At 44.4% G+C, this 118633-nt stretch overlaps 4 protein-coding genes across 7 annotated transcripts in view; 1 reads left to right on the top strand and 3 right to left on the bottom strand.

The window, feature by feature from the left end:
* Window positions 1-7607, bottom strand: part of LOC118396830 (zinc finger protein neuro-d4) — a 63844-nt gene extending 56237 nt beyond the window's left edge. The window contains exon 1 of the mRNA XM_052467413.1: window positions 7495-7607. Coding sequence (XP_052323373.1) covers window positions 7495-7607 — 113 coding nt within the window. The remainder of the gene's footprint in view (window positions 1-7494) is intronic.
* A 5556-nt stretch (window positions 7608-13163) lies between these two features.
* On the top strand, window positions 13164-25883 carry LOC118397274 (zinc finger FYVE domain-containing protein 1-like). The gene is made up of 11 exons (XM_035791878.2): window positions 13164-13374; window positions 18165-18669; window positions 19064-19284; window positions 19508-19614; window positions 20296-20404; window positions 20659-20756; window positions 20994-21111; window positions 21471-21641; window positions 21944-22133; window positions 22685-22783; window positions 23027-25883. Exons 1-11 carry the CDS (start codon window positions 13249-13251, stop codon window positions 23257-23259), a joined length of 1977 nt encoding a protein of 658 aa, XP_035647771.1. The 5' UTR covers window positions 13164-13248; the 3' UTR covers window positions 23260-25883.
* Window positions 25884-39843: 13960 nt separating this feature from the next.
* LOC118397275 (numb-like protein) lies at window positions 39844-101245 on the bottom strand. 4 transcript variants are annotated; one of them, XM_035791880.2, is made up of 9 exons: window positions 100456-101245; window positions 62559-62709; window positions 58194-58268; window positions 54838-54912; window positions 47814-47954; window positions 47193-47400; window positions 45723-45986; window positions 43749-43928; window positions 39844-43182 (listed from the first exon to the last, which is right to left on the bottom strand). In XM_035791880.2, exons 2-9 carry the CDS (start codon window positions 62682-62684, stop codon window positions 42275-42277), a joined length of 1977 nt encoding a protein of 658 aa, XP_035647773.1. In that variant the 5' UTR covers window positions 62685-62709; window positions 100456-101245; the 3' UTR covers window positions 39844-42274. The 4 variants fall into 4 exon arrangements, with proteins under 4 accessions (XP_035647773.1, XP_035647775.1, XP_035647772.1 ...); XM_035791882.1 differs by lacking the exon at window positions 100456-101245 and adding an exon at window positions 89695-89796; XM_035791879.2 differs by lacking the exon at window positions 100456-101245 and adding an exon at window positions 77962-78190.
* Window positions 101246-101384: 139 nt separating this feature from the next.
* On the bottom strand, window positions 101385-113433 carry LOC118397277 (atypical kinase COQ8B, mitochondrial-like). Its single transcript, XM_035791883.1, has 15 exons — window positions 113301-113433; window positions 112732-112913; window positions 112193-112519; window positions 110037-110103; window positions 109590-109661; window positions 109307-109423; window positions 107368-107453; window positions 107079-107219; window positions 106567-106648; window positions 106262-106355; window positions 105781-105922; window positions 104807-104914; window positions 104395-104460; window positions 102960-103046; window positions 101385-102746 (listed from the first exon to the last, which is right to left on the bottom strand). The coding sequence occupies exons 2-15, from the start codon at window positions 112909-112911 to the stop codon at window positions 102450-102452; spliced, it is 1866 nt and encodes a 621-aa protein (XP_035647776.1). The 5' UTR covers window positions 112912-112913; window positions 113301-113433; the 3' UTR covers window positions 101385-102449.
* Between the last annotated feature and the right edge of the window lie 5200 nt (window positions 113434-118633).

Raw genomic sequence — 118633 nt, forward strand, 5'->3', positions numbered from 1 at the left:
TCTTCTGGATCATCCAAATGCTCTCGATTATCAGTGGTCTTGTATGTCTTCCATTTCCAAATAATTGCTCCCACAGTTGATTTCTTCAAACCAAGCTGCTTACCTATTGCAGATTCAGTCTTCCCAGCCTGGTGCAGGTCTACAATGTTGTTTCTGGTGTCCTTTGACAGCTCTTTGGTCTTGGCCATAGTGGAGTTTGGAGTGTGCCTGTTTGAGGTTGTGGACAGGTGTCTTTTATACTGATAAGTTCAAACAGGTGCCATTAATACAGGTAACGAGTGGAGGACAGAGGAGCCTCTTAAAGAAGAAGTTACAGGTCTGTGAGAGCCAGAAATCTTGCTTGTTTGTAGGTGACCAAATTCTTATTTTCCACCATAATTTGCAAATAAATTCATTAAAAATCCTACACTGTGATTTTCTGGATTTTGTTTCTCATTTTGTCTGTCATAGTTGAAGTGTACCTATGATGAAAATTACAGGCCTCTCTCATCTTTTTAAGTGGGAGAACTTGCACAATTGGTGGCTGACTAAATACTTTTTTGCCCCACTGTATGTATGTATGTATGTATGTATGTATGTACGTACGTACGTATGTATGTATGTATGTATGTATGTATGTATGTATGTGTGTGTGTGTGTGTGTGTGTGTGTGTGTGTGTGTGTGTGTGTGTGTGTGTGTGTGTGTGTGTGTGTGTGTGTGTGTGTGTGTGTGTGTGTGTCAGCTAGCATCTGCCAGTCTAACAGCTGGAACATATTGGGCTGTTGAGGGGGCTGTGGCGTTGTTCACCAGGAGCTGTCACACAAACACACACACACCCAGCAGGCCTGGACGCACTACCATACACACACACACACACACACCAGGCCTGGACGCACTACCATACACACACACACACACACACACACACACACACACACACACACACACACACACACACACACACACACACACACACACACACACACACACACACACACACACACACACTGCACGCACACACCACACACACACACACACACACACACACACACACACACACACACACACACACACACACACACACACACACACACACACCCAGGCCTGCACGCACCACCATACACACACACACACACACACACAATGCTGATGTTAAGCTGATGCTGACACATCAACAGACAGCAACACAGACAGCTGCACCACTGTAGGACTATCAACCAGCTCATCTGTTAAAGTACCATGTCCCTGAGACAAATACAGCTTGGCATAGTGTATGTGTGGGGCTGGGAGTCACCAGAGACCTCACCATGCAATATTATCACCATACTTAGTTGCCAATACCATATGTATTGCCATTCTCGCGATTCTATATGCATTGTGATTCGATGCTGTGATTTTATTGCGATTCGATGTTCTAAACATATTATTCACCAGTCTTCTGCAGAGGGACGAGAGAGAGGCATGAGAAAATGACGTTTGATCAGTCATGTTAATAAAAGTGCTGAAAACAAATTGTCTCCCTATTTAAAAAGAAGATGGGGAACAAGCTGTGAGTTTTGGTGCAGGAAGAACCACGCAGCGCAAAAATAACATTGTGAAATGTAACTGTGTAACTGTATCGATTTTCCCGCCCATCACTGTGTGTGTGTGTGTGTGTGTGTGTGTGTGTGTGTGTGTGTGTGTGTGTGTGTGTGTGTGTGTGTGTGTGTGTGTGTGTGTGTGTGTGCAGATGTGTGTGGAGAGAGAAAATGCATCTGTACAGCAGGTGTGTCTATGTATCTATAGGTCTGTGTTTGGTATGTTTTGTATTCATCTGCATGTTACCGTAACTACCTTGTTGCCATGTTACAGGCCTCTGGTTTTGCATAAAGTGTCATATCTGTGTGTCTGTCTATGGTGAGTGTATTCTACAGGACAGTGTTTCCCAACTCCAGTCCCCCAGTACCCACAACAGTACACATTTTGTACCGTAGCCCTGGACAAGCACATCTGATTCAACTTGTCAACTAATCAACAAGCCCTCAGTGAGTTGAATCAGGTTTGTTTGTCCAGTGCTTAGTTTAGTTTATTCATTCGACCATTTGAAAAAAAAACAAGCTCGCGTAAAACTTGAAAAAGCCGTAGGATAACACACACTAAAGTCTGGGACTTATTTCCATTGTGGTCCTCTTGAAACAAGATGGCTAGGCCAGATCTACAACAAAGGCGTGTCCTGTTAGGGGTAGTCAAGGACTGGAGTCGGACAACATTGCTACAGCTGGGTGTTGCTGATGCTGTGAGTCTGTTTATGCACAATACATATTCCTTGTGTGTCTGTATATTGTGTGTCTGTGCGTTCGTGTCTGGAGCTTGTGTGTGTAAAGCATGTGTTTGTGTATTCTGTGTGTATGTGTTTGTGTTTGTGTATTCTGTGTGTATGTGTTTGTATATTCTGTGTGTTTGTGTTTGTATATTATGTGTATTTGTGTTTGTATATTCTGTGTATTTGTCTTTGTATATTCTGTGTATATGTCTGTATATTCTGTGTATATGTCTGCATATTCTGTGTATATGTGTTTGTATGTGTTTGTATATTCTGTGTATTTGTCTTTGTATATTCTGTGTATATGTCTGTATATTCTGTGTATATGTCTGTATATTCTGTGTATATGTCTGCATATTCTGTGTATATGTGTTTGTATGTGTTTGTATATTCTGTGTCTATGTGTTCATATATTCTGTGTATTTGTACCGTGAGTTGGAGTGTGCATTTCGGGCAGTACATCAGGGCATGGCAATCCAGCCACCGTGGCTGAACACTGGTCCTTCAGGTGAGATTTATTGACTCTGCACTTTCGCTGTTATTACGTGGATGGATCCTTCCTCCCTTCTCGCTCTCTCTCCTCTCCCTCTCGTTCTCCCTCGAACATTATTAACGTGCTGCATGAGGAAATACTCATTTGCTTCACATGACTCCACCCACCAGTTTCTAGCAGAGATCCATACCAGTGGCCAGAGACAACGGAACTACAGGAATTACCTCAGAGGAACTAGTGTTCTGCAGAATGGGACTACTGAAGAATGTACAGAATTGTGTGTGTGTGTGTGTGTGTGTGTGTGTGTGTGTGTGTGTGTGTGTGTGTGTGTGTGTGTGTGTGTGTGTGTGTGTGTGTGTGTGTTGTGTTTGTGTTGTGTGTGTGTGTGTGTGTGTGTCTGTCTGTCTGTCTGTCTGTCTGTCTGTCTGTCTGTCTGTCTGTCTGTCTGTCTGTCAGAATAAGAGTGTAGTGATGACCAGACTTAGAGGAATGTTTCGCAAGCAGGAATACTGAGATTATTATAGGACTGAGAGGACTGTTAAGGATGCCCGTAGAAGTAGATTATTATAGGACTGAGTAGGACTGTTAAGGATGCCGTAGAAGTAGATTATTATAGGACTGAGTAGGACTGTTATTAGAAGTAGATTCTTATAGGACTGAGTAGGACTGTTAAGGATGCCCGTACTGTTAATGCCCGTAGAGATTATTATAGGACTGAGTAGGACTGTTAAGGATGCCCGTAGAAGTAGATTATTATAGGACTGAGTAGGACTGTTAAGGATGCCCGTAGAAGTAGATTATTATAGGACTGAGTAGGACTGTTAAGGATGCCCGTAGAAGTAGATTATTATAGGACTGAGTAGGACTGTTAAGGATGCCCGTAGAAGTAGATTATTATAGGACTGAGTAGGACTGTTAAGGATGCCCGTAGAAGTAGATTATTATAGGACTGAGTAGGACTGTTAAGGATGCCCGTAGAAGTAGATTCTTATGCCATGTGGACGTCACAGGAGGTTGCAGGCACCTTAATTGCGGAGGATGGGCTTGTGGTAATGGCTGGAGCGGAATCTTTGGAATGGAATGAAATACATTAAACACGTGGTATCCATGGTTTCCTGCCCTCAGCAGCCTCCACTGGTGGATGTCCACAACACTCGCTTTACCACTGATCTAAATGTCCACAAACACCAGTGACATGATTTCTTCCAATGGGTTTTCTTTCCCCGTGATGTATAAGGAGGGACCTTCTGTCTGTGCCATGCAAAGGTGCAATGCAAATCAAGCATGTTTATTGCTGCGGCCTATTCTGTGCAGTCAGTTGCATTGCATGCACTTCACCAAGCCCATCTTCTGTCAGCGGACACCTTGCACCACCCTGTTCGTTCCATCCCTACCTGCCATGGTCACAGTCTCAGTCAATGACAATAAAGCAAAGGTACCACACACTCATTGCTGTGCATGGCATGCTAGAACTACTTCCTGTGTCTTTCTTGCACATCCAATGGAGGTTTCCTAAGTGAAATATTCTAATAGCCTCCTTGGCCACTACTGTAAAGGGCTGTTGTAGTTCCTATTCTCCCTGTCCTGAACTACAACTTGACTACAGTTGGTGACCATATTGGATCCCAAAGCACAGGGAAGTGACTGACAGTCGGTTAGGTAGCAATGGAGAAATAGGTCATAGAGCTAAAAATACATATCTGTGTCCCTCTCTAGTCTTCCCATGAAGACAAAGAGAAGAACGTCTATGTGGAAAAAAGGGGGACTGATGGCAATAAACCAGAAAATAAATTCCCAAACAAAAAGAGAGGGAGAGAGCGAGAGGAGTGAGAGAGGAGTGAGAGAGAGAAAGAGAGAGAGAGAGAGAGAGATGAGAGAGAGATGAGAGATGAGAGAGAGATGAGAGAGAGATGAGGGAGAGATGAGGGAGAGAGAGAGAGAGAGAGAGAGAGATGTGAGAGAAGAGAGAGAGAGAGAGAGAGAGAGAGAGAGAGAGAGAGAGAGAGAGAGAGAGAGAGAGAGAGAGAGGATGCTCAGGCTCCAGTGAACTCAGCAGGCCTGGCTGTTCCTTTAAACAGTGCCTGAGCACAGAATTATGTGGAATTCATTTCCCTCGGATCAGTCAGGCACGGCAGAATAACTATCACAACAGTCAGTCAGCATATGGCCTCCTTCTCCAAGTAGACTGACAGAATGAAAGGATTGGGGGGGGCAGACAATGGAGGAAGAGAGAAAGAGTTAAAAACAAAGAGACATGATATGGGCAAGGGGTAGGTTTGAGGATGGATGGCAAGAGAATGAACGGAGGGACCCCTAAAGAACTGAGAATTGAGCTGTGAGTCAGGGATGGCAATATGAGGGAAGCAAGGGGTGGGTGAGAGAGAGAGAGAAACAGAGCGAGAGAAAGAGAGAGAGAGAGAGAGAGAGAGAGAGAGAGAGAGAGAGAGAGAGGAGTAGCAGAGAGATTAAAGGAGGACTATTGGAGAGGCTAGGGGAATGCCCAGTAGATTGATGGTTCCCAGAGGATGTGCTTACACACACTGAACTCTTTGAACCTCTGAGATGCATTGGACAACATTTGAGTAGTGAGCTCTGAATACTCTAAATCAGTGTTGTCCTCAATAACTAGTGCATTCAGTAGGCTAGATACCATTATATAAGCAGCGGGAGCCGTGGTAGAGGGTATTAACTAGACCCTTACTGAGAAACATTCAAGTCAGAATTGATCAGTTCCTAGTCCAATGATGGCTCCTATCCCATACCATTCCCTTTGCTCACCCTCATTCCTATTTTTCATGCAAATAAGTCAAACAAATCCATTTGAAATGGCCTTGCAAAGGCCTCTGGGAGTGTCTATGTCCCCACTTGTTCCCAGTAATTGAGCAGCCAGAGACCAGCAGAAATGAACTCAGCCGCGCGCGCATCACTGGGAGCGCAGATAAGCGCGGGGTTGCTAAAACACTGCCATGACATGGAACTCACAACTAATAACTGATAAATGACCAAATGGGTGGTAGGCTACTGTTGGTTGGCCTAAACAGTGTGTGACTGTGTGAATTCTGTCTGCTTTCAGGACAAGATCCAAATAGTCATCTTAAAATGTATTTAAAAACAGCAACAGCAAAAGCAACAAATGCATATAAAATGTTCTAGTTACTCTCGTATAACAATGGGGCAGCCTAAACGGAGAATATTATAATGAGAAAATGAGCGGCATAGCTCAGGCCTCCAGCACCATCTTTCACCTCGGGTTCCTGTGCTGTTCACGATCAGTATCGGTAGGCAATAGGCTGATTTAATACGTTTTAAGAGGTGCAGTTTTGCCTTACTAAAACTCACACACGAATGTACCATTTTATTTACGCATATATGAATAACCCAACATTTTAGACTAGTTGGCCATATCCTATGGCAACAAATAGCCTAACTTGTGTCAGTTTCCCCAATAATTAGAATGCCATCACTGTCGCGCAACGACGGAATCAAATCAATTATGTTGAAGACAAAAACATTAATTAAAGCAGTTCACTGTTGCTTGTAACGGGCTATTCGTATACTTAAGGTAATGGGGTTGTCATGAATTATATGAAATGTCGCCTGTCTGGATTTCAGATAGCGCTGACTGCACAGCATCGACTGCATCGCAACTACATTCCCGCTCAGGTACCATCCGATGTGTTCCGCGCTACAGTAGGCTACCACGTTCTTTGTTAGACAGGCTGCAAATGCCTACATTTATCCAAACAACACTCCAAAAATACATATTCGAGAGTCGATGTATTATGTTTTCAATTATTTCTAATCGAAAAGGTGTCAACTGCATCTCACCAAGCGGACAGACGCACAGACACCTTTTGGAAACGAGCCCAGGCTGAATTCCGCACGTTGAAATGTTATTGTGTAAATTCTGCACAAAGGAATCGAATGGAAACTTGATGGAATGTTCACCGTTCAACGCGACTGGTAGAGATGACACTAGTCTAATAAAAGCAACCACTCCCGGCACATAAGTTAACCATTTTATATGATGCAAGCTTACACAATATTGTATCAGGTGTTTGCAGATAGGAACGCGTGTCTTGTTGGAGCGAAGGTGCGCTGCCTGTAAACACTGCTGCCATTATAATCGCAAGCACGTAGGCTATTTTGCCAAGAGGTCTGTCGCCAAGAAAATGATGTCCAAAGGGTATTAGGTTTCAGCCGACAGAGGCTCCCACCAGCTTGGTTTTACCTACCTGTTTACAGCCTAACGCAATAATGTGAACAGGTATCAAGCACAACCTTTTCAAAAAAACACTGCCACTCGCTATTTTTCGCTATTGTAAAAGCGCTACCTGACCAGCCATGCAAGTTGGCTGCGATCTTGTCTATTGACTAGGGACACCGGGTCATAAATTGTACCTCAACATTCCACCATAGCGTCCTCATGTAATTACTGGCTCAGTGAAATTGTTTCTAGGCATCCATAGGCAGCTCTACATTTTGGAACATAACTCGGCTTGCTAAAAAAAAATAATGCTGTTTCATATATACCTTTCCATCGCTATTACACTCCATATAAATATTTGTAGCTTGCTATATAATAGCGATGTAGCCTATAGGCATGGTACTTCTTTCTTTACGATGCATAAAATTGTCAACGATTACCGAGGCTACATGGACTGACAGCATCCACAAATGTATCCCTAAAAATGTCAAAGATAAAATGTATGCACTTACGATTTCAAGGGGTTCTGTACCACTGTGGCCATTTTGATATAGTATGATAGATACAATGTAACACTGCAGATCCCGGTATTGCACATGTAATATACCAGCAATTTCAATTTCATTCATTCTCTGGGGCTGCGGCTGGAGCTGCCAGCCAATAGGAGCGGGAACGCTCAGTGACAGGTCTGGGGAAATGTAGTTTTTGCACATGTCACTATGTAACATGCTGAGAGTCAATGCACTACAACTACCAGTATGTATCGCGGTCAACTGTATAACGGTCCCGCCTTGGACTTCTATGGGTAAGCCAAACCGTCTACTGTAATGTCAAGGTTGGTGTGCTACTGGACTGTCAGTCTGTAGCTGCCATTCTAATTGATGCATTGTTTCCTTGTCTTGCAGATATAGAAATACATTTTAAGGGCGAGGCTGTATGCGCACCATCTCTCAGAGAGGATGCAACAAGGAGTTCTGTTCAGTTTCAACATAATAATAGCACTTTTTGAAATAATGTTTCAAATATAAGATGCTAAGTGGTAGATTTATGTTTCACCAACATCAGAACTGCACCCTGTCTTGGACAGGGCCCAGGTTGGACTGTAAGGTGAATTACATATTTGTGTATTCACTTTTTTTGGGTCATTTTTATGTCATAAATCAATTGTGCAAGATTCTACTACATAGAGTTTACTGTTCGTGCTGGGCTCATTTCCAACCTTAACATCAGTGATAACCTTCACACCCCAAATGGTCCAAGAATTTGAATCGAATATCATTTTGAGATCTACTTTTGGACAGCTTTCGAATACACTAAAGGGTCTTTTACTTAATCCTGTTAGATTGACTTTAGCAAGAGAGAGAAAGGGGGGAGGGTGTTCTGGAAGAGGGATAACTAAGATGTGTTGATAGGCCAATTGATAATGAAATAATCTATTCTAGGTGAGCGGATGCTGAAGAGGTTTAATAATTGATCGTTTTGGGTGACAGTGGAGTAGGGAAGATAATTGATTATTTTGGGAGTTGCCTCATCTGTTGAACCAAGACAGTGGGCACAGCAGTGATGGAATTTCTCTCCATTTCAGTTTAGCAGCAGTGGCGCCACTGAAGCCACTCTGTGATGTGATATTTATACAGTTGAAGTCAGAAGTTTACATACACTTAGGTTGGAGTCATTAAAACTTGTTTTTCAACCACGCCACAAATTTCTTGTTAACAAACTATAGTTTTGGCAAGTCGGTTAGGACATCCACTTTTTTGCATGACACAAGTGATTTAACCAACAATTGTTTACAGACAAATTATTTCATTTTATAATTCACTGTATCACAATTCCAGTGGGTCAGAAGTTTACATACACTAAGTTGACTGTGCCTTTAAACAGCTTGGAAAATTCCAGAAAATTATGCCATGGATTTAGAAGCTCCTGGTAGGCTAATTGACATAGTTTGAGTCAATTGGAGGTGTACCTGTAGATGCATTTCAAGGCCAACTTTCAAACTCAGTGCCTCTTTGCATGACATCATGGGAAAATCAAAAGAAATCAGCCAAGACCTCCACAAGTCTAGTTCATCCTTGGGAGCAATTTCCAAACGCCTGAAGGTACCACATTTATCTGTACAAACAATAGTGTGCACGTATAAACACCATGGGACCATGTAGCCGCTCAGGAAGGAGACGCGTTCTGTCTCCTAGAGATGAACGTACTTTGGTGTGAAAAGTGCAAATCAAATCACAAAGGACCTTGTGAAGATACTTGAGGAAACAGGTACAAAAGTATCTATATCCACAGTAAAACAGGTCCTATATCGACATCCTCTGAAAGGCCGCTCAGCAAGGAAGAAGCCACTGCTCCAAAAACAAAAAACAGCCGTACAGTTTGCAACTGCACATGGGGACAAAGATCGTACTTTTTGGAGAAATATCCTCTGGTCTGATGAAACAAGAATAGAACTGTTTGGCCATAATGACCATCGTTATGTTTGGAGGAAAAAGGGGGATGTTTGCAAGCCAAAGAACACCATCCCAACCGTGAAGCATGGGTGTGGCAGCATCATGCTGTGGGGGTGCTTTGCTGCAGGATGGACTGGTGCACTTCACAAAATAGATTGCTTCATGAGGTAGGAAAATTATGTGGATATATTGAAGCAACATCCCAAGTCATCAGTCAGGAAGTTAAAGCCTGGTCGCAAATGGGTCTTCCAAATGGACAATGACCCCAAGCATACTTACAAAGTTGTGTCAAAATGGCTTAAGGACAACAAAGTCAAGGTATTGGAGTGGCCATCACAAAGCCCTGACTTCAATCCTATAGAAAATTTGTGGGCAGAACTGAAAAAGTGTGTGCGAGCAAGAAGGCCTTACAAGCCTGACTCAGTTACACCAGCTCTGTCTGGAGGAATGGGTCATAATTCACCCAACGTATTGTGGGAAGCTTGTGGAAGGCTACCTGAAACGTTTGACCCAAGTTAAACAATTTAAAGGCAATGCTACCAAATACTAATTGAGTATATGTACATTTCTGACCCACTGGGAATGTGAATGAAAGAAATAAAAGCTGTAATACATTTCACATTCTTAAAATAAAGTGGTGATCCTAACTGACATAAGACAGGGAATTTCTACTAGGATTAAATGTCAGAGATTGTGAAAAACTGAGTTGAAATGTACTTGGCTAAGGTGTATGTAAACTTCCGACTTCAACTGTACATCTCTGTTAACACATATTTAATGAACATTAGCAAGTTCAGTCTATGGACTATTCAGACTATTACAATAAATATACCCAGGCACAAAACGTTCTGAATTGACTGTGGAGTGCATGTCATACCAAGAAAAAGAGCATTAACTGCACATTCTGTCAAAAATGTGTTACTGACATTTTTGATACATTCAATACATGCTTTATGACGTGGAAAAATATCTTGCCTCCATTGTGTTGTGTTATGGAGAAAATAGGAGGTCATTTTTGCAGTAACTGCAAAAAAAGTTACAGTGAAACCCAGAACAAAGGCAGTAACTGCAATCACTAACGTCAGTCACTGCTTTTTACCTTGGTGAAACCAAGCTTTGGGCTACAGTGTCTACGGTTTACCTTGGTTTTATTGCTTGCTCTTTGCTGATACAATTATCAAACTACACTACATGACCAAAAATATGTGGACACCTGCTCGTCGAACATCTCATTCTAAAATCATGGGCATTAATATGGAGTTGGTCCCCCCTTCGCTGCTTTAACAGCCTCCACTCTTCTGGGAAGGTTTTCCACTAGATGTTGGGACATTGCTGCAGGGACTTACTTCCATTCAGGCACAATATCATTATTGAGGTCAGGCACTGATGTTGGGCGATTAGGCCTGGCTTTCAGTCAGAGTTCCAGTTCATCCCAAAGGTGTTCGATGGGGTTGATGTCACGATTCTGTGCAGGCCAGTCAAGTTCTTCCACACTGATTTAGACAAACCATTTCTGTATGGAACTCACTTTGTGCACAGGGGCATTGGAATGCTGAAACATGAAAGTGCCTTCCCCAAACTGTTACCACAAGTTGGAAGCACAGAATCTTCTAGAAAGTTATTGTATGCTGTAGCATTAAGATTTCGCTTCACTGGAACTAAGGGGCCTAGCCAGAACCATGAAAGACCATTATTCCTCTTCCACCAAACTTTACAGTTTGTACTATGCATTCGGGCAGGTAGCATTCTGCTGGCATCTGCTTAACTCAGTTCATCGGACTGCCAGAGGGTGAAGTGTGATTCATCACTCCATAGAACACGTTCACTGCTCCAGTGTCCAATGGCGGTGAGCTTTACACCACTCCAACCGTCACTTGGCTTTGCGCATGTTGATGTTTGGCTTGTGTGTGGCCATGGAAACCCATTTGATGAAGTTCCCAACAAACAGTTATTGTGCTGACGTTGCTTCCAGAGGCAGTTTGGAACTCGGTAGTGAGTGTTGCAACTGAAGACAGGCGATTTGTACGGGCTTCAGCATTCGGCGATCAAGTTCTTTTAGCTTGTGTGGCCTACCACTTCGCAGACCCGTTGTTGCTCCTAAACGTTTCCACTTCACAATAACAGCACTTACAGTTGCCCGGGGGCAGCTCTAGCAGGTCAGAAATTTGACGGACTGACTTGTTGGAAAGGTGGCACCCTATGACAGGGCCATGTTGAAAGTCACTGTGCTCTTCAGTAAGGCCATTCTACTGCCAATGTTTGTCTATGGAGATTGCATGGCTGCGTGCTCAACTTGTGTTAAACTTAACTTCTGAACACCTCCAAATCAAAGGTCATGTAGTTTGGTAAGAAGAATGCCCCTCTCCTACCTCTGAGGGTTTAGAGCTTGAGGTTGTCACCTCATACAAGTACTAGTATGGCTAGACGGTACACTGTCCTTCTCTCAGCACATATCAAAACTGCAGGCTAAGGTTTAAATCTAGAATTGGTTTCCTCTATCGTAATCACTCCTCTTTCACCCAAGCTGCCAAAATAACCATGATTCAGTTGACCATCCTACCCATGCTAGATTACGGAGACATAATTTATAGATCGTCAGGTAAGGGTGCTCTCGAGCGGCTAGATGTTCTTTATCATTCGGCCATCAGATTTTCCACCAAATCTCCTTATAGGACATATCACTGCACTCTATACTTCTCTGTAAATTGGGCATCTCTGTATACCCGTCGCAAGACCCACTGGTTGATGCTTATTTATAAAACCCTCTTAGGCCTCACTCCCCCCTATCTGAGATATCTACTGCAGCCATCAGCCACCAACCTCCTCCACATACAACACCCGTTCTGCCAGTCACATTCTGTTAAAGGTCCCCAAAGCACACACATCCCTGGGTCGCTCGCCTTTTCAGTTTGCTGCAGCTAGCGACTGGAAGAAGCTGCAACAAACACTCACACTGGGCAGTTTTATCTCAATCTCTTCAATCATGGACACTCTTACTGAGAGTTGTGGCTGCTTTGCATGATGTATTGTTGTCTCTACCTTTTTGTCCTTTGTGCTGTTGTCTCTGCCCAATAATGTTTCTACCATGTTTTGTGCTGCTACCATGTTCTGCTGCTGCCATGTTGTGTTGCTACCATGATGTTGTCATGTTGTGTTGCTGCCACTCTGTTGTCGTCCTGGGTCTCTCTTTATGTAGTGTTGTGTTGTCTCTCGTCGTAATATGTGTTTTGTTCTATAATTGTATTTAATTTATTTGTATTTGAGTGTCCGAGAGCAAACCCGACATGTAGGCTACTCTACTTTCCACAAAGGGGTCATAATAGTTATGGGTTATAACCGTTTGAACGCTCCAGATGTTTTCGTGAGAAGACAGATTTTCGGGAAGTCTCGTGGTCTGACAAACACTACTGTAGCTCTGCCACCTTTCACCGCAGATAAGGAAGGCTGACATCAGCGGACGCAGTATATTGAGACGCAGCCCATGCAAAAAAAAACAACAACAGATATCTTTAGATTAAACCGACGGATTCGTATGGGGATTTTCTATTATTCTATTTCGACTCTAAACGGTCCAGCATTTAATTGTGTGTGCTCTCTTCCCTCGCGTTCAGTGGTTTTCACTAATCGTGTCAACTTGCATATTCACCACAAGATGGTGCTGCTGCTCAGCATACGACAGAACGCTCCTCACGTAACTACGTAGTCTTTTCCGTGCTCTGTTGCTGATGGCTCCTCCCTCGCCAATCCACGCGTTGTATTGTTGTTGTCCGGAGTGGGGGAAGTTTCTGCTACGGTCAGGCCAGGGATGGTTTAATGACAATGTCCGAAGTACTAATGAAAGAAATGGAGGAGGTATCGCTCTGTCACATGAAAACAACAGAAGAACACTCCGAAAATGGTCGGAGTTTTCTTTTGGTTGACGAACAAGAAAACCTACAGGTAACGACGTCGATTTGCTAGCACGCAACAAACGTTAACTGGCTAGGTAGAATGAAAACAAAGCCCATCTATCTGGTTGACCAAAGGGTAACATTAGCCAGCTGTAATGTTTGTGTCAATAAAGTTAAATATGTCACGTTGCCATCCCGTCTTGCACAACTAACAGCCAACTACGGTGTTAGCTATCGTTACTCATTATTTTGACATGGGCCTCGTCTAACCTAAGCTAACATTACGACGGGTAATGTTAGCCATTGAACAGTACTGGTGGGCTATTCTTGTTTTGTAGCAAATTCGTCGAAATGGTCGACGCGCAGTTAACTTGAAAGGAACTTTAGCCATGTAAGTATGACTAGCTCGGCAATGTTAACGTTAAAGATGTTTCGTTTTTAAAAGGGCAGGAGTATTATACCTTGATGTCTGTTACATAGATAATTATAGAGGCCTCTAGTGGCCAAAGGGCCGTTTTAACATGGGCAGCGCCATTGTGGGATTCCGCCATTTTTAAAGTAGTCAACTGGGTGGGGATTCCTATGGGTTGTAGCCTCAATGGCGCTTCCCATACTATCACAGACACTATAATGGCACATATATGAATATTAGTCATCTATCTAGGTCTATGGTATGTCAGCATGCCTGGTATTGTTTGTTTCCTTTCAGGAAAGTCCCTAATGAATCAGGCTGTGCAAACGCACCACACTCTAGCTGCTTTTAGCAATGATTGTGTACATTGTTTACATACATGTTGATCTCAGTTATATTGGGTTGCACAAAAACAGTCCGAGAGGAATTCCGGAAATTAAATACAATTCCATTTTGATTTACTGCACCGGTGGTTAGGATGATTGGTCACTACGACTGGGGGGGGTATTTGCGACAAAATATCGAAATTATCATTTTGACTAGAGGTATGCAGAGAGGAAGTGGGTCATCAACAGACCCACATTTGTAAAGCCTGTTTAATAATGTGATCCTTTAGATGTTCTGTATCTCATTCCCACCACCATAATCACAAACCATCCTGCCCACCAGCACCATTGAAATGGAATTGTATATAACTTCTGGCTTCCTGTGTACTGTTTTTGTGCAACCCAATACAATTGGGAGCAACACTAGTGTTTTGCTAAAAGCAGCAAGCCACACGCAAGTCTAGACTGAAGCTAATTAACTGTCTTGTAGAATTGAGCCCAAGAGGCTGTGGCTAGCTACCCAGTCCTTGAGTTCACAATTGAACATCAGGACCACACCTGGATCAATGAACTACAATTCCGACACTCTTGTTTTATAACATTTAGAAACATGAATAATCATTGCTTGCAATATAGTTTTGGAAACTGTTGGAACGTTCACATCAACGTCTTTCAAATACAAAATATACACATATTGTATGCAGTTTATCGACGTTGCATCCTGTTTGCACCCGACATACTTATCAAATGCGCAGCCGTCAGCCACCAGTCGAGGTATTAAACTTCCGTCCCAGTTCTGCTCCATTGGGGTCGTTGGAAGCTGAATATGGAGGGCAGGAAGTGTAGTCTCTGTTGGCAGCAGTGTTCTCACAAATACATCTTCATGCTTTTTTGTACATAGTATAGAGCACATACACTGAGTGTTCAAAATGTTAGGAACACCTGCTCTTTCCATTACAGACTGACCAGGTGAGTCCAGTTGAACGCTATGATCCCTTATTCATATCACTTATTAAATCCACTGGTTAAAGAAGGATTTTTAAGCCTCGAGACAATTGAGACATGGGTTGCGTATGTGTGCAATTCAGTGTGAATCAAATCACATTTTATTTGTATTAAATATTTCTAAAGAAAATAACCTTTTTTATTAATGTGTATATTTCAAATTCATATGATCCTACATGTTTTGATTCTCTGAACAGCATATTGTTAGAGTTAACTGAATTCCATCTGGTTAATGGGACAGACATGAATGGTATTTTGGACATGTATGAAATATCTAATAAGAACAACTATAATCCACACTCAGCCAAGACTCTCCAGCATATACTCTCTGATTACAACCGCATTGATGCCTGGCGAGCACATAATCCTTAAGCGAAAAAGTACACTTTCTACTCAAACAGGCATAAATAATTTTCACAAATCGATGTCATACTACTATCTACACCTCTAGTTTATTTAATTAAGAAAATAGAAATTCGACATGAGCTTGTCTGACCATCACACTTATTACCACTGCAAATTTCAGAATCCAACATATTGCGATCAATTTGACATTGAACTAAATTAATTAATAATAATCAATACAAATTCAGCAAAGGTTTTATTACAAATAATGATAATGCCTCAGAGTTAAATCACAATGAAAGGAAATATCAGATTTTGAAATGTTAACTGTGTTACAGCGTTCTCAACAAACACTATTTTCAGACCAGGTATCTATTACTCTTTCCCAAGTCAAGACACAACTTCATTTATTGATAAGACCGAGAGCAGAATTTGCCACCCGTCGAGTAAGGCTCAACCATTACTTCCATGGTAATCGCCTCAGTCATTTACTGGCCAACAAGCTACGCAGTAATGATCAATTAGCTGATATAGCAACTAGTAAATCCCCTGATTCAGATTCAATATCTGATTCTCCCGCTTCTATAAATGTGTACACCTGTGATTGTAATCCACACCGAGCCAGATTAAGTCCTTTCTAGATTTAGATGCAAGTGGCTGTTCCACTGGTTGTCATAAGGTGTATGCACCAATTTGTAAGTCGCTCTGGATAAGAGCGTCTGCTAAATGACTTAAATGTAAATGTTCTAGAAGATTGAAGAACTCCTCTTCTCTCAACAGAAGAAGCCACCTTGATGGGAGCCTAAATCTCTCTCAGTGAACTCAAAAGCTTGTGGATAGCATAAATAAAGGCAAATCACCTGGATAGGACTGTATTCCTTCTGAGGTCTACCATCTCAGGACTCCATCTCTACCAATCATTTCTCATCTTAAGTATTTGGGAGTAGATATATTTCCTGCCTTAGATAAAACCATATCCAGAAACTTTAACAGAACGCTCAAATCAATTCAATATGAATGGAGAAAAAAACCCTCGGTAGATGAAATAATAGCACAGTGGCTTTAACCGGCAGAATATCTATTGTCAAAATAAATATATAGCCACCGCTGAATTTCTGTAGTTCAATGCTTCCCATTGTTCCTCGTTCTGTCTGTTGGGATGAAAGTCATAGTGCGGTTTAAAGATGTATATGGCAAGGTAAACCATTCATGATCAAATGAACAAATTTACAAAGAGGGAAAGACGTAGGAGGACTTTCCGTACCCAAATGTAAATTGTATTTCCGTCCCACCCTAAACTGGTTTAGACGTGATTCTTCGGCTCTCCCGGCTGAGTATAGAGACATATGGTGTTGCCTATTGCCCTGGTGGTCTTCACTAGTATACCGTATCCCTTAAATAATGTCAACTACGCTTTGGGCTTATTATTGCTCACACAAATGTGGAATCCATACCCGTACCAATATCATGGACAGCAATGGTTTGAGAACATTCCAAGATTTGAAAGATGTGTACACATTACCAGGAAACACATTTTCTTCTGTATTCACAACTTAGGTCAGCCACGCTGGCCTATGGAGCCCCTTTAGGAAATCCAATTACGGAACCATGGGATTTATTTAAAGAAAGGACTGATCGCTATAATATATAAACAACTTTTGGAAAGCTCATTCTGAGCTAGCCATTAAAAAGTATGGTCCACAGATCTAATTGAATCTGAACAACCCTTTAACTGGAACAGAATATGGAAAAATATGACTGTGGCATCCCGTAAATCGAACCATCAACTTATACATTTTAAGTTTGTTCACAGACTGTATTTAACACCAAGGAAACGTTTAACATTGAAATTGGCCCAAACTGTTCACTGTGTCCCCGACATCAGGTAAGCACATTGATGTTGGAGTGCCTTGCAGTTATATGCTTCTGGGGCAAAGTAAAAAAATATATATATATTTTACTTAATGATGATAGCCCCATGAATCTCTCAATAAATCATAGAAGATTACTGCTGGCAGGCAGCACTGCTGGTGTGGTAGGCATGATTTCTGGTTCTGAAGGGAGGATGTGGAGGCTGACTGCGAGGTGGAATGGGTTGGGGTTATCTTTTTTCAATTTTAAAAACTCTCGCTTATATGAATGTTAAGTTCTCATTTCAAATGTTTCAAAAACTGGAACGCATGCGAGGCGTATTTGCATTTAAACAGATGATTTGAGTATCGTTGGGACATTTTCTTAGCAATGCTAAAGGGGACATGCAATGGCTCAATGTAATTAAATGCAATTTGAGTCACGAATAAGGGTAAGGTTGAGCCTTGTGGCTACTAATCACTATATTCAGTGTAATGTCGCCTTCTTTCATAACATAATTGTTAGGCCAAATGGTAATGGAGGAGCCATTTTGTCCTATTTATGTGGTTTTCTTACCCTGCTCACTATTAACACATTCAAACTAAAAATATGCACCTACGGCAATAACATCTGCATGTTTTTTCTCCATACCTCTGTGCATCCATACTACCTGGTCACTTATGTGCCTATACATTTGACCCATGACCCAAGTCGATATAGTGCCCTCTAGTGTTCACATTAAATTGAATAAATATAGACAAACTATATACACAACACAACAACTACATAAGCCAAAATTGCTCCTACAGGTAAAGTAATTTGGCATGTATCTGCCAACATAACATCTTACAGCTGCCTATAACATAGTAACATCTCCCATCCTCTCCAACATTAACCCAGGTCCACGATGAGGCTCAGTTCCTGGAGAGGCTGGGCTGCGGTGACATGCAGGGCGTCAAGGTCCTCTCCATCTTCGGCAACACGGGCGACGGCAAGTCCCACACCCTCAACCACATCCTGTTTGGCGGGGATACTGTGTTCTACACCTCCAAGTCCCCCAGCTCCTGCACGGTGGGCGTGTGGGCCGCCTTTGACCCCGGGCTGGGCCTTGTGGCTTTGGACACAGAGGGCCTGCTGGGGGCAGCGGCCAACCAGAACCAGCGCATGCGTCTGCTGCTGAAGGTGCTGGCCGTATCGGACGTGGTGGTTTACCGCACGCGGGCCGAGAGGCTGCACAACGACATGTTCCAGTTCCTAAGCAGCGCCTCAGGGGCCTACCTGAAGCACTTCACCCCCGAGCTGCGTGCCCTCTCCAGCCGCTGTGGCATGGACGTTCCCCTCTCCTCCCTGGGGCCCGCGGTCATCGTTTTCCAGGAGACCACCCACACCCAGCTACTGGGCCATGGTATGTACAGGAGAGGCCCAGTCACTAACATGCACCACATGCAATCATCTGTTTCTGTGCATGCATTACACAACATTTTGCTCCTGAGTTGTTAGGCAACACATTTTGGTATGTTTGGGATATGCTGTCATGTTGTTGCAGACTCATCTGCCCAAAGTAATAGCCCCTTAGGGATAAATAACATTCATTTTTATTATTGAAATTAACAACAACACACCAACATTTTCTTATGTACGGTCAGAATCATACTTAACCGTCACACTGTCTGAGACACATCCACAGATACAGATTCCCCAGCTACTTCAGTCACACCCACACATACTACACCATTTACACAGCAGTCAGGTGGGTGGGTGAACTCAACCCATGACGATGTCCTACTTTGTCCCCACAGAGCGAACAGATGTCCCTGGCTATGCAGACACTCAACTCCAGAGGCGCTTCCATGACTTGGGCCTGGGTACAGAGGCCTTCAGCTCAGTGCAGTACGTGGGCACCCAGACCATCACTCCACCAACCAACTACTCTCTGCTCCTGGAGGCTGTACGCCAGCAAGTCAGGAACACTGCCACCCGATCGCCCCGCCAACCGGCCATCGTCTTCAGCGCCTTGCAGGTCTGTGTGTGTTGATATCTCTTTGCATTGTCGCATAATTCATTTGTTTGATAGACAGGTAATGCCAGTACTAGTGAATTTTAATGGGAATTTGATGCTTGTCTGGGTAAATAGGCCTTTCCAAAACCCACTGATTGTTTGTTTTTGACCTCATGACTCTGCTTGCCTCCTCCCTTTCCACCCCTTGGTTTCCTCATCTCTCTCCTTCTCCCCTCCTCTCTAGGCCCTGAGTGACAGGTTCTGTGGGGAGATCTTTGATGACAAGATACCCCTCTACTCCTTCTTCCCTGACGAGTACTTCACCTGCTCTTCAGTCTGCCTCAGCTGCAAGTAAGTGACTTACCTGCATCTGCTGCATGTATCTGCCCAGACTAACTCTATCACATGAATCAAAAGTAAATGGAGAGGGACTAACCTGAAATTGTCCAATAGAAGCTCTCGTTTTCGTTGCAAACCATTTTCCACTGCAGAACGTTTTGATACAGTGTGCACTAATGAATGGTGTATTCACATGCAGCACGCGAGCAAATAGTGCTAGGATATGTGTCCCTCCCAGATGGGTTGCCACAAAGGAAGCATAAAAGTCGGTTTGTCATGTGGATATCATACCCCTCTATGGGTATTCATTCTGTACAGTAGAGTGTCTTCTTTCACTTGGGAAATTTGAGCTAGATTAGAAACCAAATATTTTCCCTAAACATGCGGATTGATGTTCATATCCAGAAATAGGTATTGGTTTAACAGGCTCTCACTGCTTGAGTATAAAGCCTTGTTTGTCCCTGTTATAAATGTGTTATGATGCACGTCTAACGTGTTAAGTCGCTAGGAGAGAAGGAGAAGCGCCTTTTGGCCATCCACCAACATGGGAGCGTTAGTCACTGATGTTCAGCCAAGTATTTTCTGTACACCTTCACGTTTTACACAAGTAACTTGGATGTTAGGTTTGTGATGGATGGATTCAACCGTCCTTCTGATTTGAATAGGGGTTTTCCCTGTTCTCTTTCCCCTCAGTATCCGCTGTAAGAACGGGATGAACCATCTCAGAGACAGGGTCCCTCACCTGGCAGACGGACTGTGTCAGTACGCTCACCAGTACAACAACAAGGTCCTCATCTGCAAGGTCCTCATCTCCATTTCACATATGGTCTATGTCTGTGATGGGACACGAGAGATAAATTACGTTCAGTTGAAAGCAATAAAGACTTATTCATGTGATCTGAAAAGAAAGTTGACAGTAGTGTTCTTCTATATACGATATAGGCTTAAATCCTGTGAAGATGGTTTTGAACAGTTTTGTAGTACAAGCGAAATGCATGAACCTAGCCGTGATCATATGTTGTGTGCTAACTCCCTGATCTGGTCCTACCCACGCAGAGGTGCTATGAGGGGGGCAGGGAGGTTATTGTCATCCCTAAAACCTCAGCCTCCACAGACAACCCCTGGTTTGGGCTGGCGAAGTACGCCTGGTCTGGGTGAGTTGCCGACGTAATCTGGTCTCTTTGCAGACACTGAGACACACACATATTAACTTTTACGATGGCATTAAAGATATCCCTTTCAACCAGGGCTCTCGAATCCATTCAATGAAGTACCACTCATACACAGATATACACACACATCCAAACACGGAATCCACTCTGCAATCGAAGCCAATTCACTATGTATTTCCTCTCATCCTTTCCCCCACCACGGTGCCCCTGTCCTGCCAGGTATGTCCTGGAGTGTGGCAGCTGTGGCATCATCTACCGCAGCCGGCAGTACTGGTTGGGCAACCAGGACCCAGAGAGCGGCGTGGTGCGGCCCGAGGTCAAACACGTCTGGGACGGGGTGAGCAGAGCTTCCTAGTCCAACACACTCCTCGTTGTACTGACGGGCACAATATGCAAACCGGCACTCAAGCTCAATTGAAGTACCAGTGAGAATATTTAGAGGAATTTGAGACAGCAGGTTGTAATATATGCGCAAAGTCTCTGGAATATATTTCACTTTCAAAGTATGTCACCTGTCAAAGGTTAATAAAGATGACGTTACTTTCACTGGCACCGTCAACTCTGCACACTGTACTTCAATATGTCACGGTCATCATCAGTTATGAATGGATGAACACGTACTGCCAACATGGATATCAAATGTATTCAAAGATGGCCTCCCTCTGACCGTTGCTCTCCCTGTCTTTGTGTGTCCAGTCTGAGGCCTTCCTGACAGACCACCAGAATGCGGCCCAGAGGATGCTGGATGGGATGAACTTTGTGATCCAGTCTGTGTCGGAGTACAGCACGGGCCCCACCAAGGCTGTCACGTCCTGGCTCACTGACCAGGTGGCCCCGCTCTATTGGAGACCCAACACGGACATCACCGTGAGTCATCACTCTCACAGCATCATCTAACCAGCAAACACGGCATCTAGACCAGCAACACACTCACAGGCTTTTTGAACAGATAGCAGAGCCCTAAGAATTGCTGTTTTTATTGAGGCAATAGACCCAGTGCAGCGTTAGTTCTAAACCCAATATATCATTATAGTGAATGAAATCAATACTCTGCTGTAATTCTCAAATGTGGCACTGAACAGAGTTGTTTGGTATGGTTGTGAGTGTATAGTTCTGACTACTGGCTCTTGACATTCTAATCATTATTGTGCTCTGTGCCTGTCCCCCAGATGTGTCACTGCTGTAAGAAGCCCTTTGAGGAGGCAGAGAGGAAGCACCACTGTCGTTCGTGTGGCGAGGGCTTCTGCCAGGCCTGCTCCACCCGCAAGATGCCCGTACCCGAGAGGGGCTGGGGAAGCACCCCCGTCCGGGTCTGTGACGCCTGCCACCGCCAGGGAGGGACCGACACCATCAACCAGGGTCAGGATGCCAGCTAATGTTACCTCCCCCAAAGTCTGATTTAGGATCAGTGTTTGGTCATGGATGTTAATGTACAAGCTGATGTTACCTTCTTAGTCTGATTCAGGATCAGTGTTTGGTCATGGATGTTAATGGACAAGATGATGTTACCTCCTCCTTAGTCTGATTCAGGATCAGTTTTTAGTCAAATGTATTATTATTGTTTTGTAATGAATGAATGAGGGTTGCATCCCAAATGACACCCAGTTCCTTTCATACTGCACTACGTTTGACCAGGGTGGGCCGTTCTGGGTCGGACAACGCTTACTTGCCAAAGACTTACCTACTTACTTGACTTACTTAGACTCTGGACAAAAGTAGTACTAACAAAGGGAATAGGGTTCCATTTGGGAGGCAACCAAGGTGTTTGATGTGAATAGTAAGTGTTCTTTCATGTCTCCCTCGAGAAAGAGACGACTCATCTCAAGGGACTTCCTGGTTGAATAGAGGTTAAAAGAAAATGTATTCCAGTGGTCCTGATGGCTCTGTTGGTCCCTCTCTGTGTCCTGTAGTGGCTGTGGTGGAGCCGCGGGGGCTGATGGCCCGCAGGGTGACAGAGGTGGCCCAGTCTACTCTAGACATGGTCACCACTGCAGTGGACTACCCTCTGTGTGAGTACGGCTAGCGTCATGCTTAAGAAATGCATCACAAATAAAGCTAGCTAGTACACATGTCTCTGTGTATTCACAAAAACACTTGGAAACCATAGACATTTTACAGCATATGCAGACAGTAATCTACAAGATACAGCATTATATTCACAAAGATTACACAGTCTTTATCCACTGCTCTGACTCAACGGCAACTACTTTATAAAGAGAGCTATTTATTTCTCTCTGTCCTCCATGTTCCAGGCTTTGTGAAAGGAGTGGCCCGGCCTGACTACTGGGTCCCCGACCCCCAGATCGTGCAGTGCCACAGGTGCAGCAAAACCTTCACCCCCAGTATGTCCAAGCACCACTGCCGGGCGTGTGGCCAGGGTGTCTGCAGCGGTTGCTCCTCCAAGAGCCGCCCCGTGCCCTCCCGTGGCTGGGACCACCCTGTCCGCGTCTGTGACGGCTGCGCCATTCGCAAGGGCAGCCTGTGAGGTCAGGGCAGAGACCTGGGACACCATTCTGCCGGGCATCTGAAATCTAGTCGGATGCCACGGCACACTACATGTTGCTTATCTTTGTTTCCCTGTGCACTGTGAGCCACTGACCTTTTAAGAGAGAAATCCAGATGAGCCCTGTCCTATGGGGAAGGCACTCGACTGATGTCCTGGAGTGGCTCTCGACTGATGTCCTGGAGTAGCACTCTAAACATGGGACTGCCTCATCTGATATCGACGGCCTAAAACCAGGAACGAGCTGGACTAGCGGGACAAGAACTGGACTTCTGAAAACTGGAATGCCAAGACCGTTGTAATTGACTGAGTGTAGAAGACTGAGAGAACCCCCATCCCCCCTAACCCAAACTACCCACTGCCGGCACTGAAAGACATAGCCAAACAACTTTTCTGTTAGTGATAAGGCACATGAGGCAGTCTTTAGTATATCAATTTAGGCTCTGCTTATCTTAAAAGGGGGGCACCTTAGGGATCCATTGATGTTTGAAACAAGCACATCATTTTGAATGAATACTGAGGGTTTAGTTGGTGATAAGACACCAGAGGCAGTCTTAATATCATTCTTATCTGTTGGGAATGGCTGAACATTCATGAGAGGTTAGATTTTAATTCAGGTGTGGGTTGTGGTGGCCAGCCAAGCCTTTGCCTCAGACAACGTGAAGGAGTAACAGGCGTGTAACCACGGTAACCCGACAAAGAGGAGACACAGGAAATGACATCGCAACATGATCTTCCTCCCTGATGCGATCTCAGGCAGTGCGCGCCATGGTTTGAGTCAGGAAAATGAATAAAGATGTCCCATACAGACATTCCAGTTTACATTAGTACCCTTTTTCACACTGTCGTGCTGATCCCATCTGTCTCCTGGCTCGTATTTTCCTTTGACATTGTCCTTTCCAGCAACTCGGGTGGATTGTTAACCATGTCAGTGCAGTACTGATGGGCTCGGCTCACTAGTGTGAAAGCAGTATAGTATGTTAATTTAGGCTCTGCTTATCTTAAAAGGTGGGCACCTTAGGGATAGATTGATGTTTGAAACAAGCACATCATTTGAATGAATACTGAGGGTTTAGTTAGTGATAAGGCACAAGAGGCAGTGGTGTATCATGAATAAAGTCACAGGTAAATGGCGTTGTTCGGCCCAACGCTACAACGGAGTCAACCCATTTGCATGTGACTATTCATGATGCAGCACTGCGTTGCATGCCGTTATTGCTTTTAGAAATGTGTTACCGACATATTAAAATAACAATGACTCACATATTTACATTAACTTTATTTTGATAAGTGAATATATAAAATGTCATTCTTCCACCAGAAGATATAGTGCGGACAGAAATCTGCTTGGTTCTTTCGGTCATGTTGCTACAGATGCGTACCAGTCCTTAATTATTTTTTTTGCGTAGTTGCTATGAAAAAGGACGGTCGCCTGTTCTGCTAAACGACATGGTTGCTATGCAGGCTGGATAACGTTCGTGTCCCTAGCTAGCCAACTTCAGTTCAGTCACGTCAAACATTGAGCCTGGAATGACAGTACACTCGCTGCATTTTCGTTTGTTTGAGCTGTTTTCTATTGGCATTTACTTGGATTTGTCCATGATAATGACGTTGTGTGATTTTTGCATTGGTCAGAAAAAGTGATCTCGTCTCGGCACCTTTCACTCTATGTATGGTACTACAGAGATGGACATTTAAGAGGTACACATTGTTTCCAAGGTCGGTCAGTTAAGGTTAATATTAACCCATGCTATATCTAAATAAATTCTAGTCTGGAAGCAAGTTGAGATAAAGACGAGATGATTCTGACAGCAACATGAACATGTCATGATGGACTGTTAGCAGGGATCCTGGAGCCAAACGACCAGTTTTATGATAGTGTTATTGTTTGGAAGAAATCGAATTGATTCGCTTGCTGATGAAAAGCACAGATTATTTGTAATCTCATCTATCCAGTGTCCATTGATGTGGGATTTTCATTTCTCCATCAGACATTATCTTTACAAAGTACTGGATCCTATAATACTGGCCTTCTATATAGTTATAACCAATTGTTGTTTTATTCCATGTGTGTATACCATCAGATTCTGTGTATATGACAATCTTTAAAACATTTTTTATTTTTTATCAGACTTGTCTGAATTGAAACTTAAGCTATCCCACTGGGCACACACTGGTTGAATCAACGTTGTTTCAACTTCATTTGTCAACCTATTTTGACGTGGACAACACATTTGGATTTGCAAAAAGTCAACCAGTACTGTTTTCATCTAATTTTAACCAGCGTTGTAAACATTGAAATTTGGGTAAAACTTCAACTTGTACAATTTCTTAACCTGACTAACAGGATGTTACATCAATCTAATTTCAACCTAATCATCAGAACTATGTATATGTTGAAATTGCATTTTAAATTCCACATCCTGTATTCAATATACAGTATAATGGGGTGGTTGAAATTGTTGAATTTCACATGATTCATGACATTTTATTTGACCTTGTTTCAATGTTGATACTAAAATGGTATGTTTGAATCAATGTCATTGTGTCAACGTCATGCCAACAACATAAATAAAGAGGTAAATTAAAATACAATTCAAACAGTGTGTGACCAGTGGGATGTATGTTCTTTTCTTTCTCCAAATTAAGTAAATGTAATCTCATACTGCATATAGAATATGTAAAAAATACATATAGCTACATCATTAGTTTTTCCTACACCTTTCTCGAAGGTCACTGCTAATGTACATTCAGATGACACCACAAGTAGCAGAGCCAGTAAGTAGGAGGATAAGCAGGCAGACACCAACAGTACTGGCTCTAGAAAGCAGTCTGGCAGAGAGGTTGTCTCCATTGGGTACATATAGGCCATTAGCCCTGCCATTTCTCAAACCTCCATCTGGATTTATCCAACCTCAACCTTCTTCAGAAACGTCAGGTCAAGCTAGAATGAATTGAGTTGCATAAGAACTGATGTGATGTATAAAAACTCAGCCACAGTGGAGCGAAGGTATAAGAACTGACCTGGGAACATAGGTGGAGGTTCTGTTGACGGAGTGCCCTGGACCATCACTCTATTTTATTCACCAGATTGGCCAGTTCCTGAAAGACCCAAGGTCATGTGAAGGTGATTGGTCTGTTTTTCTGTGTAGGTTTCTCAGAGAAAACAGGGTGGTAAATCAGACGAAGAGCCATGAAATGACAACCATTTCCTTGAATCATACCATTTACAGTATATAAATGGATTTGGCCCAATTCCATGAGGAGTTTCATGCCCCTCGTGGAAAACATGCCTCCTCCACAGAAGGAACACATTACCCACAATTCCCATGTAATGTTGAGACATAAACAGGAAATGAGCTATAGATTGATTTTGAATATAAAGTAGCTTACAGATAGGTATACAGTGCCTTCAGTCAGTATTCAGAACTCTTGACTTTTTCCATATTTTTTTACATTACAGCCTTGTTCTAAAATGGATTAAATAATGGTTTCCCCTCATCAATCTACACATAATACCCTATAATGGCAAAGCGAAAACAGGTTTTTACTTTTTTTTAGCACATTTATTAAAAATATACAACAGAAATACCATATTTACCTAAGTATTCAGCCCCTTTGCTATGAGACTCGAAATTGAGCTCAGGTGCATCCTGTTTCCATTGATCATCCTTGAGACGTTTTTTACAACTTGATTGGAGTCCACCTGTAGTCAATTCAATTGATTGACATGATTTTGGAAGGCACACACCCGTCTATATTATGGTCCCACAGTTGACAGTGCATGTCAGAGCAAAAACAAAGCCATGAAGTTGAAGAAATTGTCTGTAGAGTGCCGAGACAAGATTGTGTCGAGGCACAGATCTGGAGAACGGTACCAAAAAATGTCTGCAACATTGAAGGTCCTCAAGAACATTCTTAAATGGAAGAAATTTGGAACTACCAAGACTCTTCTTAGAGCTGGCCGCCCGGCCAAACTGAGCAATCGGGGGAGAAGAGCCTTGGTCAGGGAGGTGACAAGAACCCGATGGTCACTCTGACGGAGCTCCAGAGTTCCTCTGTGGAGATGGGAGAACCTTCCAGAAGGACAACCATCTCTGCTGCACTCCACCAATCAGGCCTTTATGGTAGAGTGGCCAGATGGGAGTCACTCCTCAGTAAAATAAACATATCAGCCCACTTTGAGTTTGCCAAAAGGCACCTAAAGACCCTCAGACCATGAGAAACAAGATTATCTGGTCTGATGAAACCAAGATTGAACTCTTTGGCCTGAATGGCAAGCGTCACGTCTGGGGGAAACCTGGCACCATCCATACAGTGAAGCATGGTGGTGTCAGCATCATGCCGTGGGGATGTTTTACAGAGGCCGGGACTGGGAGACTAGTCGGGATCAAGGCAAAGATGAACGGCGGAAAGTACAGAGAGATCCTTGATCCAGAGTGCCTGATCCAGAGTGCTCAGGACGTAAGACTGGGGCGAAGGTTCACTTTCCAACAGGAGAATGACCCTAAGCACACAGCCAAGACAACGCAGGAGTGGATTCGGGACAAGTCTCTGCATGTCCTTGAGTGTCCCAGCCAGAGCCCGGACTTGAACCCGATCAAACATCTCTGGAGAGACCTGAATAGCTGTGCAGCAACACTCCCCATCCAACCTGACAGAGCTTGAGAGGATCTGCAGAGAAGAATGGGAGAAACTCCCCAAATACAGGTTTGCCAAGCATGCGTGTCATACCCAAGAAAACTCGATGCAGTAATCTCTGCCAAAGGTGCTTCAACAAAGTACTGAGTCGAAGGTTTGAATACTTATGCAAATGTGATATTTCTAAAAACCTGTTTTTGCTTTGTCATTATGGGGTATTGTGTGGATGAGGGGGAATAAACAATTTAATACATTTTAGAGTAAGGTTGTAGCGTAACAAAATGTGGAAAAACTGTCTAGCATTGTAGCAGGGTTGGGGTCAATTGGAATTGAAGTCAGTCAATTCAGAAAGCAAACTGAAATTCCAATTCAATAATTGAAAAATGGTCTTATTTCCAATGACTTCTTGATAAACTAAAATAGAGAACCTACTGTATAAAAAGTTTTTGACATGAATTAAAATCACTTCCTGAATTCACTGACCCCTGAATTGTAGCGCACTGTAAACAGAGGAAAGTACAGCACCTGATCACCTACTGTATATCCATTATGGTCTGGATTAAGATAAAATACTGGATTAAATTAACCTGAACCAGCATAAAGGTTGAACGTTATCTTGATGTATGGTTCTGTTCTACTAATTCACTTGTGGCACTGTGATTAGTAGGAGAGTTCAGTGAGCAGGATAGCAGGGATCTAAGGCTACGTTTACACAGGCAGCTCAATTCTTTCCACTAATTAATATTTTGACCATTCACATCAGAACCTCTCACAGATCTTTTTCAACACTGATCTGATTGGTCAAAAGATCAATTAGTAAAAAAAAAAAAACAGAATTGGGCTGCCTGTGTGAATGCAGCCACAGTGAACTGCCCCCAGAACACCACCCAACCATTAAATTGATGACATAGCACACTGAAGGCACGGTGGTCCACTGTGATTTGTGAGTTCTGGAGCATAATGGAGAGGTTATGGGGCCTATATTATATAATTACAGGAGAGAAATTAAATGCGTAGTGTAGTCATGCACACAAAAACACACACAATGCTACAATTCCTACTCCAACTACTTCATTTTTATCAATGGGACTATGTGTTGACATGAGACAGACTAAGACAAAGTCAACCTGCTGAAGGATATGGGACAAAATATTCTTATGTTAGATGATGCTCCTACAATGACTAATGTAAAATGGATCAGTTGTATAATGCGCAATAATCCTTTCTTGCCACTAGGTGGAGGTACATCAATAGCAATGTCATTCTCTGCCTGCAGCATCAAAACGCAGTGGCTGACAAAGTGACAGTGATTGGACAGGGATTTCTTAACCACTATGGCCTACATAACTACTGATATCATTGAACCATGGTAGGTTTTGACAGAAATGGTTAATTCAATTTCATCTTGTCTGTTTTGAATGATGACCGTTTGATGTACATACCAACATTTATCCATGTTGACTTACTGTTATACATTAATCACATGTAGAAAGAAGCAGGCAACATGAGATGAGGATGGCAGACGGCAGATTAAACACACTAGTGATGACCTTTACTGCATCACATACTGTACCAGGAGCTTTGAACAATTGCATAATATCTTGCATCTGTTGTGTACACAGATTCGGACTGCAATGAAGATGGTGAAAAATCAAAACATTATGTTTCAAAGGTAATAGGCAACTGTTCCAACTATGTACAGTACCAGCCAAAAGTTTGCACATACCTACTCATTCAAGAGTTTTAGTTTGTTTTTACTATTTTCTACATTGTAGAATAATAGTGAAGACATTACAACTATGAAATAACACATGGAATCATGTAGTGACCAAAAAAGTGTTAAACAAATAAAAATGTAGCCACCATTTGCCTTGATGACAGCTTTGCACCCTCTTGGCATTCTCTCAACCAGCTTCACCTGGAATGCTTTTCCAACAGTCTTGAGGGAGTTCCCACCAATGCTGAGCACTTGGCTGCTTTTCTTCATGCTGCGGTCCAACTCATCCCAAATCATCTCAATTGGGTTGAGGTTGGGTGATTGTGGAGGCCAGGTCATCTGATGCAGCACTCCATCACTCTCCTTCTTGATCAAATAGCCCTTACACAGCCTGGAGGTGTGTTGGGTCTTTGTCTTGTTGAAAAACAGATGATAGTCCCACTAAGTTCAAACCAGATGGGATGGCATATCGCTGCAGAATGCTGTGGTAGCCATGCTGGTTATAAAATGTATTTGGATTTGTTTAACACTTTTTTTGGTTACTACATGATTCCATATGTGTTATTTCATAGTTTTGATGTCTTCACTATTATTCTACAAATGTAGAAAATAGTAAAAAATAACGAAAAAGGCTTGAATGAGTAGGTGTGTCCAAACCTTTGACTGGTACTGTATGTCTCCATCTTATTCCCAATTATGGTCGTAATCAATAGTCCCCTATTGGAACAGGTACATATAGGTTAGTTGTATGCATATTGTCATGTCCACATACTGTAGACTACCCATATTGGTCTATGGGTAGTCTATGTGGGCATCATGCCCTCCCTGGGTACCCTGGCAGCTATCGGGCTTGTTATTTATGAATGACAGCTGCTGGCAGGTGTCGGTAGGAGCTGGCAGGGGATGAAGTGGCGCCAGTGCAGTTGGGCAGTGCCAAGGTGCCAGTCAGAGCTCCAGAGCTGGACACAGTGGTGGGGAAAAGAGTGGGAGCGGTGAGGAAAAAGCACCGAGTATCCAACCAGTCAGGCCTCACAGGCAACAATATCAACCAACCTTCTAGAATGGTGGAGGCTTTGTGTGTGTGCGAGTGTGGGCGGGTGGGTGGGTGCGTGCGTGCACATGAAAGCATGCGTTTGCATGGTTGTGTGTGCATTTACATGCATGTGCAAGCATGCGTGCGTTTAGATACACTACATAGCCAAAACTATGTGGACACTGCTCATGGAACATCTCATTCCAAAATCATGTATATTAATATAGAGTTGTTCCCCATTTTGTGCTATAAAAGCCTCTACTCTTCTGGGAAGGCTTTCCAGTAGAAGTTGGAACATTGCTGCGGGGACTTGCCTCCATTTAGCCACAGGAGCATCAGTGAGGTCAGGCACTGATGTTGGTTGATTAAGCCTTTGCTCGCAGTCGGCGTTCCAATTCACCCCAAAGGTGTTCGATGGGGTTAAGGTCAGAGCTCTGTGCAGGCCAGTCAAGTTCTTCCACACCGATCTCAACAAACCATTTCTGTATGGACCTTACTTTGTGCACGGGGGCATTGTCATGCTGAAACTGGAAATGGCCTTCCCCAAACTGTTGCCACAAAGTTGGAAGCACAGAATCATCTAGAATGCTGTAGCATTAAGATTTCCCTTCACTGGAAGTAAGGGGCCTAGCCCGAACCATGAAAAACAGCCCCAGACCATCTTCGTCCACCAAACTTTACAGTTGGCACTATGCATTCAGGCAGTTCATCTTCTCCTGGCATCCGCCAAACCCAGATTCGTCTGTCGAACTGCTAGATGGTTAAACGTGATTCATCACTCCAGAGAACACGTTTCCACTGCGCCAGAGTCCAATGGCGGTGAGCTTTACACAACTCCAGCCGAAGCTTGGCATTGCGCATGGTGATCTTAGGCTTGTGTGCGGCTGCTCGGCCATGGAAACCCATTTCATGAAGCTCCCGACTAACAGTTCTTGTCCTGCCGTTGCTTCTAGAGGCAGTTTGGAAATCAGTAGTGTCGTGTCTTTGGCTATGCTGGATTAATTGCTAAGACATGCTATTCTATAAAATAATTTCTCCGTAATTAATATCACCTGATTGAGCTAATCGTGTAAATGTAATTGACTAGAGAGTCGGGCACCACGAAATAAAATTGGGTTTAATTATTTATTTACTAAATACCTATCTAATCACACAGAATTACATATACAAAGAATGAATTATACCTGGATAATTCTTTAGCGGGCGGAACAGATATGACAGCTTGTTACACAAAGGAAAAGGGGCTGGGTTGAGTAAAAGAGCGGGAAGACAGGAACAAAGGCGAAGCTGTGCTATTGTGAATACAGTATCTTATGCATTCTAAATTATCGCCCATTTGGAGAAGGAAAATGCAATAAATATTTACTAAGAGCTGCGCTTCAGTAGGTTGGTGGTAGATGGTGACTGTGTTGCCAAACCGAGTCCTCTGTCCTTTGAAGAATGTCTCTGGTGGTCACTTGGATAAGTTGTAGTAACGTCGTTGTGTGATAGATGGGATACTCTGTCTGTTCCTTCCTAACCTGCGTTTTCAGCTGCGGTCGCTAACGCAACGGCTAGGAGGTATCACTTCTGTCGTGAATAAGAGTTCAAAGTTCATACCATTCGCAACCAAAGCTCATGCTAATGTTGGCTTCGTTCTGTAGTTTTATCTGAACCATTCTGACATAGGATCGTCATCCTCATATCCTCGGAACAGATAGTTATGTTGTTGTCAAGGGCTTATATAGGAAGGAAGAGGAGGGTGTGTTTGAAAAGTTTTATAGCCCTTGTCCCTTCACAGGGGAGGGCCACTGATTGAGCAGCCCAAATCTCACATTTTAGAAGCTAAAATCACATTTCATCCCATCACAAATAATTTAATATTCAAACATTTAAATTGAACAACAATTCCATGTGAATCTGATAACTCTAATGTATAAACTTTCCACTGTAGAGTTTGTCATCTTATCATTGATGAGAATGTCTCCGATGACAACCGAACTAACATCATATTCATTAAGTACCACCACATATGTTCAATTGTTCGGATTACCAGAATATAGTTAATTTCCCCCCCCACATTCTGACGTTCCCAGAATCTTTATGTTAACCAAGGATTTTGCAAATGTAACCTTAGTAGGGTAGAGAGAGGAAAAGGGGGGGAAGAGGTATTTATGACTGTCATAAACCAACCCAAGCCAACGTCATGACAGCAGTGAGTGTTGCAACCGAGGACAGGTGATTTGTATGTTCTTCAGCACTCGGCGGCCCCGTTCTGTGAGCTTATGTGGCCTACCACTTCACGGCTGAGCCATTGTTGCTCCTAAACGTTTCCACTTCCCAATAACAGCACTTACAGTTGACCGGAGCAGCTCTAGCAGGGCAGAAATCTGACAAACTGACTTATTGGAAAGGTGGCGTCCTATGATGGTGCCACGTTGAACGTTACTGAGCCCTTCTGTAAGGTCCCTCTACTGCCAATGTTGTCTTTGGAGATGGCATGGCTGTGTGCTCGATTTTATACACCTGTCAGCAACAGGTGTGGCTGAAATAGCTGAATGCACTAATTTGAAGGGGGTCCACACACTTTTGTATATACAGTGTATTTGGGAAAGTATTACTTTTCCCACATTTTTCCACACTTACTTTTTTCCACATTTTGTCACATTACAGCCTTATTACAGCCTTATTCACCCTCATCAATCTAAACACAATACCCCCCAATGACAAAGTAAAAACAGGTTTTTAGAAATTCTGAAATATTACATTTACATAAGTATTCAAACATTCTACTCAGTACTTTGTTGAAGCACGATATATTATTGAGTCTTTTTGGGTATGATACTACAAGCTTGGCACACCTGTATTTGGGGTCCCCAAGAATACAGTGGCCTCCATCATTCTTAAATGGAAGAGGTATGGAACCACCAAGACTCTTCCTAGAGCTGGCCGCCCGGCCAAACTGAGCAATTGGGGAAGAAAGGCCTTGGTCAGGGAGGTTAACAAGAACCCGATGGTCAATCTGACAGAGCTCCAGAGTTTCTCTGTGGAGATGGTAGAAACAGAAGGACAACCATCTCTGCAGCACTCCACCAATCAGGCCTTTATGGTAGAGTGGCCAGACGGAAACCACTCCTCAGTAAAAAGGCATGAAATGACAGCCCGCTTGGGGTTTGCCAAAAGAAACAAGATTCTCTGGTCTGATGAAACCAAGATTGAACTCTTTGGCCTGAATGCCAAGCGTCACTTCTGGAGGAAACCTGGCACCATTCCTACTTTGAAGCATGGTGGTGGCAGCATCATGTTGTGGGGATGTTTTTGTTTTTCAGCGAAAGGGACTATTTTTCAGGAGAGACCAGGAGAGAAACTGACAGAGCTTGAGAGGATCTGCAGAGACGAATGGGACACTCCCCAAGTACAGGTGTGCTTGTAGCATCATACCCAAGAAGACTCGAGGCTGTAATCGCTGCCAAAGGTCCTTCAACAAAGTACTGAGTAAAGCAGGGGTGTCAAAGTCAAATGGACGGAGGGCCAAATAAAAAAATTTAGCTACAAGCCAGGGCCGGACTGTTCGAATGTTCATTGAAAATTTTTTAAATGACGCATATAGTCTAGTGAACCTAATTGAACCTACTGAAAACCTAACAAATATATTCCAATATGATCAGATAAATAAAGCAATATTTTCTTATGGCTCTGTCAGTAATCTTTAATTTTCAACAGACACAAAAGACAAATTTCCTTTATATAAAAATCCCCATAACATGAACATTAAATGAAAGAAACCGTATTCAAGGCACCATCAGTAGCCTATATTTTCTATTTTAGCAAAAGTGGGCTAAATTTACTTCAAAGAAAAAAACAATAATAGCAATTTTCTATCATCCACTCAACTGAAATATTTTAAAAATATAATTGGATTGAAATACAATAAAATAAAGTGCAAAAAAGGCTATTAATCAAAAACAACACTTTGTTTAAGGAGAAGTAACATGCAGTGAAAACAAATATTAAACTTTAACTTTTAAACTTGAACTGAGTAAAAACTCTAAATATGTGATTGCACAGTAATGTTCACTTGTTTGAGGTTGAGGGTGATACTTGGTGGTGTCCCATCTTTTCCACAAGTTCATCAATGTTCGGGGTAAGGCTCTGAGCTGAGGAAATCCTCAGAATTGAGTGGAGGTGTTCAGCAGTAAGTCGACTTCTGTGTGATGTTTTGTTCAAGTTCATCAAAGAAAACAGTTGTTCACACAGGTATGTGCTGCCAAACATAGACAACGTTTGAGCAGCCTGGATGCGCAGCTGGGGCATTGTGTCGGGGAGGAAACGGGCGAACTCCGCAGCACCCACTGCCGCATATTTTGCCCTCAGTGCATCATTGCATTGGAGGTCAATCAACTCCATTTGGAGGTTTGGTGGTGAGCTTTCCACGTCAACAGCAAATGGGTTACCGAGCAGTTCCAACCTGCTTTTTTGTGATTCAAAGTCAGCAAATCGGCGTCGAAAGTCAGCGGCAAGCATACCTATTTTATCAGCCAACTGTGCGCTCGGGAACGCACTGGTAGAGAGCTTCTCTTTCATGGTCTGGCAGCTGGGAAAGTGGCTCAAATTTTCTTTCCGCATCTGCGTCTCCCACAGAGTCAGTTTGGTTTTAAATGCCTTCACTGTACTGTACATATCAGAGATGACACGATCCCGACCCTGCAGCTGCAAGTTCATTGCATTCAGATGACTCGTAATGTCACACAGAAAAGCCATTTCACACAGAAACATTTCGTCTCGGAGTTGTGTTGTGTCTTTCCCTTTGCTGTCCAAGAACAGACAAATCTCCTCACGAAGCTCGAAACATCTTTGAAGCACCTTTCCCTGGCTTAGCCATCGCACCTCTGTGTGATAAGGCAAATCACCATGCTCCGTTTCTAACTCCGTCAGAAATGCCTTGAACTGGCGGTGATTCAAACCTTTGGCTCTGATAAAGTTAACTGTGCGCGTGATGATGCTCATTACATGCTCCATTTTCAAGGCTTTACCGCACAACGCTTCCTGGTGTATGATACAATGATAAGCTGTCAGCTCACCTGTCGCGTTTTCCTCTTGCATCTTTTCCCGTATCTTCGCCACCAGTCCGCTCCTGTGTCCACACATCGCAGGTGCTCCGTCGGTTGTCAAACCCACGAGTTTTTCCCAAGGCAGTTCCATCTCATTTACACATCTTGACACCTCTTCATACAAATCATGCCCCGTAGTTGTGCCATGCATAGGACGTAAAGCCAAAAACTCCTCTGTCACGCTTAGGCTGGAGTCCACTCCGCGGATGAAAATTGACAACTGGGCAATGTCAGAAATGTCGGTGCTCTCATCCACAGCCAAGGAATATGCAATGAAATCTTTTCCCTTTTTCACAAGCTGCTCTTTTAGATTGATGGACAACTGGTCTACTCTCTCGGCAATGGTGTTTCTGCTCAGACTCACATTTAAAAGAGTTGCCTTTTTTCTGGGCAAACTTCGTCACAAACTTTAATCATGCAGTTTTTGATGAAATCCCCCTCCGTAAATGGCCGGGCTGATTTAGCGATCTCTTCTGCCAAAATAAAACTGGCCTTGACAGCAGCCTGGCCTTGTGATTTGGCTTTTTTGAACAGAGCCTGTCGAGATTTGAGGCCTCGTTTTAATTCCTCTGCCTTTTGTAGCCTTTGTTCCATGTCCATATTCTTGTTTTTGTCCGCGTGTTTCGTTTCATAATGTCGTCTCAGATTATACTCTTTCAGTACCGCCACACTTTCTCCACACAGAAGACACACAGGTTTTCCAGCTACCTCCGTGAACAAATACTCCGACTCCCACCTTGTTTGAAACCCCGGTTCTCAGTGTCCACCTTCCGTTTTGCCATTTTTGATGGGTATCTGAAAGTTAATTTTACTGTGATGCTGACAACTGCTGTGCCAATAAATATTGAAATGAAGCAGCCTACTGCTCGGTGCGTCACCGTTGCATTGTGGGAAATGTAGTATTGGTGCGTGTAAAAGATCTGCGGGCTGCCGGCTTGCTGCGGTCTGCGGGCCGGTTCTAATAATAAATCAAGATCATCCCAGGGGCCGTAAAAACCTTCTCGCGGGCCGGATGTGGCCCGCGGGCCTTGACTCTGACATATGTGGAGTAAAGGGTCTGAATACTTATGTAAATGTGATATTTCAGATTTTTTTTAATTTTCATACACCGTTCAAAAGTTTGGGGTCACTTTGAAATTTCCTTGTTTTTGAAAGAAAAACACATTTTTTTGTCCATTAAAATAACATCATATTGATCAGAAATACCATGTAGACATTGTTAATGTTGTAAATGACTATTGTAGCAGAAAATGGCAGATTTTTTATGGAATATCTACATTATCAGCAACCATCACTCCTTTGTTCCAATGGAGCGTTGTGTTAGCTAATCCAAGCTTATCATTTTAAAAGGCTAATTGATCATTAGAAAACCCCTTTGCAATTATGTTAGCACAGCTGAAAACTGTTGTTCTGATTAAAGAAGCAATAAAACTGTCCTTCTTTAGACTAGTTGAGTATCTGGAGCATCAGCATGTGTGGGTTCGATTACAGGCTTAAAATGGCCAGAATCAAATAATTTTCTTCTGAAACTCATCAGTCTATTCTTGTTCTGAGAAATGAAGGCTATTCCATACGAGAAATTGCCAAGAAACTAGATTAGAAAGAGGAGTGTCTAGTTTGAGAAACAGACGCCTCACAAGTACAACTGGCAGCTTGATTAAATAGTACCCGCAAAACGGCAGTCTCAACGTCAACAGTGAAGAGGCAACTCTGGGATGCTGGCCTTCTAGGCAGAGTTTCAAAGAAAAAGCCATATTTCAGACTGGCCAATAAAAAAAGAGAAGATTAAGATGGGCAAAAGAATAGACACTGGACAGAGGAGCTCTGCCTAGAAGGCCTGCATCCCAGAGTCGCCTCTTCACTTTTGACGTTGAGACTGGCGTTTTGCAGGTACTATTTAATGAAACTGCCGGTTGAGGACTTGTAAGGCGTCTGTTCCTCAAACTAGACACTAATGTACTTGTCCTCTTGCTCAGTTGTGCACTGGGTCCTCCCACTCCTCTTTCTATTCTGGTTAGAGCCAGTTTGCACTGTTCTGTGAAAGGAAAGTAGTACACAGCGTTGTACAAGATCTTCAGTTTCTTGGCAATTTCTCACATGGAGTAGCCTTCATTTCTCAGAACAAGAATAGGCTGACAAGTTTCAGAAGAAAGTTCTTTGCTTCTGACCATTTTGAGCCTGTAATCGAACCCACAAATGCTGTAGCTACAACATGCCACTGGAACACAGGAGTGATGGTTGCTGATAAATGGCCCCTGTACGCCTATGTAGATATTCCATTAAGAATCTGCCGTTTCCAGCTACAATAGTCATTTACAACATTAACAATGTCTACACTGTATTTCTGATATATTTGATGTTATTTTAAAGGACAAAAAATGTGCTTTTCTTTCAAAAACAAGGACATTTCTATGTAACCCCAAACTTTTGAACGGTAGTATGTGTATATTTGCAAAAACTATTTAATACATTTTAGAATAAGGCTGTAACGTAACAAAATGTGGAAAAAGTCAAATGGTCTGAATACCTTCCGAGTGTGTGTATGTGTGTGTGTGTCTGTGTGTTTTGACATTTTGAGGTTGCTTGGAGCCAAAGAGGCTTCAAACCACAATTTTTATACTGAAGATAAAATATTCTTTAAGAAACATAATAAATATTAAAATACAACTTTCGTCTGTTCAAATGACCTCGTTGAGTGACTGTATGTGTGATCAGCAGCCTGCGACAGGGACGAGAACAATGGACTCTGAACTGATCAATGTCTAAACGTATGAAATCAATCGACTTAATCACCTCCCTCACCTCAAGGACTTTAAAGGTCACGTGTGAGCGCTTACATTTCACATCCATAGCAATTCCCAACATTATTCTAACGGTGGCAAAGCAACATTTAACAGAACTGGAAACAGATGTGCCACAGTATCCATACACCAATCTTAAAACACTAGAAACAAATAGCAGTGAATGTATTATCTGCCCATTCCAATATCTGGGTTAGCGCTATTACACAAACACAGTTACTGATTCCCATTCTGATATCACATGCTGCCGTCATACACTTACCAGCACTGTGTGATGCACCAGATTGAAAGCAGATAAAAATGTGTGTTGTTTTTTGTGGAGTTGATATAAAGAATGACTTTAGGGGATTCTGCACCCAGATCATAAATTGAATTGGGGTAAAGTAGCAGCAGTAATACACAATGAAATGCTACTCTGATATGCTTCATGAATATGGGCCCTGCAGTTCAGCATGTCCATAATAGAAACAGTGAGAAGTCTTAGATGACAGCTTCTCCTCAGGCCAGACAGACACCACTAGGATTTGGCCTACGTGAGCACATTAGTCTGCTTTTTTTTATTTCCAACAACATTCTTTCTCTATGGCAGTTTAATTTATATATGTACTGAGCTTTTTCTGCCTACTCTGGCAGTGTTGGGATGTTTATAAATTACCCTTTCACTGCTGTGTCCATGGCAACCCATTTCCCTTGCACTGTTCTGTAGTAGTGGGGCCTGTCCTCATTCTAACTCTGTCTTTGTTGTGTTTCCTGTTGTCCCGATTCTTCCTCAGCGCTGCAGTAAGCAGTAGCGGAAAGACAATGACGAGAGAGTTACTACTAAAATGACTCAAGTGTTCTGTGGCTGTCCTCTTTTTCATGGCCCTTGGGGAAGAAAAGGGGCCTTGTCTGGTCGCATTAGAGGCCTGAGCTTTTGTCAAGACTCCAGAGAAAGTACTGTGAACAGCGGTAGAGTTGGCAAGCGTAGTCAATGCCTTCAATGAGAGAGAATTCTTCAACGCTTCACTCCATGATTTTCAGGGCATACAGTAGGTTTGAGATATAAAATACAGCTATGGAGAGAATTCACTCAATTGAATGACTGGTGCTGTTCAACTATTGACCATCTTTAAAAGTAGACTATATACATGAGGCTTTTTATGGCAATGGTACACGCATCCCCGTTGACACAGGGTGCAGATACATTTGATCTACTAGTACTGGTGAAGATAAGGGTAAGACAGGTACATGACCAGCATTGGGAGAAAGGGAGGGCGAGAATGATACAGAATGCAAACACCAACACGAGTTTAATATTATATTATTTATTTATCTTTGTACAATGTAATTACAATACAAATATGTAGGTTTAAATACAAAATTCTGTAAATAAAGAATAAAAATAAACTCCACTAGTTTGTTATCACTACACTGTGGTTTACAATCGAGTTTAAGAGGTAATTTAGTTCTTATTTTGAACATAATTAACCTACAGTTTAATTTAAAGGGCGTGCAAACAAGGGTAATTTAACTAAATAAAAACAGCAATTTCATGAATGACTATGTCTTTTCTCTTAAAAGACAGGGAGAGAATTAATTTAGAAAATCTATTTGTCTAAACGAGCAAAAGCATGGCTCCTCACTACTGCTTTATATCTTTGGGAAAGCAAATGGATGTCAGTCAGTATTGTGCCACGTGAAAATGGCAAAGCCTGATTGGCTGAGTCCTAAGGAGTTATTAATGACCAGGAGAGCGGGATGGATGGAGCCTGTTTGTCTAGTTGTGATGTCCATTCAATAACACTGGTCCCCTGGGTTCCACTCCGTCTCACTCCCCATACACTCCTGTTGTTTGGGGCAGGATCGTACATAAAGCATTATAATGGCAAATAGCACAAAGCATCCCATCGAAGCACATGCGTTTGCCCCGTCTTGACTTGCCATTGGAAGTCCTGCCAAATGGGCTAAAATATACTGCACATTTACTGTCTTTGTGTGTTTAAACTAAAGTCACGGAGGGAATGCTTGCCTCTTTTGAGAATATGATCAAACAGTAAAGTCTTGTTTCTATGGAGTTCTAAATGCATGGTGAGTATCATTCTAACAGAAGTACCTTTGTTTGGGAGTAGTGAAAGGAGATTAAAGGAATGAAACAACCAGTCTGTTTAACGTAACATTTTTCTTCTTTCGTCTTTTCTCAGTTCATCACAGCCCTTCAATAGTCCACTTCCTCATCTCATTCTCGTAAGTATGCCCTCGATCTCTCCGTCTACCTTTCACCTTCCCGTTTTCTATCCCTCTTCCCCGACTATCCGTATCACTTTCATGTCTTTGTTTTCCCTCTACAAAGATGGATGCCTTCCTCGATCTGTTTAAAGTGGTAAATGACTCATCACTTCCTCTAGGCATCTTTACTCAGCCTGGTAGAGCACACAGCAGGTGCCATAACGTCTTCCTGTCACAATGGCCTCAGGACAAGAGCCTGGATCCAGAAGCCTCTACAAACTGACTGTAGTCCCACTATGTCAGAAGTGCAGCTTGACCCAGTCCACTGGGCACACACTGGTTGAATCAACGTTGTATCCACGTCATTTCAATTAAATGAAGTTGAACCATCGTTGAATTGACGGCTGTGCCCAGTGGGAGGCACTACTTTTGACCAAGGCCCTATGTAGGAATAGGGTGCTATTTCAATCCCAGTCCCAGCGACAAAACAACATCATAACTTCCTCTCAAATAAAGCTATCCCGACCTCGCCATCTTTATCTTACGAAGTGCTCAAGCTCTTCCCTCTCGCCTCTCTTGAACATCAGGCTCAACATTCCCAAATAGACCCTCGTAGTGTTGACTGACTAAACTCGTACTGGGGGTGACTACTACTCTGTTTCAGAATATAACGAGAGTCAACCAACCACGTTGGAATGTGCCGTACTATCTGGACCATTTGAACCCTTTCCAGAATGTTCTAGGGTTCTAGTGTGTCTGTCGTGCAGGTGGAGTGGCACTGGGACAGAGGTGTGTTAGGTCACCATGGTGATTTAGCTAACAGTGACTCATTTGGGTTGAATAGCAAATTGGCGGTTATACGTGGATTGGTAAGAAATAGAGGGTGAAAAAAGCATGCTATTTACACTCGTTTCCAGCCTCTGGTTTCATGACTCACTCCCTCTCTTTGCTCCCTCCGCTGCCAGTTACAGTTGCTAGTTATTTCCCTCCTCTTTCCAGTTCCACACAAAATAAATACAGGGAGAAACAACCTTTGAACACTGATGAAGAAAAGGAAAATGATGTAAAACTAAAACGGTTCAAATCTAAGTAAAAATAATAAATAAAACAATTTTGGCCGTCAAACTGTCACTCTTATTGGTCGACGCCTCCTTTGGGGTCTCTACCGTCGAGTCGTGTCATTGGCTAGTCAACCAGGGTCTTTGCTGTGCTTGGGTAACATCAGAATAATTTCTCTGTGTCTCATCTGTGTCCTGTGATGTGTCCATAATTCTCTGGCTCCTCCATAGATCCCCACGCAGAACATGATTGCTAGAAATCCCATGGAATGTATCGCGAGGAGCCCCATACACAGTCATCATGTCCCCCCTGCATTCAGACCTAAAATTACATCCTGGGGTCTCAACAGAGGAGGAGAAAATTAAGAGGGGGGTAGCGAAAGCATTTAGGGCATGGGGCTGGGGGCTGAGTGGAGTGGTTCAGTCTGGTTGGGGGTCTGCATCATCATAGTTTATGCAGTGGCCTGACCTGGGTTAATACCGAGTTTAAGCTCGATCTCAAAGGTCTTTTGCAAGTCATTGGAGAAAGGGTTGGGCGCCGCCTTGGGTTGCGATTTGGTCTCCAGCGCAGCCCACTTTGCCTCGAAGCGATCAACCTCCTGGGCATCGGCTGGTGGCGGGTTGGCCAGCTGCGCGCTCTCCGGTGGCCAGCTGCTGCTACTGCCACCGTTGCTGCTAGTGCCGTTCTGCGTAATGGTGGCGAGGGAGGAGGTGGGAATGTTGTGGGGGAGGCCGTTGACGGTGGGATGAGTTCCAAAGGGTGGCATAGGGAACCCGCCCGGTTGGCCGGAGAAAGAGTGGCGATGCCCACCACTGAGCGTGCCCATTTTAGGCCCTGAGCCCATGCCCATGGAAGGCCCGCCGGTAGAGCCGCCTGCCGTGCAGAAAACATTAGCCACCATCTGGGAAGGCGTGATGCCCACCACAGGCACACTGGCGTTGGAGTACGCCATGCTGTTGGCCAGGGCGGGCATGTAGGCCTGCATGGGTACAAACGCTGGCTGCATGGGTGGCTGGGTATACATGCCCACGGGCGCGGGAGTGGCATCAAATGACAAGGGAAAGGGCTGCATGGAAGTGGGCAGGGAACCAGGTACCGCTGGCATGGTTGCCCCTGGCATGGATGCCCCCATTAGGGGCACACATGACATAGGTGTGCTTGACATGGGTGGCCCTGGAATGGCAGGGGTGGGCTGGATGGGTGGCGGGGGCAGGTTGGGGGTCTGTTGCTGGGCTTTGACGGCCTGGGCCACCTCCTGCAGCCAGCGCTCAGCCTCGGAGGGCGTCCTCCTGTGCCCACTGTGGACCACCGGTGGAGGGGACTGGACCGGGGGCTCCGCCTGCACCCAGGAGGACGTGGCTGTGAAAGAGAAGCAGAGCACCACATGTCAATCACATGCTACATCAACCCTGCTGCTGGATCTCTCTACCGCTTTACCATGACAAGCAGAGGACACACACACTCCCTATTCGGCAGCCTTTTCTGATTAGGGCCGGGATTCAAGGCGTGCCATATATACAACAAACCTTTTAAGGGTTGAGCCGACATGCACAACATTTACAATGAATGTGACTTCCACAAACATCGGGTAAAAGGCCTTTAAAAAGCTCCATTGACGGCTGTATAGTGACCTGCACTGTAGCACATCACAGACTGAATCCCGGACTAGAGATAACTGACACTTCGCAGGCAATTCAGCCTTACAAGCATTAGAAACAATAGAGCATTGGAAACATTACAAATTCAAACACAATACAAACACAATACAAATGCATTACAAATGCATTACAAACACAATACAAACACATTACAAACACAATACAAATACATTATAAACACAATACAAAGTTGGAGTTGAGCTGTACACTACATGTTAAGCCAGACTAGAGCTCATAGAGAGAATGATAAGGTAGTCAATGAGTTACCTTGCAGGGGGGCAGGGGGAGGGGGGATGGCTGGGGGCACAGTGCAGGCTGGCAGGCCGTTGGGGGTGGGGTTGGAGAAGAGTTCCTCAGAGGGCCTGGTGAAAGAATGGTTGATCTGGCTGCACAGAGCGTTGATGCTGCTGTCTGCCTCGCCACACACGGACAGATCCATCTCTGGGACTACAGAGGGGGAGAAGGGTTGAGGATTGGCTTTCCTTTGGATGATTTGATGGCAAGATTAAAGTCTTGGGCCAAACATACACTTATATAATGATATAAGATTAAAGTACATGACACCGGATGTTAACATTTCTAAGCCTTTTATTGAAAAGTAATCTGTTCCCATGGTCCTATGAGGTCTACATAATCGTTTGTACTTCAAAGTAAGAAAATAAAAGTTCCTCTGTAACACACCCGACCAGTCTGTTATTCATGCATGAGATTTTCTATGGCCTAAATCCTTAGTGTAGAAAACAGAGAAAACCTCTCAACCTATAGCCAGTAGACAAAAATAGCTCACAATTTGTGTAATTCCCCTATCAGTGACCTGTCCCTGACAGAGAGAGAGAGCAAAGCCTGTGGAGAGCAGAGAGAGCTGTGGGGCCAATCAGAACCAGAGGGGTCAGTGGTGGATGTAATCCCTATGGAGCTGCTGCTGCATCGTCTCTCTGTTGGATCCTATTAATGAGGGCACACCATAGCAAAACCTTTTGCAACGAAAACGAAAATGGGCATTTCTTATTGGACAAGTCACACCCTGTTTCAGTCTGTTTTCTTCTGTTTGGTGCCTAATGAATATGACCTTGCTTAGAAGAACTACTCCCGGTGCAGATGTAGAGTGTCTTTCTGTCTGGAGAGCCCTGCTGCTTTGTTCTTGACTGCCTTGTAATGTCTCTCTTTCTGAACATTTCATTTGCCCATAGGGTTCAGAGAGGACAGGAGCAGCTGTGGGGTTTCTCTGTGTAGTAGTGTAGTGTTAGTGTGCATGCATGTGTGCATCCGTGTGTGTGTATGTGTACTACAATCTCTGGGTCTATGGCTGTGAGAGGGGCTGGCTGGGGGCTGTCTCTGTGGACATGACAGCTTTAAGGGGATGTGGAGGGACTGGTCTAGTGGAGACTGCTCATAGACACATTGTTCACTGAGAGAGCTGTGAAATTAGCTGCTACTGTGTGTGTGTGTGTGGGTGTGTGTACATGTGTCCTGTGCTTGCGTGTGTTCATGCTCATGTGGCTTCTATTGCTAGCTAAGTGCGTGTGTGGGTGTCTTCTATGCATGCGTGGGATTCAAATAGGTACAGATCCTATACGAAAGAGAGAGTCTCTGTACACTATGCTACTACTGCTACTGCTGCATACATGAATGTAAATAGATGTCAGGCACAATTGTGCTGCAACCTTCAGAAATGTGTGCTTATTAATTATTAAAAGCCACGGCCTGCCACCATCAGCTTCATAATAACTATAATCAACATAACTGAGAGGTTTAATCTACCTTACTACAGCAGGAACAAAGCCGTGCTGGGAATCCTAATCATCATACTTATAACCATTACATGGACTCAGCAATCAGCCACAGCAATTAACAACATCCTTAATAACACACTAATGATCAACTCCACTGCTATTATGACCCCAATCAATCTCTGGCTTCACTTGTTCCTGGTCAAATACTACTTTGGTGTAATTATAAACACCACCATACGTTGTCATAAGGGTCCAGAGTTTTTTCTGACCCATGATCTGACCAGGAAAAAGCCCTGAGTTTGCCTTGGTCATGTCATGAAGGCAGGAAAACTCCAGGCTCTGGCTGACATTAGCCTTGATTTCCAGGCTTCCTCCGAGTGATGAACACAACATGGAAGGATGGCATTGCAGGACTATGTTGTCCTATACTGGTGAGGCTAACCACTCTTTGTTCTTGGTCATAGAATGCAGAGACTTAGCTAAGCTAACATAAACAGGTGAGGCTAACCTGGGTTCTTGCTCTGGAAGTCGGCGGTCTTGCGCTGCAGGTTGGAAGGCAGGTCGTTGAGGCGCAGCGAGAGCTGCCTCTTGAATGGCGAGTTCTTCCCGCTGAGGGCCGGGAAGCCCCGGAAGGAGCCCTGACGCACCAGTTGCTCAATGGGCGCGTGGCGCCGCGGGATGGCATGCTCCACCCCCTGCCCCACAGGCGAGGCCGAGCCCTCAGGGGGTGAGGAGGTGCCAGGGGGGATGGCTGGGATGGTACACGGGGGCTCTGGAGACAGACAGAGTACAATGGTTAATGTTGGACTACAATTACCAGGGTAAATGTTGGACTATAATGACCAGGGTTAATGTTGGTATATAATGACCAGGGTAAATGTTGGACAATAATGACCAGGGTTAATGTTGGACTACAATGACCAGGGTTAATGTTGGACTACAATGACCAGGGTTAATGTTGGACAACAATGACCAGGGTTAATGTTGGACTACAATGACCGGGGTAAATGTTGGACTATAATGACCAGGGTTAAGGTTTGGACTACAATGACCAGGGTAAATGTTGTTATATAATGACCAGGGTTAATCTTGGACTACAATGACCGGGGTAAATGTTGGACTATAATGACCAGGGTTAATGTTGGACTATAATGACCCGGGTTAATCTTGGACTACAATGACCAGGGTAAATGTTGGACTACAATGACCAGGGTTAATGTTGGACTACAATGACCAGGGTTAATGTTGGACTATAATGACCCGGGTTAATCTTGGACTACAATGACCAGGGTAAATGTTGGACTACAATGACCAGGGTTAATGTTGGACTACAATGACCAGGGTTAATGTTGGACTATAATGACCCGGGTTAATGTTGGACTACAATGACCAGGGTAAATGTTGGACTACAATGACCAGGGTTAATGTTGGACTACAATGACCAGGGTTAATGTTGGACTACAATGACCAGGGTTAATGTTGGACTACAATGACCAGGGTTAATGTTGGACTATAATGACCAGGGTTAATGTTGGACTACAATGACCAGGGTTAATGTTGGACTACAATGACCAGGGTTAATGTTGGACTATAATGACCAGGGTTAATGTTGGACTACAATGACCAGGGTAAATGTTGGACTACAATGACCAGGGTTAATGTTGGACTATAATGACCCGGGTTAATGTTGGACTACAATGACCAGGGTAAATGTTGGACTACAACCAGTAACCACTACAGCCAATAACACTGATAAGGGTTACTACTGGCCAACATACAGTAGATGTGTTGTTACACTTCAGAGTGATTGAGGAGAACAACAACCATCGACAGTGAGTGAACCCTCCTGTTCCTGTTAGCTCTATAACACAGGCCACATTTGACTTTCCAGTAACTTTCCAGTGATACATTAGAATGTGAGAGACAGGTGTGACTGTCTGTGTGTTTGTGCTGCTCTCCGTCTCCTGATGAGTCATACCTTTCTTCTTGTCCTGCAGCTGCTTCGTGATGTCATCGCGCTCGCCCCCCTGCTGGCTGGACGACGTCATGCGGAACGAGCCCTCGCGCACGAAGGAGGTGCGGCTGGCGTCGAACGAGGCTGTGACGCCGCACTCTTTCTCACGCCGCTGCTTCCTCTCCAGACAGGCGGCGAAGGCACAGCCCACGGCGTGGCTCATACGCTCGCCCTAGTGACCGCAACACACCCCGTCAACACCCCTCCTCAACACCCTTGTGTGTGTACGTGGGCGCATGCATGTTTGCATGTGTGTAAAACTCTATTATGTGTGAATGGCCACTAATACTGAAACATACACATTGACAAATCTGAATATAGCCTAAAGCCAGTCAATTTCCATACTGGAAAATGCTTTATCAAACCAAAGCCATGTCTTTGAGCAATGACTTGACACTATAAAAGTGATTATCACCCTGTAGGAAATATGTCTCCGAGTGCCAGGAGGTCACAGTGGATAGGGCTAAAAGAAGCAATTGAGATGGAGATAACCCTAGACTAATCCTAATCTTAATCCCTGGGTGAGCGATATGGGGATTGGACTAGTCGCTGGGCCTGGGCCCACTCACACACACACACCCTCACCGAGTCCTTCAGGGCCATGAAGCAGTGGCAGATCCAGCGTCGTGTGGTGCCATCACGGCAGATGTAGGAGAAAGCCTTGTCATAATTGCGGTCGGGCGCACAGAAGGACACCTTCTCAATGGTCTGGTCTACGATGAGGTCCTAAAGACAAAGACATTACATTGTAGAGAAGGCTGATTTTGCCATGTCATAAATGAAACGTATCACACATAACATGTTAGCCTATAGAGAATGCATATGATTAAAACACACATACTAAAATATCAAATGTAATCTCCTGGGCTACAATACCCGGACCCACGACCGGTCTATCGATGTCACTGCATGAAGAGGAATAAACAGACTCACCCCATCGCGACGTCCTCCAAAGGCTAACTCTCGAGCCCTCGCTATCTCCTTGCTTGCTAATTCGGCATGCTAACTGCTAGCTTGTTTAGCCCAGGTCCGCTAACTACTACCTTGTTTACCCCGGCCTGCTAATCTGTTAGCTTGTTAGCACAGGCCTGCTAACCGTCTGCATCGCCGCGTCCCAAACACGCAGTGGCCCATATGTACTTTCTATCTCTTCCCGATTTAAAAAAAATGGTTTATACCTTCCGGAAACCTGCCTCACCCAACGTGATACGGAATCGCTATTATTTTTAAAACACACTCAAGAACCTCCAGAAGCTAACCAGCTAACTAGCTACAAGCTATTTAGTCATTGTTAGTTTTTTAACCTGGATAACACTCGCCAGTCCAGCCCCCCTGCCCCATCCACCGCTGCCCCTGGACTCTGATCACTTGGCTACATCGCTGATGCACGCTGGACTGTCCATTAATCACGGTACTCCATTCTGCTTGTTTGTTTTATCTGTCGGCCCCGTTGCCTAGTCAATGCTATTTTATCTGCTGTTGTTATGCTAGCTGATTAGCTGTTGTCTCACCCACTGTTTTTAGCTAGCTTTCCCAATTCAACACCTGTGATTACTGTATGCCTCACTGTATGTCTCTCTCAAATGTCAATATGCCTTGTATACTGTTGCTCAGGTTAGTTATCATTGTTTTAGTTCACAATGGAGCCCCTAGTCCCAATCCTCATACCCCTGATACCTCCTTTGTCCCACCTCCCACATATGCGGTGACCTCACCCATTACAACCAGCATGTCCAGAGATAAAACCTCTCTCATCACCCAGTGCCTGGGCTTACCTCCGCCATACCCGCACCCCACCATACCCCTGTCTGCGCATTATGCCCTGAATATATTCTACCATGCCCAGAAACCTGCTCCTCTTATTCTCTGTCCCCAACGCTCTAGGCGACCAGTTTTGATAGCCTTTAGCCGCACCCTCATACTACTCCTTCTCTGTTCCGCGGGTGAAGTGGAGGTAAACCCAGGCCCTGCATGTCCCCAGGCACCCTCATTTGTTGACTTCTGTGATCGAAAAAGCCTTGGTTTCATGCATGTCAACATCAGAAGCCTCCTCCCTAAGTTTGTTTTACTCACTGCTTTAGCACACTCTGCTAACCCTGATGTCCTTGCCGTGTCTGAATCCTGGCTCAGGAAGGCCACCAAAAATTCAGAGATTTCCATACCCAACTATAACATATTCCGTCAAGATAGAACTGCCAAAGGGGGAGGAGTTGCATTCTACTGCAGAGATAGCCTGCAAAGTAATGTCATACTTTCCAGGTCCATACCCAAACAGTTCGAACTACTAATTCTGAAAATTACTCTCTCCAGAAATAAGTATCTCACTGTTGCCGCCTGCTACCGACCCCCCTCAGCTCCCAGCTGTGCCCTGGACACCATTTGTGAATTGATTGCCCCCCATCTAGCTTCAGAGTTTGTTCTGTTAGGTGACTTAAACTGGGATGTGCTTAACACCCCGGCAGTCCTACAATATAAGCTAGATGCCCTCAATCTCACACAAATCATCAAGGAACCCACCAGGTACAACCCTAACTCTGTAAGCAAGGGCACCCTCATAGACGTCATCCTGACCAACTGGCCCTCCAAATACACCTCTGCTGTCTTCAACCAGGATCTCAGCGACCACTGCCTCATTGCCTGTATCCGCTACGGTGCCGCAGTCAAACGACCACCCCTCATCACTGTCAAACGCTCCCTAAAACACTTCTGTGAGCAGGCCTTTCTAATCGACCTGGCCCGGGTATCCTGGAAGGACATTGACCTCATCCCGTCAGTTGAGGATGCCTGGTCATTCTTTAAGAGTAACTTCCTCACCATTTTAGATAAGCATGCTCCGTTCAAAAAATGCAGAACTAAGAACAGATACAGCCCTTGGTTCACTCCAGACCTGACTGCCCTCGACCAGCACAAAAACATCCTGTGGCGGACTGCAATAGCATCGAACAGTCCCCGCGATATGCAACTGTTCAGGGAAGTCAGGAACCAATACACGTAGTCAGTCACGAAAGCTAAGGCCAGCTTCTTCAGGCAGAAGTTTGCATCCTGTAGCTCCAACTCCAAAAAGTTCTGGGACACTGTGAAGTCCATGGAGAACAAGAGCACCTCCTCCCAGCTGCCCACTGCACTGAGGCTAGGGAACATGGTCACCACCGACAAATCCATGATTATCGAAAACTTCAACAAGCATTTCTCAACGGCTGGCCATGCCTTCCGCCTGGCTACTCCAACCTCGGCCAACAGCTCCGGCCCCCCCGCAGCTCCTCGCCCAAGCCTCTCCAGGTTCTCCTTTACCCAAATCCAGATAGCAGATGTTCTGAAAGAGCTGCAAAACCTGGACCCGTATAAATCAGCTGGGCTTGACAATCTGGACCCTCTATTTCTGAAACTATCCGCCGCCATTGTCGCAACCCCTATTACCAGCCTGTTCAACCTTCAACCTCTGCCTTTTTTTTCATATCGTCTGAGATCCCCAAGGATTGGAAAGCTGCCGCAGTCATCCCCCTCTTCAAAGGGGGAGACACCCTGGACCCAAACTGTTACAGACCTATATCCATTCTGCCCTGCCTATCTAAGGTCTTCGAAAGCCAAGTCAACAAACAGGTCACTGACCATCTCGAATCCCACCGTACCTTCTCCGCTATGCAATCTGGTTTCCGAGCCGGTCACGGGTGCACCTCAGCCACACTCAAGGTACTAAACGACATCATAACCGACATCGATAAAAGACAGTACTGTGCAGCCGTCTTCATCGACCTTGCCAAGGGTTTCGACTCTGTCAATCACCATATTCTTATCGGCAGACTCAGTAGCCTCGGTTTTTCGAATGACTGCCTTGCCTGGTTCACCAATTACTTTGCAGACAGAGTTCAGTGTGTCAAATCGGAGGGCATGCTGTCCGGTCCTCTGGCAGTCTCTATGGGGGTGCCACAGGGTTCAATTCTCGGGCCGACTCTTTTCTCTGTATATATCAATGATGTTGCTCTTGCTGCGGGCGATTCCCTGATCCACCTCTACGCAGACGACACCATTCTATATACTTTCGGCCCGTCATTGGACACTGTGCTATCTAACCTCCAAACGAGCTTCAATGCCATACAACACTCCTTCTGTGGCCTCCAACTGCTCTTAAACGCGAGTAAAACCAAATGCATGCTTTTCAACCGATCGCTGCCTGCACCCGCATGCCCGACTAGCATCACCACACTGGATGGTTCCGACCTTGAATATGTGGACACCTATAAGTACCTAGGTGTCTGGCTAGACTGCAAACTCTCCTTCCAGGCCCATATCAAACATCTCCAATCGAAAATCAAATCAAGAGTTGGCTTTCTATTCCGCAACAAAGCCTCCTTCACTCACGCTGCCAAGCTTACCCTAGTAAAACTGACTATCCTACCGATACTCGACTTCGGCGATGTCATCTACAAAATTGCTTCCAACACTCTACTCAGCAAACTGGATGCAGTTTATCACAGTGCCATCCGTTTTGTCACTAAAGCACCTTATACTACCCACCACTGCGACTTGTATGCTCTAGTAGGCTGGCCCTCGCTACATATTCGTCGCCAGACCCACTGGCTCCAGGTCATCTACAAGGCCATGCTAGGTAAAGCTCCGCCTTATCTCAGTTCACTGGTCACGATGGCAACACCCATCCGTAGCACGCGCTTCAGCAGGTGTATCTCACTGATCATCCCTCAAGCTAACACCTCATTTGGCCTCCTTTCGTTCCAGTTCTCTGCTGCCTGTGACTGGAACGAATTGTAAAAATCGCTGAAGTTGGAGACTTTTATCTCCCTCACCAACTTCAAACATCAGCTATCTGAGCAGCTAACAGCAGCTAGCTGTACATAATCTATTGGTAAATAGCCCACCAATTTTCACCTACCTCATCCCCACAGTTTTTATTTATTTACTTTTCTGCTCTTTTGCGCACCAATATCTCTACCTGTACATGATCATCTGATCATTTATCACTCCAGTGTTAATCTGCAATATTGTAATTATTCGCCTACCTCCTCATGCCTTTTGCACACATTGTATATAGACTCCCCTTTTTTTCTACTGTGTTATTGACTTGTTAATTGTTTACTCCATGTGTAACTCTGTGTTGTCTGTTCATACTGCTATGCTTTATCTTGGTCAGGTCGCAGTTGCAAATTAGAACTTGTTCTCAACTAGCCTACCTGGTTAAATAAAGGTGAAATAAAATAAATAAATAAAAAATTATTTGGTGAGGAAAGATCTACCAAAAATCAACCTTTGTTACTCTCAAGCACTAGATCTTGTTCACAGCTCTACAAATCATGAGGTAAAACATGATGCAAAACATGATGTAAAACATTATGTAAAATATGATGTAAAACATGATGTAAACATGATATAAAACATTATGTAAAACATTATGTAAACATGATATAAAACATTATGTAAAACATTATGTAAACATGATATAAAACAGGATGTAAAACATTATGTAAACATGATGTAAGACATGATGTAAAATATGATGTAAGACATGACGTAAATTATGATGTAAGACATTATGTAAAATATGATGTAAAACATGCTCTAAAATATGATGTAAGACATGATGTAAATTATGATGTAAAATATGATGAAAGATATTATGTGCAATATGATGTAAAACATGATGTAAGACATGATGTAAAATATGATGTAAACACTGTATTTCTCTTGTACCAGAATCTGTACCAGGCTCATTCAGGAGTTTCGGCTGGTGAACCCCCCACGCCACTAGTGGCCCCTGGGCTCCCGACACACTTTGAGTCAGAGTGGAAGGAGTGGGAAACAAGAGATGAAAGGGAAACGGGGCTCACACTCATCTGGGACTTCCTTCCACTCTTCATCTGGGAATAGGAAGAGAGGGATGAATGAAGCGGGCAAGGAATAAATAACAGTCTATTCATTCAGAGCCAATTAGTAGATGAAGAAAGGCTGGTGGTGGAAGTGAACGTCTGGTTATGTGTGTGTGCGAGAGCTGGACTGGGTTTCATCTGGGTGGGTGGAGGTGAGGGGGATAGCAAGGCGTGTGTGTGGGGTTGTGGGGGATCACTCATAGGCATGTCACTGAAAAACTGAAAGGGGACACAGTGCTGAGTCATGTCACATGGGTCAGATATAGAGGCGGAGGGAGAGGGGGCTTTTTTTCTCTGTGGCGGTGGTGTTCTTTAACGCTGACTTTAAGTGGACCGGGAGAGGGAGGGAGGGGAGGGTCTTTAGGAGACTGTGCTGACTCAGTGAGGTAGGGGGTTACAATAAAGAGGGGAGGTAGAGGGATGCTGAGGGGGGATGGGGGGTCTATTTGTCTACTGCCACACAGGAAACAAAAAAGACTGCTTAGTGGGACTGTCTCCCCCCTTTCTTTTCTCTGGCCTGACAAGAAACGTGGGTAATTGCACTCGCAATAGAGGCCCCTGGCGGCCAGACAGTCTTGTACTGAGGTGTGCATGTGTGTTTCTTTGTGTGTGTGTCAAATCAAATGTTATGTGTGTGTGTGTACTTTGTCTCCCTCCCCAAAGCCCCCTTTGACATCCAAGTATATAAAAGCATCGGACTGGTGAAAACTTTGGCTGGAGGAAGTTCCTTGCCCCAATCCATTCCTTTTAAATCCATGAGGGAGAGTGCACAAGAGAGAAGGGAGAGAAGGAGGAAGAACAGAACTGGAATTTACAGTCAGGCTCTGTCTGAGGCCAAAGTACGAATTTGATGTCAAATTCAAGTCATGCTGTAAATATATTTACATTTTAAATGTCAAGTGTGAAAACTCAGCAATCTGGCCTAAAGTAAGTCTAATCTGGCCAGCGAGGATAAACACAGTCATCGGGACAGGCACGAGGTATGGTCCTTGTGCTCTGAGTGTGAAGGGTGACATCATCAATCTCAGCCCAGACTGAGAATGGCAGGTGACCTGGGAAAGTGCTGGGGTAGAGAGAGACCTGCAGTGTGGGTAACAAGAGGGGGGAGAGTAGCAGCCGAAAGGGTGGTGAAGGCGAAGGGTAGAAGGGGGAGAGTAAAAGACGAACGGGGGAGTAGGGGGAGGGTAGAGGGGGAGAGTAAAAGACGAACAGGGGAGTAGGGGGAGGGTAGAGGGGGAGTGCCAGCTTCTCTCCTGCTGAGCAGTTTTCTCTCTTTGTCTTTCCAACACACTTTACCTACTACAGATGTAGGATCTTAATTTGAGGCAGTTTGCTACGGCATAAAAATGATCCTGCAGCAACCAGAAATGGGAATTATTATGTGGATTATTATTATGGAAATGTTTGTAGGGGTTGAAAGATTTCCATGTGGACATTACAAACTTCAGAAGCCTTTTAAAACTTCAAATACACTACACATTTCAAATGTCCAGCATTGCAGGAAAGTTATCCTGCATCAGAGTGATCAAATTATGATCCTACATCTGTACACTTGCTCTGTCATATGAACTCTGGACTTACTGAGATAGAGACCACCAGCAGGTGTATCTATGGTCCCAGGCTGCTGTTTCATGTTTAGTCACGGTTGACATCTGGAAGCTGACTTTGTGTGTTTGTATGTATGATTAGCACACACTTTTATGCAAACAGCCCTGCAGGCACACTCTTACCTTGGTTTTGTCATCCACCACTCTGAGACCGTCTGCTGAAACCCACAGCACTGCTTTCACTGTCTTCTTGCCACTCTGTGGAGAGACCGAGATAGGGAGAGAGAGAGAAAGTGAGAGGGAAAGAAAAAGATAGGGAAAGAGATAGGGAGAGAGAGGAGGGGTGAGAGAGAGAGGGAAAGAAAAAGATAGGGAGGGAGAGAGAGAGAGAGAGAGAGTGAGTGAGAGAGAAAAGAGAGAAAAGAGAGGAAAAAAGAGAGGGGTTTTCTGCAGTATTATAAATGTAAGAGTTCTAAACTTCCTCAATAATTGGATTTATACTAAAACATCGCACAGCTGATCATATTTCCACCCTACACCCCCTGATAGATAAACATGTCCACCACAATAAGACAAATATGTATGCTTGCTTTATTGACTTCCGAAAAGCATTTGATTCTATTTTGGCATACAGGACTGTTCTAAAAGTTAATGAAAATGGTGTAGGGGGTAACATATAACATAATTCAATGGCTATACGAGTATTATCAAAATGAGCAAGAAACAAATACAATTCTTTAACCAGGTACAAGGCCTTCAATAGGGTTGCAATGTCATCTCCGCGTTCCTCAATATTTACATCAAAGAATTGGCCAATATTATATAAAAATCCTCAGCCTCTGGTCTAAATGCCTGCTATTCGCAGATGACCTGTGGCTGCTGTCACCCACAGCACATGACCTACAGCAGAGCCTGGACCTGCTAGAGCAGTACTGCCAAACCTGGGCCCTGGCAGTTAACCCGAAAAAACACAAATCATTATTTTCCAGAGAAGATCCAGATCTCAGAGAATTAGACAAAAGTTTTCAATTGGTAGAAAATACAGAGTACTGCACACACTACAATTACTTAGGTTTAAAAATAAGCTCAACTGGACACCTACATGAGACAGTAAATGAACTGAGAGAGAAAGTACACAGGGCATTCTACGCCATAAAAAAAAAAATTGAAATACCAATTTACATTTGTCTAAAACGAATTGAATCTCTCATTGCACTTAATGGAAGCGAAGTGTGGGGTCCACTTGCAAAACAAGATTTCACCCAATGGAACAAACCCTGCATGCAGAGTTCTTTAAGATTCTCCTACATGTCCAGAGGAAAACTACAAACAACGCATGCAGGTCAGAATTAGGCCAATATCCACTGAATAATAAATACAAAAAAACAGCAATTACGTTTTGGAAACATCTAAAATACAGTGACCGCCTCACATATTATTACCAGGCTCTGCAATGCCAAGAGTCCTGGGGCTGAGTTCACAATCCTGTTCTACTAAAACACCGACGCCTCAGGACCAGAACATCCAATCAATCAGAATAAATCAAATTACAACACAGTCTAAACAAGACTACATGACCTATTGGGAAACACAAGCACAAAGCAAAATGCTGTGCTATCCGACCCTAAATCAATAGTACACCATGACAAACTATTTGGCCATGGTCACTGATCAAAACCATAGAAAAACCTTGACAAAGTACGGGCTTAGTAAGCACAGCCTTGCCATTGAGGAGGGTCGACACAGGAAAACCTGGCTCCCTTTAGAGGAAAGGCTGTGCAACCACTGCACCCCGGCAGAACTCGAGACAGAGCGGCATTTCCTGACTAAATGTACAAAATACAGTGTAAAACAATTAGTGTCATTTAACCAATTGTGAAACCCTTATTTAAGGTTTCAATGACCTCTCTGGTGAAAATAGGCTACCAGCCCGGTTGGGCGAGGACACAGAGAACTGTGGGTGAACAGCGCACTACATTGCTGCCTGCCATAAGATGAGGCACAGTGTCTGACAGACCAACCAACCTGCACATGTCCTCTATGCCATTGTTATTGTTATTGTTGTTACTGATTGTCCCGTTAACAATCTTGATTATTATTATTTTGATTGTGTTAATATTATAAATTAATGAATCACTTAATTTCCAAAGTACGCTTTGGCAATATGTACATTGTTACATCATAACAATAAAGTCATTAAAATGTAATTGTATTGGGAGGGAGGGATTGAGGGAGGGGGAGAGCGAGGGAGAGCGAGAGAGAGCGAGAGAGAGAGAGAGAGCACCACTCTCATCCAACACACTCACACCACAGGGCCATTCTATCACTCTGGCCTGGCATCATCAATTGTGAATTTATCTGACTGATGCTGCAGGACCGGTGCAGTCAGATCACCAGAGGCCTAAAACATATGGCTGTATAGTAGATCTAAGGGTTTTCATTGTCCTCAAGTGGCAATAGTGGAATGCATGCCCCAGTTGTTCTGTTTCTCTGTAGGAGGCAGTAGATAAAGAGAAATAGAGGCGGGTATCCTACTGAGGGAAGCCTGCTGGCTGTCTCACTTCACAAGCCTCTCTATCTATTCAGCAGGGGGCACCAGAACAAGGCCAGGCTAAAAATACCATCAACATATGAGGGTAGCTGGGAGAGCAGTATTCCTGCTGAGGGGCTGAGATTTGTGTGTGTGTGTGTGTGTGTGTGTGTGTGCGTGTGTGTGTGTGTGTGTGTGCATGCGAGAGAAGGAGAAAGAGCGAGATGAGGGAGACAGAGCGCTGCAGGAAATGACTTTGAAAAGCGTGGCAAACCGATGAAGCGTCAGTATTTTGCATAATCCCAAAGAGAAAGCGCGAGGGGAGAGTAAAGGAGAGGGGAAGGAAGAGAGTTGAGGCAGTGAGATGAGAGGTGGAGGAGCACTGAACGAGAGGAGAGGTGGAGGAGCACTGAACTAGAGGAGAGGTGGAGGAGTACTGAACGAGAGGAGAGGTGGAGGAGCACTGAACTAGAGGAGAGGTGGAGGAGCATGATGTAAAACATAGAGGAGCGTGTGAAAAACAAGGTAAAGTGAAGGAGAGAAGGTAGTGGGAGAGGAAGAGGAGGAGAGCCTCCGAGAGAAGCAAAGAGTTGCTCCCTGACTACCAGCCAGAATCACAGCCAATCACTATACTGCAGATTGGAGAGAGAAAGAGAAAGGGAGGGAGAGAGAGGGAACTGAGTGTGTTTATAGGTAAAAGAAAAGTGACAAAGGAGATGACAGGGGTGCAGCAGACTTTCTGATGAAGGCTAAATGATAGAAGAGATACACACATGCTAGAGTGCACACACACACACACACACACACACACACACACACACACACACACACACACACACACACACACACACACACACACACACACACACACACACACACACACACACACACACACACACACACACACACCAGGATAAAAATACCTGCCTATACAACAAAACATGGCAGCCTACGTAAACAGAAATACAACAGAGGTACCTGCAGGGGTTTAGAGTGGAAGAATACTTACAATTTTGAGCTTTTTGACAGCCTCCTCACACACATGCATCCCTCTGGATTCCTCCACCTCCACCAGACCCAGGTACTACAGAGAGAGAAAGAGGGATAGAAACAACAACAGAAAGAGAGAGAGAACATTTAAAAACCGAGAGGGAGACGCAAAGGCTATTATGAAGATTCATACAAACTGCATGAACACACAAATATGCCCAAGTAACCTATGCAATCTATTTAATACCCTCTGCATTCACATGATCACAAAATAGTGTCCTTCCATTCCAAAGTGAGCTACCAGACCGTGTTAGTTGCCAATAATGAGGATGAATGAGGGAGGATAAGAGACCTTTTACGGGATTAGATTTCCTGTCCCACAGAGTTCCCTGTGGCGCATCGGAGGCCCTTGGAGAGACAATTAGGTTGCCCAAGCTTTTTTTTGTCAAATACAAACCCATTCCTCTGAGCCAAGCCAGCAGAGTGAAAAACATACAGAAAATAATATAATAATAATAATAATAATATATGCCATTTAGCAGACGCTTTTATCCAAAGCAACTTACAGTCATGTGTGCATACATTCTACGTATGGGTGGTCCCGGGGATCGAACCCACTACCCTGGCGTTACAAGCGCCATGCTCTACCAACTGAGCTACAGAAGGACCCCTAAGAAAAGCTGCCTCAAATACAGTAGATTGTATACTATCTTTCCGCAGAGGCCTTTTGAAAGCGAGTCACTTTATTTAGCCCATTTAGAGTTGTGTGGCTGAGTGAAAGTGGACAGAGAAAATGAGAGAGAGAGAGAGAGAGAGAGAGAGAGAGAGAGAGAGAGAGAGAGAGAGAGAGAGAGACAAGCAATGTTCTCTCAAAATTGTTTCATCACTGAGCAAATTTCAGGTCTGCTGAGCTCAAACTTCAACTTTGTGCAACTTCCGGCGTGCTTTTGCTGTGAACACTGAGGCTCTACCCACTTTAAGTTAGTTTTAACAGCGGTCAGCTTCTGTGGCTCTCATAATGTAGGCCGAACAATGGAGAAAACGCATACAATAACATTTTAACATGGAAATAGCTGTTCTACATTCAGCCTACAGTAGCAGCCAATGAGTGGTGTTCAGTGTAGGCCTACATTCCATAAAGCTTTTGAAAAAAACATGCAGGGCTTGACATTAGCCTGTTTATCAACATGTCCTTCAGACAAGGAGGTGACTGAACATGTTGTTTGATGCAAGAAACCACTTTACAAAATAAAACCAGCATTATTCCCATACCATTATTACCGAAAATTAGACAAATGATGCTACCCTCTGCCTATTGCCTACTTAGGCTTGAATAAGCTTTCTCAAAATACAACACTGCCATTTTAGACAAAAAAAAAAGCTGTCTAGAAATACACACGTTTTGTGTTCTTGTTGGAAGCAATCACTCCCCCATTGCTGACTACAAAGGATCTATAACTGGGGTAATAACTCACTAACTAGCAAAGGATATGAACAAATGTACACACACCACTACATGTAGCTCTCACGTTGATCTCAAAACAAGCGCATCTACCCACAACCGCTGATGCTGTAAACACAGTCCAGTTCAAAGTGAATGGCACAGATCCATATATGGCAATGGTCTATTTGCATATACAGTAGGCTACTGCAGCTTTGATTGGATATGGCGCACCGGTCTGTGTAGAGTACGGGCTGAGTAGTGGTGTCATTGCAATAGAATCCTACTCTGATGTGTTCTGACTACAACAAAATATCTTATATTGTTCATTTTGCATACTAAGTCTTGCATAGTTTGTTTTGTTTCGGTATGTTGCATTGAAAGTGGCTAATATTTTGTTGATTCGATCACAATTCCCACAGTAAAGGGAACCGTTGATAGTGTTAACTGACGGGGAAAACTCTAGAAAGCTGAGTGAAGTTCAATCTTGTGCTTCTCTGCGCAGGCTGATATTTATTCTGTGCAGCAGTCCAGGGGTGCTGCGTACCCACGCACAGTTTAGAGGGAACTTTGGCGAGAGGGAGATAGAGAGAGAAATAAAGGGAGCGAGAAAGAGAGAGAGAGAGAGAGAGAGAAACAGAGAGAGACACCTTGTGTAGACTTTGGCCTGCCTACAAACACTGCTGCTATGTGCTCCAAACAACTGCTGCTATGCTCTTGTAGCAAGATGGCACCGACAGACATGGTCGCCTTGTTCCTAGTTCTATAAACATTTCGCTACCGTACGCGACCAATAAACTTGAATTTGTATAGACCTTTTTAACAGCTTTTTGAGGAGAACCCCAAACAACTTCCGATGCGTTTGTAAACCAACAGCTGTTCCATCACGGCTGTAAACAGCTAGCTAGCTAAGCTAGTGTACTTAGTATAATTCAGGGGTAGACCGCAAGCTAACAGAAGCTCGCCAAGCAATTATGAAAGTACCTGCATTTTTTCATTTGTTCCATTACAAACTGTCATAAACATAAAGCTCCCGGCTTTATGCCAATCAAAGCCACATTCACATTTCCCCACCCTAAAGGAATTACAGACAAAAATCTTTGTTTACCTAAAAAAAAATGTAATCTGATGTGATTTAAGCATTGATTTAAGCATGGACTCAGAAGATCAATTTTCGTTATTTCTCTATGAATATTTGTACTTTTGAGAGTAAAACAGTTTTTAAAATTCTACACCAGGAAAAATAAACCAGCAAAAACAGAATTCAAGAAAATAGAAAATATCATTTTAAAACTGTACTATTTTACAAGCTATAATGACATCTATTGTACACTAAGGACAGAGGGATGAGTTGCAGGGTAGAGTAGAAGAGAAGAATGTGCCTATTTAAATGCTATAAAAATAGTAATATTTTGCTATATTTTTTTAAAGTATCTCTCATGCTAGAAAAAAGTTGGAGACCCCTGGTCTAGTGGTTTTCTCAAGGTTAAAATTATTATTTTGACCATAGTATTTGCACATGGGATGGCCCTGGCAACCAGGGTTTCATCTATTTTTTAAAAATTGATGTTTATAGATTTCCCAAAGAAGCATCGCAGCGGGCTGCATTTCCTGCATGGATAGTAATGCTAGCAGCAGGAGGTGGTGGCACTGGGATTATGTGCAGCACACAGGCAAGCTGTTTATCAAGTTAACCATCTATTCCAGGTAACGTCAGATAGCTAGCTAGATTTCTACATATAAATAGGAGAGACAGAAATCCAATATATATATTTTTTATGACACAAACGTTAGCTTGATCTGCTAAAAACAACAACATTAGCTACCTAGCTAGTAGCTAAGCTCGTTAGCTAATGAACAGATTTCCAGTCCCAAAGAGAGAACTATGACTATGAATACAAAAACACAATTGCAACGAAATATCAAATGTTAAATGACTTGAGAATAATGAAACAAGTCCTTGTCTAATTTCTATGTTTCCTAACCTCAGATTCAGAGACCTGTGAAATCTGCTCAACCCCGTCTATGGATGAAGGTCCCAAAGAAAGTCACAGGTCCTGGAGAAACGGAAGGGTATATCTACAATGGGCTTCGGAAAGTATTCGCACCCCTTGAGTTTTTCCACATTTTGTCACGTTACAGCCTCATTCTAAAATGGATTCAATCGTTTTCCCCCCTCATCAATCTACACACAATACCCCATAAAGACAAAGCAAAAATAGGTTTTTAGATTTTTTTTGACAGACCCTTTACTCAGTACTTTGTTGAAGCACCTTTGGCAGTGATTACAGCATCAAGTCTTCTTGGATATGACGATACAAGCTTGGCAGAGTTGGGGAGTTTCTCTGCAGATCCACTCAAGGACATTCAGAGACTTGTCCCGAAGCCACTCCTGAGTTGTCTTGGCTGTGTGCTTAGGGCCGTTGTCCTGTAGGAAGGTGAACCTTCACCCCAGTCTGAGGATCTGAGCACTATGGATGAGGTTTTCATCAAGGATCTCTCTGTACTTTGCTCCGTTCATCTTTGCCTCAATCCTGACTAGTCTCCCAGTCCCTGCCACTGAAAAACATCCCCACAGCATGATACTGCCACCACCATGCTTCACCATAGGGATGGTGCCAGGTTTCCTCCAGGCATGACGTATGGCATTCAGACCAAAGGGTTCAACTTGGTTTCATCAGACCAGAGAATATTGTTTATCGTGGTGTGGATAAGAGTTAGGATAAGAGTAAAAGTCAGAACTAAGTTAGATCTAAGGCTAGAGTTAGGCGTGATTTTGTAAGATGAAATATAACTTCCTTCCCTGTTGTCCCAGATAGTATGCCAATTGAATCTTATACCTCAATATTTTGAACCAAAAGATTAAGAGTGATAAGAGTTAGGTTGAGGTTTAGTTAAGAGTCAGCTTAAGACCAGGTCCCAGGACAGGGGTCTCAGTCTTACCCTGACAGGGAAGTTGCATTTGCCCTTGCGTACGGCCTCCTCGTCTGCCTGCCACTGGTGGGGTCTACTGGCCTCCGGCACGTAGGTGGGCTTCTTCCTGCGCAGGCTCTGACGCAGCTTATTCATCTCCGGGGTCTGGGGCTCCCTGTTGCTATGGAGACAAAGACACACAGGGGGCGAGGTCAGTATGTGTTAAGGGTGCACTCTTGACAGCGAAGGGGCGGGAGGGTGTTATCATAGAGGTGAAACGACAATGACAAGAAATGGCACCTCTGCTCTGAAAGCGAGAGAGACAACTATGGTGGCCCAGAGGGGCAAACTCCATTTTAAAGAAATCAAGTGTAGACAACACTGTAACATGTGGAACATTTTAAGTTCCTTGGTGTACACATCATAGACAAACTGAAATGGTCCACCCACACAGTGTGGTGAAGAAGGCTCAACAGCGCCTCTTCAACCTCAGGAGGCTGAAGAAATTTGGCTTGTCACCCAAAACATTGACAAATGTTTACAGATGCACAATCGAGAGCATCCTGTCGGGCTGTATTACAACTGCAACGCCCTCAACCGCAAGGCTCTCCGTAGGGTGTTGTGGTCTTTACAACGCATCACCGGGGGCAAACTACCTGCCCTCCACGACACCTACAGAACCTGATGTCACAGGAAGGCCAAAAAGATCATCAAGGACAACAACCACCCGAGCCACTGCCTGTTCATGCTGCTATCATCCAGAAGGCGAGGTCAGTACAGGTGCATCAAAACTAGGACCGAGAGACTGAAAAACAGCTTCTATCTCAAGGCCATCAGACTGCTAAACAGGCTGCTGCCTACATTGAGACCCAATTACTGGACACTTTAATAAATGGATCACTAGTCACTTTAAACAATGCCACTTAATAATGTTTACATATCTTACATTACTCATCTCACATGTTTAAACTGTATTTTATACCATCTACTGCACCTTGCCTATGTCGCTCGGCCATCGCTCATCCATATACTGATATGTACATATTCTCATTCCCCCTTTAGATTTGTGTGCATTAGGTAGTTGTTTGGGAATTGTTAGATTACTTGTTAGATATTACTGCACTGTCGGAACTAGAAGCACAAGCATTTCACTACACTCATTTCGCTGCTAACTATGTGTATGTGACCAACAGAATTTGATTTGATGATTTGAAATTGATGACAGTAGTGTTTTACACACCCACCACAACCTAGTAATTGAATCCATATTATCATCATCAAATATCTATACAGAGCTCTCTCGATTAGATGTGTTTAATCACATTTCCATCAATGTTTAGAGTCAAAAGGCTTACAGGTAGATTAGTCCACAAACCCCAGACGGTCCTTTCATCCTGTGGGCTTTGAACATTGGAATTACACACACACACACACACACACACACACACACACACACACACACACACACACACACACACACACACACACACACACACACACACACACACAGGTCATTCAGCCAGAATACCTGTTTTGCATTGGTAATTTCAACGTCTTGATAATGAAACATGACACCATCAAAACAAGTCCTGTTTAAAAATGCTAATGAGTCATTTTTTGTGGGAGTCAGTTTCTCACTCTGCAAGTATGAACACTGAACCAGAAAAAAAGAACCATCTCAGAATATCGCACGGCCCGTTTAAAGCGGAACAGACAAATGATCTTACCATCTTGGGCATCTCAGATCTTGGGCATCTCAGCGATCACGCCCCAAGCTTCGGCATTCCTTTCTCCTGGCTTTCACTAAGTATTTGTCTAGTTGATGTGTTGAAGTGTTCCCAAAAGTTTGATCAGAAAGTATAATCAGCTGATCTAGATCTGTCAGCCCTGTAGAACTGTTTTCCTCCCTTAAAACACACAGGCCAAGGTTTATTTACTGACTCAAACACACTGCTATTAGATAAGTCTGGGACACACACATACACACAGCTCTGTCACCTTACGGGATGGGTAGCAGGTGTGAGGCATGGCACGGCTTAAGTGAAAGTGTGTGTAAAATTGGGTGTGTGTACAGGCACATTAGGATCTGTTTACGGGGTACACGGGTGTCTTTACTCATGGCTGGCATGGCTGGCATGTGGCTTCTGCCAAGAGTGGCATGTCCCTCAGAGGCCGGGAGGGGTGTTTCTGGGCAGCATGCCGGCAGCATGGCACCTGGCCGGCACCCCCTCTGGAGCAGGTGCAGGGGGGCGGCTGGACGTCAGATGGCCCCCCAGGGAAGGAGCAGTGGAGTGGGCTTAGCACCCTGCCACAGGCCCCGGGACATGGGGGACCAGTCCAGCACAGGGAGGGTCCAGGGCTGGGGGAGGCAGGGCAGGGAGGGGCCAAGGCTCTGAGTGTTGTACTCCAGTTTCAGGGCTGATCTAATCGACTTGCTATGAGGTCATGTGACCTAACGGCTGAGCTCCTGCCAAGGAGGCCGCAGAGGGACAGAGGGGAGGGAAACGAGAAGTATGGAGAGAGAGAGAAATAGATAGAGGGAGAGACGGTAACAGAGAAGGAGGGGAATGAGAGAGTGGGAGGGAAAGTGTCAGAAAAGGAGAGGAAAAGAGAAGTGGAATAAAAGATGAAGACGGGGCAGAGGGAGGAGGGAGGGAGGAGACTTTGAAATCTCAATCTGATCTGATTGAGGTCACAGTGTTGGTGCTTGCTTCTTTCTGCCAGGGTATCAACCCCCTGCACCGAGCGCCCTGCCACTCACCCCAGTCAGTACAGACCCGGCATTCAGAGGACGACACACTGGCACTGCCAGACCAAACTACAGCCAGAGTGCAGGAAACTTTGACAACACTTCATCCACTTTTACACCCCAACTTCCTAGACCACTGTAGCTTTACAAAACATGCATCTCCACGGCTGAGTACAGACAGATCGACACACAGACACCGACACAGACACAGACATGCACTTAGGCCCAAGTCTCATCCAACTCCTTCCTGCAATGAGAACCAGCTGGAGTTCACAGTTCAGCATAACAACAAAAAGTAAAAAAGAGGGAGAAAAGAGAGCGTGAGTTTCCCAGTCTACAAATCACTCACATAAATAAGACACACATGCATATTAATTTCACACAAAATACACACACACACACATATTTGTTTTACTATCTTAGTGGGGACCAAACAATTGATTCCCATTCCAAATCCTATTTTCCCTAACTCATAAACCTTAACCTAACCCCAAACCCTTAACCTAACCCTAACTTCTAACCCTAGCCCCTAAGTCTAAAATAACCTTTTTCATTGTGGGACCCGGCGAAATGTCCCCTGAATTTTCCTTTTGAGGATAAACACACACACACTCACACTCTCACACACTCTCTCACACTCTCTCTCACACACACACACACACATACACAGTATGGGCCTATGCCAAGTTTCAACTATGAACAAAAAGTTGCACCTCGCCCAATATTTTCATTTGAAGACATCTGGAGTACATTGTACTGGGAAAGTGTGTTTGGTCGGGGAATGACTTATGGCTTTTTGTCTTTATTTTGTTTACCGTAGACTGAAGATATCCTCCTGGTTTGCTCTTTCCCTCACCCCGTTTCTTACTTAATGTCTCTCTTTCTGCCTTTCTTTGCCTCTCTCTCTCTCTCTCTCTCTCTTTGCCTCTCTCTCTCTCTCTCTCTCTCTCTCTCTCTCTCTCTCTCTCTCTCTCTCTCTCTCTCTCTCTCTCTCTCTCTCTCTCTCTCTCTCTCTCTCTCTCTCTCTCTCTCTCTCTCTTTCTTTGACTCTCTCTCTCTCGCTTTGCCTCTCTCTCTCGCTTTGCCTCTCTCTCTCTCTTTGCCTCTCTCTCTCTCTTTGCCTCTCTCTCTCTCTTTGCCTCTCTCTCTCTCTTTGCCTCTCTCTCTCTCTTTGCCTCTCTGCCTCTCTGAGATTCACATTCACAACTAATCAGGCAGGAAACACGTTGTTTAAACACTACTAAAATATTGCACAGCACAGTTTAAGAGACTAATCTAAACATTTTGCACAGCACTCCATGTTTGGCAACGGAGACCTTTGAATGAAACAGTGACAATATATGAGTTATAGCTTGGGAGTCCTGTTTGTTAGCCCCAATGTTGATATTACATTGGCGACAGGAGAGAGAGAGTTTGAGAGTGTGTGTGTGTCTGTGTGTCTGTGTGTGTGTGTGTGTGTGTGTGTGTGTGTGTGTGTGTGTGTGTGTGTGTGTGTGTGTGTGTGTGTGTGTGTGTGTGTGTGTGTGTGTGTGTGTGTGTGTGTGTGTGTGTGTGTGTGTGTGTGTGTGTGTGTGTGTGTGTAGTACGCCCTTCAGCCAGAGCAGCACCATTAGAACAGCATACAGCTCGAGGGCAAACTGTCAGGGCACCAATCACAGCCAATCTAAACAACCAGGAGGAGCCACCACACAGCTGGCCAATAACACATATACCAGTCCTCACTCCTTCATACACACTCCTCCCTAAAACCCACTCCCACTGTTTGGCTGGCAGACACAACCACAGCGGCGCTCGAAAACGCATTGTAACGCGCCAAGAAACCTGTACTGAGGAGAAAGCTGCATCTGTCAGCCTCCAATGCCAAGTCCAACCCTCCCTGCATCTTAAGGTGTATTGTCTTGTACAGTGTGAGGAACTGTGGGCTTCAGATATATATTCAAATACAATAAATAGTATTAGCTTTATTCATTGTCATCCTTATCAACACAAAACAGCAACTATAAATGTCTGTAGACCAGCCGCAAGGACTCTATCCTCTCTCCCCCTCAGATACCCTAAAATGTGTGTGTGTGTGTGTGTGTGTGTGTATTAGTGGTATCTTCTCTATCCATCTCCTCCTCCTCTCTCATGTGTCTGTGTCTGAGGCTGCAGGATGGAGTTGCAGCAGTGGCCTGTCCCTTTAAGAGTGTCTCTCTGAGTTAGACCTGCTCCATGGGTGGGAGAGAGAATGACGATGGAGAGAGAGAGAGAGAGAGAGAGAACGAGAGAGAGATATACATAAATAGAGAGAGAGAGAGAGAGAGAGAGAGAGAGAGAGAGAGAGAGAGAGAGAGAGAGAGAGAGAGAGAGAGAGAGAGAGAACGAGAGAACGAGAGAGAGAGATATACATAAATAGAGAGAGAGAGAGAGAGAGAGAGAGAGAGAGAGAGAGAGAGAGAGAGAGAGAGAGAGAGAGAGAAAACGAGAGAGAGATGAGAGAGAGATATATACATAAATAGAGAGAGAACGAGAGAGAGAGAACGAGAGAGATACATAAATAGAGAGAGAGAGAGAGCGAGAGAGAGAACGAGAGAGAGATACATAAATGGAGAGTGAACGAGAGAGATACATAAATAGAGAGAGAGAACTAGAGAGAGAGAATGAGAGAGAGAGAGATACATAAATAGAGAGAGAATGAGAGAGAGAATGAGAGAGAGAGAGAGAGAGAGAGAGAGAGAGAGAGAGAGAGAGAGAGAGAGAGAGAGAGAGAGAGAGAGAGAGAGAGAGAGAGAGGGAGAGAGACAAGCTACAGCCGTGAGCTGGGAAAGCGACAGTCCTCTCCCACTGTGTGTCCCTGGCCAGCGTCACCGTAAGCCATCCAGACACACAGCTAGTGGGGAAACATACCACCCCATATGGCAGTGTCTCCACATGCAACATGGGATTGGGCTGGCTTTGGGTGGTGGGTATTATTGTGTGACAGTGTGCATAAGAAACATGCCTCTCTCTCTCTACATCTCTCTCTCTCTCTGAATGTCTCCCTTTCTCGCCCTGTGTCTCTCTGTGCATCTGTTATACGAACCGTGACATATTGAATACCTTTGTTCTTACACCCTTTTCTAAGATTTTCTCTCCTCTGTGAGTTAATCAACCTTCTCCCTATTTCCATCTCTGGCAGTCTGACCTATATTCCTCCTTTGCATCTCTCCATCACCTCCTCCTCCTCCCTTCACCTTGCTCTAGCCACAGATATACAAGCCTGGAATCAGAGCACTAGATTACAGCTACATGGGCTTTCTTTTCTCTCTCAGTCACGGTGCACATAAACCCCTGAGATATTAACAACAGGAATCAGAGAAGTAGAGCAGGCAGGAGGGAGAGTGTGTGTGTGTGTGTGTGTGTGTGTGTGTGTGTGTGTGTGTGTGTGTGTGTGTGTGTGTGTGTGTGTGTGTGTGTGTGTGTGTGTGTGTGTGTGTGTGTGTGTGTGTGTGTGTGTGTGTGTGTGTGTGTGTGTGTGTGTGTGTGTGTGTGTGTGTGCGTGTGCGTGTGTGTCAGAGAAAATGAAGTGAAAAGATATAAAAACAAGACCAGTATGCAGTTATGAGAGAAACCAAACGGGGAGAAAGACAAAACAAAGATGAGAAAGAGGTGTGTGTGTGTGTGTGTGTGTGTGTGTGTGTGTGTGTGTGTGTGTGTGTGTGTGTGTGTGTGTGTGTGTGTGTGTGTGTGTGTGTGTGTGTGTGTGTGTGTGTGTGTGTGTGTGTGTGTGTGTGTGTGTGTATTAGTAGTTGGAGGTAAACGATAGCAAACAGATGGAGAAAGAGAGAAAGACAATTATTTTTTTTATCTATTTCACTTGCTATCGTTTAATGTATTATCTATTTCACTTGCTTTAGCTATGTAAACATATGTTTCCCATGCCAATAAAGCTCCTTAAATTGAAATTGAATTGAAATTGAATTGTGAGAGAGAGGAGTGAGAGGATAGGCAACAGGAAAAATGAGAGACAGATAGTGGTGAAACAGGCTAATAAAACTAGGATGGACTCTAGCATAGTAAATCATCAGTAAAACATTTGAGTTGGGCCACCACACATAAACACACAGCATTGAGGCCACTCACAGTGGAACATCAGAGTACACACAAAGATAGTGAATTTAGAGATAAATCATCCTAAATTAATTTGAGAGGAACAGAATTTCAATTTGTCTATAGAAAATGCGTATTCCTGTTCAAGACTTTGGAAGCAGTGTTTGAAACAAAACCACTCCATATAGGCCTTCTCGAGTGGCGCTGCGGTCTAAAGGCTCTGCGCCGCCACGTTGTCACGTCAATACAACTTGGGGTTTGATCCCAGGCTGTGTCATTAACGGCCGTGACCAGGAGTCCCATAGGGCGACGCACAATCGTCCAGGTTAGGGGAGGGTTCGGCCCGGGGAAGCTTTACTTGGCTCATCACGCTCTAGCGACTCCTCCTGGCGGGCCGGGCCGGGTGCCTGCAGGCTGACTTCGGTCGTCAGCCGAACAGTGTTTCCTCCAACACATTGGTGCAGGTGTTAAGAAGGTTCTGGGGTTTCGATGACTCGACCTTCGCCTCTCCCGAGCCAGTTGGGGAGTTGCAGCGATGAGACAAGATTGTAATCACAAAATTGGGGTAAAAATAACATTTAAAAAAACACTCCACATGCACACTAGGTTAGTAGAACATCAGTCTAGTTCATTCACACACTAGGTTAGTAGAACATCAGTCTAGTTCATTCACACACTAGGTTAGTAGAACATCAGTCTAGTTCATTCACACACTAGGTTAGTAGAACATCAGTCTAGTTCATTCACACACTAGGTTAGTAGAACATCAGTCTAGTTCATTCACACACTAGGTTAGTAGAACATCAGTCTAGTTCATTCACACACTAGGTTAGTAGAACATCAGTCTAGTTCATTCACACACTAGGTTAGTAGAACATCAGTCTAGTTCATTCACACACTAGGTTAGTAGAACATCAGTCTAGTTCATTCACACACTAGGTTAGTAGAACATCAGTTTAGTTAATTCACACACTAGGTTAGTAGAACATCAGTCTAGTTCATTCACACACTAGGTTAGTAGAACATCAGTCTAGTTCATTCACACACTAGGTTAGTAGAACATCAGTCTAGTTCATTCACACACTAGGTTAGTAGAACATCAGTCTAGTTCATTCAGTAATGGTAAGTCTATAGAGGAACAACAGAGTTGACTGAGTTTATTACCGTTACTGAGGTAATATAGTTATCTGGGTAAAGTATCATGGTCTCCCACAGTTAGAAAAGCCTGACCGCAGGGCAGGGAGCAGGGAAAACGTTTATCAAAGCAAGTGAGAAATAGACCAACTATCCGTGGTCAGGGGGCAAGCAGCCACCACACTGTGAGAGACAGCTAGTGATTAGATTCTACTAGAGATCAGGGAGCATTGCAGGAACGTTCCCCCGTGAGGAAACAAACGTCTGTTGTGTAAAAACAGGAACCGTCTTTATGATGTTAACTGCATTTTATTTATTTATTTAAAATGTTGTATTTCATGTGGAGAAATACATTTTATTAATAGATCACATATACACTGTGCTGCCTCAGGATGATCCAATTTCCGGGGCCTCTCGGACACTAAATGTAAATACTGAGCGACCCAGAGCAAGAAAAGAGTTGGCTTGTCCCCACGACAACCGTCTGTTTCCGCTCCCCCCATTCCACATATCCAACCCCCCCCCTCCCTCCACCCCTTCTCTGTGTGTGTGTGTGGTTGTGGAATGAGGGAGCGGAACCAAGCCCACATAAACAGGGGCAGCAGTGTTTTGACTGCTGTCTGACCCTGGGAGAAGAGGTCGGCCCCACTTCATTCCAGTGATACGCAACTCTGGGGTCAGCGGTCCTTCCTGTCGATGTCACATTAGCCATAGTTCATTTGATACAGAGAAACCCCTGAGGAGAGGACAAGACATAACTGTATCAGAACACTGCTAATACATCACCATCTGTAGTCTGTACTGGAAACACTGAACAAATACAACAGTGACGCTCTGGAGGTTACAGTACAGTATGAAGGCCTGTGTACTGGAACGGGATGGTTACGCATATTATAATGAGTGTGGGCTGTGTGCTGGTGCGTGTGCGTGGGTGGGTGTGCGTGTGTGAAAGCTGATGTGGAGAGACAGCTGGAACAGAGGCTGTCATGTGTAAAGGCAGTCTTCAGCCTGACGGACTGACACTCTCTCTAACCAGCACAGACTTCCTGTCTGCCTGGGACACGTCTCCTCTCTACCCCCCACCAACCCTGTTTATCCTCAGTTCACCAGCACTGGGTCCTATTCATTAGGCACCAAAGGGAAGAAAACAGGATGAAACAGGGAGGGAATACCTGAACTTGTTCAATAAGAAATGCACATTTGAATTTTGCATGAAAAATTGCTCTCTCCTCCACTGTCACTATGCTAACTACTGCCTGTAGCACCACCATCCATCACATAGCACCACTCTCTCACCCATCATTGTGTAACTAAACATTGTTTCTCCTCAATCCCGATCATATATCATTCTACCGTCACACTTATCTACAGTACCTTTCCAGCCCTCTTTCTTTCCCTGTCTCTCTCTCTTTCCCTGTCTCTCTCTCTTTCACTGTCTCTCTCTCTTTCCCTGTCTCTCTCTCTTTCCCTGTCTCTCTCTCTTTCCCTGTCTCTCTCTCTTTCCCTGTCTCTCTCTCTTTCCCTGTCTCTCTCTCTTTCCCTGTCTCTCTCTCTTTCCCTGTCTCTCTCTCTTTCCCTGTCTCTCTCTCTTTCCCTGTCTCTCTCTCTTTCCCTGTCTCTCTCTCTTTCCCTGTCTCTCTCTCTTTCCCTGTCTCTCTCTCCATCCCTGTCTCTCTCTCCATCCCTGTCTCTCTCTCCATCCCTGTCTCTCTCTCCATCCCTGTCTCTCTCTCCATCCCTGTCTCTCTCTCCATCCCTGTCTCTCTCTCTTTCCCTGTCTCTCTCTCCATCCCTGTCTCTCTCTCTTTCCCTGCCTCTCTCCCCATTCCCTCTCATAGTTCATCCAGCAGACACTCTCTGTCATTCCACATCTACATTCATGTCAATTAGGCCATGCCGTAATTCAATCACCCTCCAACACAGTAACATGGACCATGCATGCCTTGTGTAGGCTGTGATGACAGTGTGAGCGACAGCCAGGACTGTGGACTCTGATGTAAGGTAGATTATACAGATATATAACCTCTGACACAACACAAACACATCACACGCACATCTGCCCTCTACACACACACACACACACACACACACACACACACACACACACACACACACACACACACACACACACACACACACACACACACACACACACACACACACACACACACACACACACACACACACACACACACACACGCACAATCTTACCCCCACCCACACTTCCAAACAGCGGTGACCTGGATGACCCACAGTACCCAATTTTCATACTTGAGTAAAAGTAAAGATACCTTAATAGAAAATGACCCAAGTAAAAGTGAAAGTCATCCAGTAAAATACTACTTGAGTAAAAGTCTAAAAGTATTTAGTTTTAAATATACTTAAGTATCAAAAGTAAATGTAATTGCTAAAATTTATATAAGAATAAATCATTTCAAATTCCCTATATTAAACAATCAAGATGGCACCATTATCTTGTTTTTGAAATGTACGGACAGCCAGGGGTACACTACAACACTCAGACATAATTTACGAATGAAGCATTTGTGTTTATTGAGTCTGCAAGATCAGAGGCAGTAGAGATGACACCTGAAACCCCACCTCTTTAAGGAATACCTAGGATAGGATAAAGTAATCCTTCTCACCCCCCTTAAAAAATGTATATGCACTATTGTAAAGTGGCTGTTCCACTGGATGTCATAAGGTGAATGCACCAATTTGTAAGTCGCTCTGGATAAGAGCGTCTGCTAAATGACTTAAATGTAAATGTAAATGTAGATGACCAGGGATGGACCACTTTCCTGTCCTGCAAGCCATGCAAAATGTAAAGACTACTTTTGGATGTCAGGGAAAATGTATGGAGTAAAAAGCACATTCTTCTCTTTAGAAAAGTAGTGAAGTAAAAGTAAAAGTTGTCAAAAATATAAATAGTAAAGCAAAGTACAGATACCACAAATAACTCCTTAAGTAGTACTTTAAATGATTTTTACTGAACTACTTTACACCTCTGATGATCCGGATGGGTGTGGGGGTCAGAACACACAGGGCATCTGTTATTGTGGTCAGATAGTTGATGTACCTCGGCATGGCAACAGACATAATTAGCTTTAAACAGGCTACGACACTAACACTCAATCAGTCCTTCCTGTGGCCCTAATGCAATTAGGAAGAAGAAGCCACAGGCCGAGGGGCTTCTGAGAAGACCACTGCTGAGAAGGTCCAAGGCCCAAACTCAATTAGACTGAACCACAGGCTGGTCAGAGAGTAAGTCAGTTAATATAATGAGAGGGATGCCCTGCCCTGGTCTCTGACTGCCTGTCCCTCACACTGCTCTGCTCTGCTGATCTCTGGGATTCCGCAGCATATAAAGTACATGAATAGGGTGCATCCCCATGACAACAGGTGTGGCGGTGGGACTCTCTGGAAGTAGTTCCACAAACCCACTAATAGAACACCATATTAGAACTGAACACGCCTAACAACGCAGTCATGGGAATATCTTTAAAGTTGTCACGTTATTTATTATTTATGGCCGTGGAGACACATTTCAAGCGCAAACAGCTAGTGTGAGGGAGGGCGCAAAAAAACAAACAAATATTAAATGCATTAAGTCATAACGCTAAAAGGCATTAAATGTGCCTTATCACTATTTGTCCTGTTTCTGCAGAGGCAGCATTTTTCTCTCCAGAAGATTAGTAACATTTACAGCTCCTTCCTGAATCCCATTGTAATGTATGGCACAGTAAACAATGTCTTGCTACTCTGCGCGAACGTTGCAAAAATAAATGTACACATACATGTTATTCAATCATTGCACCCACACTGCTAGCACGTGTCTGCGTGGCCAGTCTCTAAAATAGAAATGGGTTCTATTTTTTACACTTTAGGGGCTGCAAGTCCTGCCATCTCCTCATTGGTTTTTAGGGGGAGCATATACCCACGGGGGGATTGAAAGATGAACTCAGGTCCACACTCCAGTCGGTTGCGGTAATGCACCTAAAGTTGTTTGCCAACTGGCATATTAAGTCCAAAATAATAATAACAATAAGAAGCCTGAAGGAAGGAGGAGAGATGACAAGACACGAATTCGGTTGACCGTTTTATCTGTGGATTAATTGTCAGAGTTGAGGACCTTGTGCAATTTCAGGTAAAATAACAACCCAATGTTTATATCCCAGGACAAATGAACTAGCAACAGCAAGCTAACTAGCTACATTTCCAGAAATGTTTCATGCTTTTTGACCTGTCCCCAAATTAATATAATTGGTTCAGAGTTTGTTTTGATATTTCAACCTGCGTGTCGTGATCGCATCTGGTGTAGGTGGACAAAATCAAAGTGTGCAGTCTGGTCAGCATGTAAGGCTACAGGTCAAAATAACCGTCTGCATGTGTATGTGGATGGTGTCGAGCTTCAGTGTGTGTGTGTGTGTGTGTGTGTGTGTGTGTGTGTGTGTGTGTGTGTGTGTGTGTGTGTGTGTGTGTGTGTGTGTGTGTGTGTGTGTGTGTGTGTGTGTGTGTGTGTGTGTGTGTGTGTGTGTGTGTGTGTGTGTGTGTGTGTGGGGGGACTTCTGCTCTCCTTTTCCATTATATATACACATCATCGAAGAAGGGGTCGAGTGAGTGTGCCAACTGCCAAGGCCGAGTTGGAATTTCCATAAAGATTCCATAGCAGTGACTTTCCAGTTCTCTAACATACACTCACCCAGACCAGTACTACCAAGCATACATACTGCTAGGAGAGAGCAAATTGACTTCCTATTTCGGTCATTACTATTTAGTGCCAATTTATCAAAGCATCTATCAGAATGCATTTAGAGTAAAGCCACAGCAGCAGAGTCTAAGGAGTGTCATGTGTTTACAGTAAAGATACAGCAGCAGTGTCTAAGGAGTGTCATGTGTTTACAGTAAAGATAGAGCAGCAGTGTCTAAGGAGTGTCATGTGTTTACAGTAAAGATAGAGCAGTAGTGTCTAAGGAGTGTCATGTGTTTACAGTAAAGATAGAGCAGCAGTGTCTAAGGAGTGTCATGTGTTTACAGTAAAGATAGAGCAGCAGTGTCTAAGGAGTGTCATGTGTTTACAGTAAGGATACAGCAGCAGTGTCTAAGGAGTGTCATGTGTTTACAGTAAGGATACAGCAGCAGAGTCTAAGGAGTGTCTTGTGTTTACAGTAAAGATACAGCAGCAGTATCTAAGGAGTGTCATGTGTTTACAGTAAAGATACAGCAGCAGTGTCTAAGGAGTGTCATGTGTTTACAGTAAAGATACAGCAGCAGTGTCTATTTAATTTTCTGGCAACAAATCAACCTGCCTTCCCAACCTTCATCTCTGCCAAGTGATCTCAAAATGATGACTAATCAAGGACATCAATATCAAACAGGACAGGAGCAACTTGAGACCAACAATGATCCAGTATTGTCTCTGTCTTTCGGATATAATCACTGAGAGAGACACGTGGACATGTCCCAAATGCCACCCTATTCCCTGTGTAGTGCACTACTTTTGACCAGGTCCCAAATAGTGCACTTACATAGGGCACTGGTTCTCAATCCTGCTCCCGGGGACCCAATGGGGTGCACATTTTTGTTTTTGCCCTAGCACTACACAGCTGATTCAAATCATCAACTCATCAAAAGGCTTTGATGATTTGAATCAGCTGTGTCGTGCTAGGACAAAAACAAAAAATGTCCCCGGGACCAGGATTGAGAACCAATGACATAGTGAATAGGGTGGTGATTTGGGATACAACCACAGTGAGACCTGTTAGGGAGCATTGAGGCTTGGGAATAACAAGCTAAAGGGGAGCAGTAATACAGTAATATGTTTGCGATGTGAAGGTAAGACGTTCTATGACACAGAGCCATGTGGTGCAAGTAGAACCTATGTGCCATGTCACCTTTTCTCATCTCATAGACCTGCTACAAAATCAGAACATTTTGACTTGTCATCTTGTCATTGTTCCTAGGCCGTCATTGTAAATAAGAATTTGTTCTTAACTGACTTGACTAGTTAAATAAAGATAAATGTAATGTCCCTCCCAAACACACAGCTGTGCCCTCATAGCTTACTCATACTCCTCTTTCCTCTGTCCCTCCCTCCTTTCTTCACAAACACAGGCTAAGCTCTTAGCCAAGGGCCTCTGAGTGGAGATGAGATACACACGCCTGTGTGTGTGCTCCAGGACATGGAGATTAACAACAGAAACACCTAAATCCCCCTGTGCCCTTGGAGGCGGGCAGAGAGAGAGAGAGCGGGCAGAGAGAGAGAGAGTGGGCAGAGAGAGAGAGAGAGAGAGAGAGAGAGAGAGAGAGAGAGAGAGAGAGAGAGAGAAGAGAGAGAGAGATACAGAGAGAGAGAGAGAGAGAGAGAGAGAGAGAGAGAGAGAGAGAGAAAAAAAGAGAGAGAGAGAGAGATACAGAGAGAGAGAGTGAGAGAGAGAGAGTGTGAGAGAGAGAGAGAGAGAGAGAGAGAGAGAGCGAGAGAGGGCGGGCAGAGAGAGAGAGAGAGAGAGAGAGAGAGAGAGAGAGAGGGCGGGCAGAGAGAGAGAGAGAGAGAGAGGGAGAGAGAGAGAGAGAGAGGGCGGGCAGAGAGAGAGAGAGCGGGAGAGAGCAGGCAGGCGGGCAGAGAGAGAGAGAGCGGGCAGAGAGAGAGAGAGCGGGCAGAGAGAGAGAGAGAGTGGGCAGAGAGAGAGCGCGAGAGAGAGAGCGGGCGGGCAGAGAGAGAGCGGGCATGGCTGCAGTGGGCGGTCCAGCTGGTCCAGGGTGTTCGTAGGGGCTCCCTAAACAGCAGGACTAATGTTAAAACACAGCAGCCATGTGAAGACCTCTCACATGCTCTTATCTGCCCAGGCTAGACCCAGGCTAGACCCAGGTCACAGGCTCTCTAATCCACAAGGAGTCATTCAGACAAGAGCAAGTGTGCAGACAGCACTCACATCTCACAATTCTCAAACACACACCTCAGGAAATAACTTGTGAAAAGCATTTCCCTTTTCTCAACATAAGAGAAGTGTTGCATTGCCAATCACTCAAACAAAAAGACAAAAACAGTCCCACTTTTCTCCTGTGTCTGCTTAACTTGGCTTTTGCTGCTACTTCTTCTTCTACTTCTGTGGTGGTAAGATTACTAAGATTCATCCTTTTCTGCTATGAAAACATCCCTTAACATTTAATGTTGGACATGCGGCACATAAACAAATATTAGGTATTTTGGGATATCAATTGAGACTCTAAATCGTCTCCATATGGGCGCGGGGGCTAATAGAGCTGCTAAGACTATGAGCTCCTGGAATAAGCTACTAGACGCCCCGTCAGTTTTGACAGCTGCTGAAATGGCTATGGCCAATAATAACCGAGGCTAATGCTATCGCTAACTACAGACACGCTAGAGCTAGGCTATTGACCTGTGTTCACAGCTACTGCAACACATCACCCTACTGTAACCCCCCCTCCCCCCCCCTAATCCCCCCAGCCACAAACACTCACCGTAGCTCGATGTCCTCCCCCATCTCAGCGCTCAAACTCATCTCAGACTAGTGAAAGCAGAAGAAGAGGCAGAGAGCAGTAGAAGAAGAAGTGGAGAGATGATGATGATGGGCGTTCAAAAATGCGAAAAAGAGAACGCCCTGAGACTCGCAGCGGCAGCAGCAGCAGCGGAGGAGAATTCAACTAACACAACATGCGATGAAAATCTGCTTGGGGATCAGAGAGAGAGAGAGAGAGAGAGAGAGAGAGAGAGAACCACACCTCTTCTTAAGAGATTAACTTGGAGAGAAGGCAACCGACACATTCACACAGACCCCTGTCGCTGTGTGTGTGTAATGTGTACGTGTGTCTCTAACACACACACTCCTGTTTGAATTGCCTGTGAGAGGGACGGTTCATTTTCAGCCTCTCCAAAACCTGTCCGAGAGGATGGGAGGACGAAGAGGACAGACAGGGAGACACAGAGAGGATGAGAATGAGAGAGGATGAGAGAGGAAAGAGTGAGAGGGGGAGGAGCGGAGCGGAGAGGTGATTAGACTAGCGGTGACACAGTTTCATCCGTCCATCTGTGATGACCAGTGAGGCTGAAGGCTGTTGGCAGGGGTCTGGGATGGGGGTCTTTTCTGTGACTGCAGCCTGCCTGGTCACACGTTCACCTCTGCCTGGAAGCCATTCATTCACTAAGCACTATACTGCTCCAAAGACAAGAAAGCAACTCTCTCTCTCTCTCTCTCTCTCTCTCTCTCTCTCTCTCTCTCTCTCTCTCTCTCTCTCTCTCTCTCTCTCTCTCTCTCTCTCTCTCTCTCTCAGTTGGAGAAAAGAGAGATGAAGGGAGAGAAAGAGGGAACGAGAGATAGCTAGACCTATAAAAATAGACAGTGCATGAGAGGAGGACAAAGAAAGAGAGATAGCTTCACAAAATGGGAGACAGCCAGAAAGAAAGTGTGTCCATCTGTGTTGTGTCATACAGATAGATTAGCTTGATAATTCACTGTAGGCAAAGCATACAGCGGTGGGCTGAGCTCTCCCATAAGCCTATTAATGGTATAGTTATCGAACACGATGACCTCACAGGCTGGATGGGAACACATACTGCTCAGATTCCTCCTTACGTAACAAAAATGGCTTCCAAAGAATTCAATCAACCAGTGTTTTAACATCACCATCACACCCTAATCATTCCCATGGTAACACTAGCTCTGCTGTTCAGCACTCGCCAGAGCCCTGTTCTTGCTGTTGATTACACATAGAATTAGAATATAGTCATTATTTTTCTATGGAGCTAACTGGAGTGCACACCTTAACGAAACTATGAGTAATCTTCCCCTGTGGATTGCATTTAAATTAGGAATTAGAATACAGGATATTTATGGTTTTCTAACTGTGTTGTTGTTCTGTTTTCCCATGGGATCATGGAGAAGAGAAGAGCAGGCAACTGGCGGCACGCGGGCCAAACGGCCTGTGAGTGATAATTAAAAAATATATATTATATTATCAAAAAGAAAAAAGAGACATATGTGATCGTGTCTCAATGTAATGAAGGTATATAATGATTCTTATTTTCAAATAAATCTATTTTTGGGCTTAGTTGTGGTCAATTTGCAGTCTAAAAAATATTATCATTATGTTCCGACCCCCCGACCATCCACGTCGACAAAAATGGTCTTGCCGCTGAATCTAGTTGTCTACCCCTGGAGTAAAGGTTTTACCCCAACAGAAATAGCCATGCAGCCTGGTATGGTATGGTATGGGGTGGTGTGGTGTGGGGTGGTGTGGTGTGGTGTGGGGTGGTGTGGTATGGGGTGGTGTGGTGTGGTATGGTATGGTATGGTATGGTATGGGGTGGTGTGGTATGGGGTGGTGTGGTGTGGTGTGGTGTGGTGTGGGGGTGGTGGTGTGGTGTGGGTGGTGGGGTGGGGTGGGGTATGGGGGGTGTGGTATGGTATGGGGTGGGGGGTGTGGTATGGTATGGTATGGGGTGGGTGGGGGTGGTGTGGTATGGGGTGGGGTGGTGTGGTATGGTATGGGGGTGGTGTGGTATGGGGTGGTGTGGTGTGGGGTGGTGTGGTGTGGGGTGGTGTGGTATGGTATGGGGTGGGGTGGGGTGGTGTGGTATGGTATGGGGTGGTGTGGTGTGGGGTGGTGTGGTGTGGGGTGGTGTGGTGTGGTGTGGGGTGGTGTGGTGTGGGGTGGGGGGTGTGGTATGGTATGGTATGGGGTGGTGTGGTATGGGGTGGTGTGGTGTGGGGTGGTGTGGTGTGGTGTGGTGTGGTGTGGGGTGGTGTGGTATGGTATGGTATGGGGTGGTGTGGTGTGCTGAGCCCTAGGCACCGTTAACATTGATTGCTCGGTGTTGTTAATTGAATTTCTCATGACCCAAATGAGGGCCCACCAGTAGAGCTGGCTTGGTGTGTGTGTGTGTGTGTGTGTGTGTGTGTGTGTGTGTGTGTGTGTGTGTGTGTGTGTGTGTGTGTGTGTGTGTGTGTGTGTGTGTGTGTGTGTGTGTGTGTGTGTGTACATGTTTTCCTACATTATTAAGACCACAATGTCCTGACAAGCCACCAGAACGTCCTGACAAGGTAGGAATACAACACTAATTTGAAAGGTTTAGGGTTTGGGTTTAAGGTTAGGGTTAGGTTTGAGAGTTAGGTTTAGCGTTATGGGGTCAGATTAGGGTTAAGGTTCGGTTAAGGGTTATGGAAAATAGGATTTTGAAAGGAAACACATTTTTACTCCCCAAAAATTCACGAAAACAAAGCTGTGTGTGTGTGTGTACTCTGATGTTTCACTTTTGAGTGGCCTCAATGCTACATATTTATGTGTGGTGGCGCAACTTGTAAACTCCAATGTTTTACTGATGTTTAACTATGCTCGAGTAAGCACAGGACCTGCGGTGGTAGACATATTCTTTCATGTCCATGAACAGACCAACACACGCAAGCGCTCGCATGCGAACACACACTCACGAACAGTTGAAACAATTCCGATCAAATAGCCCACCTGTACAACACTGGAGGCCTCTAAAGGGAAGACGGCTCATAATAATGTCTGTTTGATGATTTGATACAATTCCACGGAGTCCGCTCCATCCATTATCATTATCCCGTCCTCCCCAATTAAGGTGCCACCAACCCCCTGTGCTGTACAAACGCTCTAAACTAAATCATTTGTGCATGACAGACTCACATGCAAACCCACAATACACATCCCACTCTGCACAAACTTGTTGAATCAATGTTGTTTTAACATAATTTGTCAAAAGTAGTGACGTGGAATTTACATGGAACATGCATTGGATTTGAAAAAAATTCAGCAACTGTTGTTTTGAGGGTGTCATTTTAACCACAGGATTATGTTATGGTAACCAATTGGTAACCAATTTTTAACATAGTCCAAACTTTCATAAAATATGTTGAATTTGTACCTTTGAAACAATGTCAGATCTCCAACATTATATCCACTGTCAAAACAAATAATAAATAAGCTGGGCAGCACCTCCTACTGGATAATTGATTTATGTACAGCTCTCCATTTGATCTCCCATGCAGGGTTTTAACCAAGTCCAGTCCTACTTAACTTCCATATTTGTCACTGACTAATAGCAATGCGCTATTGTGAGAATGATAAGCAAAAGATTTCTTACTACAACTAGATTCACTGTTGCTATCAAATGCAATCCCAAGGGTAGATTTAACAGAGAAATGAAACGGAACCATCTTTTGTAGGTCATGTATCAGCAAATCCAACATCGGCCTAAATATTGATGAGTCATCAACAGCTATTGCTTCAATTTAACCCAGGGTTCAACTAAAAATAGACAAAACAGGCCTAGGGTTTCAAGCTTTGACTGATTTCAGATCTTATTAATTAACTATCTTCAATTGTTAATTAATATGTTGGATTCATGTCTCCATCTCAACCAAAACTCTAAGTTAAAGAATAGGTCAAAATCAAATCAAACTTTAAATGCACTTCGATTTTTGGTTGAGATGGAGGCATGAATCCAACATATCCATTTTTAATTTGTAGACATGGAATTAAAGCCAGACTCAGTGGCACAAAAGAGACATCTCCTCCTCAGTGCTCATCTCTCCATTCTCAAACTCTGGCAGTTATTTTCATTGTATGTACATAGTTGTCATGTTCTCTCTCCTATAGGCATCTCTTTTCCTCTCTTTCCATTTTTCTATCCATGTCAGCGATTCCTCATCTCTTCTCACAACTCTCCCCCTCCTTGTATCATCCTCTTCTTCCTACTCTCGTTCCAAATTTTAGACAAACAGTGGTTGTTATTCTATACAGAGTCTATGACAACAATATAGCCCTGTGTTTTCTTTTTCTATTCATCTTTATTGCACACGATTCTTCCAATATTATGGCAAGCGCAAACAGACAGACTATTTCCATGGGTTTGGGATGGAAATTAGAAACCTGCACCAACTGTTCCTGGATGACGTCATTTCCTGAAACATACCACAAGCCGCAGGCATTTCCCAAACCTCAACAGCAAGTGTGTGTGCACACAAAGTACATCCATACTCAAATGCACTCTACTGTTAGGAGTATACGAACAGAGTACACTAAAGATACACTGGGCCAGTTTGAAAGTAACTATGTATGCAGTTGACTTGTGTTGCTGTGCTACTATGATTCAAACATTATGTGCATGGATGAGCTCCAGTGTAAGTGTGCTTTCAACCAGGCTCATGTCAAGTGTGTGTATCAATTGTCTGGGATTGGTTTGATCCAAAATTCCTGTTTGCCACACTGTATGAGATAGAGCTCAACTTTCCTAACGATTGTCGCAAATCAGATACCAATCAGCTAAGTCCACAGAAGTAAATAACTTGTGACTCTCCTCCTGTCCAATCATCTTCTGAGCTTCAGGACACAGCCCCACTGTCCGGTCCTGTGCTGGCCAGAGCCAAGTCCAGACACTCATCTGAAAAGCACTGGGATCGATGTGTGGCTCTGTTCAATGCCTATCCCTCTCTCTCCCTCTCTCTCCCCCTTTACAACCAAAAGCCTGCTCTGTTCCCCACTACAAAGACACATTGTCACCAATCTGGTAAAAAAAACTATGGAGGATAGAGAAATGTGTGAGTATGTGTGTGTACCTCCTTGCGGCATCCCAAAACATTCAGAATGCAGCCTATTTAACGGCACCAACCAACCATGAAGGAAATGCTTCAGCCTTCCTTTTTTTTACAGTCTGGTAACTAAACTGTGGCTCTCGACTGTAAATTGCCTGAGAGAGAGAGGATCGATGGCTTTCCTCTCTCCAGGGTGTGTGTGTGTGCATGTATGTGTGTGTAGAGGGAGCAGGCAGACTGAATTGGGTCACATGTCTGGTGGGCTAACAAAGGGGCAGCAGTGAGCCTGAGACCTGATATGCAACACCAGTGCTCTGCGCACACACAAACACACACGCACACTCACACACACACGCACACACACACGCACGCACACACACAGAGTAGCTATTACACGTGGGCCACTCAACCTCTAATTGTGTCCACAAGGCAGGTCATTGCAGACAGCTGTAACACTGACCATGGTACAGTTTTCAGAGTAATAGCCATGGAGGGGAGCCCTCAGCCTACGTTGAGTTCAGCACCTGAGGACTGGAGTGTTAGGCTACCCTCTAGTAACAGAGTACTGCCCTATCTGTCGCCTCTTTCAGTCCCTCTCCTGTACACCTTGCCACTCGATTATCTGTAGCCTCCCTCCTTCCTGCCCTCGTTCTCCTGTGTTTTTTCTAGTCGTGCAGTGTGTGATTCTCTCTCTCGTCTCCTAATTCCTTCAGCCTTCTGGGACTTTCCTCCTCTCTGATGAAGTTGGTGCTGCTTACACTTGAGATGAGACGAGAGGGAAAGAAACAGAACGCAAGCACAACCTTGTGCTGAAGAGGAAATGTGCCAGTGTTTACAGCAACAAGACCTATTCCTGAGCAGGATCAGAGCAGAGAGAGAGGAATGAGAGAAACAGAAACAGGGACTGAGAGACAAAGTAATAGGATGCTGAAAACCCTTTCCCTCCCACACACAGCGAAACACACATTTGCAAACGTTTCTAAAAACCTGTTTTTTTGTCATTATGAGGTAGAGCTGGCTTGGTGTGTGTGTGTGTGTGTGTGTGTGTGTGTGTGTGTGTGTGTGTGTGTGTGTGTGTGTGTGTGTGTGTGTGTGTGTGTGTGTGTGTGTGTGTGTGTGTGTGTGTGTGTGTGTGTGTGTGTGTGTGTGTGTGTGTGTGTGTGTGTGTGAAATCAAAATGTTATTCGTCACATGCTTCGTAAACAACAAGTTAGTGCAAAAAGGGTCAATGCAGATAGCCTGCAAAATATAGATGAAAACGATTTGGTAAATAGTATGGTTTACAGCTTAACTCATAGTCCTGGATAGCCGGGAGCTCGGCCCCAGTGATGTACAGGGTTGTACTCACCACCCATTGTTGAGTCGAGGGCCTTGCAGTTGCCATACCAAGTGGGGATGCAGACAGTCAAGATGCTCTCAATGGTGTAGAATTTTCCAGATCTGAGTGCCCATGCCAAAGCTCTTCAGCCTCCTGAGAGGGAAGAAGCGCTGTTGTGCCCTCACAACTGTGTGAGTGTGTGTGGACCATTGGGGCGGCAGCGTAGCCTAGTGGTTAGAGCGTTTGAACAGTAACCAAAAGGTTGAACGATCGAATCCCCGAGCTGACAAGGTACAGATCTGTCGTTCTGCCCCTGAACAAGGCAGTTAATCCATTGTTCCTAGGACGTCATTGAAAATAAGAATGTGTTCTTAACTGACTTGCCTAGTTAAATAAAGGTAAAAAAATAAATAAATGTTAATTCCTTAGTGATGTGGACACAGAGAAACTTGAAGCTCTCAACCTGTTCCACTGCAGCCCCATTGATGTGGATGAGGATGTGCTTCTCCCTCCGTTTCCTGTAATCCACGATCATCTTATTTGTCTTGCTGATGTTGAAGGAGAGGTTGTTGTCCTGGCACACTGTCAGGTCTCTGACCTCCTACCTATAGGCTGTCTCATCGTCATCAGCTATCAGTCCTACCACTTTCGTGTCGTCATCAAACTTGATGATGGTGTTGGAGTCTTGCGCGACCACGCATTCGTGGGTGAACAGGGAGTACAGCACGGGACTAAGCACACACCCCTGAGGGGCCCCCATGTAGAGGGTCAGTGTTGCGGGTGTGTTGTTGCTTATCCTCACCGCCAGGAGGCAGCCCGTCAGGAAGTCCAGGATCCAGTTGCAGAGGGAGGTGTTCAGTTCCAGGGTCCTGAGCTTGGTGATGAGCTTTGAGGGGACTATGGTGTTGAATGCTGAGCTGTAGTCAATGAACACCATTCTTACATAGGTATTCCTTTTGTCCAGGTGGGTGAGGGCAGTGTGGAGCGCAATAGCGATTGTGTCATCTGTGGATCTGTTGGGGCGGTATGAGAATTGGAGTAGGTCCAGGCTGTCTAGGATGATGGTGTTGATGTGAGCCATGACCAGCCTTTCAAAGCATTTAATGGCTATATATGTGAAAATATCAGTGAAGTAATCCTAGTACTCCTTTCTCTATGATTAGGGTCTCCTCAGAGAACACCGGTCACTTTTAATTAAAGCTTCGACTGCTGGCCGAGCATCACATTTACATCCAGGACTGAGCAGAGAAATAACACCGCAGGGTCAAGCACCGGTCGTGTATTACTGAGGGTGTGTGAATCTAATCCTGAGATATGATAGGCTGAACCGTCCTAGAGGCACATAGTGAGATCACCAGCGATGCATATGAGTTAGTCACCCGATGAACTAACTGCTACACGGTGCTGGGAAATAAGAGTGCATATCAATGCAACAGTGTAGAAATATATGACAAAATTCTATTTCAGCAGAGAGGAAGGTGTGTGGCTTTCAAGCCCCAGGATATTTCCTATGCATCACATTCAGTATGGAAACATCCAGAACATATATTTCACAACATCCCCTAAAGCAGTTAACCAACCGCAAGAGACTAGTGAGAAGAAAACAAACTGCTACCAAAAGACAAGTTCCTACAGTCTCCACTTTCTTCCTCAACGGGTTTCACGTATGACATCACTTGATTGATTTCCTCTCCCTCCCTCTCCCTCTCCCTCCCTCTCCCTCTCCCTCCCTCTCCCTCTCCATCTCACCCCTCCTCTCATCCACACGCCCCTCTTCAATGGGGAAAGATGGAGAGGCAGTGGTGGCGGGGTGTTTCTAGGTCTGCCTGGGCCATACCATTACCTCATGGGGCTCTGGTTTAAAAACGACACTCACATTCTTACATCGTCCCTCTAAGGCTGTGGTTGGAGTGACAATGTCATGTTTAACTTTGTCTCGCTCTGATTGGGTGTAATGTGAATTACCTCATGGTATTCTAGGAGGCCCCAGTGGTCTGACTGTCTGTCACACCCTGCCCTGCTCTGAGTGACTCACAGTAGGAGAGGAGAGAGTAAAAGAGTAGAGGCCAAACACAGATGGCCCACTGCAGGGCTGGGCTGGCCCAAATGGCCCCACCATGAAAGCTAGCAGCGTCCCTGGTGTGGAACAGAACAGCGCCACTTTGTCATGTTAATGGAGGGGGGACAGCTGCCGGGTGGTGGGGGGGCGGAGGTGGGGTATGGGACCAGACAGGAGGGGGACACAAAGGAGGCTGAGTGAGCCCCATACAATCACCCCCACGTGCCAAAAAATACCATAAAGCCAGGTCCCTCTTCGCCTGTGACCTTTGGCCCCAAGTGAACCCACAAATGCGATGCGAGGCAGCCAGGAATGCTTTCACCCTGGACGGGTGGGCAGTCTGTTGTAGTGACCCACTGGGAGATCAGACAGTGGAGTTGGAGAGAGTGGAGTCAGGCTAGCTCTGAGAGATCGATAAGCTTTTAAGTCAGCATGTCTCTGTGACTCTGTCTCCCTCCACTGTCTGTCTACAGGCGGGCGCTCTCACTGGAAGCCGAGAAAAAAGCTTGCAGAATTTTCTAGGGCAACGAGAACAGCGGGGCTCCCGGCAGCAGCAGCCTAAAAACAGGCAGCCAGTCACATCCCCTAGCCAATCCTACATTTAACGGAGAGTGTTCGTGCAGAAAAGCACCACTGGGCACACACTGATTGAACCCACATTTCTATTAAATTACGTTGAACCAAGGTGGAATAGACATTGAAGTGACGTCTGTGCCCAGCGGGGCCAGACTCGTCAACGAACATGTGGTGCCACGCAAAAATAGGGTGACTTAAAAAAAGCCCTGTGAAAGTGTTTCGTTCAGAACTGTCACTGCACCCTATAAGAGGAGAGGTAATTGTCTTCAACAACATCGATTGCAGTTTAGTCGGTGGTGTTTTAGACTCGAGCCTTGTTCCCTGAATGACCTTGACGGGCTACAAAAACAGTATTGATCCCAAACGAATGGCCTGATTGGTGCAGATAAACAGAGATTCAAACATTTAGTGGGCTACACCAGGGCTGCCGTGTGTCAATGTCAAGGAGCACTTGTAACAGGGCAGAGGAGCATGTGCCAGTCGAAGTACTTATCCAATGAGAGAGAGAGAAAGATCAGACCAGTTGTTTAGTCTCGTTGCTGTGAAACAAAGCGTCAGAGTGGAGAGTGGCCCAGGATCAACAAAAGACACTTTCAGCTCTTCAGGCAGAGAGGAGAAGAGAAGAGATGAGAGAGGAGGAGAGGAAGTGAGCGGAGAGAACGTCGACCTTCTCTTCCTTGCAGAATGGCCAAGGCAGAGAGGAATAACTCAGAGCCCAGGACACTTACAACACCATGTCTGTCCACTCCCAAAACCCAGTGAGAAGACAGGCTAACCACAACAATGAAAATACTCCCTAAACAAGCGTGCCAGGACAAAAGCAGGGACTTTGGGGCAGAGAGGGAGGGAGGGATCACGGGAGGAGTGTGGGTCCACAGTGTGGGCAAAGCATAGATTAGAAGCACGAATAACAGATGGCCGCCGCTTCTACCCTTTTCACTGTAGCGCCGCAAAGAATTAACCGAAGTGTCCCCCTTTTCTCTTTTGTCAGCACGCGTCTATCAAATGAGAGCGTGTGTCCGACGCAATGGCTGCCACACAAAGGCCCGCCCACCCCCCACAGTCAGCGTGAATAGAGAGGCACTTGCAACTTGTCAGGGATTGGAACAATGGGATAGGGGAGGGAGGGTGTGGCATCAAGCCAGCACGCAGCAGCCCACCCTCAAGGCCTCACAGCCAGCCACTGGATTGTAACTACAGCTCCAGGCTTCTACCAGTCCTGGAGGCCTCAGAGGCACACAGCCAATACTAAGCCACAGCCTTTGGTGTGACTGATCAAACATTTGTCTCAAGGGGGATTGCATAGGTGTGTATTTGTATTTATTATGGATCCCCATTAGCTGCTGCCGAGGCTGCAGCTACTCTTCCTGGGGTCCAGCAAAATGAATGCAGTTTATATAATTTTCAAAACATTACAATACACTTAAAAATTTCACAACATATTGTGTGCCCTCAGACCCCTACTCCAACACTACCACATAGTGCAAAATCCATGTGTACGTGTGTGTATAGTGCGTCTGTTATTGTCTCTCTGTGTGTGTGTGTGTGTGTGTGTGTGTGTGTGTGTGTGTGTGTGTGTGTGTGTGTGTGTGTGTGTGTGTGTGTGTGTGTGTGTGTGTGTGTGTGTGTGTGTGTGTGTGTGTGTGTGTGTGTGTGTGCGCCTATGTTTGTGTTGCTTCACAGTCCCCACTGTTTCATAAGGTGTTTTTTTATTTTTTATCTGTCACTCAGGGATAATGAGTATGTGCATAAGTGTGTGTGCGTGTGCACGCGTAAGTGTGTGTGCATGCACAAGTGTGTGTGCATGCATAAGTGTGTGTGTGTGTGTGTGTGCGTAACTATGTGTGTGTGTGCGCAAGTGTGTGTGTGTAGTCAGGTTTGTTCAGTCGGAGGAGAAGCAAAGTAAAAACCCTGGAACAGCTGGGTGGGGTCTGGGGGGGACACAATGAAGAGAGAGAAAAGGAGAGGAAGTGAAGAGGGGAGGGAAAGAGATGCAGATTCAGGCAGGCAGCTAGGCCACCTCTCCAAACGCTTGACAGGGGTCTTTTGTGACAGCAGCTGGTTTTGGAGGGGGTCAGACCAGCTGTGTTTTCATTGACCCTCCCTCCCCCTCCACTGCTCCCCAACCAAACACAGCCAGCTGTAGGCTGGGGAGAGGGGCGAACAGGGATTTAAGGAGAGGAGTTTTCCTCAAACCCACGGCATGTGGTCATCTATCCCCGGTTCTTAACACTGAGCCTCATGCAGTCTCCCTTGACAACCCACCTGGCTTACTCCAGGACTAGCACGTGGCTTAGAGGGAGCACTAGAGAATGATGCTGAGGATGAAGACGAGGATGACAGGCCATAGGAAGCAGAAAAGCCAACCAACCATCTGTCGGAGAGCGTGTCTGTCATGTCATGTGATTTCCCCTTATACTGACAACATTTTTGCAGCAATTTCCACCACGTCCCATTAAACGAACATCAACTGAACCAGCCACAGCCAGAGTTTCCCCCAGAAATCTCTTCTAGAATGGACTAACTGGAAAGCACCTGGACACCAGCTCCTCCTCCTCCTAGTGAGGCCCAGAGGACTATATGCCCTACAGGCTCCAGAAACACCACGGACAGCAGAAACAGACAACAACACAGCAGAGAATCTGTTTCATAGTCATAATCTGTACTAATCATAATCATAATCATACCTGTCTCTCAGTCCACATCCACTTCAGCTTGAAAACGTGTTGTTATGGAAGAAAAACGACTGTCTATCTGACTATTCTCACATGATTCTCGTAACAGGGAGCAGAAACACAGAGAGCGAGAGAGAGAGAGAGAGAGAGAGAGAGAGAGAGAGAGAGAGAGAGAGAGAGAGAGAGAGAGAGAGAGAGAGAGAGAGAGAGCAAGCGAAGAAGGGAGGGAGGGAGGGTGGGAGGGAGGAGAGCGAGAGAGGGAGGAGGAGACAAGTGGGCCAAAGACCTAATTTTACTGCCAGAGAATAAGCAGGGATGGGGTATGGATGGGGGAGTTGTTACGCAAGGCCTTGGCCCAGTCTCTCAGAGGACGAGTACAATGGTGAATGGGTGCTTAGAGAGACTGCACTGTCTGCAGAGGGATAGAAAGGAGTAACTTACTGTAAGTGTTCAAGGAATGCAAGTAGGGCTGGGTCAGTGAAGTCAGTGTTAGCAAGTAGCATTAGCATGGCTTTGGTTCAGTATTTTATTTGTATTTATCCTTTATTTAACTAGGCAAGTCAGTTAAGAACAAATTCTTATTTAGAATGACGACCTACACCGGCCAAACCAGGACGACACTGGGCCAATTGTGCGCCGCTCTATGGGACTCCCAATTACGGCCGGATGTGATACAGCCTGGATTCAAACCAGGGACTGTAGTGACGCATCTTGCACTGAGATGTAGTGCCTTAGACCACTGCGGCAGTATCTGAACATCCTTATAACACTAGAATAGAAATATAATTAAATATCTTGATAATGTGTAACATTCTGGGGGTGGGAGAAGTCTGATTTAGTGTTGGGCAGTCAGGCATTTTGGCCCATGTTTGGGCATAGTGTAATGCTACCTGAACATACTTGAAGTCTAAATACACATTAGGCCTATAGTTCCTGGATATATTTTTTCCAAAAGCACCTTAAACCCCAACCTACCTCAGACAGACTCCCACCTGGCCAATCCCCAACCAACCACCACGATGTACACTACCGGTCAAACGTTTTAGAACACCTACTCATTCGAGGGTTTTTCTTTATTTTTACTATTTTCTACATTGTATAATAATAGTGAAGACATCCAAACTATGAAATAACACATATGGTGGTGTATGCCAACTCTACCCCCCCACTCTATCCATCTACTTCCTCTGAAATGAATAGAGCTTTCTATAATAAAGTAACTCATAAATACCATCATAGCTAAATATCTTTATACGAGCAGCCCTGTATGCCCCCTACTCCTGTTAATCTAAGCTTGGTCGGCTTTCCATGCAACGGCCTGGAGAGTCTTCCAGGAAAGACTGTAGTTTACCGCCAGGCATGCACTCTCCTCTTCACTCTCCTCTTGGATCGGATCGATGTGAGGGAGGGAGGCCATGGCCATCTCCTCTCCCTGGGGGCAGCATGGCTGAATATTAGATAGACAGATTGCATTAGATAAGGGCCCGGGACCCAGATAGAAGCAGGGCCAGGCAGAGTAGCATGACTCAGGGAAGATCACACATCACCATGGAGAGAGAGGAATGGAGGACGCTCGAAAACAACCACAGACACACCTACCCAGTACAGACACAACAGGCGTATCTGGTCCAACTCCTAGCTGCATGTTAAATTGAGACTGCCCAGAGAAAGAGACAGAGATGGTGACAAAACAGTACGTCGATCAGATCACACATTCCTGTACTTAAAAAAAATGCACAATGCTTCTGAGAGAGATCGTATTGAGGAATGGGAAAACAACCGACATTGCATAAACTCCACGTTCCATTTCCACATGACGGAATGGAAGAGAGTGGCTCTAAAGTGCCTCATAGTATGGCAGCGATGGTGTTATTTTATTAGTGAATAACATTATCAGGTCCACACAGCAAAATGAATCACTCAGCGATGGAAATGAGGTCTCCTACAGAGCCAGAGAGTCATAGTGTATTACTTTAATTTCACCAGTTCAAGGAGGGGCCTCGGGCTCCACTTTACTACTTATATATTTGGAAATGTGAGACTCCCCCCTGGATTGGGATTCCCAAAAAGCAGCAGCTCGAAGTAAATGAAAAAAAAAATAAAAAAAAAAAAGATCAGCGGCCATATTCATAAAGCAAAAATCTCAGAGTACGACTGCTGATCTAGGATCAGGTCCCCCCCTGTCCATATAGCCTAATCATATTCAAAACTGATCCTAGATCAGCACTCCTACTCCGTAGCGCTCTATGAATATGGGATACAGGGTGTCTAGCCTACTGGCTACAGCCTTGGGATCTGAGCTGTTCTGTGAGATTCCTCTCTGGCCGATGAAATGTGTGTAGTTATATACCATGAAGATCACATTGTGACTTAAACACCTTGTTATTCATGTAGCTGCATTGTAAATGGGAAGCCAGACGGGAGGAGTACACAAGATCTGTCTGAGGGAGGAGAACACTCTGCTGCCATGAATCACAAGCAGGGATTTTCCTCCGAATCAGTTGGATTCATCAGCTGAACTGGAACAGCAACAATCTCCTGCCAATACTAACCACAGAGTTCAGTAAGGGCAGACACACACAAACGCACACACACACACACACACACAGTGTAGTAGTGGGCTAAAAAAACGACAAGGAGAAATGATAGGCATATCTCCCGACTGCCGGCTACATTCATGCCACCGACACCGTGTGTGTTTGTGCGGGTGCTGCTGCTGGGGGATTGGAACTGTGCTGCGCTGTCTGTCAAACCCTGTTTCTATGGAAATGGACACAGGCAGTGGATGGAAAGAGTACAGCATCTCAAGCATCTCCTCCACCCACCAGATCTCATACAGAGTCATAGAGCGAGACAGAACAGCAAACCAGCTAATCACACCAAGACGAATGTCCAGTCCAATGACAGCAGCACAGCCACACAGAGACATGGACCAGAGACATGGACCAGAGACATGGACCAGAGACATGGACCAGGCAGACCTGAACAGCTTCCTCTGTGACTGTGGAGAGAAGCATTGTGCGAGGCTGTTGTGAGGATGTCAACAGAACCCATTATGAAAGGACCAGTGTGGTTGTGGCGGGGATTGAGGGTTCAAAGACATGCAGTCAGGAGGAGGAGCGGGGGGAGGGAGGGTGCCGTTTGGGGTTATGATTTTCCTCTGGGTTTCTTGGAATGCCAAGCCGCGAAGCTGGAGCAATAACAAATTCCCCATGTTGAGCAGTCGGAACTGTAACACACAGGCCCCTCCATGTCAACAACAACACAGGAACCGGAAACATGAACTGACCGACATACAGTATGCTATTCATATTCACTTAGCTACTTAGCCCCGATTCCAGGTTTCCTGCATGAGCCTTGGGACTGGGAGTACAGTAACACGAGACTGCTATTCACTTTGCTTAGCTGGTGGAAGGCATTGTGAGATTGTGTACTAATACTATAGGCTACAAGCAGGTGGAAGGAGATCGTATGGATAGGGAGGGAGAGCAATAGGGGCTGGCTTTATGAGCGAGACTCCTCCTAGAATAACCTACTAGAATGATGGGTAGACATGTAGTATGTAGAGGAGGAATGGGAAGAATGGGATAATCTCCCAACGGCCCATATGCACTATGTATTAGCTACCTGTCTGTCTCTCGGTCTGTCTCTCTCTCTCTCTCTCTCTCTCTCTCTCTCTCTCTCTCTCTCTCTCTCTCTCTCTCTCTCTCTCTCTCTTTCTTCCCACCATCCCACCTCTACAAAATCTATCATGTCCTCTCCGGGCATAGCTCAACTCTTGCTCCTTTCCTTTGTCCCTGTAAGCTTTCGTTACTCAGGATGGGTGCTGAAGATATCAGCAGACACAATCTAATGCTCCCCCAGCATTCTATCCCCTCTCCCCTCTTCCTCTTCAGTTCCCTCACCATGCCCCCTCCATCTCAGCCTTCTGTATCAGTGCTTCCTCAGCCTATGGGCAGAGAGAGTGCACTGGTCTGGTGTGTGAGCAGAGGTCACTTCTCTGCTGCTGCTGCTACTGTTAATTGATCCCCAGTGATGGATGCAATGCAGCCCTGGAGCCCTGTCTGGCCAGAGCTCTCTCCCTGGCTCTCTCCCTCTCTCTCTCCCTCTCTCTGTGGACTGGCCTACTGACTGAAACCCTGGATGGCCCCAGTGCTCATCATGGAAGCACGACAAACAATGGCAGATCTGTTTGTCTGTAGGGACAGACTCCCTGTCTTGGAACGACCGCTTCCACCCGTTCGATGATGCTAGATGCCGAGGGATTAGGTCTATGTGAGTGACAGACAGTCACAGGGCAGGGTCAGCCAGAGGGGGGCATTGGGAGGCAGGCAGGCAGGCAGGCTTGTTAGCTGTAGTCAATGTCGTGAAAAGGCCAACTTCTCCATTCAAATCCCTGAGGTTTCTTAGGGATACAGCAGGTCCTCAGTTTAAAGTGCAACGATCTGCAGAATCGGCAGAATAATGTGTTTCTCTGACTCATTTTTGACTAAGTAGTAGGCTATCTTTAATAAGCAACCATGATTGTCCCTGTAAGACACCAATAATGGGACCTGACCATGTATGTCTGTAGGCCTACTGTACATCTTCATAAGGTGAATGTACACAGTTCCCAGGCAATATAACCAGGTTTCTTTCTGATTCTGCATCACACAGCAATAACCTTCCACTTCAACTTGGTTCCCATGCAGTTCCCACACCCTCTGTGGAGGACCACGTGGTCAGACATCTTAAAAAGGAAACCACCCAGCGGTTTGGGGTCAAGAGTAACACATTCTAGACCCGATAGGAGCAAACAACTAGGATCTGGCCTCTTCTGCAGCTGAAGGATTGGTGTTGATTGTGAAATAAGAGAGATGTGATCATTCCCTCCCAATCTATCCCTCCTCCTTCCTTCCATCCTTCTCTCCCAACCCCCCTTCCCAGTGGAACTCTGCGTAACAGCTGGGTGACTCGGGCCACATCTGGGGAGAAGCTGGGGGGTTTTCAGACAGGCACACCGGGAGGCAGGGCTGAGAGGGGCAGGGGAGGACAGAGAGGGACGAAGAGTACGAGGTGAAGTGGGAGCAAGAGCATGCCGAAGATCTCGTGTCGAACCAGATGCGCCAAATTGGCTGTGATACCATCAGCCATGGCTACGGTAAGTAATGGCCATAAAAAGAGAAAGGAGCATGCCTCGTTTGCACATTTACAACCAGAAGTCATCCAAAGCCAGCAGACTCTACCAACAAAAATATTTAAGCAAGCCTAAAATGGATGGAAACCTGGATAAGAGATGATGTACAGAGATGATGTGCAGCCAGGTTGCATCTCAGACGTGACTTTGATGTTGTAACCTTTTCTCAGGGCATGAGTCATTGTCTCTGACTTTCTCCACAGCTGGAGGGATCACTCACACCTGCTTTGGATCTCAATTAGCTGTCTCTTCTAAAGCAGTCTCTTCAATTTCTGCTCTCTGCCTGGCTTGAAAGGTAGAAAACATTGCTTCCAAAGCACTGTTTTCAAAGGCATATACTAAACAATATAGAGTTCCTTTCAGACAAGTATTTTCAGTCAAGTATCTTCAGATGAGGAAAATAAGTTTGACTGGTGTCATCCAAACAACTTTTGAGTAGGTGCTGGTGTCGTGATTTCGGAAAACTGCCTCAGATCTGTGGCCTGAACTGTATTGTTCCAAATGGAGAAAGATTGAAACCTCAATGACTAATCATGTCTTGAGCTTGATTGCTAAGGTTATAGCTAGAGTCGTTTTCTCTGGAATATCAAATGAGGAACTGTGATAATGTCCTCTGGTCCTCCCAGGTGAGGGAGGACATGACGGAGCAGGGGTCAATCTTCAGTTCCGTCTCAGATGTGATTAGAGTGACAGGCCCTGATGGAGAATATCATCTCAAAAATGTTTAACCACCAACCATGTTCCAAAATGAGACGCTTGACAGAGCAGAGACGTGCTCTGAGACACACACACGGAGATATGCACACCAAGACACACGCACACACACACACACACACACACACACACACACACACACACACACACACACACACACACACACACACACACACACACACACACACACACACACAGCCCCCCCCACACACACACAACCTAGCAGGGACCTACTGTTTCTGTTAACCTAAAAAGTCCTTCCCTGCTGGCTGCTACCATCCCTTCCTCTCTGTTCAGAGTTGCTTGCCTGGATGAGTTGGGATAATTCAGCCTGTGAAGCCATCCAATTCAACCCCAACCCCATCCAAAAAGCACCCAGCCTCACCGACCCTACCCACACCCCCGCTGTCTCCCTTCTCTCCACTCTTGACGGAGCGAGATGAATAGCGTGTTCTGTGCTTGGCAGATTGTGGTTCAGAAAGTCCCGGTAAGCTCCACTTCTCTCCTGTCAGAAGACAGAGAGCTCTACCTCAAACTAAGCCCACCATGCAGCACAGAGTCAGACCTGTTCAACTGTGAACCTGTGTATCACACAAGATCACGACCCAAATCATCTTTTGAGGATTGCACTTGTTTGTCACACCGATTTTTTTATTTCACCGATGGCAAAACATTCATACACACGCCAACCACATCCTACTTGGCCTTGCTAAGAAACAGCAATTCACTTGTTATCTGCAGCCAAAATGTCACTGAAGCGGAAGAATCAGATCAAACTTTGTTTGTCACATGCGCCGAATACAACAAGTGTAGACCTTACCGTGAAATGCTTACTTACAAGCCCTTAACCAACAGTGCAGTGGAATCACTGATTACCAGGGGAAATCGTCAGACGCAAACAAAATTGTATGATTGCTCTCAACCACCAATCACTTCACTCATACACACACAAACACATACTCACACATGTCTTATATGCCTGTTAGACAGAGTTCATTCGGAAAGTATTCAGACCGCTTGACTTTTTCTACATTTTGTTATGTTACAGCCTTATTCTAAAATGGATTCAAATTATATTCCCCCTCAATCTACACACAATAGCCCATGACAAAGCGAAAACAGGTTTTGACATTTTTGCTAATTTATTAAAAATACAAAGTATTCAGACCCTTTGATATGAGACTCGAAATTGAGCTCAGGTGCATCCTGTTCCATTGATCATCCTTGAGATGTTTCTACAACTTGGAGTCCATATGTGGTAGATTCAATTGATTGGACATGATTTGGAAAGGCATACACCTGTCTATATAAGGTCTCACAATTGAAAGTGCATGTCAGAGCAAAAACCGAGCCGTGAGGTCGAAGGAATTGTCCGTAGTGCTCTGAGACAGGTTTGTGTCGAGGCACAGATCTGGGGAAGTGTACCAAAAATGTCTGCAGCATTGAAAGTCCCCAAGAGCACAGGGGCATCCATCATTCTTAAATGGAAGAAGTCTCTTCCTAGAGCTGGCCGCCTGGCCAAACTGAGAAATTGGGGGAGAAGGGCCTTGCTCAGGGAGGTGACCAAGAACCCGATGGTCACTCGGACAGAGCTCCAGAGTTCCTCTGAGGAGATGGGACAACCTTCAAGAAGGACAACCATCTCTGCAGCACTCTACCAATCAGACTTCATGGTAGAGTGGCAAGACGGAAGCCACTCCTCGGTAAGAGGCATGATATGACAGCCAGCTTGGGTTTTCCAAAAGAAACAAGATTCTCTGGTCTGATGAAACCAAGATTTAACTATTTGGCCTGAATGCCAAGCGTCACTTCTGGAGGAAACCTAGCATCATCCCTATAGTGATGCATGGTGGTGGCAGCATCATGCTGTGGGAATGTTTTTCAGCGGCAGGGACTGGGAAACTAGTCAAGATCGAGGGAAAGATGAACAGAGCAAGATGCTTGATGAAAGATTGATGAAGAGAAAAAAACAATATAATCCATTTTAGAATAAGATTGCCACGTCACAAAATGTGGAAAAAGTCAAGGGGTCTGAATACTTTCCGAATGCACTGTACGTAGCCATTGAGTGCTCTAATGAAAATGACACAATAGGCTGAATGCAATTAACTAGCAAGAAAACCAATCACTCAACTTAGCATATAGACACAGAAAAGAGAAGAAAGTCCAGATGTACGAATGTCTGTGTACAAAATTGTGGGCCACGGCAGATGACAGAAATACAAATTGAGGAAGAGAATCTTCGGGCTCAAAGCTATGCACATGTTGATGTAATCATTTCCAATGACCTGAGGATTTTTCTGTCGGGCATAAAGAGAAACAGGAGACAAATAGCTTTTTCCCCCCGTTGGCTATTTCCCATCTCTCTCTTTCTCTCCTCTTTCTTCTGTGATTAATTCAGCCACCCAAAATAGATTGCTATAATTAATGCTAGGTTACTAGTAGAGCGTAGTCCCTTTCACACAGACTCAGAGTACAAACATGAGAATTGACAAGAGGCTGACAAAAATAGCACATCCCAAAGTCACTTCCTTTAGTAACCTATATATCACTGGGCTGGTTTCAGAGACAAAAAAGGCCCCTCCCATGTTCTCGACTGGAAGTTACAAGGCCAAAACCCTAAACAGTATATTCAAACACTGCCGGTCAGAGCGGGGTGGAAGTTCAGCCCGTTGTTCAGCAGTCACACCCTGATTATCACAAAGGGAGCAACGCCCTCCACTGCTGGCTGCCGCTCAGCTCGCAACTGATTGGATTACCTTTGACCCCCTCCCTTTGTGAGCCCAGCTGGTCTGTCCCTCCGTGTGTCCGTCTGGCTAACAAAAGGGTGCCAACTTGAAATGCTGCAATCTAACTAAAAGGAAGGGGAAACAGTTTGGGGAGATGAGAGGTTGCCAGGCAATCAGTTGCTTATTCAACTGTACATACTCCTCACCCAAATTCTCATCCATTTCTTACTGACTGCGTTAAAATGGTCTGATACCAGCCAAGAAAATAGACCTAAGTTTAAAGTCATTGTACCACAGTGCTGCACCCAGGTTAGACCCAGCCCAGGCCTAGAGATTCCTGCTCATGCAGCTGTCTAGCTATCCAGGCAGGTGGTCCTGGATCCTGGGCTAAGCCACACTGTCCCCATGTTAATACTCGGAATATGACACCAAGGAGTGGAAACCATAGCACTCAGAGGCCAACAGACTGACAGACCCCTGAAATAACATGACTGGCTGTGCTCAAGAATGTAAGGTATGCAATCAAGACATGTGTAAAGAAAGTTCATGCACTATTGTTTATCGATACATGATATGCATACTTACATGTCAACTCTAGCATTTAAACCGTTTTTTTACATTTTAAATTACAAATACATAGGGTACTCGAGAGATCATTCCTAGCCTGTCTTTGCACATTTGACAGTGGGAGTTTTTCCACGGGTGGGTGGCATCGATGTAAAACTTGTCTTGAGCTGTCAACACTTTGGCCTCAAGGAGGGGAGGGACCTCTGGCTTTCTCATCCAATGGGGTTTGCGAAGGAGACGAGGAGAGATTAGAGAGGACAACGCAATTGAGATCTACCCCTGTTCTCTGTCTCGGGGCGGAGAAACGGGTGAATACAGCAGATACGCACCACCTGTCAATGTATTACAGTCATCGATGCCTTTCAGACGGGCTGCTGAGTCACATATTTTGCCTAAATGGTGACAACACGGCCCCAATGTCAGGGCGCATAAGTATGGCCTTCTGTAGCTCAGTTGGTAGAGCATGGCGCTTGTAACGCCAGGGTAGTGGGTTCGATCCCCGGGACCACCCATACGTAGAATGTATGCACACATGACTGTAAGTCACTTTGGATAAAAGCGTCTGCTAAATGGCATATATTATTATTATTATTACAAGAAACTTGATGCATCCTCATCATCATCCCCAGCCTCAACAACCATTGGTTTCTAACAAGAGGATGAGTGTATTGTGTGGGGGACATCTGGGGTCAATGTCTGGACAAATATCTCAGCCATCCTACCAGAGTATCAGAACCCGCAAGTCATTGTGTCAAAGTATTGCCATTGTATTACCATAGTATTCGGCTTACAAACCAGTCATATATTCTGCATAATGTTAGTGTCGATCCCTCCATACCAGGCCTGGCCTGAGGTCTTTCTTGACCCATTCCTATATGGCTAGAAGGAAGGTCCACAGAACTGATGTGCTTTATATCATTCCATTACAATAGGATACAGTAGGAAAAATACACTTCCTTTCAGCCGCACCTATACTATCCCAGTTGACTGTTCACTTTGCCATATCAAAGGATGCTGACAGCTAGCCTACATGACAGTACAAGGTGGTTCATTGCAGGCATGCGTCGTATAAAAATGCAGGGCGCGTTTTTGAAATGTATTACTGTAGAGATGAATAGGCAAAAACTACTGCCGCACAGAACACGATAGAAGGTGGGTATATGGCTCTGCTACACCGGACACAGATATTTCATAGTTTCCCTTTAAATAAAACCCAGATCATGTTTCCACACCACAAGCAGAATACAATGGTATACATCTGACTCAGAACGTAATGATTCGGCAATGCAGAGGGGGGCATGTAAGGGTGGTCTTGATTGAACCATAGGTTACTGCAGGCACCGCAATTCATTTAATATATTACATGCATATAAATAGCCTATTTCAAAATATTATCTGCAGTTATTTTTCAATAGATCTGAATTGTTTCGTATCTTGTTCATAATAATTGATCCCATTTCTTGGATTTGAAAACGAAAGATTTCGGAGACATGCACGCGCGGAGATTAATTCCTTATTAACCATTAACAATCAACAAAACATCAAGTCCCCATAAATAACGGTATAGGGAATATAGAGTGAACTCACCAATGAGAAGAGTGAATAATTGTGTGAGTCCGTGCCGCCTTTTGTGTAATCCAATCCCAACGAAATATGGAAGAACATGTAATTTCAGAATGTCTTCATGAACATTGGATGAAGCGATGATACGAGGCGGGCAAGTGGTCTTCTTTGTGCAAATACTTGTACGAGTCAATCCGCTTATGATAAAATAAAACAAAAAACAAGACAGAGCAGTAAAGAACGATTTCAATAAATTGTTTGTAATCTTTATGCTTTAGTTGACTGTGCACTTACTGCCGCACAGACTGGGTTCCTCTCCCAACTCCAATCGCTGGCCCTGCCTTCTGAGCGAGCCTATTGGCACAGACGCCCGGACATGGAAATTTACTCTACCCATTGATGTTTTACAAAAACACCACGGACCCATGTTTCACACTCTACAGCGCCACCGTGTGATTGTATCATTTTTTTTAAAAGTGACTGCGCTATTGCCACTGAAGTGACAGAACTTTTCTTTCAAATTGGATTATATTAAACATAAACTGATGTCGAAGACTACAATAAATGGCCTTTAAATGGACAAATGTGTTCTTGTCAGGCAGAAGATACCATGATGTCCTGCCTTTAAGATTGTGGATGAGAATCTACTGAATGGCTGTGTTCTAACAAGCTTCAGAGATAAATTCTAAGACTGTGAAGATCCTAAAAAGTCTCCAGATTTAGCTTCTATAAGAAATGTTTAATTTTTCCACAAATGACTGTGGTTTCAGTAGACATCAGCATTTAGCAAGACACAGTGAAAAGTGGTGCCTAATAAAATGTGTGTTTTAGGGCCAAAATGTCAATTTCCATGCCGATATAAACTAAAACCAGCTGGTCATTATTAGCACCATTGCAATCCAACTTTCCATTACACAAAACTACAACATCACTGAGCCTTTCCTTTCCCAGTGTATGTGCCAGTCATTACATCTTATTTAATAAATGTCCTTAGAAGCAGAGGTGGAAAAAAAATACATCGTCATACTCTGAATTCAACCCATTTTAAACAGCTATACCGTTGCAAAAAGGTCTCCCTTTTAGTCAACTGTTCATTGCAAGGATAGTCACCCACAGAATAATAATTGTGTTATGGAGGTGGAGTATGGTCCCAAAGTGCATGGAACAGAACATCAACGCACACATTTATGCGGATGCTTTTTTACAAACGGCATCATCTAGCTGGGCTATTTTATCATACTGTTTGAGGACATTAGGGTTTCCATCAAACAGTCCTTTAAAATACATAGAACAATGCTCATCAACATGCCATGGAAATACATTTACAAGACGAATAATAATGCAACCAAAAAAAAGGCAGTGAAATAAACCTTGTATAGAAGTTATTTTCCGGCATTAAATATTTCCTACATTATATTTTGGCTAAAAAAAAAATACACCTGTTGAAGACTGCAATAATATCTGAAAGAGCAATCTTTGTAGTGTGTTACAATAACATCCACCTCACTTTCAGTGTAAAAATGGTTGAGGGAAAAACACTGCCATTTTCAGAAACAAAGGCAACATTTGTGGCATTAGCATTAAAAATTACAGTTCGATGGAAACCATTGGACCAAGGCACATCAAAAATACAATCCAACACTCAAAACATTACCTTTTCCCTTAACAGAGAGACAGCTCAAATCAATTATTTGTACATCAAGTTGGACCATACCTTTACACAATTATTATTAAAACTAATCAAGTGATTCAAATCACACAAATGCTACAGAGTTTCTTTCTGTGTTCTTTCTGTCTCCCACTCCTTACTGCCAGACCACCTCACTGAGTTTCAGTGGCATCAAGTCACTGACAGAGTCAAAGTGCTGGGAGTCTGTATCACCCGTATAGTGCAGTTACAATATCTTAAATAAACATAGTACACAGCCATGAGAGTTGGACAGTCAGTTCTGCCCACTAGGGTGCAGTCAGAGAGGGTGACCACTAGTAATGACCTTTGACCCTATCTAGGCCTAAATTTAGGCAGCCTTCTCCTTCGCCAGCCGCCGCTGTTGGTAGGAGTTGTAGATGTCCAGGAACATGTCCTTGCAGGCGATTTTGGCACCAAGCTTGGAACAGATGAGGAAGGAGCCGGCCATCTTGCGGTGCAGGGAGTAGGTCTCCTCCGGGGGCGGGGTGAGGCGGTGACGCAGCATGACGGGGATCAGGCTCTGGATCCGCTGCGTGGTGCTCTGGGTGCCAAAGTCAAAGGAGTCAGAGTTGGTGAAGGCATCGCCCAGAATCATCACCGCCTCCACGTGGGCATCCTGGAATGCCTGGGGAGAGAGGGCATTTCAACACAACAACTCAGTAACACTCTGAATCTATAACGCTTTGTTACAACCATGAATGTCCCTTTTTTTTTTTACTAACTCAAAAGTATAGAACAGTACATGACGATAGAGAGGTAGAGAGGTCATAAACCACACATCAAAAACGTATGCGCTTCATGATACCATAGTTACCACTGCACAAAACTACCCTCCTACCTTGGCCTCAAACCCTGTGAGGAACTTTAAGTCCTTGGATTTCTCCAGGACAGTCTCCCTATCTCCGATGGAGGCTGCGTGCACCACCTGGACACAGACAGACCAACTTAAGTCATCAAAAAGGTTACAGAGAACAAAATCAAAGCCATGATTAGATTCTACCTTTGGTAAATTCAACTGATTGTATACGATTTGGAAAGGCACACAGCCGTTTATACAAAGGTCCCACAGTTGACAGTGCATGGCAGAGTAAAAACCAAGCCATGAGGTTGAAGTAATTGTCAATAGAGCTCCGAGACAGGATCGTGTCGAGGCACAAGACACACCAAGACTCTTCCTAGAGCGGGCCGCCCGGCCAAACTGAGCAATCGGGGGAGAAGGGCCTTGGTCAGGGAGGTGACCAAAAGCCAGATGGTCACTCTGACAGAGCTGCAGAGGGCCTCTGTGGAGATGGGAGAACCTTCCAGAAGGACAACCATCTCTTCAGCACTCCACCAATCAGGCCTTTATGGTAGAGTGGCCAGATGGAAGCCACTTCTCAGTAAAAGGCACAACATCCCGCTTGGAGTTTGCCAAAGGGCACCTAAAGGACTCTCAGACCATGAGAAACAAGATTCTCTGGTCTGATGAAACCAAAATTGAACTATTTGGCCTGAATGCCAAGCGTCACTTCTGGAGGAAATCTGGCACCATCCCTATGGTGAAGCATGGTGGAGGCAGCATCATGCTGTGGGAATGTTTTTCAGCGTAAGGGACTGAGAGACTAGTCAGCACCGAGGCAAATATGAACAGAGCAGAGTAGAGTGAGATCCTTGATGAAAACCTACTCCAGGGAGCTCAAGACCTCAGACTGGGGCAAACGTTCACCTTCCAAAAGGACAACAACCCTAAGCACACAACCAAGGCAATGCAGGAGTGGCTTTGGGACAAGTCTCAGAATGGCCTTGAGTCACCCAGCCAGAGCCCAGACTTGAACCTGATCGAACATCTCTGGAGAGACCTGAAAATAGCTGTGCCGCGACGCTCCCCATCCAACCTGACAGAGCTTGAGTGGATCTGCAGAGAAGAATGGGAGAAACTCCCCAAATACAGGTGTGCAAAGACTGTAGCGTCCTACCCAAGAAGACTGGAGGCTGTGATCACTGCTTCAACAAAGTACTGAGTAAAGGGTCTTTGTAAATGTGATATTTCCAGTTTTTTTTATTTTTAATACGTTAGAAAAACATCTAAAACCCCGTTTTTGCTTTGTCATTATGGGGTATTGTGTGTAGACTGAGGAGTATTTTTTATTTTGATCTATTTTAGAATATGCTTGTAACGTAACAACATTTAGAAAAGGTAAAGGGGTCTAAATACTTTCTGAATGCACTGTAATTGATAGGGCACTCCATTTTCCACCGTTTGGTGTGAATGCAGACGACTGAGGTTAATTTACCTGTACGTAATCATCTGTGAAGGCCTCAGGGTAATCCCGGCACGCACCGAAATCCAACAGAATAATCTGGAGACACAGTGGGCAGAGGTTAAACTACATCACATCCCCACAAAAACAACAATCGCCACCGTACAGGTTCATAAATGCAGGAAATATAGTGGTATGTTCTCATGAAAATGAATGTTACATTTTTTGTACATGTATTCTGTTATAAATTCATTATGAAGCTATTTCATCAAAAACTAGCTTGAAGGTCAGAGTCATGGTATTGATAAATGACAAAGCTCGGAAACCCAAATGGCACCCTATTCCCTACATAATCTGTGCACCCTGTGGGCTCTGATCAAAAGTAGCACACTATATAGAGAATAGGGTGAATAGCATCTTGTCACAGGATCACTCGCCCTCTCACCTTGTTCTGCTCAGCGTTGTAAAAGAAGTTGGCCCAGTTGGGGTCCGTCTGCATGAAGCGGAACTCAAAGAGCTCTCTCAGACACAGCTGTAGGATTTTGAAGCAGATCTGGGGGGGGTCAGTTTATCACTCTTAGCCTGCATCCCAAATGGCAACCTATTCCACCTTATAGGGAATAATGTGCTATATTCATTTCACATTTCCACAAACTTCAAAATGTTTCCTTTCAAATGAAATCAAGAATATACATATCCTTGCTTCAGGTCCTGAGCTACAGGTTTGGGTAAGTCATTTTTTGGGAACATTTTAAAAAGGGTCCGATCCTTAATAATCCTCTCAGTTTTCTGTGGTTTTCATTACATCCCAATGCCACAGGTGCTGAATCATGAGTGAAACATTGTTCACAAAGTAAGAACCTGGAACCATTTTAAACCGCACTCTACAAATCACTAGAGCCATCTAATAAATATACATGATTCCTCTACTGTAGAGACATTGGCATATGTGATTCATTGCTTCAGGATTTTGGGGGAAATGCCTAATTTCTTCAAATCAATGACAACTGAGAAGAGCACATTATACAGCTGGTCTGCAGAGTCATAGTTTAGCAACCTATCTAATGGTTAAGGCAGAGTTTCCCAAACCCAGTCTTCAGGACCCCAAGGCGTGCCCGTTTTGGTTTTTGCCCTAGCACTACCCAGCTAATTCAAATAATCAACTAATCATCAAGCTTGGATAATATGAATCAGCTGTGTAGTGTTAGGGCAAAAAACAAAACTTGCCTTGGGAAAGTTGGGTTAAGGGCAGTCATAGCTACAAAAAGTTATATGGTCAGTCAACCAGTCACCGAGTTAGACTAAGGGTAGGTAATGATGTGGCCACAACATCACCCCACAGTGCTACCAGGAAAAAGACCATTCACCACATTCACCCATGTTTATTCTCCTGGGCGGAGATCAGAGGTCAGCTCTTACCTGGTTCCTTGTCTCCTGGTCCAGATCTACACAGCTGTCCAGCGGTACCCCTGACACCAGCTCCATGGCCAGAACCCTCCTTCCTGACAGCTCGTCCACCACAAATGGCACGTGGAAAAATGGGTCGTCTGCCAAAAGTGACCTGAGGCAGACACAAATAAAATCTGCTCAACAGGACTAAACTGGTACATTACTATGAATCACTATACAACAGGCACACAAAGTGGACTACCATCAGATTCACAGTGTATTAGAGAGAGTATCATCTTGATAGTAAATCAACTAAATAAATCTAGAAAATAAAATGAGGGCCAGCATCCCCATCTGAGGAAAGTGGTATTTTAAGTGGTATTTAATTTATAGTCACTGTATCGTAACATTTGGATACACTAAGAGGACTACTATAGGCTATTCAAGTTAATGAGCAGTCCTTCTGAAGAGACTTCATGCTTTATGACAGACTCAGAGGTGTAGGGCTTACTTAAAATGCTTGGCACTCTCCGCCTCTCTCTTGTAGTCACACTCCCATGCCAGCTCTCTTTGAAGGACCTCTAGACTACTGTCTGCAAACAAGCCTGCAAGAAAATACATGTCAACATCAGTGAGGCAGCCTCCTCATGGCATTCTCCCAAGCACTTGGAACTTTCTCACTACAAAGCATTCAATACAGAGGACCAATTATTATTTAAGCGTTGAGATCGTTTTTGTAATGAAAAGCGCTATATAAGTTGAATAAATTCTTATTATCATCGTTATTACAATAGGTTTAGATCTCTGAACCCTTACCCTCTGGTAGAACAAGACTCATCTTCAGCACAGACATCAGGTTGTTGATGTCACTGTGGATGCTCTCAGCTACTCCTGGGTACTGCAATGGAGAGAGCGAGAGAGAGAAGATCAAAGACTGTCTGAGAATATCAATAATTGAATCTTAGAGCTCCCATGACAAAACAGAGAGAATTTCTTCACCAGAACAATAAACCTTTTTTTACAAGTTAATGTTTAACAAAAAATATATATACATTTTAAAAAACACACCCAACCACTAACTAGGGGTCGGGATGTTAAGGAGATTGTAAAATCTTTGGATGGATGAAAAAAAAAAGACAAATTAAACCTCCTATATTCATGGGTCAGTGACTGATACCATTACTAAAGCTACCATTATTATACTATTGCTACCATTACTATACTAAGCTACCATTACTATATTAAAGCTACCATTACTATAGCTACTGAACCTGGCATTGGAGCCTGGTTCTCTTTGGATGTCAAAGGATATTTATGGGATCCCTCACCTGGATCTTCATGGCGACCTCCCTGCCATCTTGCAGCATCCCGTGATGCACCTGGCCAATTGATGCGGCGGCGAAGGGCTTGTCCTCAAACGACAACAGCTTCTCCCTCCAGCCCGCACCTAGCTCCTCCTCCAGAACTTTCTGCAGTCACATACCCAGCAGAGGGGACATCAGTCTAGAAGTCCAACACAATTCCAATATGACTTGCAAACAGTCAAATATATGGAATGTCTTTCTGTACTATACAATAACTGAAGATCAAGAAGATATGAGTGTACGCATGACGCACATTCATCTGCCAGGCGGGCATGAAGTCCGCGCTCTGTCGGACCCGCTCAAAGATTTTCTGTAGCTGGGGGTTTATGAAGGAGTTATCTACCGGGAAGAACACAAGTGTTAATTTGACCTAGTATACAGTGCATTCAGAAAATATTCAGACCCCTTCCCTTTTTCCACATTTTGTTACATTACAGCCTCATTCTAAAATTGATTCAATATTTATTGGTTTCCTCAATCTACACACAATACTCTAATGACAAAGTGAAAAAAAATTGGGGGGAATTTTAGCAAATGTATTCAAAATAAAAAACAGAAATGCCTTATATACCTAAGTATTCAGACCCTTTGCTATGAGACTCTGAATTGAGCTCAGGTGCATCCTGTTTCATTGATCATCCTTGAGATGTTTCTACAACTTGATTGGAGTCCACCTGTGGTAAATTCAATTGACTGGACAGGATTTGGAAAGGCACCCACCTGTCTATATAAGGTCCCACAGCTGACAGTGCATGTCAGAGCAAAAACCAAGGCATGAGGTTGAAGGAATTGTCCATAGCGCTCAGAGACAGGATTGTGTCGAGGTACAGATCTGGGGAAGGGTACCAAAAAAAAATGTATGCAGCATTTAAGGTCCAGAACACAGTGGCCTCCATTCTTAAATGGAAGAAGTTTGGAACCACCAAGACCGTTCCTAGAGCTGGCCGCCTAGCCAAACTGAGCAATCAGGGGAGAAGCGCCTTGGTCAGGGAGTTGACCAATAACCAGATGGTCACTCTGACAGAGCTCCTCTGTGAAGATAGGAAAACATTCCAGAAGGACAAACTTCTCTGCAGCATCAATCTGGCCTTTATGGTAGAATGGCCAGACGGAAGCCATTTCTCAGTAAAAGGCACATGACAGCCCGCTTGGAGTTTGCCAAAAGGCACCCAAAGGGCTCTCAGACCATGAGAAAAAAGAATCTCTGGTCTGATTAAACCAAGATTGAACTCTTTGGCCTGAATGTCAAGCGTCACATCTGGAGGAAACCTGGCACCACCCATACAGTGAATCACTTTAGTGTTTTTTTTACGTAATTTTTTTGTTGTTGTACTGCATGTGTGTTTATAGTTTTGTTTAATGTTGTGTTAGTGTATGTAAGTGGTTTTGTCTGAAACTTTGTCCCCCTGCTGCTATTGGACAAGGTCTCCCTTTACAGGAAAAAAACAGTATAAATAAAGGTTAAATTAATAAATGGTGGTGGCAGCATCATGCTGTGGGGATGTTTTTCAGCGGCAGGGACTGGGGAGACTAGTCGGGATCGAGGAAAAGCTGAACAGAGCAAAGTACAGAGAGATCCCTGATGAAAACATGCTCCAGAGCACACAGGACCTCAGACTGGGGAAAAGGTTCACCTTCCAACAGGACAAAGACCCTAAGCACACAGCCAAGACAACGCAGGAGTGGCTTTGGGGCAAGTCTCGAAATGTCCTTGAGTGGCCCAGCCAGAACCCAGACTTGAAACCGATCAAACATCTCTGTTAGAGACCTGAAGATAGCTGTGCAGCGATGCTCCCTATTCCAACCTGACACAGCTTTAGAGGATCTGCAGAGAATGGGAGAAACTCCAAGCTTGCAGCGTCATACCCAAGAAGCATCAAGGCTGTAATCGCAGCCAAAGGTGCTTCAACAATGTACTGAGTAAAGGGTCTGATTACTTATGCAGATGTGATATTTCCATTTCTAATACATTTTCAAACATTTATAAATCAGTTTTTACATTGTCATTGTATATAGATTCAGGGAGAGGAAAAAAAAAATACAATTTTAGAATAAAGTTGAAACTTAACAAAATGTGTAAAAAGTCAGATGGTCTGAATATTTAGATGCAGCATAACCATCGAACAAGTATTCCAAGTAATTTCATCAAAGTTAATGTGGTGGGTGACAGAGGGGAGGGTAGATCACTATACCTTGTATACTGAGCATCTGTCCTATTTTGAGGGCTGCCCCTCTGACTTTGCACAAGGTGTTCACTATCCTCTCGGCATTGGCCTCAGACAAGAGAGGTGAGTCCAACAGGGCACCCTCTGAGAGAGACATGGTGGAGTTTATTACAGTTAATTACAGTTTATTACAAAACAAAACAAACTTCAGTCAGTCCAGCCTGGCAGCCAATCGTACAACCTCCAGAGCCATTTATCATGCAGCTTCTTCATCTCAGGGTCTGTTTCAGAGATGCATGGAGAAACCTACCTGCACGCTTGGCGCCCATAGATTGCTTCGCCACCTCTACAATGGCACCTAGTCCCAGCCCGACTGCCAGACCTGCCAAGGAGGCAGACATAAGGAACTACGGTAAGTGTGCCTACCACTATATGCATTCACTTCTGAGACACACCAATCACACAGTAACATGTACAATTTAAGAGGAGTCACAGAGAGCTTGGTGTAAGTGATCGTATAGAGGTATACTTGACTCAAGGTCATAGGGACAGGGCTGTGCAATGACGTCATGACTATAATAGTTGATTTAAGAAAGTATTAGAAATATTGATTGATTGTAATATAGCTGCATGCTGGCTGGGTCATGTTTCCTTAGACATCAGTTGTATGTCATTCTAGCAATAGAATCCTATAGCTGTACCTAATAAAACTTCAATATCTGGGGGTGATTTACATTAATTGCAGTGAAACGCTTACCCCCGAAGTTAACCAGCCTGCTGATTCTCGTGGCAGGGACCTTCCTCTCTCTTGCACGATCACTAAGCTGTAAAAATGAGAACGTTAAAACGGTAACAATCAAATTTGCTAATTTGAGCTAATGCCAAAGGACAACACTGCACTTTAAGACATGTTATATACACACACATACATATACACACACACACACACATACATACCACACACAGTGGGGCAAAAATGTAGGTTTGCCACCAATTGTGCAAGTTCTCCCACTTAAAAATATGAGAGGCCTGTAATTTCAATCATAGGTACACTTCAACTATGACAGACAATTAGAAAAAAATCCAGAAAATCAAATTGTACGATTTTTAATGAATTTATTTGCAACTTATGGTGGAATATTTGGTCACCTACAAACAAGCAAGATTTCTGGCTCTCACAGACCTATAACAACTTCTTTAAGAGGCTCCTCTGTCCTCCACTCGTTACCTGTATTAATGGCACCTGTTTGAACTTGTTATCAGTATAAAAGACACCTGTCCACAACCTCAAACATCACACTCCAAACTCCACTATGGCCAAGACCAAAGAGCTGTCAAAGGACACCAAAAACAAAATTGTAGACCTGCACCAGGCTGGGAAGACTGAATCTGCAACAGGTAAGCAGCTTGGTTTGATGAAATCAACTGTGGGAGCAATTATTAGGAAATGGAAGACATACAAGATCACTGATAATCTCCCTCGATCTGGGGCTCCACGCAAGATCTCACCCCATGGGGTCAAAATGATCACAAGAACGGTGAGCAAAAATCCCAGAACCACACGGGGGGACCTAGTGAATGACCTGCAGAGAGCTGGGGCCAAAGTAAGAAAGCCTACCATCAGTAACACACTACGCCGCCAGGGACTCAAATCCTGCAGTGCCAGACGTGTCCCCCTGCTTAAGCCAGGACATGTCCAGGCCCGTCTGAAGTTTGCTAGAGAGCATTTGGATGATTCAGAAGATTGGTAGAATGTCATATGGTCAGATGAAACCAAAATATAACTTTTCGGTAAAAACTCAACTCGTCGTGTTTGGAGGACAAAGAATGCTGAGTTGCATCCAAAGAACACCATACCTACTGTGAAGCCTCCTTCCATCAGCAAGGGCATAGAAGATGAAACGTGGCTGGGTCTTTCAGCATGACAATGATCCCAAACACACCGCCCGGGCAACGAAGGAGTGGCTTCGTAAGAAGCATTTCAAGGTCCTGGAGTGGCCTAGCCAGTCTCCAGATCTCAACCCCATAGAGAATCTTTGGAGGGAGGCGAAAGTCCGTGTTGCCCAGCAACAGCCCCAAAACATCACTGCTCTAGAGGAGATATGCATGGAGGAATGGGCCAAAATACCAGCAACAGCGTGTCAAAACCCTGTGAAAACATTTGACCTCTGTTATTTCCCCTTTGTTGGCAATGACAAAGTATTGAGAAACTTATTTTCCACCATAATTTGCAAGAAAATTCATTAAAAATCCTACAATCTGATTTTCTGGATTTTTTTTTCTCATTTTGTCTGTCATAGTTGAAGTGTACCTATGATGAAAATTACAGACCTCTCTCATCTTTTTAAGTGGGAGAACTTGCACAATTGGTGGCTGAATAAATAAGCGCTCCCTAACCCGGACTGCGCTAGGCCAATTGTGCGTCGCCCCACGGACCTCCCGGTCGCGGCCGGGTTGCAACAGAGCCTGGGCGAGAACCCAGTCTCTGGTGGCGCAGCTGGCGCTGCAGTACAGCGCCCTTAACCACTGCGCCACCTGAGAGGCTGGTTCTATAACATTTTGGATTGACTGAGAGAAATGGTTTGTTCAACAATAAAATTAATCCTGTGGAATACAATTTTTCTAATAATTGTGCACGCAGCGTGTGTGTGTGTGTATATATATATCAAATTGGTTCATCAAAGATTTTTAGATTTACAATATTCATGAGAAGCACAATACAGTAGGCCTACGTATAAAAACAGCCATTGGATACTTCTTTAGACATGGGGAAATTATTTCCTAATATAGCACAGACCAACTTAAACCCCAATGTCCCCATCATGATTTACACCTACAACATCAAAACCCAGTCAGTGGAACAGCCCACACATGAGATCAAAGACAATCAGGAGGTAAGCCTACACCACTGACCTTCTGCCTAACAATAGGCCTGGCAAATGCCTGCTTGGACTCCCTGGCCTTCTTGATGTCCTCTGGGGTGAGTCTGGCCACTACTGAGTCATGGAAAAACCTGCTGTGCCATTGCGTCGAGGCAATGTGCAGGAACCGGGCACTTTGGCCACTCCAGCCTGCTCCCCTTGATCCCCCAGCTGGGCTGAGAGGCACTCCTCTGGGCATCTCTGTGGCCTCGAGGCCTGGTGGGAATTCAGAGCCCACCGCCCATTTAGCAGCCTCGTCCGGATCCATTTCCTCCCATCCCTCAGCATCAGGGAACACATCCTCCTTGATGGACTGTTGCTGAATATGGAAAAAGTCACATTCAGTGCCTCATTCAATGTCACTCCAGGCAATATACACCATGATGCATGCAATTGTATTTGGCAGAGTATTATAACACTTTATGTAGCCTAAAAGCTGCAAAGGACATTGAACTGTGACTATTTCTCCAATGTCCGTCTATCTATTTGATGTGTGCAGAAAGGCCCCCCTTCTCTCCCATTTGAACATACCGTGGCAGCACCACCCATGACTGTACCCATCACGCCCTCTACCACCTCCTGGGCAGTTTTGACGCCAGTGCCCAGAGTGGAGTTACAGGCCATTAGCCTCAGCATCTCCCCTTGTGTGTTGGTAAATGCATGGCCAACCTTCCCTGCTCCCCGCAGCACCTGAAACACCTCAGCTAGCATAACTGGAAAGACAAACACATGCACACTTTAAACAATCTAACTACCAATACATTTAGTCTAAGCTTCGCTTATCATTGAATATGATTCAGTGAGCATGACATGTAATACAGACAGACACGTGTGACTGGGACCTGCACTCATGAGCTAAGGCTTTAACTAGCTAAGTGACTTACATAATTTCCAAAGACGTTACCGTTTGATTACCGAGTGAAGATAGTGGTGCAAATTTAAAACATTTAGTTGGGTAACTTTGAGTGCATACATTTAAAACCAAGCCTGTTGTTCACACTAGCTACTATATTATGATTCACACCCCAACACCAGAGCTAATTAATCACTTAGTTAACTTTAGCTAGTTAAAATATACAGAGGAATTGTCAGTCACTTACTATAGAAGAAGGGATGCTTCCTATAAACCGTGGAGTAACAGACGGCTGTCCTCTTGTCCGTGAAGTAAATAGACGCTGTTTTGCAACAACTTTCAAACCCGGAAATAGAGCTTTGACTAAATTGACAGACGTGCCTGTGGTCCAACTGCGCCCCGCGAAATATGAGAAGGCGGGCATAATATAATTAGACCAATCATACGGCACGTTTAAATTATTTAACGTATGATTAACGTATGAAAGTATGTCCACTGAACAAATCAGAGAAGTGACAGGAGAAGCTACAATCCAATGGCCAATAACTTTTAAAGGTCGTATCATGTTGGAGCAGGACCAAAATGCAAGTGTTTGGAATGTAGTTACAAAATCATGAGGATATGGTGTTGATGCTTAGTGGCGTGTATTTGTGTTTGAAAATTTGACCAAGAAAAAAAGAAGAAATATAAAATAATGTATCTTTCGTCTCTCTGTCTTTCATAAGACGTTCAATTCACAAGAGGCTGAATGTATCTCATCAGAAAAAGCATACGAGCGAGCGATACAGCGCCCCTCTGTCTCTGTATGTGTAGCCCATCTATCGGATGCTATGTTGCAGCAGCCAGCCAGCGTCTGCTCAAAAAGAGTACCCTTCGATCACACCGACAAGGAGTTGCGTTTTAGTACAGTACACCAGGATTATATTAATTTCCAATGAAACACTGAGTTTGCCTTGCTGCGTTGCAGAGGCAGTTGCAGTGCGTTTTGTGTGGTGCATACATTGGATTTATCGAACGTAAGCGTCAAACTGTCTGGTAGACGACTTGGCAGAAATGGTAGCAGAAGTCAAATGCTGAACTTTTGTTTGGACACATATCCAGATGATGCTGCTTACTATTTTGCGGAATGATACTACAGTGGGGCAAAATGTTATGCAGCATTTAACTAAGGTAGAGAAACAACTACATATCACAGTCATAGCAAGTAACGATTGTTGTTACTGTTACTTAGAGTGTTATAGTGAAGGCATGTACAGTGGGGCAAAAAAGTATTTAGTCAGCCTCCAATTGTGCAAGTTCTCCCACTTAAAAAGATGAGGCCTGTAATTTATCATAGGTACACTTCAACTATGACAGAGAAAATTAGAAGAAAAAAAATCCAGAAAATCACATTGTAGGATTTTTAATGAATTTATTTGCAAATTATGTTGGAAAATAAGTATGGTCAATAACAAAAGTTTCTCAATACATTGTTATTGTCACATTCTTTCAAAATCGAACCCAGAAGCAGACCAGGACAAGGAGAGTAGGAAGAAGGTGAGTATTTATTTACAAGTGAATGTGAATGGGTAGATATATCCAGGTGGCATAGCGGGCAGCGGTGGTTAGTTGATGGGAGTAAATAGGTGGATCCAATGGGGTAGCGGAATCCTCCGACGACCAGGCGGGAATGGGGCAAATGATCCGGGTGAGTAACTGAAGACAGAACAAACGGAGGTAAGTTTAAGGCAAGCAATACGTAAAAAACAACAAAACAAATTCTATCCAACTTGAAGCTGACACTATGGCACAACATACTGTTCATGGCTAACGATCCGGCAGGGAATGGATGTCAGGTCAGAGCTTTTGAAGGGGAGAGGTGATGATCAGGACAGGTGTGCAGATTACTGATGGGATACAGGTGCGGGTGAACATTGATCTCCCAACAAGCTAAAATCGCCCGGCAACCAGACAGGGTGCGTTCCAGGACACCGGAAACACACTCCAGGACAGAAACACAGGCAAACACAGACTCGGGAAGCGGGATTCGTGACAGTTATATACCCTTTGTTGGCAATGACAGAGGTCAAATGTTTTCTGTAAGTCTTCACACGGTTTTCACATACTGTTGCTGGTATTTTGGCCCATTCCTCCATGCAGATCTCCTCTAGAGCAGTGTTGTTTTGGGGCTGTTGCTGGGCAACACAGACTTTCAACTCCCTCCAAAGATTTTCTATGGGGTTGAGATCTGGAGACTGGCTAGGCCACTCCAGGACCTTAAAATACTTCTTACGAAGCCACTCCTTCATTGCCCGGGTGGTGTGTTTGGGATCATTGTCATGCTGAAAGACCCAGCCATGTTTCCTCTTCAATGCCCTTGCTGATGGAAGGAGGTTTTCACTCAAAATCTCACGATACATGGCCCCATTCATTCTTTCCTTTACACGGATCAGTCGTCCTGGTCCCTTTGCAGAAAAACAGCCCCAAAGCATGATGTTTCCACCCCCATGCTTCACAGTAGGTATGGTGTTCTTTGGATGCAACTCAACATTCTTTGTCCTCCAAACACGACGAGTTGAGATTTTACCAAAAAGTTATATTTTGGTTTCATCTGACCATATGACATTCTCCCAATCTTCTTCTGGATCATCCAAATGCTCTCTAGCAAACTTCAGACGGGCCTGGACATGTCCTGGCTTAAGCAGGGGGACATGTCTGGCACTGCAGGATTTGAGTCCCTGGCGGCGTAGTGTGTTACTGATGGTAGGTTTTGTTACTTTGGCCCCAGCTCTCTGCAGGTCATTCACTAGGTCCCCCCGTGTGGTTCTGGGATTTTTGCTCACCATTCTTGTGATCATTTTGACCCCACGGAGTGAGATCTTGCGTGGAGCCCCAGATCGAGGGAGATTGTCAGTGGTCTTGTATGTCTTCCATTTCCTAATAATTGCTCCCACAGTTGATTTCTTCAAACCAAGCTGCTTACCTATTGCAGATTCAGTCTTCCCAGCCTGGTGCAGGTGTACAATTTTGTTTCTGGTGTCCTTTGACAGCTCTTTGGTCTTGGCCGTAGTGGAGTTTGGAGTGTGACTGTTTGAGGTTGCGGACAGGTGTCTTTTATACTGATAACAAGTTCAAGCAGGTGCCATTAATACAGGTAATGAGTGGAGGACAGAGGAGCCTCTTAAATAAGAAGTTACAGGTCTGTGAGAGCCAGAAATCTTGCTTGTTTGTAGGTGACCAAATATGTATTTTTCACCATAATTTGCAAATAAATTCATAAAAAATCCTACAGTGTGATTTTCTGGATTTGTTTTCTCATTTTGTCTGTCATAGTTGAAATGTACCTATGATGAAAATTACAGGCCTCTCTCATCTTTTAAGTGGGAGAAATTGCACAATTGGTGGCTGACTAAATACTGTTTGCCCCACTGTAGTTGCAAATGTATTTTGTGTCGAAATGACAAAATACCTCTTTATACCTGTATTTGATGTAAATACTGGAATGGTATGTTTAGCTGGAATGGAATGTTCTAAATGACTACAATGTCAAATGTAAATAATTTTACATACAGATCTCATATTACTGTATTTAATTATATATATTTTTAATATTGTCACAAATGTATCATATGTACAGTTCTTTATTAAAAATGTAGTTATGTTACATTTGACTGTGTAAAACCCCAAATCTAGCTGTACTACTTCTCTGAGAATTATGCAGATATTTAGCATGTTGCAACAAAAAAAAACATGATTATTTGTCTCTCTGGAATGAAAACATCAAGTGACAAATGCATGCCTGTCATTGAACAAACCCATGCCATGATTAGATAGCTTTGACTGCCTGCTACAAGCCTGGCATGCCCCACCCGCTATGCTCCTTTGATGCTTACATTGGGCCATGTTTGTGCAATGAAAACACAAAACCACCGATACTTTTGTTTAGAATATGTATGCAAACTCTGTACACGGTGGTGTGGTGACCATAAAGCCATTTGAAAACTGAAAAGTATTAAAGATGCACTATGCAGAAATCACTCCACCATTTCCTGGTTACTAAAATTCTAATCGTTTGCTTAATTTCCATTTGTGACAAAACAAGCAAGTGTAGAGAATCATTGTACCATCTAAACTGCTGTGAAATATATTTATAACCCAAAATATCGTACTTTCGGTTGTTTGAACTAGTGTACAAAACCAAAAGTAAAATAAGCAAAAACAAAATAACGAGAAGCATAGCGCACATAGAACAGATCTACCGCTTCTTTGACTTGCTTTCAATGAGTGACAGATCTATAACACACATTTCTGAGAATTTGGTCAGGTCGCCCCAAAAAGTTACATATTGCAGCTTTAATGAGAATAATTTATTTTGACAGTACTGTCTGCAACTGTAACTACATGTGGAAGGTCTGGGAGCATGTATTTTTAATGTACACATGACACAGTAAGATGGTAATTACACAATAATAGCTAGCCATAAGAATACATTTACTAGAAATAAGATAAATAAATGGTTTAAAGTTCAGTTAATGGGTGTTTACGTGCATGATTCCCAAGTGTGTGTGTGTGTGTGTGTGTGTGTGTGTGTGTGTGTGTGTGTGTGTGTGTGTGTGTGTGTGTGTGTGTGTGTGTGTGTGTGTGTGTGTGTGTGAGATTGTGTGCTCATGCATGGAGCCAAACACTCAGCAGTTCCATCTGGTCATCTGCTGGACTGTATCAGCTGCTCTAAGCATGGCCATCATGCATTTGAAGAGGCAGTATAAAATCTTGGCACACAAGTTTCTTACAGTTTTTATTATAAATCACTTAAAAGCATTAGTATTTTGTCAAATCTCAAGCAATGATTAAATCCCCAAATACATTTACAGGACTTATAACGATCGTCTACTCTTTGTACACTGACAGTACGTCAACTTGACCACTTTATTGCAAAATACAAATGTCATCCGTCAATGCATTCAGTTTTGTTGAGAGAATGTTCACACATTGTTTAGACCAGTGGAAAACAAAGTTGCATTGTTGATGGTTTCTTTTAAACTGTAAATATAGTGGGAGGAAAGTTTTTTTACCAGTCCTAAATCATATACGATGTAAAGCGAGACCTGCACTTTAAGGACTGTTTGGAGTTCAATGGGCTTTCTAAAAAGCTCAGAGATGCAGAAAATGTTGGGCTACCAATATACATTGGACACATTGAGGGTTCCTTTCTTTTTACTTCATTTGTATATGTAGTAATAATACTGTGAGCGAGAGCGAGACACTATTCTGAGCCTGACTACACTGATGCGGGAGGTAACCACCACATATTTGGATCCCTCTTCTTGTAGAGTTGCCTTATTATAAATAATAGAAACAGTCCTGACCAAATACTGAACAGAAATCTCTGTCAGGCCTTAGGCCTGTACATGCTTTATGGTAGAATCAGAGGGGACTCTTTAGGTCAGTTTATTTACTGTCCCACTTGTCTTGGGACAAGTGTAGTCGATTCTGTCATCACTGACATCGACCCCTCCATTAGTGCATTCACTGTCAAACCACAGACACCATTCCCAGATCAACGTGTTTCTAAAGAAATTAACCAGCAATACTCATAAATTT

This window comes from Oncorhynchus keta, chromosome 18, assembly GCF_023373465.1.
Source record: "Oncorhynchus keta strain PuntledgeMale-10-30-2019 chromosome 18, Oket_V2, whole genome shotgun sequence".
NCBI classification, from domain to species: Eukaryota; Metazoa; Chordata; class Actinopteri; order Salmoniformes; family Salmonidae; genus Oncorhynchus; species Oncorhynchus keta.

Excerpts from the sequence above, each read along its gene's own strand:
- LOC118397274 (XM_035791878.2), top strand. The coding sequence starts at position 13,249 with ATGACAATGTCCGAAGTACTAATGAAAGAAATGGAGGAGGTATCGCTC. Across the intron at positions 13,375-18,164 it reads ACGAACAAGAAAACCTACAG|GTCCACGATGAGGCTCAGTT; the intron begins GTAACGACGTCG and ends ACATTAACCCAG. Across the intron at positions 20,405-20,658 it reads ACAAGGTCCTCATCTGCAAG|AGGTGCTATGAGGGGGGCAG; the intron begins GTCCTCATCTCC and ends CTACCCACGCAG.
- LOC118397275 (XM_035791879.2), bottom strand. The coding sequence starts at position 78,002 with ATGAGTTTGAGCGCTGAGATGGGGGAGGACATCGAGCTACG. Across the intron at positions 45,987-47,192 it reads GCTGCAGGACAAGAAGAAAG|AGCCCCCGTGTACCATCCCA; the intron begins GTATGACTCATC and ends GTCTGTCTCCAG. Across the intron at positions 43,183-43,748 it reads TCCCCCTGCCCCCCTGCAAG|CCACGTCCTCCTGGGTGCAG; the intron begins GTAACTCATTGA and ends TCTCTTTCACAG.
- LOC118397277 (XM_035791883.1), bottom strand. The coding sequence starts at position 112,911 with ATGCTAGCTGAGGTGTTTCAGGTGCTGCGGGGAGCAGGGAAGGTTGGC. Across the intron at positions 110,104-112,192 it reads GGCCTATTGTTAGGCAGAAG|CTTAGTGATCGTGCAAGAGA; the intron begins GTCAGTGGTGTA and ends TCATTTTTACAG. Across the intron at positions 106,649-107,078 it reads AGGTCGCCATGAAGATCCAG|TACCCAGGAGTAGCTGAGAG; the intron begins GTGAGGGATCCC and ends TCTCCATTGCAG.